This window comes from Rhopilema esculentum, chromosome 11, assembly GCF_057945365.1.
Source record: "Rhopilema esculentum isolate cy_ngs chromosome 11, ASM5794536v1, whole genome shotgun sequence".
Taxonomy (NCBI): Eukaryota; Metazoa; Cnidaria; class Scyphozoa; order Rhizostomeae; family Rhizostomatidae; genus Rhopilema; species Rhopilema esculentum.
Window position 1 is genome coordinate 16,993,383 of NC_142825.1, and position 124,648 is coordinate 17,118,030.

The following is a 124,648-nucleotide window of genomic DNA, read 5'->3' on the forward strand; positions in this document are numbered from 1 at the left end:
AATTGTTTCAAAATATCAAGACTTCTTTCATAGCTGTTCAATCGTTTTTTGACTTTGTTAAGCCTCTTTTTTTCTGGCTCGCAGAAATGCAATGGCCCCCAGAAAGTTTGTTTGCCCTTCCTTTCCTCCTCCTAGTTTTTTTAAAAAAATTTCTATTAAAACGTCAAGATTTCTTCCATAGCCTTTCAATCGTTTTTGACTTTGTTAGGGGTCTTTCTTTTTTTCTGGCCCCCAGAAATGGAATGGCCCCCAGAAAGTTTGTTTGCTCTTGCTTGCCCCCTCCTAGTTTTTTAAAAAAATTTCTATTCAAACATCAAGATTTCTTCCATAGCTGTTCAATCGTTATTTGACTTTGTTTGGGATCTTTCTTTTTTTCTGGCCCCCAGAATAGGAATGGCCCCAAGAAAGTTTGTTTGCCCTTGCTTTCCCCCTCAAAGTTTTTTAAAAAATTTCTTTTAAAACTTCAAGATTTTGTTTCATAGCTGTTCAATCGTTTTTTGACTTTGTTAAGTATCTTTCTTTTTTCAGGCCCCCTTAAATGGCATGGCCCCTAGAAATTTTTGTGCCCTTACTTGCCCCCTCCTAGTTTTTTTAAAAAAAAAATTCTATTTAAACATCAAGATTCCTTCCATAGCTATTCAACCTTTTTGGGACTTTGTTAGGGATATTTCTTTTTTGTCTGGCCCCCAGAAAGTTTGTTTGCCTTGCTTGCCCCCTCCCAGTTTTCAAAAAAATTTGTATCAAAATATCAAGATTTTTTTTCATAGCTGTTCAATCGTTTTTGACTTTGTTAAGCCTCTTTTTTTCTGGCTCGCAGAAATGCAATGGCCCCCAAAAAATTTTGTTTTCCCTTGCTTGTCCCCTCCAAGTTTTTTAAAAAAAATTCTATTAAAACATCAAGATTTCTTCCATAGCTGTTCAATCGTTTTTGACGTTGTCAGAGACCTTCCTTTTTTTTCTGGCCCCCAGAAATGAAATGGCCCCCAGAAAGCTTCTTTGCTCTTGCTTGTCCCCTCCTAGTTTTTTAAAAAAAATTCTATTTAAACATCAAGATTCCTTCCATAGCTATTCAATCGTTTTTGAACTTTCTTAGGGATATTTCTTTTTTTGTCTGACCCGTATAAAGTTTGTTTGCCTTGCTTACCCCCTCCTAGTTTTAAAAAAAAGTTTGTATCAAAATATCAAGATTCCTTTCATAGCTGTTCAATCGTTTTTTGACTTTGCTAGGGATCTTCCTTTTTTTCTGGCTCCCAGAAATGGAATGGCCCCCAGAAAACTTTTTTGCCTCAGCTTTCCCCCTCCTAGTTTTTTAAAAAAAAAAATTTTAAAACATTAACATTACTTCTATAGCTGTTCAATCGTTTTTTGACTTTTATAGTTATCTTTTTTTTTTCTGGTTCCCAGAATTCGAATGTCTTCCAGAAAGTTTGTTTGCCCCTGCTTGCCCCTCCCAATTTTTTAAAAAAATTTCTATTAAAACTTCAAGATTTCTTTCATAGTTGCTCAATCGTTTTTTGACTTTGCTAGGGATCTTCCTTTTTTTCTGGCCCCCAGAAAGGAATGGCCCCCAGAAAGTTTTTTTGCCTTTCCTCGACTCCTCCTATTTTTTTTAAAAAAATTTTTTTAAAACATCAAAATTTCTTCCATAGCTGTTCAATTGTTTTTTTACTTTGTTAGCGCTGTTTCTATTTTTCTGGCCCCCAGAAATGAAATGGCCCCCAGAAAGCTTCTTTGCTCTTGCTTGCACCCTCTCAGTTTTTAAAAATAATTTCTATCAAAACATCAAGATTTCTTCCAAAGCTGTTCAAACGTTTTTGACGTTGTTAGGGATCTTCCTTTTTTTCTGGCCCCCAGAAATGGAATGGCCCCCAAAAAGCTTGTTTGCCCTTGCTTGTCCCCTCCTAGTTTTTAAAAAAAAATTATATTTGAACATCAAGATTCCTTCCATAGCTATTCAATCGTTTTTGAACTTTGTTAGGGATATTTCTTTTTTTGTCTGACCCGCATAAAGTTTGTTTGCCTTGCTTACCCCCTCCCAGTTTTTAAAAAAAATTTCTATAAAAAAATCAAGATTCCTTTCATAGCTGTTCAATTGTGTTTTGACTTTCTAATGGATCTTTCTTTTTTTCTGGCTCCTTGAAATGGAATGGCCCCCAGAAAACTTCTTTGCCTCAGCTTTCCCCCTCCCAGTTTCTTAAAAGGATTTTCTATTAAAATATCAAATTTCTTCTATTGCTGTTCAATCGTTTTTTGACTTTATTAGGGATCTTTCTTTTTTTCCTGGCTCCCTGAAATGGAATGGCCTACTATATATTATTTTACCCTTGCTTGCCCCTCCCTGTTTTTTAAAAAAAATTCTATTAAAACATCAAGATTTATTCTATAGCTGTTCAATCGTTTTTTGACTTTCTTTTGGATCTTTCTTTTTTTTCTGGCTCCCAGAATTCGAATGTCTTCCAGAAAGTTTGTTTGCCCCTGCTTGCCCCTCCAAGTTTTTTAAAAAAATTTCTATTAAAACTTCAAGATTTCTTTCAAAGTTGTTCAATCGTTTTTTGACTTTGCAAGGGATCTTCCTTTTTTTCTGGCCCCCAGAAAGGAATCGCCCCCAGAAAGTTTTTTTGCCCTTGCTCGACCCCTCCTATTCTTTTAAAAAAAATTTCTTTTAAAACATCAAAATTTCTTCCATAGCTGTTCAATTGTTTTTTTTACTTTGTTAGCGCTGTTTCTATTTTTCTGGCCCCCAGAAATGGAATAGCCCCCAGGAAGCTTCTTTGCCCTTGCTTGACCCCTCCCAGTTTTAAAATTTAATTTCTATTAAAACATCAAGATTTCTTCCAAAGCTGTTCAATCGTTTTTTCGACTTAGTTAGGGATCTTTCTTTTTTTTCTGGCCCCCAGAAATGGAATGGCCCCCGGAAAGTTTGTTTGCCCTTACTTGCCCCCTCCTAGTTTTTAAAAAAAATTCTATTTAAACATCAAGATTCCTTCCATAGCTATTCAATCGTTTTCGGACTTTGTTAGGGATATTTCTTTTTTGTCTGGCCCCCAGAAAGATTGTTTGCCTTGCTTGCCCCCTCCCAGTTTTTTAAAAAAAATTTGTATCAAAATATCAAGATTTCTTTCATAGCTGTTCAATCGTTTTTTGACTTTGTTAAGCCTCTTTTTTTCTGGCTCGCAGAAATGCAATGGACCCCAGAAAGTTTGTTTGCCCTTGCTTGCCCCCTCCCAGTTTTTTAAAAAAAATTTCTATTAAAACATCAAGATTTCTTCCATAGCTGTTCAATCGTTTTTGACGTTGTCAGATACCTTCCTTTTTTTTCTGGCCCTCAGAAATGAAATGGCCCCCAGAAAGCTTCTTTGCCCTTGCTTGTCCCCTCCTAGTTTTTTAAAAAAAATTCTATTAAAACATTAATATTTCTTCTATAGCTGTTCAATCGTTTTTTGACTTTGTTAGCGCTGTCTCTATTTTTCTGGCCCCCAGAAGTGGAATAGCCCCCAGAAAGCTTCTTTGCTCTTGCTTGCCTCCTCTCAGTTTTTAAATATAATTTCTATCAAAACATCAAGATTTCTTCCAAAGCTGTTAAAACGTTTTTGACGTTGTTAGGGACCTTCCTTTTTTTTCTGGCCCCCAGAAATGGAATGGCCCCCAGAAAGTTTGTTTGCCTTGCTTGCCCCCTCCCAGTTTTTAAAAAAAAAATTTTTATAAAAAAAATCAAGATTCCTTTCATAGCTGTTCAATGGTTTTTTGACTTTCTAATGGGTCTTTCTTTTATTCTGGCTCCCAGAAATGGAATAGCCCCCAGAAAACTTCTTTGCCGTAGCTTTCCCCCTCCCACTTTTTTAAAAAAAAATTCTATTAAAACATTAATATTTCTTCTATAGCTGTTCAATAATTTTTTGACTTTTTTAGGGATCTTTCTTTTTTTCTGGCTCCCTGAAAAAATAAGGCCTTCAGAAAGTTTCTTTGCCCTTGCTTGCCCCTTCCCAGTTTCTTAAAAATATTTTCTATTAAATTATCAAATTTCTTCCATTGCTGTTCAATCGTTTTTTCGACTTAGTTAGGGATCTTTCTTTTTTTTCTGGCCCCCATAAATGGAATGACCCCCGGAAAGTTTGTTTGCCCTTACTTGCCCCCTCCTAGTTTTTAAAAAAAATTCTATTGAAACATCAAGATTCCTTCCATAGCTATTCAATCGTTTTCGGACTTTGTTAGGGATATTTTTTTTTGTCTGGGCCCCAGAAAGTTTGTTTGCCTTGCTTGCCCCCTCCCAGTTTTTAAAAGAAATTTGTATCAAAATATCAAGATTTCTTTCATAGCTGTTCAATCGTTTTTTGACTTTGTTAAGCCTCTTTTTTTCTGGCTCGCAGAAATGCAATGGACCCCAGAAAGTTTTTTTGCCCTTGCTTGCCCCCTCCCAGTTTTTTAAAAAAAATTTCTATTAAAACATCAAGATTTCTTCCATAGCTGTTCAATCGTTTTTGACGTTGTCAGAGACCTTCCTTTTTTTCTGGCCCTCAGAAATGAAATGGCCCCTAGAAAGCTTCTTTGCCCTTGCTTGTCCCCTCCTAGTTTTTTAAAAAAATTCTTTTAAAACATTAATATTTCTTCTATAGCTGTTCAATCGTTTTTTGACTTTGTTAGCGCTGTCTCTATTTTTCTGGCCCCCAGAAATGGAATAGCCCCAGAAAGCTTCTTTGCCCTTGCTTGACCCCTCCCAGTTTTAAAATAAAATTTCTATTAAAACATCAAGATTTCTTCCAAAGCTATTCAATCGTTTTCGGACTATGTTAGGGATATTTCTTTTTTGTCTGGCCACCAGAAAGTTTGTTTGCCTTGCTTGCCCCCTCCCAGTTTTTAAAAAAAATTTGTATCAAAATATCAAGATTTCTTTCATAGCTGTTCAATCGTTTTTTGACTTTGTTAAGCCTCTTTTTTTCTGGCTCGCAGAAATGCAATGGACCCCAGAGAGTTTGTTTGCCCTTGTTTGCCCACTCCCAGTTTTTTAAAAAAAATTTCTATTAAAACATAAAGATTTCTTCCATAGCTGTTCAATCGTTTTTGACGTTGTCAGATACCTTCCTTTTTTTTCTGGCCCCCAGAAATGAAATGGCCCCCAGAAAGCTTCTTTGCCCTTGCTTGTCCCCTCCTAGTTTTTCGAAAAAAATTCTATTAAAACATTAATATTTCTTCTATAGCTGTTCAATCGTTTTTTGACTTTGTTAGCGCTGTCTCTATTTTTCTGGCCCCCAGAAATGTAATGGCCCCCAGAAAGCTTCTTTGCCCTTGCTTGACCCCTCCCAGTTTTAAAATAAAATTTCTATTAAAACATCAAGATTTCTTCTAAAGCTATTCAATCGTTTTCGGACTATGTTAGGGATATTTCTTTTTTGTCTGGCCCCCAGAAAGTTTGTTTGCCTTGCTTGCCCCCTCCCAGTTTTTAAAAAAAAATTTCTATAAAAAAATCAAGATTCCTTTCATAGCTGTTCAATGGTTTTTTGACTTTCTAATGGGTCTTTCTTTTATTCTGGCTCCCAGAAATGGAATAGCCCCCAGAAAACTTCTTTGCCGTAGCTTTCTCCCTCCCAGTTTTTTAAAAAAAATTCTATTAAAACATTAATATTTCTTCTATAGCTGTTCAATCGTTTTTTGACTTTTTTAGGGATCTTTCTTTTTTTCTGGCTCCCTGAACAAAAAAGGCCTTCAGAAAGTTTCTTTGCCCTTGCTTGCCCCTTCCCAGTTTCTTAAAAATATTTTCTATTAAATTATCAAATTTCTTCCATTGCTGTTCAATCGTTTTTTCGACTTAGTTAGGGATCTTTTTTTTTTTTCTGGCCCCCAGAAATGGAATGGCCCCCGGAAAGTTTGTTTGCCCTTACTTGCCCCCTCCTAGTTTTTAAAAAAAATTCTATTTAAACATCAAGATTCCTTCCATAGCTATTCAATCGTTTTCGGACTTTGTTAGGGATATTTTTTTTTTGTCTGGCCCTCAGAAAGTTTGTTTGCCTTGCTTGCCCCCTCCCAGTTTTTAAAAGAAATTTGTATCAAAATACCAAGATTTCTTTCATAGCTGTTCAATCGTTTTTTGACTTTGTTAAGCCCTTTTTTTTTCTGGCTCGCAGAAATGCAATGGACCCCAGAAAGCTTCTTTGCCCTTGCTTGTCCCCTCCTAGTTTTTCGAAAAAAATTCTATTATAACATTAATATTTCTTCTATAGCTGTTCAATCGTTTTTTGACTTTGTTAGCGCTGTCTCTATTTTTCTGGCCCCCAGAAATGTAATGGCCCCCAGAAAGCTTCTTTGCCCTTGCTTGACCCCTCCCAGTTTTAAAATAAAATTTCTATTAAAACATCAAGATTTCTTCCAAAGCTATTCAATCGTTTTCGGACTATGTTGGGGATATTTCTTTTTTGTCTGGCCCCCAGAAAGTTTGTTTGCCTTGCTTGCCCCCTCCCAGTTTTTAAAAAAAATTTCTATAAAAAAATCAAGATTCCTTTCATAGCTGTTCAATGGTTTTTTGACTTTCTAATGGGTCTTTCTTTTATTCTGGCTCCCAGAAATGGAATAGCCCCCAGAAAACTTCTTTGCCGTAGCTTTCTCCCTCCCAGTTTTTTAAAAAAAATTCTATTAAAACATTAATATTTCTTCTATAGCTGTTCAATCGTTTTTTGACTTTTTTAGGGATCTTTCTTTTTTTCTGGCTCCCTGAAAAAATAAGGCCTTCAGAAAGTTTCTTTGCCCTTGCTTGCCCCTTCCCAGTTTCTTAAAAATATTTTCTATTAAATTATCAAATTTCTTCCATTGCTGTTCAATCGTTTTTTCGACTTAGTTAGGGATCTTTCTTTTTTTTCTGGCCCCCAGAAATGGAATGGCCCCCGGAAAGTTTGTTTGCCCTTACTTGCCCCCTCCTAGTTTTTAAAAAAAATTCTATTTAAACATCAAGATTCCTTCCATAGCTATTCAATCGTTTTCGGACTTTGTTAGGGATATTTTTTTTTGTCTGGCCCTCAGAAAGTTTGTTTGCCTTGCTTGCCCCCTCCCAGTTTTTAAAAGAAATTTGTATCAAAATACCAAGATTTCTTTCATAGCTGTTCAATCGTTTTTTGACTTTGTTAAGCCTCTTTTTTTCTGGCTCGCAGAAATGCAATGGACCCCAGAAAGTTTGTTTGCCCTTGCTTGCCCCCTCTCAGTTTTTTAAAAAAAATTTTTATTAAAACATCAAGATTTCTTCCAAAGCTGTTCAAACGTTTTTGACGTTGTTAGGGACCTTCCTTTTTTTTCTGGCCCCCAGAAATGGAATGGCCCCCAGAAAGCTTCTTTGCCCTTGCTTGACCCCTCCCAGTTTTAAAATAAAATTTCTATTAAAACATCAAGATTTCTTCCAAAGCTATTCAATCGTTTTCGGACTATGTTAGGGATATTTCTTTTTTGTCTGGCCACCGTAAAGTTTGTTTGCCTTGCTTGCCCCCTCCCAGTTTTTAAAAAAAATTTGTATCAAAATATCAAGATTTCTTTCATAGCTGTTCAATCGTTTTTTGACTTTGTTAAGCCTCTTTTTTTCTGGCTCGCAGAAATGCAATGGACCCCAGAGAGTTTGTTTGCCCTTGTTTGCCCACTCCCAGTTTTTTAAAAAAAATTTCTATTAAAACATCAAGATTTCTTCCATAGCTGTTCAATCGTCTTTGACGTTGTCAGAGACCTTCCTTTTTTTTCTGGCCCCCAGAAATGAAATCGCCCCTAGAAAGCTTCTTTGCTCTTGCTTGCCTCCTCTCAGTTTTTAAATATAATTTCTATCAAAACATCAAGATTTCTTCCAAAGCTGTTCAAACGTTTTTGACGTTGTTAGGGACCTTCCTTTTTTTTCTGGCCCCCAGAAATGGAATGGCCCCCAGAAAGCTTCTTTGCCCTTGCTTGTCCTCTCCTAGTTTTTTTAAAAAAATTCTATTTAAACATCAAGATTCCTTCCATAGCTATTCAATCGTTTTTGAACTTTGTTAGGGATATTTCTTTTTTGTCTGACCCGCATAAAGTTTGTTTGCCTTGCTTGCCCCCTCCCAGTTTTTAAAAAAAAATTTCTATAAAAAAATCAAGATTCCTTTCATAGCTGTTCAATGGTTTTTTGACTTTCTAATGGGTCTTTCTTTTATTCTGGCTCCCAGAAATGGAATAGCCCCCAGAAAACTTCTTTGCCGTAGCTTTCCCCCTCCCAGTTTTTTAAAAAAAATTCTATTAAAACATTAATATTTCTTCTATAGCTGTTCAATCGTTTTTTGACTTTTTTAGAGATCTTTCTTTTTTTCTGGCTCCCTGAAAAAATAAGGCCTTCAGAAAGTTTCTTTGTCCTTGCTTGCCCCTTCCCAGTTTCTTGAAAATATTTTCTATTAAATTATCAAATTTCTTCCATTGCTGTTCAATCGTTTTTTCGACTTAGTTAGGGATCTTTCTTTTTTTTCTGGCCCCCAGAAATGGAATGGCCCCCGGAAAGTTTGTTTGCCCTTACTTTCCCCCTCCTAGTTTTTAAAAGAAATTTGTATCAAAATACCAAGATTTCTTTCATAGCTGTTCAATCGTTTTTTGACTTTGTTAAGCCCTTTTTTTTTCTGGCTCGCAGAAATGCAATGGACCCCAGAAAGTTTATTTGCCCTTGCTTGCCCCCTCCCAGTTTTTTAAAAAAAATTTCTATTAAAACATCAAGATTTCTTCCAAAGCTGTTCAAACGTTTTTGACGTTGTTAGGGACCTTCCTTTTTTTTCTGGCCCCCAGAAATGGAATGGCCCCCAGAAAGCTTCTTTGCCCTTGCTTGTCCCCTCCTAGTTTTTTAAAAAAAATTCTATTTAAACATCAAGATTCCTTCCATAGCTATTCAATCGTTTTTGAACTTTGTTAGGGATATTTCTTTTCTTGTCTGACCCGCATAAAGTTTGTTTGCCTTGCTTGCCCCCTCCCAGTTTTTAAAAAAAAAATTTTTATAAAAAAATCAAGATTCCTTTCATAGCTGTTCAATGGTTTTTTGACTTTCTAATGGGTCTTTCTTTTATTCTGGCTCCCAGAAATGGAATAGCCCCCAGAAAACTTCTTTGCCGTAGCTTTCCCCCTCCCAGTTTTTTAAAAAAAATTTCTATTAAAACATCAAGATTTCTTCCATAGCTGTTCAATCGTTTTTGACGTTGTCAGAGACCTTTCTTTTTTTTCTGGCCCTCAGAAATGAAATGGCCCCTAGAAAGCTTCTTTGCCCTTGCTTGTCCCCTCCTAGTTTTTTAAAAAAATTCTTTTAAAACATTAATATTTCTTCTATAGCTGTTCAATCGTTTTTTGACTTTGTTAGCGCTGTCTCTATTTTTCTGGCCCCCAGAAATGGGATAGCCCCAGAAAGCTTCTTTGCCCTTGCTTCACCCCTCCCAGTTTTAAAATAAAATTTCTATTAAAACATCAAGATTTCTTCCAAAGCTATTCAATCGTTTTCGGACTATGTTTGGGATATTTCTTTTTTGTCTGGCCACCGTAAAGTTTGTTTGCCTTGCTTGCCCCCTCCCAGTTTTTAAAAAAAAATTTGTATCAAAATATCAAGATTTCTTTCATAGCTGTTCAATCGTTTTTTGACTTTGTTAAGCCTCTTTTTTTCTGGCTCGCAGAAATGCAATGGACCCCAGAGAGTTTGTTTGCCCTTGTTTGCCCACTCCCAGTTTTTTAAAAAAAATTTCTATTAAAACATCAAGATTTCTTCCATAGCTGTTCAATCGTCTTTGACGTTGTCAGAGACCTTCCTTTTTTCTCTGGCCCCCAGAAATGAAATCGCCCCTAGAAAGCTTCTTTGCTCTTGCTTGCCTCCTCTCAGTTTTTAAATATAATTTCTATCAAAACATCAAGATTTCTTCCAAAGCTGTTCAAACGTTTTTGACGTTGTTAGGGACCTTCCTTTTTTTTCTGGCCCCCAGAAATGGAATGGCCCCCAGAAAGCTTCTTTGCCCTTGCTTGTCCCCTCCTAGTTTTTTTAAAAAAATTCTATTTAAACATCAAGATTCCTTCCATAGCTATTCAATCGTTTTTGAACTTTGTTAGGGATATTTCTTTTTTGTCTGACCCTCATAAAGTTTGTTTGCCTTGCTTCCTCCTCCCAGTTTTTTATAAAAAACATCTATAAAAACATCAAGATTTCTTTCATAGCTGTTCAATCGTTTTTTGACTTTCTAATGAGTCATCCTTTTTTTCTGGCTCCCAGAAATGGAATGGCCCCCAGAAAACTTCTTTGCCCTAGCTTTCCCCCTCCCAGTTTTTTAGAAAAATTCTGTAATAAAACATCAGGATTTCTTCAATAGCTGTTCAATCGTTTTTTGACTTTGTTAGGGATCTTTTTTTCTGGCCTCCAGAAGTCGAATGGCCCCCAAAAAGTTTGTTTGCCCTTGCTTGCCCTCTCCCAGTTTTTTAAAAAAAATTCTATTAAAACATCAAGATTTCTTCTATAGCTGTTCAATCCTTTTTTGACTTTTTTAGGGCTCTTTCTTTTTTATGGCCCCCAAAAATGGAATGGCCCCCAGAAAGTTTGTTTGCTCTTGCTTGCCCCCTCCCAGTTTTTCAAAAAAATTTTCTTTTAAGACCTCAAGATTTATTTCATACCTGTTCAATGGTGTTTTTACCTTGTTATGGATCTTTCTTCTTTTTCTGGCTCCCAAAAATGGAATGGCCCCCAGAAGTTTTGTTTGCCCTTGCTTGCTCCCTCGCAGTTTTTAAAAAAAAACTTCTATTAAAACATCCAGATTTCTTCGATAGCTGTTCAATCGTTTTTGACGTTGTTAAATACCTTCCTTCTTTTCTGGTCCCCAGAAATGAAATGGCCCCCAGAAAGCTTCTTTCCTCTGCTTGCCCCCTCCCAATTTTTAAAAAAAAATTCTATTAAAACATCAAGATTTCTTCTATAGCTGTTCAAACGTTTTTTGTCTTTCTTTTGGATCTTTCTTTTATTTCTGGCTCCCAAAAATGGAATGACTCCAGAAAGTTTGTTTGCCCCTGCTTGACCCCTCCTATTTTTTTAGAAAAAATTTTTATTAAAACATCAAGATTTCTTCCATAGCTGTTCAATTGGTTTTTTTTCTATGTTAGCGCTGTTTCTTTTTTTCTGGCCTCCAGAAATGGAATGGCCCCCAGAAAGCTTCTTTGGTCTTGCTTGCCCCCTCCTACTTTTTTAAAAATAATTTCTATTTAAACATCAAGATTCCTTCCATAGCTATTCAATCGTTTTTGGACTTTGTTAGGGATATTTCTTTTTTTGTCTGGCCCCCGGAAAGTTTGTTTGCCTTGCTTGCCCCCTCCCAAAATTTAAAAATTTTCTATAAAAAATTAAGATTTCTTTCAAAGCTGTTCAATCGTTTTTTGACTTTCGAATGGATCTTTCTTTTTTTTCTGGCCCCCAGAAATAGATCGGCGCCCAGAAAGCTTCTGTGCCCTTGCTTGTCCCCTCCCAGTTTTTAAAAAAACTTTCTATAAAAAAATCAAAATTCCTTTCATAGCTGTTCAATCGTTTTTTGACTTTCTAATGGATCTTTCTTTTTTGTTCTGGCTCCCAGAAATGGAATGGCCTTCAGAAAACCTCTTTGCCCTAGCTTTCCCCCTCCCAGTTTTTTAAAAAAAATTCTATTAAAACATTAATATTTCTTTTATAGTTGTTCAATAGTTTTTTGACTCTTTTAGGGATCTTTCTTTTTTTCTGGCTCCCTGAAAAAACAAGGCCTTCAGAAAGTTTCTTTGCCCTTGCTTGCCCCTTCCCAGTTTCTTAGAAAAATTTTCTATTAAAATATCAAATTTCTTCCATTGCTGTTCAATCGTTTTTTGACTTTATTAGGGATCTTTCTTTTTTTCCTGGCTCCCTGAAATGGAATGGCCCACTAAATATTATTTTACCCTTGCTTGCCCCCTCCCAGTTTTTCAAAAAAAATTCTTTTAAAACATAAAGATTTATTCTATAGCTGTTCAATCGTTTTTGACGTTGTTAGGGAACTTCCTTATTTTTCTGGTCCCCAGAAATGAAATGGCCCCCAGAAAGCTTCTTTTCCTTGCTTCCCTCTCCTATTTTTTAAAAAAAAATTCTTTTTGAACATCAAGATTTCTTCCAAATTTGTTCCATCGTTTTTGGACTTGTTAGGGATCTTTCTTTTTTTGTCTGGCCCCCAGAAATTTTGTTTGCCTTGCTTCCTCCTCCCAGTTTTTTATAAAAACATCTATAAAAACATCAAGATTTCTTTCATAGCTGTTCAATCGTTTTTTGACTTTCTAATGAGTCATCCTTTTTTTCTGGCTCCCAGAAATGGAATGGCCCCCAGAAAACTTCTTTGCCCTAGCTTTCCCCCTCCCAGTTTTTTAGAAAAATTCTGTAATAAAACATCAGGATTTCTTCAATAGCTGTTCAATCGTTTTTTGACTTTGTTAGGGATCTTTTTTTCTGGCCTCCAGAAGTCGAATGGCCCCCAAAAAGTTTGTTTGCCCTTGCTTGCCCTCTCCCAGTTTTTTAAAAAAAATTCTATTAAAACATCAAGATTTCTTCTATAGCTGTTCAATCGTTTTTTGACTTTTTTAGGGCTCTTTCTTTTTTATGGCCCCCAAAAATGGAATGGCCCCCAGAAAGTTTGTTTGCTCTTGCTTGCCCCCTCCCAGTTTTTCAAAAAAATTTTCTTTTAAGACCTCAAGATTTATTTCATACCTGTTCAATGGTGTTTTTACCTTGTTATGGATCTTTCTTCTTTTTCTAGCTCCCAAAAATGGAATGGCCCCCACAAGGTTTGTTTGCCCTTGCTTGCTCCCTCGCAGTTTTTTAAAAAAACTTCTATTAAAACATCCAGATTTCTTCGATAGCTGTTCAATCGTTTTTGACGTTGTTAAATACCTTCCTTTTTTTCTGGTCCCCAGAAATGAAATGGCCCCCAGAAAGCTTCTTTCCTCTGCTTGCCCCCTCCCAGTTTTTAAAAAAAAATTCTATTAAAACATCAAGATTTCTTCTATAGCTGTTCAAACGTTTTTTGACTTTCTTTTGGATCTTTCTTTTATTTCTGGCTCCCAAAAATGGAATGTCCCCCAGAAAGTTTGTTTGCCCCTGCTTGACCCCTCCTATTTTTTTAGAAAAAATTTCTATCAAAACATCAAGATTTCTTCCATAGCTGTTCAATTGGTTTTTTTACTTTGTTAGCGCTGTTTCTTTTTTTCTGGCCTCCAGAAATGGAATGGCCCCCAGAAAGCTTCTTTGCTTTTGCTTGCCCCCTCCCAGTTTTTAAAAAAAAGTTCTATTAAAACATCAAGATTTCTTCCAAAGCTGTTCAAACATTTTTGACGTTGTTAGGGACCTTCCTTTTTTTCTGGCCCCCAGAAATGGAATGGCCACCAGAAAGCTTCTTTGGTCTTGCTTGCCCCCTCCTACTTTTTTAAAAATAATTTCTATTTAAACATCAAGACTCCTTCCATAGCTATTCAATCGTTTTTGGACTTTGTTAGGGATATTTCTTTTTTTGTCTGGCCCCCGGAAAGTTTGTTTGCCTTGCTTGCCCCCTCCCAAAATTTAAAAATTTTCTTTAAAAAATTAAGATTTCTTTCATAGCTGTTCAATCGTTTTTTGACTTTCGAATGGATCTTTCTTTTTTTTCTGGCCCCCAGAAATAGAATGGCGTCCAGAAAGCTTCTTTGCCCTTGCTTGTCCCCTCCCAGTTTTTAAAAAAACTTTCTATAAAAAAATCAAAATTCCTTTCATAGCTGTTCAATCGTTTTTTGACTTTCTAATGGATCTTTCTTTTTTGTTCTGGCTCCCAGAAATGGAATGGCCTTCAGAAAACCTCTTTGCCCTAGCTTTCCCCCTCCCAGTTTTTTAAAAAAAATTCTATTAAAACATTAATATTTCTTTTATAGTTGTTCAATCGTTTTTTGACTTTTTTTGGGATCTTTCTTTTTTTCTGGCTCCCTGAAAAAACAAGGCCTTCAGAAATTTTTTTTGCCCTTGCTTGCCCCTTCCCAGTTTCTTAGAAAAATTTTCTATTAAAATATCAAATTTCTTCCATTGCTGTTCAATCGTTTTTTGACTTTATTAGGGATCTTTCTTTTTTTCCTGGCTCCCTGAAATGGAATGGCCCACTAAATATTATTTTACCCTTGCTTGCCCCCTCCCAGTTTTTCAAAAAAAATTCTATTAAAACATAAAGATTTATTCTAAAGCTGTTCAATCGTTTTTGACGTTGTTAGGGAACTTCCTTTTTTCTCTGGTCCCCAGAAATGAAATGGCCCCAAGAAAGCTTCTTTTCCTTGCTTCCCTCTCCTATTTTTTAAAAAAAAATTCTTTTTAAACATCAAGATTTCTTCCAAATTTGTTCCATCGTTTTTAGACTTGTTAGGGATCTTTCTTTTTTTGTCTGGCCCCCAGAAATTTTGTTTGCCTTGCTTCCTCCTCCCAGTTTTTTATAAAAAACATCTATAAAAACATCAAGATTTCTTCGATAGCTGTTCAATCGTTTTTGACGTTGTTAAATACCTTCCTTTTTTTCTGGTCCCCAGAAATGAAATGGCCCCCAGAAAGCTTCTTTGCTTTTGCTTGCCCCCTCCCAGTTTTTAAAAAAAAGTTCTATTAAAACATCAAGATTTCTTCCATAGCTATTCAATCGTTTTTGGACTTTGTTAGGGATATTTCTTTTTTTGTCTGGCCCCCGGAAAGTTTGTTTGCCTTGCTTGCCCCCTCCCAAATTTTAAAAATTTTCTATAAAAAATTAAGATTTCTTTCATAGCTGTTCAATCGTTTTTTGACTTTCGAATGGATCTTTCTTTTTTTTCTGGCTCCCAGAAATTGAATGGCCCCCAGAAAGCTCCTTTGTCCTTGCTTTCCCCCTCCCAGTTTTTTAGAAAAATTCTGTATTAAAACATCAGGATTTCTTCAATAGCTGTTCAATCGTTTTTTGACTTCGTTACGGATCTGTTTTTCTGGCCTCCAGAAGTGGAATGGCCCCCAGAAAGTTTGTTTGCCCTTGCTTGCCCCCTCCCAGTTTTTTAAAAAAACTTCTATTAAAACATCAAGATTTCGTCCATATCTGTTCAATCGTTTTTGACGTTGTTAGGGACCTTCCTTTTTTTCTGGCCCCCTTAAATGGAATGGCCCCAAGAAACCTTCTTTGCCCCCGCTTGCCCCCTTCTAATTTTTGAAAAACATTTTCTATGTAAAGATCAAGATTTCTTCTAAAGCTGTTCAATCGTTTTTTGACTTTGTTAGGGATCTTTCTTTTTTTTCTGGCCCCCAGAAATGGAATGGACCCGAGAAAGGTTCTTTGTCCCTGCTTCCCCCTCCAAGTTTTTTTAAAAAATTTTCTATTCAAACATCAAAATTTCTTCCATAGCTGTTCAATTGTTTTTTTTGTTTGTTAGCGCTGTTTATTTTTTTCAGGCCCCCAGAAATGGAATGGCTCCCAGAAAGCTTCTTTGCCTTTGCTTGCCCCCATCCAGTTTTTAAAAAATATTTCTTTTAAAACATCAAGATTTCTTCCAAAGCTGTTCAAACGTTTTTGGCGTTGTTAGGGACCTTCCTTTTTTTCTGGCCCCCAGAAAAGGAATGGCCCCAGAAAGGTTCTTTGCCCCTCCTTGCCCCTCCCAGTTTTACCAAAAAATTTTCTATTCAAAGACCAAGATCCCTTCCATAGCTATTCAATCGTTTTCGGACTTTGTTAGGGATATTTCTTTTTTTGTCTGGCCCCCAGAAAGTTTGTTTGCCTTTGCTTGCCCCCTCCTAGTTTTTTAAAAAATTTTCTATTTAAACATAAGGATTTTGTCCATAGCTGTTCAATCGTTATTTGACTTTGTTTGGGATCTTTCTTTTTTTCTGGCCCCCAGAAATGGAATGGCACCCAGAAAGTTTCTTTGCCCTTGCTTGCCCCTTCCCAGTTTCTTAGAAAAATTTTCTATTAAAATATCAAATTTCTTCCATTGCTGTTCAATCGTTTTTTGACTTTATTAGGGATCTTTCTTTTTTTCCTGGCTCCCTGAAATGGAATGGCCCACTAAATATTATTTTACCCTTGCTTGCCCCCTCCCAGTTTTTCAAAAAAAATTCTTTTAAGACATAAAGATTTATTCTATAGCTGTTCAATCGTTTTTGACGTTGTTAGGGAACTTCCTTATTTTTCTGGTCCCCAGAAATGAAATGGCCCCCAGAAAGCTTCTTTTCCTTGCTTCCCTCTCCTATTTTTTAAAAAAAAATTCTTTTTGAACATCAAGATTTCTTCCAAATTTGTTCCATCGTTTTTGGACTTGTTAGGGATCTTTCTTTTTTTGTCTGGCCCCCAGAAATTTTGTTTGCCTTGCTTCCTCCTCCCAGTTTTTTATAAAAACATCTATAAAAACATCAAGATTTCTTTCATAGCTGTTCAATCGTTTTTTGACTTTCTAATGAGTCATCCTTTTTTTCTGGCTCCCAGAAATGGAATGGCCCCCAGAAAACTTTTTTGCCCTAGCTTTCCCCCTCCCAGTTTTTTAGAAAAATTCTGTAATAAAACATCAGGATTTCTTCAATAGCTGTTCAAACGTTTTTTGACTTTCTTCTGGATCTTTCTTTTATTTCTGGCTCCCAAAAATGGAATGTCCCCCAGAAAGTTTGTTTGCCCCTGCTTGACCCCTCCTATTTTTTTAGAAAAAATTTCTATCAAAACATCAAGATTTCTTCCATAGCTGTTCAATTGGTTTTTTTTACTTTGTTAGCGCTGTTTCTTTTTTTCTGGCCTCCAGAAATGGAATGGCCCCCAGAAAGCTTCTTTGCTTTTGCTTGCCCCCTCCCAGTTTTTAAAAAAAAGTTCTATTAAAACATCAAGATTTCTTCCAAAGCTGTTCAAACATTTTTGACGTTGTTAGGGACCTTCCTTTTTTTCTGGCCCCCAGAAATGGAATGGCCCCCAGAAAGCTTCTTTGGTCTTGCTTGCCCCTTCCCAGTTTCTTAGAAAAATTTTCTATTAAAATATCAAATTTCTTCCATTGCTGTTCAATCGTTTTTTGACTTTATTAGGGATCTTTCTTTTTTTCCTGGCTCCCTGAAATGGAATGGCCCACTAAATATTATTTTACCCTTGCTTGCCCCCTCCCAGTTTTTCAAAAAAAATTCTTTTAAGACATAAAGATTTATTCTATAGCTGTTCAATCGTTTTTGACGTTGTTAGGGAACTTCCTTATTTTTCTGGTCCCCAGAAATGAAATGGCCCCCAGAAAGCTTCTTTTCCTTGCTTCCCTCTCCTATTTTTTAAAAAAAAATTCTTTTTAAACATCAAGATTTCTTCCAAATTTGTTCCATCGTTTTTGGACTTGTTAGGGATCTTTCTTTTTTTGTCTGGCCCCCAGAAATTTGGTTTGCCTTGCTTCCTCCTCCCAGTTTTTTATAAAAAACATCTATAAAAACATCAAGATTTCTTTCATAGCTGTTCAATCGTTTTTTGACTTTCTAATGAGTCATCCTTTTTTTCTGGCTCCCAGAAATGGAATGGCCCCCAGAAAACTTTTTTGCCCTAGCTTTCCCCCTCCCAGTTTTTTAGAAAAATTCTGTAATAAAACATCAGGATTTCTTCAATAGCTGTTCAATCGTTTTTTGACTTTGTTAGGGATCTTTTTTTCTGGCCTCCAGAAGTCGAATGGCCCCCAAAAAGTTTGTTTGCCCTTGCTTGCCCTCTCCCAGTTTTTTAAAAAAAATTCTATTAAAACATCAAGATTTCTTCTATAGCTGTTCAATCGTTTTTTGACTTTTTTAGGGCTCTTTCTTTTTTATGGCCCCCAAAAATGGAATGGCCCCCAGAAAGTTTGTTTGCTCTTGCTTGCCCCCTCCCAGTTTTTCAAAAAAATTTTCTTTTAAGACCTCAAGATTTATTTCATACCTGTTCAATGGTGTTTTTACCTTGTTATGGATCTTTCTTCTTTTTCTAGCTCCCAAAAATGGAATGGCCCCCACAAGGTTTGTTTGCCCTTGCTTGCTCCCTCGCAGTTTTTTAAAAAAACTTCTATTAAAACATCCAGATTTCTTCGATAGCTGTTCAATCGTTTTTGACGTTGTTAAATACCTTCCTTTTTTTCTGGTCCTCAGAAATGAAATGGCCCCCAGAAAGCTTCTTTCCTCTGCTTGCCCCCTCCCAGTTTTTAAAAAAAAATTCTATTAAAACATCAAGATTTCTTCTATAGCTGTTCAAACGTTTTTTGACTTTCTTCTGGATCTTTCTTTTATTTCTGGCTCCCAAAAATGGAATGTCCCCCAGAAAGTTTGTTTGCCCCTGCTTGACCCCTTCTATTTTTTTAGAAAAAATTTCTATCAAAACATCAAGATTTCTTCCATAGCTGTTCAATTGGTTTTTTTACTTTGTTAGCGCTGTTTCTTTTTTTCTGGCCTCCAGAAATGGAATGGCCCCCAGAAAGCTTCTTTGCTTTTGCTTGCCCCCTCCCAGTTTTTAAAAAAAAGTTCTATTAAAACATCAAGATTTCTTCCAAAGCTGTTCAAACATTTTTGACGTTGTTAGGGACCTTCCTTTTTTTCTGGCCCCCAGAAATGGAATGGCCCCCAGAAAGCTTCTTTGGTCTTGCTTGCCCCTTCCCAGTTTCTTAGAAAAATTTTCTATTAAAATATCAAATTTCTTCCATTGCTGTTCAATCGTTTTTTGACTTTATTAGGGATCTTTCTTTTTTTCCTGGCTCCCTGAAATGGAATGGCCCACTAAATATTATTTTACCCTTGCTTGCCCCCTCCAAGTTTTTTTAAAAAATTTTCTATTAAAACATCAAAATTTCTTCCATAGCTGTTCAATTGTTTTTTTTCTTTGTTAGCGCTGTTTATTTTTTTCAGGCCCCCAGAAATGGAATGGCCCCCAGAAAGCTTCTTTGCCTTTGCTTGCCCCCACCCAGTTTTTAAAAAATATTTCTTTTAAAACATCAAGATTTCTTCCAAAGCTGTTCAAACGTTTTTGGCGTTGTTAGGGACCTTCCTTTTTTTCTGGCCCCCAGAAAAGGAATGGCCCCAGAAAGGTTCTTTGCCCCTCCTTGCCCCTCCCAGTTTTCCCAAAAAATTTTCTATTTAAAGACCAAGATCCCTTCCATAGCTATTCAATCGTTTTCGGACTTTGTTAGGGATATTTCTTTTTTTGTCTGGCCCCCAGAAAGTTTGTTTGCCTTTGCTTGCCCAATCCTAGTTTTTTAAAAAAATTTCTATTTAAACATAAGGATTTTGTCCATAGCTGTTCAATCGTTATTTGACTTTGTTTGGGATCTTTCTTTTTTTCTGGCCCCCAGAAATGGAATGGCACCCAGAAAGTTTGTTTGCCCTTGCTTTCCCCCTCACAGTTTTTTAAAAAATTTCTTTTAAAACTTCAAGATTTCTTTCATTGCTGTTCAATCGTTTTTTGACTTTGTTAGGTATCTTTCTTTTTTCAGGCCCCCTTAAATGGCATGGACCCAAGAAATTTTTTTGCCCTTGCTTGACCCCTCCTAGTTTTTTAACGAAAATTTCTATTAAAACATTAAGATTTCTTCCATAGCTGTTTAATCTTTTTTGACTTTGCTAGGGGTCTTTCTTTTTTTTCTAGTCCCCAGAAATGGAATGGCCCCCAGAAAAAATTCTTTTTAAACATCAAGAATTCTTCAATAGTTTTTCAATCGTTTTCGGACTTTGTTAGGGATCTTTCTTTTTTTTGTCTGGCTCCCAGAAAGTTTGTTTCCCTTGCTTTCCCCCTCCAAGTTTTTTATAAAAAAATTCTTTAAAAATATCCAGATTTCTTTCATAGCTGTTCAATCGTTTTTTGACTTTCTAATGGATCATCCTTTTTTTTCTGGCTCCCAGAAATGAAATAGCCCCCAGAAAGTTAGTTTGCCCTTGCTTGCCCCCTCCCAGTTTTTAAAAAAAATTTCTTTTAAAACATCAGAATTTCTTCCAAAGCTGTTCAAACCTTTTTGATGTTGTTAGGGATCTTCCTTTTTTTTCTGAACCCCAGAAATGGAATGGCCCCCAAAAATCTTCTTTGCCCTTGCTTGCCCCCTCAATTTTTTAAAAAAATTTCTCTTAAAACATCAAGATTTCTCACATACCTGTCAATCGTTTCTTGACTTTGTTAAGCCTCTTTTTTTCAGGCTCCCAGAAATGCAATGGCTCCCAGAAAGTTTGTTTGTCCTTGCTTGCCCCCTCCCAGTTTTTTTAAAAAAAATTTCTTTTAAAACATTAAGATTTCTTCCATAGCTGTTCAATCGTTTTTGACGTTGTTAGAGACCTTCCTTTTTTTCTGGCCCCCAGAAATGAAATGGCCCCCAGAAAGCTTCTTTGCCCTTGCTTGCCCCCTCCCAGTTTTTAAAAAAAAATTCTATTAAAACATCAAGATTTCTTCCAAAGCTGTTCAAACGTTTTTGACGTTGTAAAGGAACTTCTTTTTTTTCTGGCCCCCAGAAATAGAATGGCGCCCAGAAAGCTTCTTTGCCCTTGCTTGTCCCCTCCCAGTTTTTAAAAAAACTTTCTATAAAAAAGTCAAGATTCCTTTCATAGCTGTTCAATCGTTTTTTGACTTTCTAATAGATCTTTCTTTTTTGTTCTGGCTCCCAGAAATGGAATGGCCTTCAGAAAACCTCTTTGCCCTAGCTTTCCCCCTCCCAGTTTTTTAAAAAAAATTCTATTAAAACATTAATATCTCTTTTATAGTTGTTCAATCGTTTTTTGACTTTTTTAGGGATGTTTCTTTTTTTCTGGCTCCCTAAAAAAACAAGGCCTTCAGAAAGTTTCTTTGCCCTTGCTTGCCCCTTCCCAGTTTCTTAGAAAAATTTTCTATTAAAATATCAAATTTCTTCCATTGCTGTTCAATCGTTTTTTGACTTTATTAGGGATCTTTCTTTTTTTCCTGGCTCCCTGAAATGGAATGGCCCACTAAATATTATTTTACCCTTGGTTGCCCCCTCCCAGTTTTTCAAAAAAAATTATATTAAAACATAAAGATTTATTCTATAGCTGTTCAATCGTTTTTGACGTTGTTAGGGAACTTCCTTTTTTTTCTGGTCCCCAGAAATGAAATGGCCCCCAGAAAGCTTCTTTTCCTTGCTTCCCTCTCCTATTTTTTAAAAAAAAATTCTTTTTAAACATCAAGATTTCTTCCAAATTTGTTCCATCGTTTTTGGACTTGTTAGGGATCTTTCTTTTTTTGTCTGGCCCCCAGAAATTTGGTTTGCCTTGCTTCCTCCTCCCAGTTTTTTATAAAAAACATCTATAAAAACATCAAGATTTCTTTCATAGCTGTTCAATCGTTTTTTGACTTTCTAATGAGTCATCCTTTTTTTTCTGGCTCCCAGAAATGGAATGGCCCCCAGAAAACTTCTTTGCCCTAGCTTTCCCCCTCCCAGTTTTTTAGAAAAATTCTGTAATAAAACATAAGGATTTCTTCAATAGCTGTTCAATCGTTTTTTGACTTTGTTAGGGATCTTTTTTTCTGGCCTCCAGAAGTCGAATGGCCCCCAAAAAGTTTGTTTGCCCTTGCTTGCCCTCTCCCAGTTTTTTGAAAAAAATTCTATTAAAACATCAAGATTTCTTCTATAACTGTTCAATCGTTTTTTGACTTTTTTAGGGCTCTTTCTTTTTTATGGCCCCCAAAAATGGAATGGCCCCCAGAAAGTTTGTTTGCTCTTGCTTGCCCCCTCCCAGTTTTTCAAAAAAATTTCTTTTAAGACCTCAAGATTTATTTCATACCTGTTCAATGGTGTTTTTACCTTGTTATGGATCTTTCTTCTTTTTCTGGCTCCCAAAAATGGAATGGCCCCCAGAAGGTTTGTTTGCCCTTGCTTGCTCCCTCGCAGTTTTTTAAAAAAAACTTCTATTAAAACATCCAGATTTCTTCGATAGCTGTTCAATCGTTTTTGACGTTGTTAAATACCTTCCTTCTTTTCTGGCCCCCAGAAATGAAATGGCCCCCAGAAAGCTTCTTTCTTCTGCTTGCCCCCTCCCAGTTTTTAAAAAAATTTCTATTAAAACATCAATATTTCTTCTATAGCTGTTCAAACGTTTTTTGACTTTCTTTTGGATCTTTCTTTTATTTCTGGCTCCCAAAAATGGAATGTCCCCCAGAAAGTTTGTTTGCTCCTGCTTGACCCCTCCTATTTTTTTAGAAAAAATTTCTATTAAAACATCAAGATTTCTTCCATTGCTGTTCAATCGTTTTTTGACTTTATTAGGGATCTTTCTTTTTTTCCTGGCTCCCTGAAATGGAATGGCCCACTAAATATTATTTTACCCTTGCTTGCCCCCTCCCAGTTTTTCAAAAAAAAATCTATTAAAACATAAAGATTTATTCTATAGCTGTTCAATCGTTTTTGACGTTGTTAGGGAACTTCCTTTTTTTCCTGGTCCCCAGAAATGAAATGGCCCCCAGAAAGCTTCTTTTCTATGCTTCCCTCTCCTATTTTTTTAAAAAAATTCTTTTTAAACATCAAGATTTCTTCCAAATTTGTTCCATCGTTTTTGGACTTGTTAGGGATCTTTCTTTTTTTGTCTGGCCCCCAGAAATTTTTTTTGCCTTGCTTCCTCCTCCCAGTTTTTTATAAAAAACATCTATAAAAACATCAAGATTTCTTTCATAGCTGTTCAATCGTTTTTTGACTTTCTAATGAGTCATCCTTTTTTTTCTGGCTCCCAGAAATGGAATGGCCCCCAGAAAACTTCTTTGCCCTAGCTTTCCCCCTCCCAGTTTTTTAGAAAAATTCTGTAATAAAACATCAGGATTCCTTCAATAGCTGTTCAATCGTTTTTTGACTTTGTTAGGGATCTTTTTTTCTGGCCTCCAGAAGTCGAATGGCCCCCAAAAAGTTTGTTTGCCCTTGCTTGCCATCTCCCAGTTTTTTGAAAAAAATTCTATTAAAACATCAAGATTTCTTCTATAACTGTTCAATCGTTTTTTGACTTTTTAGGGCTCTTTCTTTTTTATGGCCCCCAAAAATGGAATGGCCCCCAGAAAGTTTGTTTGCTCTTGCTTGCCCCCTCCCAGTTTTTCAAAAAATTTTCTTTTAAGACCTCAAGATTTATTTCATACCTGTTCAATGGTGTTTTTACCTTGTTATGGATCTTTCTTCTTTTTCTGGCTCCCAAAAATGGAATGGCCCCCAGAAGGTTTGTTTGCCCTTGCTTGCTCCCTCGCAGTTTTTTAAAAAAAACTTCTATTAAAACATCCAGATTTCTTCGATAGCTGTTCAATCGTTTTTGACGTTGTTAAATACCTTCCTTCTTTTCTGGCCCCCAGAAATGAAATGGCCCCCAGAAAGCTTTTTTTCTCTGCTTGCCCCCTCCCAGTTTTTAAAAAAAATTTCTATTAAAACATCAAGATTTCTTCTATAGCTGTTCAAACGTTTTTTGACTTTCTTTTGGATCTTTCTTTTATTTCTGGCTCCCAAAAATGGAATGTCCCCCAGAAAGTTTGTTTGCCCCTGCTTGACCCCTCCTATTTTTTTAGAAAAAATTTCTATTAAAACATCAAGATTTCTTCAATAGCTGTTCAATTGGTTTTTTTACTTTGTTAGCGCTGTTTCCTTTTTTTCTGGCCTCCAGAAATGGAATGGCCCCCAAAAAGCTTCTTTGCTTTTGCTTGCCCCCTCCCAGTTTTTATAAAAAAATTCTATTAAAACATCAAGATTTCTTCCAAAGCTGTTCAAACATTTTTGACGTTGTTAGGGACCTTGCTTTTTTTCTGGCCCCCAGAAAATGGAATGGCCCCCAGAAAGCTTCTTTGGTCGCGCTTGCCCCCTCCTACTTTTTTAAAAAAAATTTCTATTTAAACATCAAGATTTCTTCAATAGCTGTTCAATCGTTTTTTGACTTTCGAATGGATCTTTCTTTTTTTTCTGGCTCCCAGAAATGGAATGGCCGCCAGAAAGTTTGTTTGCTCTTGCTTGCCCCCTCCCAGTTTTTTAGAAAAATTCTGTAATAAAACATCAGGATTTCTTCAATAGCTGTTCAATCGTTTTTTGACTTTGTTAGGGATCTTTTTTTCTGGCCGCCAGGAATGAAATTGTCCCAAGAAAGTTTCTTTGCCCTTGCTTGCCCCCTCCCAGTTTTTTAAAAAAAAATTCTTTTAAAACATCAAGATTTCTTCCATAGCTGTTCAATCGTTTTTTGACTTTTTTAGGAATCTTTCTTTTTTATGGCCCCCAGAAATGGAATGGACCCCGGAAAGTTTCTTTGCCCTTGCTTGCCCCCTCCCAATTTTTTAGAAAAATTCTGTAGTAAACATCAAGATTTTTTCAATAGCTGTTCAATCGTTTTTTGACTTTCGAATGGATCTTTCTTTTTTTTCTGGCTCCCAGAAATGGAATGGCCCCCAGAAAGCTTCTTTGTCCTTGCTTTCCCCCTCCCAGTTTTTTAGAAAAATTCTGTATTAAAACATCAAGATTTCTTCTATAGCTGTTCAATCGTTTTTTGACTTTTTTAGGGCTCTTTCCTTTTTCTGGCCCCCAAAAATGGAATGGCCCCCAGAAAGTTTGTTTGCTCTTGCTTGCCCTCTTCCAGTTTTTCAAAAAAATTTTCTTTTAAAACCTCAAAATTTCTTTCATACCTGTTCAATGGTGTTTTTACCTTGTTAGGGACCTTCCTTTTTTTCTGGCCCCCGGAAATGGAATGGCCCCCAGAAAGCTTCTTTGGTCTTGCTTGCCCCCTCCTACTTTTTTAAAAAAAATTTCTATTTAAACATCAAGATTCCTTCCATAGCTATTCAATCGTTTTTGGACTTTGTTAGGGATATTTCTTTTTTTGTCTGGCCCCCGGAAAGTTTGTTTGCCTTGCTTGCCCCCTCCCAAATTTTAAAAATTTTCTTTAAAAAGTTAAGATTTCTTTCATAGCTGTTCAATCGTTTTTTGACTTTCGAATGGATCTTTCTTTTTTTTCTGGCTCCCAGAATTGGAATGGCCCCCAGAAAGCTTCTTTGTCCTTGCTTTCCCCCTCCCAGTTATTTAGAAAATTCTGTATTAAGACATCAGGATTTCTTCAATAGCTGTTCAATCGCTTTTTGACTTTGTTAGGGATCAGTTTTTCTGGCCTCCAGAAGTGGAATGGCCCCCAGAAAGTTTGTTTGCCCTTGCTTGCCCCCTTCTAATTTTTGAAAAACATTTTCCATGTAAAGATCAAGATTTCTTCTAAAGCTGTTCAAATGTTTTTGACGTTGTTAGGGACCTTCCTTTTTTTCTGGCCCCCAGAAATGGAATGACCCCCAGAAAGGTTCTTTGCCCCTTCTTGCCCCTCCCAGTGTTAGAAAAAAAATTTCTATTAAAAGATCAAGATTTCTTCCATAGCTGTTCAATTATTTTTTGATCTTGTTAGGGATCTTTCTTTTTTTCAGGCCCCCAGAAATGAAATCGCCCCCAGAAAGCTTCTTTGCCTTTGCTTGCCCCCTCCCAGTTTTTAAAAAAAATTTCTTTTAAAACATCAAGATTTCTTCCAAAGCTGTTCAAACGTTTTTGGCGTTGTTAGGGACCTTCCTTTTTTTCTGGCCCCCAGAAAAGGAATGGCCCCCAGAAAGGTTCTTTGCCCCTCCTTGCCCCTCCCAGTTTTACCAAAAAAATTTCTATTTAAAGACCAAGATTCCTTCCATAGCTATTCAATCGTTTTCGGACTTTGTTAGGGATATTTCTTTTTTTGTCTGGCCCCCAGAAAGTTTGTTTGCCTTTGCTTGCCCCCTCCTATTTTTTTAAAAAATTTTCTATTTAAACATAAGGATTTTGTCCATAGCTGTTCAATCGTTATTTGACTTTGTTTGGGATCTTTCTTTTTTTCTGGCCCCCAGAAATGGAATGGCACCCAGAAAGTTTGTTTGCCCTTGCTTTCCCCCTCACAGTTTTTTAAAAAATTTCTTTTAAAACTTCAAGATTTCTTTCATTGCTGTTCAATCGTTTTTTGACTTTGTTAGGTATCTTTCTTTTTTTCAGGCCCCCTTAAATGGCATGGACCCAAGAAATTTTTTTGCCCTTGCTTGACCCCTCCTAGTTTTTTCACGAAAATTTCTATTAAAACATTAAGATTTCTTCCATAGCTGTTTAATCGTTTTTGACTTTGCTAGGGGTCTTTCTTTTTTTTCCGGTCCCCAGAAATGGAATGGCCCCCAGAAATGGAATGGCCCCCAGAAAAAATTCTTTTTAAACATCAAGATTTCTTCCATAGTTGTTCAATCGTTTTCGGACTTTGTTAGGGATCTTTCTTTTATTTGTCTGGTTCCCAGAAAGTTTGTTTCCCTTGCTTTCCCCCTCCAAGTTTTTTATAAAAAATTTCTATAAAAATATCCAGATTTCTTTCATAGCTGTTCAATCGTTTTTTGACTTTCTAATGGATCATCCTTTTTTTTCTGGCTCCCAGAATTGAAATAGCCCCCAGAAAGTTAGTTTGCCCTTGCTTGCCCCCTCCCAGTTTTTTAAAAAAAAATTCTATTGAAACATCAGGATTTCTTCCATAGCTGTTCAATCGTTTTTGACGTTGTTAGGGAAATTTCTTTTTCTTCTGGCCCCCAGAAAGCTTCTTTCCCTTGCTTGCCCCCTCCCAGTTTTTAACAAAAATTTTTTATTAAAACATTAAGATTTCTTCCATAGCTGTTCAATCGTTTTTTGACTTTGTTAAGCCTCTTTTTTTTCTGGCTCCTAGAAATGGAATGACCCCCAGAAGGTTTGTTTGCTCTTGCTATCCTCCTCCTAGTTTTTTTAAAAAAATTTCTATTAAAACATCAGGATTTCTTCAATAGCTGTTCAATCGTTTTTTGACTTTGTCAGGGATCTTTTTGTCTTGCCTCCAGAAGTGGAATGGTCCCCAGAAAGTTTGTTTGCCCTTGCTCGCCCTCTCCCAGTTTTTTAAAAAAATTTCTATTAAAACATCAGGATTTCTTCAATAGCTGTTCAATCGTTTTTTGACTTTGTCAGGGATCTTTTTGTCTTGCCTCCAGAAGTGGAATGGTCCCCAGAAAGTTTGTTTGCCCTTGCTCGCCCTCTCCCAGTTTTTTAAAAAAATTTCTATTTAAACATCAAGATTCCTTCCATAGCTATTCAATCGTTTTTTGACTTTCTAATAGATCTTTCTTCTTTTTCTGGCTTCCAGAAATTGAATGGCCCCCAGAAAACTTCTTTGCCCTAGCGTTCCCCCTCCCAGTTTTTTAAAAAAATTCTATTAAAACCTTAATATTTCTTCTATAGCTGTTCAATCGTTTTTTGACTTTTTTAGGGATCTTTCTTTTTTTCTGGCTCCCTGAAAAAACAAGGCCTTCAGAAAGTTTCTTTGCCCCTTCTTGCCCCTCCCAGTGTTAGAAAAAAAATTTCTATTAAAAGATCAAGATTTCTTCCATAGCTGTTCAATTATTTTTTGACCTTGTTAGGGATCTTTCTTTTTTTCTGGCCGCCAGGAATGAAATTGTCCCAACAAAGTTTCTTTGCCCTTGCTTGCCCCCTCCCAGTTTTTTAAAAAAAAATTCTATTAAAACATCAAGATTTCTTCCAAAGCTGTTCAAACGTTTTTGGCGTTGTTAGGGACCTTCCTTTTTTTCTGGCCCCCAGAAAAGGAATGGCCCCCAGAAAGGTTCTTTGCCCCTCCTTGCCCCTCCCAGTTTTACCAAAAAAATTTCTATTTAAAGACCAAGATTCCTTCCATAGCTATTCAATCGTTTTCGGACTTTGTTTGGGATATTTCTCTTTTGTCTGGCCCCAAGAAATGGAATAGCCCCCAGAAAGCTTCTTTGCCCTTGCTTGCCCCCTCCTAGTTTTAAAAAAAAATTATATTCAAACATCAAGATTCCTTCCATAGCTATTCAATCGTTTTCGGACTTTGTTAGGGATATTTCTTTTTTTGTCTGGCCCCCAGAAAGTTTGTTTGCCTTTGCTTGCCCCCTCCTATTTTTTTAAAAAATTTTCTATTTAAACATAAGGATTTTGTCCATAGCTGTTCAATCGTTATTTGACTTTGTTTGGGATCTTTCTTTTTTTCTGGCCCCCAGAAATGGAATGGCACCCAGAAAGTTTGTTTGCCCTTGCTTTCCCCCTCACAGTTTTTTAAAAAATTTCTTTTAAAACTTCAAGATTTCTTTCATTGCTGTTCAATCGTTTTTTGACTTTGTTAGGTATCTTTCTTTTTTTCAGGCCCCCTTAAATGGCATGGACCCAAGAAATTTTTTTGCCCTTGCTTGACCCCTCCTAGTTTTTTAACGAAAATTTCTATTAAAACATTAAGATTTCTTCCATAGCTGTTTAATCGTTTTTGACTTTGCTAGGGGTCTTTCTTTTTTTTCCGGTCCCCAGAAATGGAATGGCCCCCAGAAATGGAATGGCCCCCAGAAAAAATTCTTTTTAAACATCAAGATTTCTTCCATAGTTGTTCAATCGTTTTCGGACTTTGTTAGGGATCTTTCTTTTATTTGTCTGGTTCCCAGAAAGTTTGTTTCCCTTGCTTTCCCCCTCCAAGTTTTTTATAAAAAATTTCTATAAAAATATCCAGATTTCTTTCATAGCTGTTCAATCGTTTTTTGACTTTCTAATGGATCATCCTTTTTTTTCTGGCTCCCAGAATTGAAATAGCCCCCAGAAAGTTAGTTTGCCCTTGCTTGCCCCCTCCCAGTTTTTTAAAAAAAAATTCTATTGAAACATCAGGATTTCTTCCATAGCTGTTCAATCGTTTTTGACGTTGTTAGGGACATTTCTTTTTCTTCTGGCCCCCAGAAAGCTTCTTTCCCTTGCTTGCCCCCTCCCAGTTTTTAACAAAAATTTTTTATTAAAACATTAAGATTTCTTCCATAGCTGTTCAATCGTTTTTTGACTTTGTTAAGCCTCTTTTTTTTCTGGCTCCTAGAAATGGAATGACCCCCAGAAGGTTTGTTTGCTCTTGCTATCCTCCTCCTAGTTTTTTTAAAAAAATTTCTATTAAAACATCAGGATTTCTTCAATAGCTGTTCAATCGTTTTTTGACTTTGTCAGGGATCTTTTTGTCTTGCCTCCAGAAGTGGAATGGTCCCCAGAAAGTTTGTTTGCCCTTGCTCGCCCTCTCCCAGTTTTTTAAAAAAATTTCTATTTAAACATCAAGATTCCTTCCATAGCTATTCAATCGTTTTTTGACTTTCTAATAGATCTTTCTTCTTTTTCTGGCTTCCAGAAATTGAATGGCCCCCAGGAAACTTCTTTGCCCTAGCGTTCCCCCTCCCAGTTTTTTAAAAAAATTTCTATTTAAACATCAAGATTTATTCTAAAGCTGTTCAATCGTTTTTTGACTTTCCTAGGGATCTTCCTTTTTTTCTGGCCCCCAGAAAGGAATGGCCCCCAGAAAGCTTCTTTGGCCTTGCTTGCCCCCTCCTAGCTTTTAATAAAAAATTTCTATTTAAACATCAGATTCCTTCCATAGCTATTCAATCGTTTTTGGACTGTGTTAGGGATCTTTCTTTCTTTCTGGCCTCCAGCAGTGGAATGGCCCCCAGAAAGTTTGTTTGCCCTTGCTTGCCCTCTCCCAGTTTTTTAAAAAAAATTCTATTGAAACATCAAGATTTCTTCCATTGATGTTCAATCGTTTTTTGACTTCATTAGGGATCTTTCTTTTTTTCCTGGCTCCCTGAAATAGAATGGCCCACTAAATATTATTTTACCCTTGCTTGCCCCCTCCCAGTTTTTTAAAAAAGATTCTATTAAAACATCAAGATTTATTCTAAAGCTGTTCAATCGTTTTTTGACTTTCCTAGGGATCTTCCTTTTTTTCTGGCCCCCAGAAAGGAATGGCCCCCAGAAAGCTTCTTTGGCCTTGCTTGCCCCCTCCTAGCTTTTAATAAAAAATTTCTATTTAAACATCAAGATTCCTTCCATAGCTATTCAATCGTTTTTGGACTTTGTTAGGGATATTTCTTTTTTTGTCTGGCCCCCAGAAATGAAATGGCCCCCAGAAAGCTTCTTTCCTTTGCTTGCCCCCCCCCCTTTTTTTGAAAAAAAAAATTCCTTTTAAACATCAAGATTTCTTCCAAATTTGTTCAATCGTTTTTGGACTTGTTAGGGATCTTTTTTTTTTTGTCTGGCCCCTAGAAATTTTGTTTGCCCTGCTTCCTCCTCCCAGTTTTTTATAAAAAATATCTATAAAAACATCAAGATTTCTTTCATAGCTGTTCAATCGTTTTTTGACTTTCTAATGAGTCATCCTTTTTTTTCTGGCTCCCAGAAATGGAATGGCCCCAAGAAAACTTCTTTGCCCTAGCTTTTCCCCTCCAAGTTTTTTAGAAAAATTCTGTATTAAAACATCAGGATTTCTTCAATAGCTGTTCAATCGTTTTTTGACTTTGTCAGGGATCTTTTTGTCTGGCCTCCAGAAGTGGAATGGCCCCCAGAAAGTTTGTTTGCCCTTGCTTGCCCTCTCCCAGGTTTTTAAAAAAAATTCTATTGAAACATCAAGATTTCTTCCATAGCTGTTCAATCGTTTCTGACTTTGCTAGGGATCTTCCTTTTTTTCTGGCCCCCAGAAATGAAATAGCCCCCAGAAAGCTTCTTCGCCCTTGCTTGCCCCCTCTCAGTTTTTAAAAAAAATTTCTATCAAAACATTAAGATTTCTTTCATAGCTGTTCAATCGTTTTTTGACTTTCTAATGAGTCATCCTTTTTTTTCTGGCTCCCAGAAATGGAATGGCCCCAAGAAAACTTCTTTGCCCTAGCTTTCCCCCTCCAAGTTTTTTAGAAAAATTCTGTATTAAAACATCAGGATTTCTTCAATAGCTGTTCAATCGTTTTTTGACTTTGTCAGGGATCTTTTTGTCTGGCCTCGAGAAATGGAATGGCCCCCAGAAAGCTTCTTTGCCCTTGCTTGCCCTCTCCCAGTTTTTTAAAAAAAATTCTATTGAAACATCAAGATTTCTTCCATAGCTGTTCAATCGTTTCTGACTTTGCTAGGGATCTTCCTTTTTTTCTGGCCCCCAGAAATGAAATAGCCCCCAGAAAGCTTCTTCGCCCTTGCTTGCCCCCTCTCAGTTTTTAAAAAAAATTTCTATCAAAACATTAAGATTTCTTTCATAGCTGTTCAATCGTTTTTTGACTTTCTAATGAGTCATCCTTTTTTTTCTGGCTCCCAGAAATGGAATGGCCCCAAGAAAACTTCTTTGCCCTAGCTTTCCCCCTCCAAGTTTTTTAGAAAAATTCTGTATTAAAACATCAGGATTTCTTCAATAGCTGTTCAATCGTTTTTTGACTTTGTCAGGGATCTTTTTGTCTGGCCTCGAGAAATGGAATGGCCCCCAGAAAGCTTCTTTGCCCTTGCTTGCCCCCTACTATTTTTTAAAAAAAAATTCTATTTAAACATCAAGATTCCTTCCATAGCTATTCAATCGTTTTCTGACTTTGTTAGGGATATTTCTTTTTTGTCTGGCCCTAAGAAAATTTGTTTGCCTTTACTTGCCCCCTTCCCAGTTTTTAAAAAAAATTTCCATTAAAACATCAAGATTTCTTTCATAGCTGTTCAATGGTTTTTTGACTTTTTTAGGAATCTTTCTTTTTTCTGGCCCCCAAAAATGGAATGGCCCCAAGAAAGTTTGTTTGCCCTTGCTTGCCCTCTCCCGGTTTTTCGAAAAAATTTTCTTTTAAAACCTCAAGATTTCTTTCATACCTGTTAAATCGTTTTTGACGTTGTTAGGGATCTTTCTTTCTTTCTGGCCTCCAGCAGTGGAATGGCCCCCAGAAAGTTTGTTTGCCCTTGCTTGCCCTCTCCCAGTTTTTTAAAAAAAATTCTATTGAAACATCAAGATTTCTTCCATAGCTGTTCAATCGTTTTTGACTTTGCTAGGGATCTTCCTTTTTTTCTGGCCCCCAGAAATGAAATAGCCCCCAGAAAGCTTCTTCGCCCTTGCTTGCCCCCTCTCAGTTTTTAAAAAAAATTTCTTTCAAAACATTAAGATTTCTTTCATAGCTGTTCAATCGTTTTTTGACTTTCTAATGAGTCATCCTTTTTTTTTCTGGCTCCCAGAAATGGAATGGCCCCAAGAAAACTTCTTTGCCCTAGCTTTCCCCCTCCAAGTTTTTTAGAAAAATTCTGTATTAAAACATCAGGATTTCTTCAATAGCTGTTCAATCGTTTTTTGACTTTGTCAGGGATCTTTTTGTCTGGCCTCCAGAAGTGGAATGGCCCCCAGAAAGTTTTTTTGCCCTTGCTCGACCCCTCCCATTTTTTTAAAAAAAATTTCTTTTAAAACATCAAAATTTCTTCCATAACTGTTCAATTGTTTTTTTACTTTGTTAGCGCTGTTTCTTTTTTTCTGGCCCCCAGAAAGCTTATTTGCCCTTGCTTGCCCCCTCCCAGTTTTTAAAAAAAACTTCTCTTAAAACATCAAGATTTCTTCCAAAGCTGTTCAAACGTTTTTGACGTTGTTAGGGACCTTTCTTCTTTTCTGGCCCCCAGAAATGGAATGGCCCCCAGAAAACTTCTTTGCCCTTGCTTGCCCCCTACTATTTTTTAAAAAAAAATTCTATTTAAACATCAAGATTCCTTCCATAGCTATTCAATCGTTTTCTGACTTTGTTAGGGATATTTCTTTTTTTGTCTGGCCCTAAGAAAATTTGTTTGCCTTTACTTGCCCCCTCCCAGTTTTTAAAAAAAATTTCCATTAAAGCATCAAGATTTCTTCCATAGCTGTTCAATCGTTTTTTGACTTTGCTAGGGATCTTCCTATTTTTCTGGCCCCCAGAAAGGAATCGCCCCCAGAAAGTTTTTTTGCCCTTCCTCTACCCCTCCTATTTTTTCAAAAAAAATTTCTTTTAAAACATCAAAATTTCTTCCATAGCTGTTCAATTTTTTTTTACTTTGTTAGCGCTGTTTTTTTTTTCTGCCTCCCAGAAATGGAATGGCCCCCAGAAAACTTCTTTGCCCTAGCTTTCCCCCTCCCAGTTTTTTAGAAAAATTCTGTATTAAAACATCAGGATTTCTTCAATAGCTGTTCAATCGTTTTTTGACTTTGTGAGGGATCTTTTTTTCTGGCCTCCAGAAGTGGAATGGCCCCCAAAAAGTTTGTATGCCCTTGCTTGCCCTCTCCCAGTTTTTTAAAAAAAATTCTAATAAAACATCAAGATTTCTTCTATAGCTGTTCAATCGTTCTTTGACTTTTTTAGGGCTCTTTCTTTTTTATGGCCCCCAAAAATGGAATGGCCCCCAGAAAATTTGTTTGCTCTTGCTTGCCCCCTCCAAGTTTTTCAAAAAAATTTCTGTTTAAAACCTCAAGATTTATTTCATACCTGTTCAATGGTGTTTTTACCTTGTTATGGATCTTTCTTTTTTTTCTGGCCCCCAGAAATGGATTGGCCCCAAGAAAGTTTCTTTGCCCTTGCTTGCCCCCTCCCAGTTTTTAAAAAAATTCTATTAAAACATCAAGATTTCTTCTATAGGTGTTCAATCGTTTTTTGACTTTGTTAAGCCTCTTTTTTCTGGCTCGCAAAAATGCAATGGCCCCCTGAAAGTTTGTTTGCCCTTGCTTGCCCTCTCCCAGTTTTTTAAAAAAAATTCTATTGAAACATCAAGATTTCTTCCATAGCTGTTCAATCGTTTTTGACTTTGCTAGGGATCTTCCTTTTTTTCTGGCCCCCAGAAATGAAATAGCTCCCAGAAAGCTTCTTCGCCCTTGCTTGCCCCCTCTCAGTTTTTAAAAAAAATTTCTATCAAAACATTAAGATTTCTTTCATAGCTGTTCAATCGTTTTTTGACTTTCTAATGAGTCATCCTTTTTTTTCTGGCTCCCAGAAATGGAATGGCCCCAAGAAAACTTCTTTGCCCTAGCTTTCCCCCTCCAAGTTTTTTAGAAAAATTCTGTATTAAAACATCAGGATTTCTTCAATAGCTGTTCAATCGTTTTTTGACTTTGTCAGGGATCTTTTTGTCTGGCCTCCAGAAGTGGAATGGCCCCCAGAAAGTTTTTTTGCCCTTGCTCGACCCCTCCCATTTTTTTAAAAAAAATTTCTTTTAAAACATCAAAACTTCTTCCATAACTGTTCAATTGTTTTTTTACTTTGTTAGCGCTGTTTCTTTTTTTCTGGCCCCCAGAAAGCTTATTTGCCCTTGCTTGCCCCCTCCCAGTTTTTAAAAAAAACTTCTCTTAAAACATCAAGATTTCTTCCAAAGCTGTTCAAACGTTTTTGACGTTGTTAGGGACCTTTCTTCTTTTCTGGCCCCCAGAAATGGAATGGCCCCCAGAAAACTTCTTTGCCCTTGCTTGCCCCCTACTATTTTTTAAAAAAAAATTCTATTTAAACATCAAGATTCCTTCCATAGCTATTCAATCGTTTTCTGACTTTGTTAGGGATATTTCTTTTTTTGTCTGGCCCTAAGAAAATTTGTTTGCCTTTACTTGCCCCCTCCCAGTTTTTAAAAAAAATTTCCATTAAAGCATCAAGATTTCTTCCATAGCTGTTCAATCGTTTTTTGACTTTGCTAGGGATCTTCCTATTTTTCTGGCCCCCAGAAAGGAATCGCCCCCAGAAAGTTTTTTTGCCCTTCCTCGACCCCTCCTATTTTTTTAAAAAAAATTTCTTTTAAAACATCAAAATTTCTTCCATAGCTGTTCAATTTTTTTTTACTTTGTTAGCGCTGTTTTTTTTTTCTGCCTCCCAGAAATGGAATGGCCCCCAGAAAACTTCTTTGCCCTAGCTTTCCCCCTCCCAGTTTTTTAGAAAAATTCTGTATTAAAACATCAGGATTTCTTCAATAGCTGTTCAATCGTTTTTTGACTTTGTGAGGGATCTTTTTTTCTGGCCTCCAGAAGTGGAATGGCCCCCAAAAAGTTTGTATGCCCTTGCTTGCCCTCTCCCAGTTTTTTAAAAAAAATTCTAATAAAACATCAAGATTTCTTCTATAGCTGTTCAATCGTTTTTTGACTTTTTTAGGGCTCTTTCTTTTTTATGGCCCCCAAAAATGGAATGGCCCCCAGAAAATTTGTTTGCTCTTGCTTGCCCCCTCCAAGTTTTTCAAAAAAATTTCTCTTTAAAACCTCAAGATTTATTTCATACCTGTTCAATGGTGTTTTTACCTTGTTATGGATCTTTCTTTTTTTTCTGGCCCCCAGAAATGGATTGGCCCCAAGAAAGTTTTTTGCCCTTGCTTGCCCCCTCCCAGTTTTTAAAAAAAATTCTATTAAAACATCAAGATTTCTTCAATAGCTGTTCAATCGTTTTTTGACTTTGTTAAGCCTCTTTTTTCTGGCTCGCAAAAATGCAATGGCCCCCTGAAAGTTTGTTTGCCCTTGCTTGCCCTCTCCCAGTTATTTAAAAAAAATTCTATTGAAACATCAAGATTTCTTCCATAGCTGTTCAATCGTTTTTGACTTTGCTAGGGATCTTCCCTTTTTTCTGGCCCCCAGAAATGAAATAGCCCCCAGAAAGCTTCTTCGCCCTTGCTTGCCCCCTCTCAGTTTTTAAAAAAAATTTCTATCAAAACATTAAGATTTCTTTCATAGCTGTTCAATCGTTTTTTGACTTTCTAATGAGTCATCCTTTTTTTTCTGGCTCCCAGAAATGGAATGGCCCCAAGAAAACTTCTTTGCCCTAGCTTTCCCCCTCCAAGTTTTTTAGAAAAATTCTGTATTAAAACATCAGGATTTCTTCAATAGCTGTTCAATCGTTTTTTGACTTTGTCAGGGATCTTTTTGTCTGGCCTCCAGAAGTGGAATGGCCCCCAGAAAGTTTTTTTGCCCTTGCTCGACCCCTCCCATTTTTTTGAAAAAATTTCTTTTAAAACATCAAAATTTCTTCCATAACTGTTCAATTGTTTTTTTACTTTGTTAGCGCTGTTTCTTTTTTTCTGGCCCCCAGAAAGCTTATTTGCCCTTGCTTGCCCCCTCCCAGTTTTTAAAAAAAACTTCTCTTAAAACATCAAGATTTCTTCCAAAGCTGTTCAAACGTTTTTGACGTTGTTAGGGACCTTTCTTCTTTTCTGGCCCCCAGAAATGGAATGGCCCCCAGAAAGCTTCTTTGCCCTTGCTTGCCCCCTACTATTTTTTAAAAAAAAATTCTATTTAAACATCAAGATTCCTTCCATAGCTATTCAATCGTTTTCTGACTTTGTTAGGGATATTTCTTTTTTTGTCTGGCCCTAAGAAAATTTGTTTGCCTTTACTTGCCCCCTCCCATTTTTTAAAAAAAATTTCCATTAAAGCATCAAGATTTCTTCCATAGCTGTTCAATCGTTTTTTGACTTTGCTAGGGATCTTCCTATTTTTCTGGCCCCCAGAAAGGAATCGCCCCCAGAAAGTTTTTTTGCCCTTCCTCGACCCCTCCTATTTTTTTAACAAAAATTTCTTTTAAAACATCAAAATTTCTTCCATAGCTGTTCAATTTTTTTTTACTTTGTTAGCGCTGTTTTTTTTTTCTGCCTCCCAGAAATGGAATGGCCCCCAGAAAACTTCTTTGCCCTAGCTTTCCCCCTCCCAGTTTTTTAGAAAAATTCTGTATTAAAACATCAGGATTTCTTCAATAGCTGTTCAATCGTTTTTTGACTTTGTGAGGGATCTTTTTTTCTGGCCTCCAGAAGTGGAATGGCCCCCAAAAAGTTTGTATGCCCTTGCTTGCCCTCTCCCAGTTTTTTAAAAAAAATTCTAATAAAACATCAAGATTTCTTCTATAGCTGTTCAATCGTTTTTTGACTTTTTTAGGGCTCTTTCTTTTTTATGGCCCCCAAAAATGGAATGGCCCCCAGAAAATTTGTTTGCTCTTGCTTGCCCCCTCCAAGTTTTTCAAAAAAATTTCTCTTTAAAACCTCAAGATTTATTTCATACCTGTTCAATGGTGTTTTTACCTTGTTATGGATCTTTCTTTTTTTTCTGGCCCCCAGAAATGGATTGGCCCCAAGAAAGTTTCTTTGCCCTTGCTTGCCCCCTCCCAGTTTTTAAAAAAAAATCTATTAAAACATAAAGATTTCTTCAATAGCTGTTCAATCGTTTTTTGACTTTGTTAAGGCTCTTTTTCTTTGGCTCCCAGAAATGGAATGGCCCCCAGAAGGTTTGTTTGCCCTTGCTTGCCCCCTCCCAGTTTTTTCAAAAAAACTTCTATTAAAACATCAAGATTTCTTCAATAGCTGTTCAATCGTTTTTGACGTTGTTAAGCACCTTTCTTTTTTTTCTGGCCCCCAGAAATGAAATGGCCCCCAGAAAGCCTCTTTCCCTTGCTTTCCCCCTCCTAGCTTTTTAAAAAAAAATTTCTTTTCAAACATCAAGATTTCTTCCATTAATGTTCAATCGTTTTTTGACATTTTTAGGGATCTTTCTTTTTTTTCTGGCTCCCTGAAAACACAAGGCCTTCAGAAAAATTCTTTGCCCTTGCTTGCCCCTTCCCAGTTACTTAAAAAAATTTTCTATTGAAATATCAAATTTCTTCCATTGCTGTTCAATCGTTTTTTGACTTTGTTGGAGATCTTTCTTTTTTTCTAGCTCCCAGAAATGGAATGGCCCTCAGAAAGTTTCTTTGCCTTTTCTTGCCTCCCTCCCAGTTTTTTAAAGAAATTTCTGCTAAAACATCAAGATTTCTTCCATAGCTGTTCAATCTTTCTTGGACTTTGTTAGGGATCTTTCTTTTTTTCTTGCCCCCAGGAATTGAATGGTCTCCAGAAAATTTCTTTGCCCTTGCATGCCCCCTCCCAGTTTTTTAAAAAAATTTCTAATAAAACTTCAAGATTTCTTCCATAGCTGTTCAATCGTTTTTTGACTTTATTGGAGATCTTTATTTTTTTTCTGGCCCCCAGAAATGGAATGGCCCTTCATAAAGTTTGTTTGCTCTTGCTTGCCCCCTGAACGTTCTTTAAAAAATTGCTATTAAAACTTCAAGATTCATTGCATAGCTGTTCAATCGTTTTTGAAGTTGTTAGGGACCTTCCTTTTTTTCTGGCCCCCAGAACTGGAATGGCCCCCAAAAAATTTCTTTCTCCTTGCTTGCCCCCTCCAAGTTTGTTTAAAAATTTTTCTATTCAAACATCAAGTTTTCTTTCATAGCTGTTCAATCGGTTTTTGACTTTGTTTGGGATCTTTCTTTTTATCTGGCCTCCAGAAATGGAATGGCCCCCAGAAAGTTTCTTTGTTTTTTTAAAAAAATTCTCTATTAAAACATCAAGATTTCTCCAATAGCTGTTGAATCGTTTCTCGAACTTTCTTAGGGATATTTCTTTTTTTCTGGCCCCCAGAAAGCTTCTTTGCCCTTGCTTGCCCCCTCCCAGTTTTTTATAAAAAATTTGCTATTAAAACTTCAAGATTTCTTTCATAGCTGTCCAATCGTTTTTTGACTTTTTTAGGGATCTTTCTTTTTATCTGGCCTCCAGAAATGGAATGGCCCCCAGAAAGTTTCTTTGCCTTTGCTTGCCCCCTCCCAGTTTTTATAAAAAAAAATTCTATTAAATCTTCAAGATTTTTTTGATAGCTGTTCAATTGTCTTTTGACTTTGATAGGGACTTTGACTTTGACTTTTGATTTTAATTTTTTTGATTTTTGACTTTGACTTTTGATAATTTTCTTCCAATTCAGTGCAGGGAAACTACCGTTATCAAAGACCAACCCTGCTGTTGTCTTGAAGCATCCGGTTATACATTGCAAAGTTCCCCAAGCAAGACAAGGAAGAAGAGTCATACCTCAGAGGTATGCTCCAGAGCTCATCCAGTTTTTCTATTTGTAGGCCTACATTCTCTGTATCGTTGTGTTTTATCCCCTCTTGTATAAGTCAACTGAAAGACTTGCTAAACTAAATTCAGAGTCAACGAAGATGTGACGGAATTATTGTTTCCTTGCATTTCCGTGGATTTTTTGCTACAGAAGCAGAATGAAGATCTTTGTTGCAACCTTTGGCAGCGCACAGAGAGCCTTGTCCCCTCCACAGCTCTGTAGGATGCACTTTGTTATTTTTCTATTTCTGTTAATAAAATTTTGACGGAGAGAAATCTTTTGGCACACTGAATGGCAGTATGTAACCAAAGGTTTTTCAAGTCCCTGCTGGTAAATATGGCGTAATCTGACAATAAAGGGGGCACATCGCAACTGTCACTGCGACTAGTTGCATGCTCTTGCATACACATGAATATTGTGCTTTTTGAATATAATTGAAAGTTTTCATTACAGTTCAGTTTCCGACTGTCATTAGTTGTTCAACGACTACCACAGGAAATGCTGCATTGACTAAGTTAGACACTATGATTTTCCCTGTTTTGACAATATACAATGCGCCACAACCTAATATTTTATACAAAAATTGCGGTTTTCAAAACTTTTTTATATTGTACTTTCCAAGTGTACAGAGAATTCATTGACACTGGTTTTTTAACTGGTGATCTTTCCATGTAGGGTTTTATAGGCTCAAAATCACGAGGGAAAGAATGAGAACATTATAAGATGCACAACATGAAGACAGGTAAGCTAGCAAAGCTTCAAGATGTCATTCCTCAACTAGTAAATCTATTTTATGAAACTATAATATTTTCATTAATTCAAAGACATAGTCGTTTCATTTTGTTGTAGGGAAAATCTCAGCGGTCTTCACAGTTGGATAAAGTCTTCACGGTTTACTTTTGCACATTGAAACTGAAAGCCTTTCCTATGGTCCCTGCTTCAAGAAGTGTCATTGCTTACCATTTTGTCCTTTCTTATAGATAGCGTCAGCATCTTTCCTTGATGGGGGCAAAACTAATTTGACTGGAAAGGTAGGAGTAAAATCTCTACTTTCTACTCCCTTTGCTATTACTCTAAATCGTATCAACATCTTTAGACCACAGAAAACCGAGGTTACCTTGAAAAAAAACCCCGTTTCCCTTTTCTCCACAGAGTTATGCAATAGATTTGATCGCCGAGGAAGAAGCGGCTGCAGCCCTGATGAATAGACCAAGGAAAGATTCATTGTCGTTTGTTCCACCGAAGGTATTTGGGTCACAGCATGATAGATGTCGTTTATTAGAGCGGTAACCATTTTGCATGTTTCATTTACTATTCAGATAGTAACACCCTTTACTACGGAGATTCCCTAGGCTATGATATCCCCAGTGAAGTTAATAGGATATTTAAGGAGTTTTTGTGTTTGTTGGGTGACAATGAGATAGCTTTTCGGCGTTTGGTTACTTCCATGCATTGTAATGTATATACCGCTGGTAATCATGTTTGCTCTAACGATTGCTGGACATTTTCCACTTGCAAACAGACAGCAGTATTCGTGGAATTTCCATGACTGTTTGCATGTGCCTGGCAGCACTAGATGATGCATCCTTTATGTCTTTGCGTGGTATTCCTGGGTGTGAGAATTCTCATTACCGCTTTTTGAGAAATGTTAGTCATGATAACGATTTTCTGAGGCTAGTTGTTGCTAAATGGTTGCTTTCTGGATGCATAGATTTGTCTCTAGCTTGTGGGGAAGAATGTCCAGCCGTCTCTGAATACAATGTGCCTGATTCACATGTAAATAAGCCACAGAGTATGCCCTAAAGAATAGACAGTCATGGTACCAACTCCATGCCTTCCTCCACTAAGCCCAGACAAGAAGTAAAAAAGAATAGTAAAGCAGCTTCTTCGTCTGGGAGTAAAGAAAGTTCAACTAGAAAGGCAGACAATAATTCCAACGTCCCTGTTGCTGAACTCACCAGTGAATCAACTTTGGCAACGAATAGGACACATGTTAGTCACGTCAAAGATACAACTGCGTGGTTGGGTTTATTGATGACATCCTGTAATTATTCAAAAGCAATGAGAATGTGTACCGAGAAAACTAAACTACCATTGTCCTGAATATGGGAATGTTTTACAGCAAAGGAGCTATTTCTTGCAACATATTCAATCCCATGTGAACAGTATTTGCAAGGAAAATAATCAGTGTAAAAGTAGAATTGAGAAGCAAAAGCCAATTAACGCTGAAATACACAAATCACAAGGTAATCATTTGAAAGAGGATGTTATACCAGAAATACGAAGACACAGTAAAGGAGAAAGGGAGCCTTGCCATCATTGCGGCAAGCTAATTACAGCAAAATATCTGAAAAGATATTTGAAGTCTAAGCATGAAATACAAACAATATACACTGCCTTTTGCTGTGACAGTGATCTTGGACATGGTCTGCAGGTCTAACCATGGTAGAATTTCGTACCCCATACATGTGCAGAAAGTAGTAAACACCAACCAGGGGAAAGCACTAGATTGTGAGGTTATGAGTTGTAGAGAGGAAATGGCGATAGCTGCAAAGTTGAATATGAAAGGAAGAGAGTGTGCTCATCTTCTTCTTGTAAATGATGCCTGCTTTCCCAAAAATATAGATCTTGACAAAAACCGTCTTCTTGAGTTAGGTTCATAAAAAAAGTTTGAAAAGTGAAACTATTGAAAAATGCATTCAGCATAAAGAATTAGCAATGCGGAAAAAGGCCCCAATAATTATTGATTGGGATGATAAAAACTACATCCATTTATCAATATTTGATGGGAAATATAGTGACTTCAAAGTCCATTCTAAAATAATTGTAATGTATGATAAGCTTAAGTGTAAAATAGATTGCCGTTGACAAATGAATCATTTCTTTTGTCTCCATAAGACATTGGCACTTTGGTATCTCCACCAATATGCTATTAATTCTGAAGAAGAAATTACGACTCGTGATGAGAGTGAGGAAATCGGTAGAAGTGCTGGAGATGATGACCTTGAATTGGACACCATTCTTTATCCACCTAAATCTGAGAAAATTCCATTTCCTCCACCCGCTCATTTGAAAACTCTTAACCCATCGGAATCAGCTGAGATTTATTGTGTAGATTGTAATGATATCTACCAGACAAAGATGACGAAAACACGGACTATATGAACTGTGTAAACTTCTGGGGGATGGTCCCATCAAATGTTTTAAGTAAAGGTTTTCTCGGTAGAAAATTAGCTCCTTTCATTTAAAACCAAACATGTCTTTTTGGGCACCATACATGGGCCCCAATGCTAGTTGCAGTGATTACATTCCAAACAGCGAGCATCGTAAAGTTCATAGGGAATCTGGGGAAATGGGGGCAGACTGCCAAGAACTTAGTGAAGAGCGCCTTAGAGCAACTTTTCAGAAGGAAATTGGTCAATGTCCAAAAACTTGCAAAAAGGTTCATGTAAGCTCTAAGGGTTCAAAACTTGACATTATAAACCGAATTAAAGAAGCATTAGGCAAAGGAGAGGCGAGATTTAACAAAATATTCAAAAAACATTTTGGTTGCTCTGGTGGGTAACTGTAGCATGTAAGCATGGTATTATCTATGCAGTAAAATTTCTTTTGAGAGCAGAAAGTCCTCGTGATTATATAGACATAATAAGGAGTCTGAAATTTCGACCAAATGTTTTAGTTTGTGACATGGCGCACATGGTTGCTGCTCATGGCAACCGCTTTCACTATGATTTCTTCGCCCCATTTGAAGGGAGGGTAGCTGAAAGTATGCAAGAAAATATTGAAAATGCTACATCGGGGTCATTAATTCTTTCTTTCCTTTGGCTGGATAATAACAATGCATGTGACATAAGTCCTGACCCGTCATCTCCAGTCCATCCTGCAACTTTAAGCTCTTGCAGGCTTGCTTTGTTTATTGCTTTCTTGTAGGCTATCAACCTGCAAAACGAAGTTGGTAATGGAAAATTTCTAAAGGGGAAATGACACTGGTTTGTAAGTGAATTTTGATGCCATAGGAAGGCAGTCTTTAGTAATAATTTTTTTCCAAACAGTCGTCATGAGAAACTAACAGAAAGAAATGCAGCAACATTTCACGAAACAGATCCTATGCATCAGGTCAATGTTAAAAAGACAGAGGAAGAGGAGAATGAATTTTTATGGGACTGAGACGAAGTGGAGGCAGCAAGTTATGCTGATGATCATACATAGAGCCAAATTTTAGCTGATGAGCCCCTATCTCCAGGTGTTTGTGATAACTTTGCAAACGTAGATTTATCATATGCACAAGATTCATCATCACCAGGTGTATGCCATGTTTTTACATGTAATGACCACTTTTCAACAAAGAAAAATGCCGTTAATGGCTCTGGAGATGAACAGGAAAGGAAAGTTGGAAGTAATGTTGAGATAAATGGCGAAGCAGATAGCTTGGACTTTGCAGGGGAAAGTGATACCGAAGAGCTGATTTCAAATGAAAACAGTTCCCCGACCTTGAAGCGTGTCACATTTAATTTGCAATGCAGTCCTATAAAATCCCGCAAGAGGATATAGTAAAACGTAGAGCAGCTTGTTAGAACAGTGGTAATTAGAAATAAGTATTTAAAAAGTGTAAGTACCAAGTAAAAGCATTATTAATGTAGCCTACTTTAGACACAAAGTATGAACATTTAATCCTTTATAGATATTTGTTCTTCAAGAAATTCACCTTTGAAATTATCATATAAAGCAGAAGCACCACATAACTTGCATAAAAGTATACAGCAACCCCTGCAAGCAATTTGAGAAGGAACAGACTCTTTGTCGTTCTTCAATGAAATACCTAGTGTTTTCACAATTCACAATACAATCTGACAGAGGCGGGACTTCATGTTTCAGGTGGGTGGGGTAGAGGAAATCCTCGAGAAACAAGCAAATTTCCTGTCATAGGACAACATTTTAACGACAAAAGCGCAAAAAACAGTTTTCAATCTTTTTCTAATTTCACTGGATTTCCGTAAATGGTGACGTGTCCTACAAGAATTACTAAGGAGACCACATATCTAGTTGATCTCATTTTGACCAATATTCCACACAATATAACCAAGACTATTGTCCTCGAATTTGTTATAAGCGATCATTGTATGATTGGGACGAAAATTGCGAAAATTTAATAGTTCATGATTCAAACCTTGTGTGATAAGCTGCAGAAACTACAAACACAACAATGCAACCACATAGCTGTAGGTGTCGGCTAGGGGGGGCAAACTGGAGCAAGAACCATACCTGAGGGGGGGGGCAGGCTTCAAAACAAGAAAACAGATATATAACAAACAGATATATTTGGACAAAATCAAGGTCATGGAATAGTAAATATGCCAAATTTTTGTGTTTTCACTTTCACCCGATGTTTCCTATTTTGGCCTAAAATCTTTCTAAGGCATGTTTTGGTATGTTGATTTGTGAATTTACGTGTACCTTTCGATCCTGTATGCAGCGAGAACAATAGAAGACAATGTAAATGAGGTTTTATATTATAGTTGTAAAATAAAATAAAATTATATGTATATTGTTGTTTAATTATAAATTCAAAATTGTTCAACGCTGTTCGCCTTTCCGCTTGTTGCCTGTTGTTGGGCCCTCTCTGGTTCCTTTGTATTTTATCTGTTTGTTCATAGCCAGGGTTACTGCCCTCAATACCAGCACCGGGATATCTTTTCCTGGCCATGTCTACATAGTTTTGTGTGAGATCATCTTGCGATGACCTCATTGATTCATGATGAGAAGCCAGTATGTTGCACATGGTCTTGGCGAACGTGCAACTGGCCTCTGCCACTTGTTTTTGCAAATCCGAGAAGAAATAATTTCTGTATTGACGTCGACTTCCCTGTAGAGAATCGACCTTTCTCTGCGTGTCTCTGAAATTCTCCAGATTTCTCCTGGTGGTAGAAGCTACTCGCCAGGCTGTTGGATATGAGAGCAGTCAATGTGCCCCACTATTATGCTGGCTGGAGGAGTGTGTTTTTCAGACCTCTTTCTGAGAGGGGTGGAAGACGGTTGCTTTTTCTTTGGTATCTTGTAACCAGAGAGGCCGTGCCTGGTGTTCTCGGGAGTGCATTGGCCACATTCAATAAGTTCATCCTCACTGGTGGTTTCCAGCACCATGTCAAGAAGTTTTTTTGTGTTATCTGTGCAAGTATAGGTATAACAATGTTGTGAGATATGTTGTGTGATATTATTCAGAAATATATACACACTTATGAATATTTGTATAGAGGTTTCACCATTTTGATGATATGTATACAAAACTTTTTGTTCGCGATAATTTTTTGGACAACCGAACCTGTGTAGTCGTGCCTGTACCCTAAAGGTGGGTCGTGTGATTTTCATAGGTTGCACGATGAACCGATGTCATAAATATGTAGATACAAAGATTTGCAGATACATATTTTTTTATGTGTAAATTACGTCTGCTTTATATGTACATGTATATATGTGCACCGACAGGTGTATGCTTTGCGGATTCTGGTATATATTGATATAAATATGATTTTTGGCTATATATGTAACGAGTATCATATGAAATACTGACATAGAGTGCTAAACCATGTGAGGAGAACGAGCATTATAGGTGTGGATAATTTGTAATTTGTAAAGTAGAAATGTAGTACCTTTCTTGGTGATGGATGAATCACGTGTGTTTTCTTTGTCTTTTGGAATGTAGTTGCTGGCCATTATAACGTGCTGATTTTGCAGATAGTCTTGTATTATATTAGCAAGCGCAGGCTTGGTTTCGAGCGAGAGTGAAGCTCAGGGGCTGTTGTATGCCTGTTTGTGGAGCATATGATTGATGGATCTTGTGGTTATCGTCATATAAGGCATCCACAGTGATGATGTACGAACGGCAAACATGACCGACAAGGCCCTGCAGTAGACAAGCCTGAAGCATTCTTCCGCAGAGATCTTGGGGCACACTATTCTAACAACAACCTGGATCCAAGATCTTCTAAAGTCACAAGATTTTGTGAGAGGGCCAAGTGTGATCTGGTTGAGGTTGGTATTACACTGATTTTTGTTAGTTTTGACAAGCTGTGCTTGTCCTTTTTTATGGTTTCAAACAAACAAGATAGAAAGTAATTACGTACTTTGGCAGGGTAATATAATATTTTCTATTCATCCGAAGGACATACCTTGGTATTTTCAAGTAAAGGCATGGCAGAGAGTATGTAAATGTCATTTTAGGTTCCAAAAATAACTCAGCTTGTATTCGGTTAAATGTTGTATTCAGCTTGTATATAAATGTTAAAGGTATTCATGTTTCCCATTGTAATCTTGTCATTCACACCTTCCATTGCCTACAACACCCTTGTCGCCTCCACTAGTTTTATGTCTATACACCTAGTTTTGTAAAGAATTAGTTTTCATTTCGCTGGAGAAAAGACGTAACAGAAAAACCAAGCTGGTTTGTTTTCTGTGAGTCGATAGCCTAAGGCACAGTAAACATGGCTTGGTGAGATCGTTCATTTACAATCTTCTTAATTAATAGTTCGAATTTCATGCACGGCCACAATATGATCTATTAAATCTACTCCAGAAATGAGATCTGCTATGATCTTGAACTGGATGGGGCTCAAAATCCAGATCATGTGTCTGTTGAGAAGCTAGGATATCATGGAGCTGATGCTGTTATGAGAATTTGTATCATTGAGCTGATGTTGTTATGAGACTTTGTCATCATTTGCCAAAGAACCAAAATCACAAGCTGTTCTTTGTAAAATTCTTTAATTACCTGGAGTTATTGGTAAAGTTGAATGAGAAAAAGATCTGGGCATTTGGCACATTGTGAGCAAATAGGATCCGTGAATGCAAGTTGAAATCAGAGAAAGATCTTGAAATAAAAGGCAGAGATTCACATGGTGGAGCAATGGATTTCAACTCAGGTGTTACTGTTGTAAGATGGTATGATAACAGAGCAGTGCATTTGGCATTGATTTATGCGTTCATTGCCTCTCTTGATAATGTCAGACGTTTCTCCAAGTCTGACAAGGATACGCCAAGGATAAGAGGGGAGATTTGATGATTGTGTTATTGTTAACCGTTTAAACAGAATAACAAGAATAGACTTTATGCTTGTGCATAGTTGTTTACAACAGTTTTTATTTGTTCTTTGAAGTTCTCTTTTTGCTAGGCCATATTTTAAGGAAACATAAAATTTTGGCGCAGTTGACAGTTTTTCTTTCGAAAATGTCTGATGATGATAGTCCTGCACAGCCTGGACAAGCTTCTCAGCCACGGAGAGAGCAATACATTGAAAATCCAGGGGAATACGACGAACAAGAGAACTTTGACAGCTATGTGACGCGCGTTAAACTTTTTTGGAGAGTGAACAAAGTCGCTGAGAGGGAGAAAACGGACCAATTCTTGCTTTTCGTCAGATGTAATGCTTCCGAGAAGTTGATCATCCTCTGTTCGCCAGAGGAACCAGAAGGAAAATGATTAGAGGAGCTCCTAGACGTCTTGAGGAAGTACTACAAACCAAAACCTTTGGTTATGGCCGAACGCTTTAAGTTTTATAACAGAAAGCAGATGCCAAGTGAGTCCATAGCTGAATATGAAGCAGAACTGAGAAGATTAGCAAAAACATGCGATTTTACAGCTTCTACAGATGCAGCCTTGACACCATTACTTCAGTCGCTTAGGGATCAGTTTGTTTTTGGCTTGAATAACGAAGCATGGCAACGCCGATCATTGCAAGAAATTGGAGTTTTGACCGTCACGAGAGCCATCGAAATAATGAAAGCTGCCAGAGCTGCACAGAAAGATGCTCATCAATTAAACACTTTTGCAGCGAGAGGGTCTATCAATGTTCACACACTGAGGCCGGGAAGAAAGAAAGCGAAAGCTCAAAAGAATGAAGTTTCTAAAGAAAGACGAAATCTTTCGAGTGCAACTAAATAAGTGAAATGCTATAATTGTGGTACCAGGGACATTTTGCAAGAAACTGCAGGGCCTCTTGTGTCCCTCATAAGTTCTCGCAGAACCATGTCAAGCATATTTCAGAAGAAACCTTGGATTTTGAAACATTATCTGTTGACTCAAAAGAAACAAATCATGTTGCTGAAAGTTTGAAACCATTTCCAATAGATGAATATTTAATTAACGGACACCCAGTTACTTTGGAAGTTGACACTGGCTCTGTTGTTACACTTGGTCATATTATTTCACGTGAAGGTATTCATCCATCTCCAAAGAAAAAAGAAGCCATAAAGAAATTCCTGAGCCCAAAAATGTCACTGAGCTGAGGAGTTTTTTAGCAATGGTTGTCTATTTTGCCAAATTCTTGCCTCAGTTATCTGCGCGTGCAGGTCCTTTAAATGAGCTGTTGAAGAAAGGTATGACATGGAACTGGACTGCCAAAAGATCTGTTGCTTTTAATGGTTCAAAAGATGATCTGATGTCTAAGTCAGTACTAGTGCATTTCGAACCTAGCCTGCCTTTAGGACTTGCCTGTGATGCAAGTGGTTCTGGAATTGGTGCAGTGTTGTTTCATGTTTTGCCAAGTGGAGAGGAACGCCCTATAGCCTATGCGTCAAAGTCGTTAACACCCGCAGAGAAGAATTATTGGCAAATAGAGAGATAAGGATTAAGCATTGTGTTTGGCGTGAAGAAATTTCATCAATTTTTATGGGACATACCTTTCAGTTAGTTACCGATCATAAGCCACTTGTAACAATTTTTGGATCGAAGAAAGGTATTCCAACTATAATTGCAAGTGGATTGCAAAGATGGTCGATCATATTGTCTGCATATACTTATGAAATTGTTTATAAGCCAACTGCCAAACATTGAAACGCTGATGGTTTGTTATTTGTTTTTCGAAGTTGAGTGTTATGTCGCATTGTTTTTCATGTCTCGTTTTGCTAGGCCATGTTTTAAGGAAACATAACATTGATAATGTCAGACGTTTCTCCAAGTCTAAAAGACAATTTGCTAATGTCCCAAGACCACTTGTTGTTCAACTATATAATGCAGATATTTGAAGAGTTAATCGTTTTGACATGTTTGGAGCATTGTACTCTTTAGATCACAAGAGCCAAAGATGGTACATGAAGATATTCTTCTGGATTCTTGCAACTTCTCCTATTAATGGATGGCTAATTTACAGAAGACACTGCAAACATTTTGGTGTGCCAAAAAAGGAACAGATGCCACTTCTCCTATTCATTTCTCAAATAGCAGATGCAGCCAGATGCATCTTCAAATGCATTGATACCCCCAAGAAGTCGTAGGAGAGGAAGACCATCTCTGGAAAGGAGCTTAGAAGTGACACGAGTGAGTAAGAGTTGTTTTTTCATCATAATTAATATTCTTCATTCATACTAGGTTTCATGTGAAAGACCCCAAGCTGTGGAGCCGTAGCAAAAAAATGAGGAGAAAATGGAATAGTAAAGATTTTTTAAAATATCAAGGGGAAGGAAATGTCGGATCTTAATGATACCAGATGTTCTTGAAAGTTTCTTAGCTAGTTCTGAAATATGATATTTCCAGGAAAGATGTTCATCCATCAGTAGGCCTAGGAACTTAACATAGCCAGATCTAGAGACAGGCTTCTTACCAAATTTTATAGTTATGTTTTCAACAAATTTCTTTCTTGGTGAACAGAATATGACAAAATTTATTTTCTCAATGTTAAGCGCTAGTTTCTTTATTTCAAGCCACGACTATACTTTCAGCAAGTCTCTATGAATTCTTTAAGTTAGTTTGTTTAAGTTATCAGATTCATAATATATATTTAAACAATCTTTTGGTGGTACAAGACTTGTAAATGGCTTTGAAAAAAGCAAACATTTAGTAAACTAAAGCTTTTTGTCTGACACTCTTCAGAGTTTAAAACGTCAGAACATAGATCAAAAACTCTACGCTAAGAAATATATACCCAGTTGTGGATCGAAATAGGCCAATCAGAAACACGAGCACATGACTGTAAAGGTTATATGCAGTGTCTATCAACAAGTTGGTTTAAAATCATCTAAAAATTTTCCGAAATTATTGTCAACAGTGAGATTATCACTTTCCAGATGGTCAAAATTCATATTTTGGTAGTCATTTAGGAATTTTGTATTGTCAAAGTTTTTCTAATCGTAAATAAAATATGAGGTGTTATTGTAAGTAGGTGCAGAATTTTGAAAAATGGAGAACTGGGGGAAGTGGTCTGAAATTTGGATCAGAATATTTGCACTTGTGACCCTATTATTAAAACCATTTGAAAATTTGTTGTCTATTAATGTTGCTGTTGATTCAGTTACTCTTGTTGGTTGTAGAATAAGTTGCTGAAATTGATTAGAGAACATGTTATTTGCAAAGTCACCAGTGAGGGTATGATTCTCATAGTTGAGCAGGTTTATGTTGAAATCACCCATTATAAATGTTAACTTATTTTAATTTGCAATATTTAGCATAACCTCTTGCATGTGATCATTGAAAAGAGCGATATCAGTGCTTGGATGGCAGTATGCACAGCAACATAGTATATTTTTTGACTTAGCATTCTCTATTTCAATCCATACAGTCTCAAAGTTCTGAGTTTTAGCATAAAGGTCAAGCCGCTTATTTGTTGTAAGGTCTGATTTCACATAAACACCTACACCACCAGCAGAAGTAAGAGCAGGTGTGTGATGAAATTTGTATCCGGGAATGTCAGTATTTGATAGGAGAGGTGGATCTACAGATATCTTGGTTTCTGACAGGCCTATCAGCTGAAAGTCAATGCCGATATTTCCTAGCAGTGTATATAGTTCATCAAAATGAAGTGGAAGACTTCTGATATTCATATGAAAGAGTGAGAGATCTTTTGATGAGATTTCAATAGCCTTCAGTTTATCAAGGTTATGATAGCTGGAATCAATGTCAGGCTCAAAATTCTCATCAATGTCATAATCAGATAGGTTTGGAAGGTTTTGGATTTTAGAAAGAATTTCTAAATTTGGAATTGAGTCAACTATTGATGGTAGATCTAAATTCCTAGTTCCAAGCAGAACTTCGTCAGAGACAAAGGTGTACGGGAAATTCTTTGTATAACTTTTTACTGTGCAGAAAAGGCAAGTCCAGTTGACAAAGAGGGTTTCATCCTTGAGAGCTTCATAATGTTGAGTTGAGATATCATTACATTTAATATGAATCTTGTGATTGCATTGACTACAGCACAAGTATTTTTGGTTCTTATGAACCCTTTTAAGACAAATGGTGCAAATAGTGCTGGAATCTAGGAAAGAGATTGAACTTGCATTCTGTACTCTGTCTATAAAATGGTTGGTTTTGTCTTTGATAGAGGCTATCTGGTTTAAAGAAAACTTAAATCAGATACAAATGTATAACTAGAAGTGTCGCAAAAGCAAATGTTATACGACAAAATGGTGACAATTGAAGTCCTTTTCACTGTAGGTATACTTTTTGAAACCTGAGCCATTGTTAATAAGCAAGGTTTCAGGGTAGGACAGCTTTATTTTCCATGACCTATTGTGAATCATAAAGAATCTGCAGATCTTAAGGAGCTTTTTCCTTCTGATCATGGTTTGAGCAGAAAACAGCTGCTCAACTTTAATTGTTCACTTGACTTTGTTTGTTGTTTGGAACTTTGTGTCCATGATTCTTTTTGACTGAGATAAGACTCTGTTTGAATCCTGCCATGTTTGAAACTCAGCATAAATAGGTCTCGGGGCAGTGACAGAAGAATCTTTTCGATTTACTCTATGGGCTCTATCTATGATGATCTCTTTTAATTCACATTTAGTGAGATGCTTAGAAATCAATTCCTTTGACTGCTCCCAGCTTTCACTTTTTGATTTTGGTTCCGGGAAGCCATGGAAGACAAGGGTCCTTCTTATGGTTCTATTTCTAGGATCTTCGATTTCCTCTTGAAGGCCTTTGATAAGACCTTGTTTTTTAGCACCTCTTCTTCCAACTTGTTGATTTTATTAGAATTTGTTTGTGAAATTGATTCTACAATGTCTGACTTTATCACAAGTGAGATCATTATTTGAATGCAGTTTCCCAATATTTTTTTCGGCAACTTCTAGTCTTTTGCATAAATTATTTTGTAGCTCATTAAACCTTTCATCAATCTTGGTTTCAATGACATTTTTTAGATCCTTGTGGAGTTGATTCACCCAAGCGGGCTGCTCCTGTTGCATCAGATCAATAGACTCACCTGCATCCAGCCTAGGCATGCTAGACCTATTTACAGACTCAGCTTCAGAAGTTTTCTAGGAATCTTCGAATTCCTTGCTTCCCAAATCAGCAGTTTTTTTTCTACCCGTGTTTATTTTATTCATAGCTTAAATTTCACATTGTAATCTCTATGATGTTAAAATATAATTTAAACTAGTTTCACCCAGTCGAATAAGCAACCTCACGCCATTCCAACAACAACAACTCGGATTGAGTCTAATGACAAGAATGGATTGAGCAGAATGAGATACAAAAACCTATCACAAACACTTTCTTGGGTCATTCATCAATGGAAGCCAAGGGTTGCCTTTGAGAGATTTCTAAAAGTCTGTGGAATATTTTAAGTGGAACCATATTACGTTTAAATTATTTTTGTCAATTGGCTTTTTTGTTTTTGCCAAATTAGCTCCTAGAATCTATCATATCAAAGAGATTATTCATCATACTAGTTGTCAGAGTTATTCAAAGTTACTAGTTGACTTGCTACCTTTGATGTGATTCAATATCAAATATTTTATCAAAGTATTAGCCGCTGACACAGTGACTCAGTAAAGCACGCTGTAGTGGACAAAAGGTTGTTGAAAAAATATTTGTATGTTCAGATCCAATTTGTACAGGTTGAGCTTCATGTTTGATGTTTGAGTTTTGTATTTGGTGTCCGAGATTTGAACTTTTTGTCTGAGATTTCAATTTGTTGTCCGAGATTTGTATTTAGTGTCCAGGAATTAAATTTATTGTCCCAGATTTGTTTTTAGTGTCCGAGATTAAATTTGTTGTCCAAGATTTGTATTTTGTATCCGAGATTTAATTTGTTGTCCTAGATTGGAAGTTGTTGTCCAAGATTTAAATTTGTTTTCCAAGGTTTGTATTTACTGTCCAAAATCAAATTTGTTGTCTGAAATTTGTATTTAGTATTTGCAATTAGCATTGCGCACAAGATTTGTGCCAACCACACAGTGGTTTTAGAGTTGTAAGATGGCTGATAACATTAGTCAGCCTATATTATCGACAATAGTTGACCAGATTGGCGAGCTGTCTTCCAGTTTCATAACAGGAAACTGTCAGACTCTTCAAGTGGCACCATCTCCCCAGCAATAGAGAGTTCAAGAAATCTGAATCGTAAACTCTCCAATGCTTGAATGGCAACAGAGCTACAAAATTCTTTGAAGTCGAGCCCCCAACACTAAATGAGTATTTCTTGTAGATCTAATTGATTCAAAAGACTTGAGAACCCGGAAGATGGAGCCACTTGGCACTAGATGCTCACATACCATAAACAGTTTTTTTAAAAATTATTACATTGATAAAGTTCTTATGGTATCCCTGTAACACCACACTAAATATTGCTACACGTATTGCATTGACAAACTTTCTTTATTATTGTTTCATATTCTGTTTAATAGCCACCCCTGTTTTTATATGCTGTCTTGTTGATAGCTGCTCAAAATAAAGCTAAGAGAGGAATATAATCTACTCCTGAATGTAAGTTGTACTTCTGTTAAAAAAAACCAAATTGCACTGTCAGGCCAACATGCAGGAATTCGGTACATTCCAAAAGAAATCGGTACATAGCTTTTTGATGAAATCCTCTCGCATTTTGAATAATAGCTACAGTGAATATTGCTTATAATCTAATCATCAGTAGCTGGGTCATTAATATGGCAAATATCCAAACTTGAGATGAAATGGCATTATGTCATTTCTCAACTGGAAAGGATATGTGCCATCTTCATAAATAGTTGCCGTAAAATGTCTATGTGCAGCAGCTTTTGATAGAAAAAATAAATTAAGTGTTCAATTAAAGTGCATATGACAGGACAATTTTTATTCGCCCCCAAGACGTAATCGAGTATGCTGATCACGAAAATCACCATAAAATTTTTGAAAAACAAACACTTTCGACTTTTTGCTTCAAATTCTGTCACAAGGGATTGGGTCGAGTTTGACAGGAAGTGATGTAAAGTGGTTGTGTTAGTGAAAAATTTAGATTGCTAACTAACAAGAATTTATACGACGGAGTTTTACTTGCAAGTTTGTGAACATGTCTCACGTCAAATATTCAAGCTCGAGGGCATCAACTTTTGACGAAAGTGTAGGAGAATAGCTTTTAGGTGCTGCTGATGGGCTATTTTTGCCTTGCAAGAACGAACCAGTCTTTTTTCTGCGGATAATTCAGACGCCGAACTATGGCTCGAAGCTTTCATGACCGGGTAGAGGACGAAGATGGAATACAAAAATCCCAACTGTGTGATCGATGGCGAGGAATTATTACTTTGAGTCAATGGTGAGTGAAATAACTTGTCATTGTGTTTTTTAGTGTTATAAATTCAGTATTCCCTGTACATCTCTTCTGTTTTCTAGGCCACCATTCCCTGATCATAGCAGCCTAGCTTATTGCATTGAATGGGCGAATGAAGAAGAAGTTAATCTGTCTAGAAATACAAATTCTGTTTGGCACCTTAAATTCTTGGAATTAGTAAATTTAATATTTTATTTTCATTAAATATGGCAAAAATGAGTATACCTCCGTAGCACAGTGCTCAATACGTTAGCACGTAGAGCGTGATATATCATAGATTGAAGAAAGTAAAACTACATGGTTTATCTCTACAAGCCTGTTTCGTGAGTAACTCACTCTTCAGGAGATCTAATATATATATATATATATATATATATATGCAATGTGATGATCCTGCTGATTCTAAAGAATGTAAGAGAAACTCAAATCAACCATTATATTGAGTCATACAATGTTTTTGTTCAATAGGTATCTCTGTGCAATGGCATACAGTCTTGGTGCCTGTCTGAGACAAACGTAAAACTTCAATTCCAGAACTTCTGAGAGATTCAAAACCTTGTTCATGCCAAAGCAAATCCATCTGTGCAGAGCTTCCGTTTTCGCTGCTTGCCTGTGAAGAACGAGGAACACAAATTTCAATATTTAGATTTAACAACAAACATGATGCAAGACACAGAATAACTTTTTGGTCTTTGACCAAGGCTGACCAGGTCAAAGACCAATATTTCCTCTATACAGAAATATTTTTTTTAAAAATTTGAGTCCGTGATTTAATTGATCACTTTATCCCATCGAATATCACTTCCCTGCTTGTTAATATTTCTTGAGTTTCCAACCCCCTGCTTTTTGAGTTTCCAAAACCTTTTGCGCTTTTGTATAGAATATTGAAATAGTTCACATTTGTTTAAATTGTTTAAAAAAAAATTCAAAATTGAATATTTCGGTTATTTTTATGTATTAAAAACGGTGACATGGACCCACACACAGAGGGACAAGGAGTCCCTTTTTTCCATAAAGCGAGTGCCCCCGGTGTTGTCGAGTCACTACCAATAACGTCTCTCAGCTGTTACACAATAGAACATTGTTAGGAAGTTATAAAAAAATAATAGGAATCATATTACTCACCATGCTTTTTCATTCTTGCTTAGTTCTTTGTCTTGTTTTAGTTTGCGAACTGAAGGTAGAGCATCACGTCGAAAAAAGGTTTTAGTGTTTTCGGTGTGAAAAATCAGTCGGAAAAAGGTGATCTTGAATAAGATGATGGCTGGATATCTTTACGCTGCATTTTTAATAAGTAATAAAAAGCGGCGAACTTCTGTTGGGGCAGGTTTTCCAGGATGGCAGTTTATTTTTGAATAAGCTTTTCTTGCAAACTAACCTGGGTTGGCCATATGATAACATAGCGAGTTGCAAAATTATGACCATAGCCGGCTCACTTTATTTCAATTTTTATCAATTTTATAATGAACCAAAAAATTTTTCTAAATTACTTTCCAACCTTTGATGGCATTGCTTGAGTTATCTAAATAAAACTTTTTACAATTATGGATGAAAAAAATCTTTAGGGTGACAACAGTAGTGCCCGAATATAGTGAGACCATACAGAAGCCTTGTTCTATTCAACGGATACACAACCACTTTACGTCACATGGGTCACGTGACCACAGGCTCCACCGCGTTTTTCTTGTGACACATTTTAGCTCGAGTGGATCTACATCGAGCTAAATTTTTGGGGAAAGTAAGTCGCAAATGAAAAAGCTAAGTTCACCATCGTTACCAGCGATGTTTCTTTGATGATTTAAGCGAATAAAAATTTTCGTGTCATATGCACTTTAAGGGTGTTGCTTCAATTGATAATTGCAAACTCAAATTAGTACAGAAAAACAACAGGGAATCCTTGGATAAATTGTTGAGAAGGTAATGCAGAGGTACTACAGATTATTTAAAACCATTTTAGATATAAAACAGTTATAATACTATCAGGTTCTTATTTGATTGACAAATATAACGTAACTACAGTTCACAGTAAAATATGATTAACTGCAAAATCAGACTTTATTTAAAAAGTAAAAGTATAGTTAAAAAGTACAGCTGTAAACACTGTTTAAAGGCTAACAAGAAAGTCTGTAAGACTTTACCACATCGGGATCACAATTTTTGCTTTGGAATTAAAGAAAAAAATTGAATGCTCTTTCTAAGGGAAGGACAATTGCCTAAAATAAAGCATAGGGCATGATGCACTTAAGTTGCAACTTAAAATCTACAAATCAAAGAGTGTACATTTGGCATTAACCACTCTATGACAGACCAGTGGCAATAAACAGTTATTATATATGCTCTAATGTGTTTGTGAAGAAGTTGGAATCAGTTTTTGTAAATTCAACAGTTTTATTAGGGTAGTCTTATTCAAAAGTTGATAGCAAAAAGGGGAGCTTGTTTAAATTATTTATGTATTTGCTGTTATGACTGTTAACATATTAAGATTTATCCAACAATTTATTAACAACATCAAGCAGCAGCTGGTTCTGATGTTGCATTTGCCCTTGCTGCTGCTGAAACATTGCCATCATTTCCGTGTCTTTCTTTACCCTTGCCTCAATTTTTTCTTCATTTCTAGCTCTTGTTGCTCAATTTCGCACTCTCTCTCCATTACCTTTATTCTTTCTTCTTTTCTTTTTCTTTTATCTCAATATCTCTTCTTCTTAATTCAAACTTTTCGCTTTTTAGTTCCGTCTGTCTCTCAACCTTTCCGCTCATATAATGCATCAATTCAGTATCCTTGTCCCAATCAGTCTTTTTTCTTTCTTTCCTCTTTCCTGACCTTTCTTTCCTCTGGCCAACCTTTCCATGGATGGCTTTCAGATCGATTCTCCAGTTTCCTTCTCCTTTTCAACTACTTTCCCTTCAAACCTTAACATAACAGCTTGTGCCTCAGTGCACCTTTCAATAATGTCTTGAACTGCTTGCTCCAGTCCAGTGGGTTCTGGTGGACTGATACCACTAGCAGACTCTTCCTCTGCCATCTTTCTTTTGAAATTCCTCTCCAACTTCAAAAAACAGTCCCGAGCTTCCCTTCGGTCTACCATAAAATGTGGTTGGCCGATTTTATTTGAATTAGTGACCACCTTATCCCAACTGTGACCATGCTCCCAAGTATGCATTTTAAACTGGTAAGGCTCCTCGACAAGGATTTCTCTACAGAGCAGTGTGTCATGCTCAAGGGTCCATGTCATTTTTGGCCCAATTAATAGAATATTGAAATAGAATAAAAATCAATAAGGAAACATATCAAGAATACATTCTTATTCAAAGCTAATTTACCCTGAAATCTTAACAAGCAATCTGTACAATGATTTGATTTTAAAACTAAAACCACTCTTCATAGTAGTTATAGAATTTTATCATGACATAAAATAATTCTGCTGAGGCTGTAAGCCTTTTACAGTTCAATTCTATTCTGAGTTTTACTTGTAATTATAAAAAAGATCTTGGTTTGGCTGAAGGGATAAGCTGAAAACACGAGCTCTAAAGCCTGGTTTCCATATAGCCGTAAGGTGCCGGTACCACTTGCCTGTACCGTCGGTAACGGTATGCCTCAGCCATTTCAATTTATATGGAAACGTTTTTTCTAAGTGTTGCCGGCAGTCTCAGCCATGGTAATTGAGGTGCCGGAACGACCTTGAAAAGTTGAATTATTTCAACTTTTTCCGATCCTTACGACATGGCACCGGCAGCCGCTACCATGAAATTTCATATGGAAACGCATACCTTGCCGGTAACTATGCCGGTAACTATGTAAAGTTGCGTGCGCTTTTTCAATTCGGCAAATTATTTTTCGAAAATGGCTGCCGCTGTGAATAAAAAATTCCTATTGAAAAGCCTACTTCTTGTATTTCTTGGGTATATGCGATTACGACGTGCTAACCAAAGAATGAAAAGGAAGCACAAATTCTGGGTGAGGAAAATATTCCAGCGCGATTGAACTTTGGTCAATTTCACACATTGTTTTGTGAAATGGAAATTCACAATAGAGAGTATTTTTACAGGTAAGTCCCCTACAAACATACATTAGCGTCCATTGAAAATATTTGCCAAATTTCAACCTGTGTTTCACTTATTTGGTCAACTTCCTTTTTAGGACATTGCAAATAACTTACACGTCAATTATGTATTATTTATTCTAAACATGAAAGTATAATTGGCCTGTATAAATTTGAATAAGAAATTACCGAGTACTTGTTCAGATAAGGCTTATTGCTGTATTCTTGAACTCGATTATTATGATTGACATAAAATAACCATCAATTGATTGCAGCTCAAACTTTTCTGCATATGTTTTAGATACCTAAGAATGTCACCTGAGCGATTTCAACATTTATTAACACTCGTTGGACCCCGTTTGGGAAAGAAAAAATGTAGGAGTCGTCAAATCATTTCGCCATCAGAACGCCTTGTTATCACTCTCAGATACTTGGCAACTGGGGACTCACAGCAGTCACATTCTTTCAATTTTCGTGTTGGCAAGGCTACAGTGTGTCATATCATTCGTGATACTTGCAAAGCACTTTGGACAGAGTTACATGCAAAATATCTCAATGCACCAGACACAGAGGAAGATTGGAAGGAAATTGCTAGAGGTTTTGAGAGAGAATGGAACTTTCCCCATTGCATTGGTGCTCTAGATGGGAAGCATGTAGCAATGGAGTGCCCAAAAAATCAAGGGTCAAATTTTTTTAACTATAAGGGGTTTCACAGCATGGTGTTAATGACTGTATGTGATGCTAACTATTGCTTCACAATTGTAGATATAGGAGGGTATGGAGGAGACAACGATGCCTCAATTTTTGGGGGTTCAGAGATGGGTATGGCTTTCAAAGAGGGAGAAATGGATATCCCCAAACCAGATACCACTGATGGTTTTACTCTACCATATGTTCTTGTTTCTGATGAACTTTTCAAGCTGGAGCCCTGGTTGATGAAACCATTTCCTGGACAAAATCTAGATGTAGGGAAGATGATCTATAACTATAGATTGTCAAGGTGTAGAAGAACTATTGAAAATGCATTTGGCATACTGGCAGCTAGATGGCGGATTCTCAGAAGGTCTATCCGGGCAAGTGTTTCAACTGTTGAAAATATAACAAAAGCTTGTGTTTGCTTACACAACTATTTGATGCAAACTGATAATGCATTTTATGCACCCAAAGGCTTTGTAGATGCTGAAGACAATAGTGGCAATCTGATACCAGGTACCTGGCGATCATTGGTGGAGAAAGACCAGTCAGCTCTAAAGCCTGTTAAAAGAGCTGGTAGCAATAACTACACAATTAATGCCAAGTTGATCAGAGAAACTTTTAAAAATTACTTTATAAGTGAGCCTGGCTCAGTGTCTTGGCAGCTTCAGAATGTAACAAGCTGTGGTAAAAAGAACTGAACATTTTCTAGCAAACTGTTGATAAAAAATAAAGCATATTTACTTTCCTACCAGTATTAGGTCACTCAACACCTACACCAAAGTTCCAGTGAGGTAATCACTGATTTTAAATGCATACAGGCCATCTAATATCATCCCCCCTATCAGTTCTGAAAAAATTTGATTGTGTGCCCTTTGGTGCCTAATAGAAGGGGGGTTGGAATAAGCAGGGGGGGTTGGAAAAATCTCCAAAACATAATAAGTGGGTGGGATGGAATAGCTGGGGGGTTGGAAAATTCCCAGAAACTTAATAGCCGGGGGGCAGGAGATAGCAATAATTTCTAAAGATGAAATTTTTTATAACATACCAACGAAACTGTAATAAAACAGAAGATATGAGCAAAATATGATGAAAAAGTTTTTGTTAATAAAAAGTTTTCCAGTTGTTCACATCTTCTCGAGAATGTCAAAAATGTTTAACTTCAAAAAAGGAAAAGCTGAAATATAATTCTAGTGAGAAATGCAATTATCAAAAAATATAATTCTGATATTTGTCTTGGGCAGATTGTATTTCAAAAATGTAATAGCCTGGGGTTGGAATAAGAATTTCCTGGGTGGAAAAAATTAAAAAATTGTTAAGTGGGGGGGATGTCTATTAGGCATCAAAGAGTACCCAGAAATCTAGATGCAATAACAGGTACATCTCTAATTTTATCTTTGGAGACTTGACCCAGTTCCAATTATCAATTCCAAATTTGTCCTAAAGTGACCCAATATAAATAGAATTGCTAAAGCATTAAAAAGTATCTAGATTTAACAATTGTGAAAAGTTTTTAAGCTAATATTGCTTTCAGTATTACAAAGATGTCAAATTGGTTTGATGCTTGTCACCTTCATCAGGTTGTTTCTGTTGCATTGACTGACTTAGATAACTCATGTAAGAGTGCTGCATGTATGGAGTGCCACTAGAGCTATTGTAATTCTGCATTGGATAGCTATATTGTTGGCTTTCATAGCGCTTCTCCATTGATATTTTGGTGACTGCAATATCATTAAACACTTTCATTATTTGGAATTTGGCCATTATCTTATAATGGGGCTCTAAATCCTTCAATAATCCAACTAAACTTAGGCAGAAATGACGATCCTCATCAGATTCGTCATCAATGTTAACAGGCTTTGCTTTTTCTGTCTCATTCTCTATTGCCCATTGTAAATTGGTCATTGTTTTAACCAATCCCTTCTCAATTTCTACACCAGATGTCTGCTTGTTGCTATCTTTTGACCATGCTCCTTTCTTTTGCCTCTCATTTCTCTGCCTTTTCACAGGAAATTCATCATCTTCTTTTCTGTGAACTTAAACTGCTGTGCTCTCCAGTGACATATGCAGAAGAGTTAAGCCCTTCTTCAATACTAATTTGTAATGGGGAGCCCTTACTCTCTTCTTGTGCACCAGAACTGCATGAGATGGGTGAAGTTAATGGTTCCAGAGCAATATCACCATTTGATATCCTACTATTGTTTCCTGGGCTGTGTGCATTAAAATTCTCTGCTTCATCTAATTCATGACTAGTATCTATGTCATCTTCCACATGCATCTGATTAGAGACTTCAGTGCATGCCTCAACATTGAATTGATCATGAACCCCTGGCCCTGTAGCTTTTGGATTCCTCTTAAAATTTGTTGTGCTTGCCCGGTGCTGTATATATGCCAGCAGCCACCGAAGGTGCTCATATTCTGGCTTTATCTCAGGAACATCAGCCACACCAGAGCCAGACCTGACAGATTTTTGTCGTTTTAAGTATTTGGAAAAATTTGTCCTAATGCTATTATAGCGGGTTGGGGCCTCCCTCCAATCAATGCTTAATTCTAAACCTATCTCCTTCCATGCATTCCGTTTTTTCAGGGGCAGTCTGTAATCTTTGCAGCCCTTGTCATATAGAGCGGGGTATTTGCGAACACAACTCATTAATGCTTCATTATCAATATAAATACTTTCCAGATTATCCCCTTCCTTTTGGCTTGCCATTTCTTACCTATCAAAATACACTAGATATTTTGCTGTAGTGCTTTTAATCTCTCTTCTTGAGCAAAACTTCGCGAAATACTTTTCGAAAAAAATTTTTTAACTCGAAACTGAGGCTGACATAAGCCTATCTTGATTGGTTACCATTAACAAAAGAGAACATGAGAACAATAGCTTGCCGAGGTTCTACTTAGATACCGGCATAGTTACCGGCAAGGTATGCGTTTCCATATGAAATTTCATGGTAGCGGCTGCCGGTGCCATGCCATAAGGATCGGAAAAAGTTGAAAATAATTCAACTTTTCAAGGTCGTTCCGGCACCTCAATTACCATGGCTGAGACTGCCGGCGGCACTTAGAAAAAACGTTTCCATATAAATTGAGGTGGCTGAGGCTGCCGTTGCCGATGGTACAGGCAACTTGAAAAGTGGTTTCCATATAAATTGAAATGGCTGAGGCATACCGTTACCGACGGTACAGGCAAGTGGTACCGGCACCTTACGGCTATATGGAAACCAGGCTTAATCTGGATTCCGGTTGCTGAATCCTAAAAGGTGGGATGTTGTTATTTTTTGTATCTTTATTTTAGTTGGCATGTACACAAAACGATAATAAATTTTGAATATATATTAACACTTACTAACCTGAAATTAACACCAAAAATACAAAATAAGGAACAAAAATTGACACATGTATTCTAACAGCTAGCCTACTATTACAATTGACTTAGTACTGAGCTTGATGTTCGCCTTAAAATTTGGCACAAATGAATGGTGATAATACAGCTGTGGACAATATGTGCACTACAATGTTCACCAACTTTTGGTTGGTGATCAAAACTACTCATGGCGGTGATGGGGGTAATCTACGTGTCACTATGCTGTGATCGTTGAGCCCATAGCAAAAGAAGGGCATAAGTGGAATATGAATATAAACTTTATCAAAATGTCAAACTCTCAATTACCTTGTTTTATTTCATGTAATAATTTCGGTAGTATTCTGGAGGCTAGGATTTCACTTCTTTAAAAAAGTTGGAAACAGGGCCTCTAACACGTCTAAAGGCGATCGTAGAAGACGCGCTTACTCCAATCAGAGATGCTATTATTGACTTACCAAGCAAAGACCTCTTTGATAATGCAATAGCAAAGATGACATTAGAAATCGAGAAAAAGATGACATATTATTGACATATATTGAGTATTACAGAAATGTACCATTTTCACTCTATGATAAATTTAGAGAAGAATTAGAAAAAATGGAGCATCTTGGTGTCATTAGAAAAGTAGAAAAGCCAACAGAACGGGTAAATTCTTTTGTTCTGGTTTTTCTGAGCTTTCTTCTTTGGTGCTTTGTCGTTATTGGCAACCCTCACAGGCCCATTGTGTGCATCACTTCCATCCAAAGATTGCAGAGAACCGTCATCAGCATCACTAGCAAGGCTGTGTTGTACTCATCCTCATCTTGGCAAATACAATTGAACTTTGGGAATGTTTTATAAAAAGCGAGAAGCTCCTCAGCACACCTGTAACTTTCCAGCTTGTATGCCTTGCAAAAACCCTTAAAGGCTTTCTGGAGATCACGGGAGGCCTTGTATTGTAGCAGGAGGTGAGGAAAGCGACTAGGGGCAAACTATCGTGAATTGGTAATTGGCTACTGATAGAGTTGAATGACTTTGAATGAAGAAAGTATATTAATCGCATTTTTCCTTTTTTGTGTTTGGATTTATTTTTATCTATTAGGCAACCTGATTACGTCTAGGGTATTTTAGAATCATCTGGTTGTTTGTATTTGTTGTTATGGTATTTAGTACGTAGATAATAAATATTTAGCTGGAGGCGTGTGTGTAACCTAGCGACATAGGGCCAACAGCGCCATATGATGTAATCCTTAGTGATGTAATGTAGCTAAATTAATCCTTTATATCGCTATATATTCAGTAGGAATTCGTTTCAGACTTCATTCGGTCGAGAGACACCATAGGCTCTATTTTAGATGCTACCTATGCTAGGGTAAAATCTACATGTGAGTAAAATCTATGTCACTCTAGACTATGATATCTATACAGTCTCTATTCGATTTACCTAATACAGTCCTCTTAAGTTAATCAATTGTTTTTTCTAACGAGTTTTAATTTAACGGGTAGTCAGAAGTTAGGCTGGCTAAGCGATTTCTGACATTTTGACCCACCGAGCCGGATATAAGGAACTACAAAGGAATGAGATGTCTCAACAACAAGAAAATCAAGAACTACAACAACGAGAAGAGTCTGAGCAGAGAGAACAAGAAGAAATCTACTCGCAATCACCAGCAATGATGTTTGGTATCAAGACCCCTGAGATCTTACTAGATCAGAGCCGAAAAATGCGAGATGTGGCGAAACAGACGCTGGACCTATTTCTAGATACAGTGGACGACGTTTTCCAGCGAAACCGGCCATCAGAGTTAAGAAGAACGAAGAAACGAATCAAAGAGAAGCTAGTTTCGTTGAAGAAACTGAATCAACAAATCAGTGAGTACATGATACAGATGGGTGTGTCTTGCGAAGAGGTGGCTCAGTTCAACTTCAGAAGCGAATCCGATTTGGACGCACACGAAGACACGATCGCAGACATCGAAGACGCACTACAGAGACTTGAAAAGAAGAAAGCACCAGAAATCAGAACTAACGTGGTGGCCCAACAGAATGCCAAGCTTCCAAAGCTGCAGATCAACGCATACGCTGGAGAACCTTTGAAGTGGAGGGAATTCTGGGAACAGTTCAAAAACAACATCCATTCAAGTTCTTTGGAAGCTACAACGAAATTCTCATACTTGAGAGAACTACTGATTGGTAAAGCATCTGCTGTCATCAGAGGGTTGTCCCTATCAGCTGAAAACTACGAAGTGGCTATTGATCTACTCCAACAAGAATTCGGAGATGATACAAGACTAAGAAGTGCGCACATAAAGGCCATTCGAGAAGTCCAGCCAGTCACCAACGCCCACCATCTGAAACAACTGAGGAGATTCTAGGAAGATGTTTCGATCAACTTTGCCTCCTTGAGATCCATGGGGTACGAAGCACACGTGATGTGTCTGGTGGAAGAAACCGTGATGAAGTTGCCACGCCCTATTCGATACGAGCTGACGAAAGATGACAGAAGTTGGACGAAATGGGATTTCACCAGATTCTTAGAAAGGTTGTGGATCTACCTGAAGACGTGTGAAGAAATCGAGCCAACAGAGACGTTAAGATTTGAACCATCATCATCAAGACGGCAAGTGGTGAATACGACAATAACAACACGGGTGAATGTATGCGTTTACTGCAAGGGTAGCCATAAAGCCTTCGAATGTACCAACGTCAGTAGTGTGGCGGAAAGAAAATCAATCCTTCAGAACCAGAAGCGGTGTTTCAATTGCACAAGAAACAACCACACCCTCAGAGAATGCAAAAGCCGGAATCTATGCTATCACTGCAAAGGCAAACACCATTCCTCGATTTGTCCCAGATCTGAAGCCAGCCGACCTTCTGCTGATCAACTATAGATCATAATGGACATATACAGAGTGGTCCAGCAGCCTATCAGACGGTCATTGCCAAAGTCGGAGGCCAAAGGTGTCGCATTCTACTCGATGGAGGAGGTGGCAAGTCATATATCAGCAGAGAGCATGGCAGGAAAATAGCAGGAAACCCAGTTGGCACCGAAAATCGAATCATTGGCACAGTAAACGGGGAAAAAGAGGTAAAGTGCCCTGTCTACAACCTTGAAGTTGCTGGAGTTGGCAAGGCAAATGGAAACAGATTCTCAACAGAATTCGCGGAGTTGGATCTTTACATGCTAACCTCGGTCCCGAACGCTCATCCAGAAAAACAGAGGCAGAAGTTTGCTCATCTAGAAGGAATATGGTTCTCAGATGTTCCCCAAGAAGACAGCCTACCGATCCATGCCATACTTGGAGTGAGAGACTATGCCCACATCAGAACTGGAAAAATGATCAAGGGAAATGATAACAAACCGATGGCCGAAGAAACCATACTGGGATGGACTCTAATGGGAGCGATTCAAGACCAGCAGTCGAACGCAAAACAGTCCGTGGCAAACCTGATGATCGAGCAGCCGAGATCCGTCCACGACGAATTCAGACAGCTCCATGACTTGGATGTTCTCGGCATTAAAGATAGCGGTGAAGATGTCTTTGAAGAGTTTAAAGACAGCATCTCAAGGGATGAGGAAGGCAGATACTCAGTGAAGCTTCCTTGGAAGAAGGGGAACTTTTTCTTGCCCAGCAACAAACAGATGTGTCAGGCACGATTGACAGGACAGCTCAAGAAACTGAAGAAATCGCCAGAAGATTTGAAGACATATGATGACGTCATTCAGCAACAGTTGAAAGACGGTAAAGTAGAGCCTGTACCAGAAAACCCAGATGGCAAGCATGTCCACTACCTACCACACCACACAGTGATCCGTAGAGAAGCTGAGACGACAAAGTTAAGAATTGTGTATGACTGCTCAGCGAAAGAACGCAAGTATGACAAGTCAATGAACGACTGCCTTCACATTGGACCTCCTCTACAGCCGCTCCTTCACGACATCTTAATCAGGTTCCGGATGTATCCAGTGGCACTGCTTGGGGACATTCAACAAGCATTTTTGCAAATCAAAGTTGACAAAGAAGATTGGGACGCTATGAGATTCCTGTGGCCTAAACATGTTTCGAAGGCAGATTCAGAGATACAAGAATTGCGCTTCACCCGGGTGATCTTTGGTTCAGGCCCCAGCCCTTTCCTTCTTGGTGCTACCATCAGACAGCACATGGAGCAATACAAAGTAGAAGACCCTGAATTTGTTGACCGTGTCACAAAGAGCCTGTTCGTGGATGATATGGTCTGTGGAGGAGCAAATACAGATGCAGTCAGCAGATTGAAGCAGAAACTGATCGAAAGATTTAAAAACGGTCACTTCAACATGAGGAAATGGAAGTCAAATGTGTCAAAACTGAGAGACCAAATTACTCCAACATCAAGATACAGCGAACAGACTGCGACGCAACCACGGACTGGCAGCACCAGCAGGAACAATGCAAAAGAGAAGGTCTTGGGAGTCACTTGGAATCAAAAAACCGACGTCATAGGTGTCAGCTTCGAAAAAGTCTCAACAATGGAACATGAACCTACACAACGAGGAATTCTAAGAACCGTGGCAGCGATCTACGATCCAATTGGAAGTGCAAGCCCCATCACTATCTTGGCAAAGATCATTTACCATGAAGTGTGTATGCGAAAGTTTGGTTGGGATGGAGAGATTTCAGCAGACTTACTCAAACGGTGGAAGAAATGGCTGGCGAATTTCAAAGATCACCCAGTTCTCACATTCGATAGATGTTTAATTGCACACCCACAAGAACGAATTGAAAGCATCGAAATCCACGGATTCGCAGATTCGAGTGTAGCAGCATGCTGTGCAGTGATCTATTTGAAGATTACACAATCAACTGGAACTTATGTGAAGCAGCTCACAGCGAAGGCAAGAATAGCCAAACCCAACACATCGGTACCAAGACTAGAACTAGTCGGTGCCCAGATGCTAACCAAATTGATTCAGAACGTGAAATCAGTATTGGAACTCGATGTATCGCAAACCTATGGATGGCTGGATAGTAAAACCGTACTTTGCTGGCTTGAAAACAATGGTGAATGGAAGCAGTTCGTTCGTAAACGAGTCGATCAGATTCTGGCTGCAGAGGTGAAATGGATGTACTGCCCTACTGAGTTCAACCCAGCAGACCTTGGAACGAGACGAACGACTGCAGCTAAACTACAGCATTGTGACAAATGGTGGGAAGGACCGACATGGCTCACGAAAAGAGAAAACTGGCCGACCCAACCTCAAGCAATAGCGAGTGACGAAGCCAAAGCGGAGATGAGACAAGCTACAGCAGTTATAGCAACAACCGAAGTGACCCTGGGAATAAGCAGCTTCATAGATCCAAGAAAGTACAGCAGTGGGAAGAAACTTTTCAGAATAACAGCCTGGATCTGGCGTTTTGTAAACAAACTGAAAGGAAGATCACTAGAAACAGCGGAAGCTCTGACTATCAGAGAAATCAAAGCAGCAGAAGATGCTTGGATCAAGGATATTCAGAATCAGCACAAGCCAACAAGCGAACAAGTAAACCAGCTTGGCCTCAGAGTTGATGGAAACGGTATACTAAGATGCTTTGGACGATTCCAACAGCACGAAGATCAGCAACCGATCTATCTGCCGAAACAGCACCACCTCACCAGCCTTTTGATTATGGATTCTCACAGACGAGTGTTGCATATGGGGGTGGCATCTACACTGGCAGAGATTAGGAGCAGATTTTGGGTGCCTAAAGGACGGCAAGAAGTAAAAAAGATGATCAGATCATGCAACCATTGCAAACGCTACAGTGCAAAGCCTTATGAACAGCCGGCAACAGCACCAATTCCTGACTTCAGAGTGACACCTGGCTACGCATTCCTAACTACAGTCATTGATTTCGCTGGACCTTTCTACTGCAAAGACGGAAGGAGACAGAAGAAAACCTACATTACTCTCTTCACCTGTGCTACATCAAGAGCCGTATACATCGAACTTGTAGAGGATCTAACAGCTAAAACATTCAGGAAAAGCCTAAAGTCACTGATGACTCGGAGGGGAACACCGCAGCTAATAGTATCGGACAACGCCAAAACGTTCCAAGCAACTGCAAGATGGCTTCAGTCAATAGTTAAAAATGAAAGGGTCCGAGACTTACTTCAAGAGCAGAAGATCAACTGGAGATTCAACCTATCGAGATCCCCATGGTGGGGCAGTTTCTTCGAGAGAATGATCGGGATGGTGAAAACTACTCTCAAGAAGACCCTTGGCCTAGCGAATCTTACGGTTAGCGAGTTACAAGAAGTTCTGCTGGACATCGAGTTCTGCTTAAACAACCGGCCACTGACTTACCAAACGGATCAGCTAGATGACGAAGTGTTGACTCCTAACCACTAACCATCTTGTCCATGGCCGGAGAATCAGACCAATCAGAGAGGAAGAGATATTCAGCAACGAAGACAAGATCCCAGCAAGAAAGAGACTAAGGTACCTTCAGAACTGCAGAGAGAAGTACTGGAAGCGGTGGTCACAAGAATACTTAACCAGTCTCAGAGAATACCACAAAATACACCACGGAGGGTGCAACGAAATAACGGTTGGAGACATTGCATTGGTGAAGGATGAAAACTTAACGAAAAACAAATGGAAGCTCGGGAAGGTTCTTCACATAATCCGCGGTAGAGATGGCATTGAAAGGGGTGTTACGTTGAAGACTACCACAAGAGGCAGAACGTACGAAATAGATCAACCTGTTCAGAACTTGTATCCTTTGGAACTTAGAGCAGATTCGGATGAGAAGAGGGTTCAAGAAACGCGGGAAACGGGAGAAGTAGCCGACGCAAGGCCAAAACGGAAAGCAGCCCTCGATGCGAAGAGTGTGATCAAAGCGACTCAGATGCTGGAAGAAGAAAATCAAACCTAACTTTGACTTGGGGGTGGTGTATCGTGAATTGGTAATTGGCTACTGATAGAGTTGAATGACTTTGAATGAAGAAAGTATATTAATCGCATTTTTCCTCTTTTGTGTTTGGATTTATTTTTATCTATTAGGCAACCTGATTACGTCTAGGGTATTTTAGAATCATCTGGTTGTTTGTATTTGTTTTTATGGTATTTAGTACGTAGATAATAAATATTTAGCTGGAGGCGTGTGTGTAACCTAGCGGCATAGGGCCAACAGCGCCATATGATGTAATCCTTAGTGATGTAATGTAGCTAAATTAATCCTTTATATCGCTATATATTCAGTAGGAATTCGTTTCAGACTTCATTCGGTCGAGAGACACCATAGGCTCTATTTTAGATGCTACCTATGCTAGGGTAAAATCTACATGTGAGTAAAATCTATGTCACTCTAGACTATGATATCTATACAGATTTACCTAATACAGTCCTCTTAAGTTAATCAATTGTTTTTTCTAACGAGTTTTAATCTAACGGGTAGTCAGAAGTTAGGCTGGCTAAGCGATTTCTGACACAAACAAATAAAAGCTTCCAGGTTTGCTCTTCTTGAATTGATTCGTTTTTCCGCTGGATACTTTATTGATTAAAACACAAAATATCTCTCAAATCCAATGATCTGACGCTGTCAAAGCTGGGTCATCCTTGATCTGCTCCATCATCCTGCGATTCGAATTCTCGTTGATTTCCACGCTACTTCTACAGGGTCAAAGTCTTTGCAATCTTCAATGGCTCTTCCCGTAGCTTATCAAGCTGAGCAATGGCACTATCAATCATGTTGACTGCCTGGCCAAAATTTATATCAATACTTTGAAGATATCGGCTTAATGGACCAGTAACAGAAAATATCTCTCTAAAAAGGTAGGCTGTAGCAACTAACTGCTTTGACTGGAAACATTCCAATAGCCCTGCAAAAGTGCACCGTTGATTTCCTTCAAATGAGGAGTCAGTTGAAACTGTCTTCAATGCGGACATTATGCATTTATAATGCTTTTAGACTGTACTCCCGGGAACTCCATCTAACAGTGTTGATTCGCTTCAAGGAAATCACTTTCAATTTCATCTCTTTCTGAATAGCTTCATAAAGGTCGTTGATCTTCTGTGATTTTCGGAACAAGTTGTAAAGCTTTTTGAGGTTATCAAAAAAAATGATTACTTCGACAGATGCTCCAGCAGAATCAGAATAATAATAATACGCCTAGAGCCCGACACGGGCAATACACTAGAAATACTAAATCAAAAAACAAATTTTATTTTAACCTAAATTTCCACTTATAATTTTCTTTCGAGCTCGGTGCTCTTTTCGTCTTTCATAGATCGCAATTCGATTTGCATTCACATTTTGACAGACATTTGCAATGGTTGTCTCCATAGTTGACGATCAACAACCACTTCTTGCCATTGGCCTAAGATTCTTCCAGATTAAAGAACGCTTTTGCACGTATCTTTATATCGTAGTTTCGGTCGACCAACAGAACGAGTGCCTTTGTCGAGCTGACCATACATAAGAGCTTTAACGGGATGATTGTCGTTCATTCTTGACACATGACCAAGCCAACGTAGACGATTTTTAATGAGTGTTATTTCTATATCGTCAACATCTGCTCGACATAGTACTTCTTCATTGCTTACAAAGTCACTCCATTTTATTCGGAGAATCTTCCTCAAATGCCGTTGCTGGACTGTGCGAAGCTGATTGATGTGGTGTCGATACAGTGTCCAGGTTTCAGAACCATACGTGAGAAGTGGTGTTAAACACTGAGCATACACTTTCAGTTTTGTCGATATGGTAAGGTCATGTGAGTCGTATACACGTTCACGGAGCCTGCCATACGCAGAAGACAAAGCTTGTATACATGTGATGAGCTCGGTGTTCATTGAACAATCGTTAGTAACAATGCTTCCAAGGTATTTGAAACGATTCAAACCGTCAATGAAAAACTCCTCTTCCGGACCAATGGACATTGTCTCAGTTTTCTTTATATTGATCGAAAGCCCCATTCGTTTAGCCGTGTTATTATAGGCGTTTAATAGAACCTGTAGTCCAAGTGCCGAGTCATTGAAGATTGCAATATCGTCAGCATATTGTGCTTCTCTGATGAAATCGATAAAGGTTTTCGTTTTGGCTTTCAATCTACTCAAATCGAAGAGATCACCGTCATACCGAAATCTGATTTTTACGCTGAATTGATGACCAATGGTTGCATAAGCGAGCAAGAGAAGTACAGCAGTGTAGATGCCATACAAGATGGGCGCTAGCTTGCACCCTTGCTTTACACCACTATTGTATTCAAACGGTTCTGTTAGGACACCATCTACAATTAGACGAGCATTAACTTCGGAATAGAGGCTTTGAATAAATCTGATGAATTTTGGAGGACAGCTGAGCTTTCCCAAGATTTGAAACAAAAAGTCTCTGTTGACGGTATCAAACACCTTGGTAAAGTCGACAAAAACAATATACATATTTTGTCGTTGCTCTCTGGTTTTTTCCATCAGTTGTTTCAGAGTAAAGATTCCGTCGATGGTACTTCTGTTCTCACGGTAGCCGGATTGGGACTGGGGATACACTTTGTCAGCTATACGTTTAAGCCTTTGCAGGAGAATGTCAGCAAACAACTTTCCTACAACACTTAGGAGGGAAATGCCACGGTAGTTTCCGCATTGACTTCGATCCCCTTTCTTAAAGGAGAAGTCCGGGATATTCACGATGTACAATAGAAAGGGGTAATTAAAGGTGAAAAAAGTCATCGTGAAAGAATTTTTTGGCTATGGTTTTTTATTTTCGAGTAATTGCGCAATTACCGGCTCGTTCTTTGCCTAAAAATGGTCGGATCTTTTTCGTTTCCGAGAATTAATCCCCCTATTGTGACGTCAAAGATGATCACTGCATTTGCACGCGATCACCAAACGGTATTAAAGACGTGTCTTGAATTCATTCTGTCACTCGTATTTTGATTCCGTTTCGAACATTTAAAAGCTGAAAATGGTACACTGCAGTGCATACAACTGTTTGGCAGACAGTAGAAAAAGGAAAGGAGATGAAGACGCAGTAGCAGTCCCCGAAAGTGGAGCGTCAAGGGAAGCTGTTGGGATAAGGCCTAGGCAACGAAAGAGTTTCTTTAGGTTTCCATCCGATTCTGCCCTACGGAAAGTTTGGGTTGCCAAACTTAATTTGGTAAATTTTAAAGTAAAACCTCATTCAAGGCTGTGTCGAGACCATTTCGAAGAGAATCAATTTGAAATAGGCCCAAAAAGGATTTCGTCGCTGGGACTGACTGGGATCAAGCGGCTCTCCCTGAAAAGCGATGCAGTCCCAACAATATTCGACAAAGGTTCGCCAAAAGCGAGTGGACAAGTCAAAGGAAACAAAAAGTTTAAAAGAAATCCTGTCAAGAGACTCGAATCACGTTTTAAGTCGCATCTGTCGTCTAATTCCCCAAGTCCAAAAAAATCGCGTCCTAAGAAATATGGAGCATTTGTCAAGCGCCGGAGGCTCGAGGTAAGTTAAAATTTACCGCGTAATTTTCGATTAAAATTTCTTTACTAGTAGTTATATCTGTAATTTTTATATAAGCCATCCTTCTCCGCGGTGATTCAGTCTGGACTAGATTAACAAACGCACTGTGTTCGCACTGGAAAAAGTAGTTCTCAATAAAGCAGAATTTTGCTGGTTTTACAAACAACTGCTTTGATGTCTACTTTTATTAAGCCCCCTAAATCTTGATATCCCGAGGAGCAAGCAATAATGACTACCCCAGGGCCATCACACAAAGAATGACTAAAATAAAATCAACTACACATTGACTTAATCACGTTTTACAGAACTAAACACATATAAATTTGGTTTGACCTTGAAACTGAAGTCCCTTAAAAAGGTCATGAATCTTTCCCAGAGCCTTAACTACAAGATATTGTATGTATACTGTGAACCATAATAAAGATTTGATTTAAAGTGTAAAACCAGTCAGCCTTTCTTTTTAGATGATATCAGAAATTCTGGAAGAGGAAAAGAAGAAACCTTACGAATACACCCCCAGTGATTTTGTGGTTTCACCTTTGGTGTTGGTTGAGACAGAAGATGCTGTTACGGAACCAATACAAAACAAACAGGATAAGAACAAGACACCATTTGTTGACAAGTCAACTCAGCTGACAACCATTGCAGATGAAATGTGTGTTAGAAAAAGTTATGCAACACAAACACCTATCACATGGCATTTTCGTGGGACACAGACAAACCCCAGAATATGGTCACGTGGTAAGTATTCTGTATCCAGGACTTGGGGGCTTTACCTGATACATATCTGTAATGCCTTGATTAAACTTCTATATAACTTTTTTATGTCACTTCACAAGATGACCTTTTCATTATATTCTGGAAACCCCTGCCCCTTTGATCTTCCCTTTAGTTATTCCCATAGGCAGTTTATATATTGTATTAAAACGTTTTTTTAAATTTTTTAAGGCACTCAAACAGAAACACATGATACCACTCTGTCAATCATGGTTGATCAGCAAACACAGACAGATAACCATCAAACAAATCAGACGTCTATAACACCTGTTGATGAGATGGATGATGAATCTGATGAGGCACCAGCAGGGCAATCCACAATGGAAGATGAGGACTGGATAGGCACCACTGAAGAGTCTGATACTGAAGATTCAGAAAGTTCTGAATCTGAAGCTAATTTACAAGAACCAAAGACATACCTGGTTTTCGAATCTTGCATCATGTCACTTTTTGCAATTTGCAACATTTGTCTTGCCCCATGCACAAATATAAGAAAAACTCTTTGCGGGTCAATGTTGCGTATAGAGGCTGAATGCATTGAAGGGCACAAAAAGGTCTGGTATTCCCAGCCAATGCACAAGAAAATGCCATGGGGGAACTTACGAATAGCTGCTGCCTGTTTATTTTCTGGCAGCCAGCCTTCAAAAGTTATTTCTTTCCTCAAACATTTGAATATGGCAGGAATATCAAAAACAGTATACAATGCTATTCAGAGTGCATATCTCATACCATCTGTCTTTGCTGTTTGGGAAGAGTCTCAAAAGAAACTTTTTCAAAAATTACAAGGAAAGCAATTAGTTCTTGGTGGTGATGCACGTATGGATTCCCCAGGCTATTCTGCAAAATATGGGTCTTATTCCTTAATGGATCTGGAAAGTAATAAAATTATAGATACACAGCTGATTCAGGTATTAAAATTGCTATATATGCAGTCTACATTGTCTGTTAAAAAGCAGGGGCGGACGCAGAAAAAATCATGACCGTGGCACAAGAACAGTGGGGGTCCGGGGGGCTTAGCCCCCAGGATTTTTTTTGGGTGACCACGCCCTCTGGTCTTTCGGAAACGCCCAGTCTGAGCATACAGAGACCGGTATAGCTTTTATAGCGAAAACATAGTTACATTTAACGCAAAGCTGTCACCGCTCCTGTCGTTTTATCATTTAACAATACTGGCTCTATGTTTTCAACTTGCAAACAAATAACGATGCAAACTGATGTAGGCTAGTCACTGGACGCACTTAAATAATATACATTTACAAATTTATAAATAATGGCTAGTTCTTACAACTGACAGATCAAATTATTTTTATCTTTAGCCAGATCAAATTCTTGACAAATTAAACTAGGCATACTTTTGCGAATCTCCGACAGCTCGTCCACGAAAAGTTCCTTCAAAGCTGCATGGTCTCGCGATTTAATAAATTTTTCAACTATTCTTTGAATATTCATTGCCAAAGCAAGGGGAATCCTTGCAATAAACTCAAACTCGAACTCAATAAAATTCTTGCGTGCTGAATCGTTAGTTTCCTGCAGACCGAACACGTTTTGTTTGTTTTCAAGAGAGACTTATAAGGCACCCAGTATCACCGAAATCACAACTCGACAGCACATTTTTTAAATATTTGTGCCACGGTGCCACTTAATGAAAGAACATACGGAGCCTCGATGCAATTGATTTCAATACACATTTCTCGGGCCTCAACAGAAGCATACAGAGCCTCGACCGTGGCACAAGAACAAAAGCACAGCCATTTGGTCTCAAAACATATTGTTTAAAAATGTGCGCGCATATTTCTATTTATATCTAGTGTGGCACGATTGTTACTATCCATATTTGGTAGAGCCAATTATTCTTTGGTTAACAAAAGGCAAACAATAAGCAAATCCAATACGGCGTACTCCTAAATTGACAGCGGAGAGAGGGCGTGATAGATAGACGCTGAAGCGAAGGGGAAGTGTTAGACAGCAAGGAACATATCAGGATATTTAGAACAGTCCATTATTTTCCAAATTTTAAATTTGGAAATCTGACCGTGGCACGTGCCACCGGTGCCACCGTCTGAATCCGCCCCTGAAAAGTGATGTTGATTTTTGTGGTGATCTCTTAAAAGTCAGGGAAATAAAGTCCTACTAGTCTTGACTATACCAATTTCTTATTTGAGTACATGTTATGACAAAAGCCCAACAAACATTTTTTAACGGGAAGGTAAACATTTTTATTATCTTTTCCAGAGTAATGAGGTTGGAGGAGCAGGCTTCATGGAATTAGAAGGTCTTAAGCGGGCTCTGGGCAAGATAGAGGGAGAAAAGATTGAGTACAGAGCACTTGTAACAGATCGTCATGGCCCTGTTAGAAAGTATATGAGACTGCAGAAGAAGGACAAACAACACTACTTTGATGTTTTCCATGTTGCAAAATGTGAGAAAAATTTGAAAGTTTGTTTAACTTCAATCCTAGTAAACATGAGAAACTTAAACAATTTCTTCCTTCAGCTTTTGCATTTCTTAATGTGATTAAGAAGAGTTTCTGCCATATGGGATTTTTTACCAGATTTTTTCTTTCCATTCTCTTTAAAGCAATTGGGAAAAAAGTTGAAAAAATTGGCAAAAAGAAAGGCAATGGTGCAATACTTGATTGGGTAAAAAGCATTAAAAATCATGTTTATTGGTGTGCAGCATCATCTATGGGTAGCACCATTGAAATGAAAGAAAAATGGCTGTCACTTCTTAACCATGTTGTCAATGTTCATGAAGGTCATGGGAGTTCTTACAAGAAATGTCCTCATGGCAAACTTGTGCGCAACTGGTTAAAAAAGAGTAAGTCATTTATTAAAAATTTTGAGTAAATTTATTTATAAGCATTTTCATTTTCTGATGTTATAATTGAGTTTAGATATTACCTTCAAAATATTTATATGTTATGTTTACATATGTTAGCTATGCGTATCTAACACTTCAAGTCAAATGAAACTTGTATTAATTGTATCATTTTGCAATTTCTAGGTCAGAAAGGATACAAAGAATTAAAGCATGTCCTCACAACAAAACGACTTATAAATGATGTTGCTAAACTTTCGCCATTAGAGCAAACCAGTGCATTGGAATCCTTCCACAATGTCATCATACGCTTTGCCCCCAAAAACACTCATTTCTTCTACCCATGTATGAAAGCAAGGTAAAAATATACAAACTTTCTTATTGATAATGATGTAAATTATGGTGAACAACATTAAGTGCAAATTTTTAAGTTTTTCAAACATTCTGTTTAACATTAGATTGAAACAGAAATGCAAAACAACACACAATATTTAATCCCTTCATTTTAATGGAAAAAAGTATGGTAACTGGTTTTAAATTAATTCCTCCACAGGGGTAGTATTTCTGGTGCCTTTATGGTTTTATTTGGTTCTTTGATAAGTTTATCAGAAATATTCATTTTTTTAAATGAATTCTTCTTCCATGAATGGGAATGTTTTAAGATTTAGGTAACTTTGACACAAATCCTTACTTATTATGTAAAACTATCATTCAGGAAAGTTGAAAAAATTGATTTTTGTTGTCCTACAGGATTTTTTTAGCTGTTCTCCATTTTAATGAGAACTCAGAAAGAAGCCAGGCATTAAATAAGACCTCTGGAGAAAGGCAGTGGAGAGTTACTTTTCGAAAGTTCAAGGATGGAGAAGGTACTGTTCAGCAAGTTAAGGAAGGAGTTTCTTATGGTGAATATAATTTCTTTCAAACTCTTGTTCACTCTTGCTTACAACAATGTTACAAAAATTTATGAATATTTAAAGGATTTCTTTTGCACCACTATCAAATTTCAAAGGTAAATGCTATTTTCTGTTTACTGATTAAAATCAAAAGTCAATTACTGAATTTTCTTTTCAGAATACGTAACTGCATTGATAAAGAAGGCAGTTGAGTTGAGAAGAAAACAGCCAAACATGCTACATGCTGCAAAAGAAGCTCCTTCGTCTTGTGATACTCCAGCCTTTCTTTCGGATAAGCACAAAAAGATGTCAAAGGCAGAGGCAATTGAAAGGCATCACACAAGATTTGCAAAATTATAAATGTGTATTTAATTTCTCTACACAGCAGCTAGAAGCAGTAAATTCTTTTCCGGGTTAAAATTTAAAATATAATCATTTTTGCATTTAAATCTTAGATGTCCAGTTTTGGGTATTTAAAGCCGGTATATTCATTTGAAGGAAATTTTTTCCTTATGGAGCAGACAACACAAGCAGGCAGTTTTTCTCGTCTGTGCTTTCCAAGTCTGTGCCAAATCCATCTTACAAACTGTCGGTAGCTGATGTATCGAAACAATCTGGAATAGATAAATGAGAAAAAGGTTTTTTAACCACATGGCCAATTTGTGCTAGACAAAACACCTATGAATAGGACCTCCTGAAAAATACCTAGTGATTGATGTAGAAAGAAAATTCATCATATTTTTTCTCAAATTCATTCCAGATTTTCTAAACAACATGTTACCTTCCTACATAAAATGTGTACATAGAACAAAAAATTGTACAGTGACTAGATTATTCATATCAAGGGAATTTTTCTTTTCATATGTTAATTTGTAATGATGATAACTCCTGCAGGTAAATTGATGAAAGGGGTGCTCATATAAACAATTGCAAAGACGTCAGAATTGGGTGCACTAGGGATCAGGGACATGTGTCTCGAAATTTGAAAAAGTGCCCCTTCTCACAAGTGTCCTTTTTGCATATTTTAGAAATGTTAGATTTGTAGATTCCAACCTATTACATTTAATGAAAAATCTAACTCTAATTCTTCAGTAGGTATATAGTCATTTGTACTCTTAGGATAATTGCAGTTTTATGAGATATACCAGTGTCTCCCCCTTGCTGTGCCCTCTAACTATTTAAAATGCTTCAGATATAATATGTAATTATAACTTACTCAAATGTTGGTGTATCATCCAAGTAAGTTTCATCCTCAACATACTGGTAGATTGCTGTCAATATTACTGCTGTATTTAAGCATACGGTCTTAAAATCTTCGTCTTCGCCTATACATTGTAAGTTCTTGTCATCTGCCTTTAGCCGCACCCTGTAAACTTCACGACAACACAAACTCTCACGGCCGGTAGGCATACGTGTGCACTTCCCGCATTGGCACCTAAAAATGTTTACAAACGGGAGATAAACTGAAATTTATGTCATCGTTCTACTGTTACTGGCCTCCGGTCAATAAGGCATATCAAAGTTAGTCTCTATCTAGAGATCTCTATTAATAGGCCTAGCTAATGAATGACCATACTGTTTTAGTCAATAGTCAAAACATGACAAAAAAGGCAAAAATCCGAACGCCCGCATTCAAAAACATAACAAAGTGCAAAGGTATAGGTGAAATCAACATACCACTCAGTATTTCCGATTCTTTCTAGATTTACATCAGGCATCTCTTCTTCCTCATCGCTATCGCCAGTTGATCCCTGCCCAGTTGAGAAACTATCCTCTCGCTCTAATCCGTCAGCACCAGGTTCGAACATAAATGGTTCAATCTGAAGTCTTCTGATCGTTAAACGTTCGTCTTCAAAGATTTCATCTTCATGACCTTGCGCCATTTCCACAAAAACAATTTTCTTTAAACGGTTCTCACGTTTTGTAGCGATACTATTAGTACTATTGCTCAACACCACTGATCACCTTTGACGTCACAAAGCGTGAACGCTCTACCGCGGGACAAAGCGCAATCAATCCCGTCCTTTTTCGGGATTCGACCCGCATTTTGTCTTTCGGTTCTAATTTCTCAGAAACAAGCCCGAATTTTGAAAAATAAAGATTGCTAATGAATTCAGCACCTCAAAAAACCCCTTGTAATGGTAACTTAATATTATCCCGGACTTCTCCTTTAAAGAGAATAGTGATGTTTGGGTCAGTTACTTCGGATGGCATGTTCTCAGTAATCCAAAACATTGAGATTATGGCAAAGAGAAAAGCTTTCAGTGTATTTCCTCCGTGTACGAGAACTTCGGGAAGAACGCCGTCGGGACCAGGGCTTTTACCAAGCTTTGTGTTTTTTAGTGCAGTGTCAAGTTCCTCTTCTGTTAATGGGAGGTCGAGGGAGTTATCAATGGGAAGCTGCTCAATTTCGTCAATGAGGCTATCGTCATCATCAGTAGGTTGATTGAGGAGTTCGTCAAAGTGTTCCACCCATCTCTTTTTGATATTGGTGGATGACGTGAGAAGGTTGCCGTCTTTGGAACGAAAAGGGTGAGTCGACTTGCTCCTAGGACCATAGACTTTGCTGACAGTTGCATAAAACTCTCGGTGATTCTTGGACTGGGCATATCGTTCAGCTTCTACAGCTCTTTCGTAGAACCATTGATTTTTCAGTTGTCTTATTCGTTCACGCAATTCGTTCCGATTCAAGCGTTTATCTTTCAGGAGTCGTTGTATCTCTTCGTCGTGTTCGTCAAACCAATCATTTGCTACTTTTTTCTTTTGATCAAAGGTGTGTTTTGCTGCTTCTTGTAAAATCGTTTTAAATTCTTCCCAGTCGTGTCTACAATTCGGTAGATTCTCATCAAGAAACGATTGCAGGCGTTGCTTCTTCTCTGGCGTCAATGTGATGTCGAACTTTTTAGGAGGCTTTGTCCCTTTCTCTCTACGATGAATTCGGAAGTTGCAGCTTGACATTAACAACTTATGATCCGTGAGACAATCAGCATTTGGGTCGATTTTGGTGACATTGATGAATTGTTTTGGTGGTAATGTTTCGATCGTGGATGCTGCCAAGTGGTTTTTAAAGAGTCTTTCAATTGAAACATGGTTCCCATGACAGATAATTGGTGTCTGGCGCAAAATTCAAGCAACATTAGACCGTTGGAGTTCATATTTCCAATACCATGTTTACCGATTATGGAGGGCCAAGATGACCAATCTTTTCCAACACGAGCATTTAGATCACCAAGCACAATTATTTTGTCGTTTCTAGCATTCTCTAAGCAATCACCTAACTGTTCATAAAACTGTTCTTTTTCCTCTTGACTTCTTTGCATGGTGGGTCCATACACACTGATGAGCGTCAAATAATCGTCATCTTTTAACAATACTCGCAGTGTTGAGAGACGATCATTTATAGGGATTGGGTTCAGATCGGATTGGATAAGAAGTTTGTTGCGTATCGCAAAGCCAACACCAGCTTCTTTCTTGACACTCCCACTCCAAAAGATTGTATGACTTATCTCCACAAGGTTCCCTGTTCCAGGTCGACGAACTTCACTTAGTGCACAAATATCGATTGACGACTTTAAAGTTCTTTAGATATAATGGCTGTTGCGCGTTCTGGTCTGATCGAAGCATCGCTGTCATTTGTTGTTCTTACATTCCATGCACCAAGCTTTAGATAGAGTGATTTGCACGGATTTCGCTTCTTTTTCACCATGGCCGTGACCTGTGGCGCATCGGTTGCCCCGGGTGCGGTAGCTTGGTCGGTTAAATTCAAATCTGCTTCCATCATTTTATTTGAGTGAGGCTGCACCTATGATGACGACACTAAACGGTGCACGATAGTGTCCCTTGGCAGAAGATCACATTGACCAGTGGCACAACAAAGTTGAGACAACTGCATGATGCTTCTGTTGTTTTTTTGCCATGGATGTTGCCGAGTTGACAGTGCATTCATGCCAGGTGCCAGCGATGTTGCCGAGTTGACGAAGACATCACTGCCGAGTGCCGGAGCTGGTGTCGAGTTGGTAGCCAGAACCGCCATTGTCGTACCCTGACACGGGGGGCTACGGGTAGGATAGCAAATGTTATCAGAGTTCACAGCCCCAACTGTGAACACCCAGGCTAGTGGAGGGAAGGAGTCGCCCTACTTCTCCATTCTAAAGCCGGCCCTAGGCCCGACAATAGCCACTGCCCTAAGCAGAATCAGAGAGAACAAGATTATCTGTTTGTGCAATGTACATACAGGACATGCGCTCTAACTTTCTCTTTAATAATCGCTTGCAACCCATTTTAGCAGCCACTCATATAAGATGCACCATCATATGTTTGGGCAACCAATTTTGCAAATAAGATTTCTTTACCAGTAAGAGCGGTCGCTATGCAGATGTATATCTCAAGTGCAGTTGTTCCTGGTGCTCTTTTACAGAACAAAAGGTGTTCTGAGCATTGATCAGCTCTCGTAATTACTCTAATGCAAATACGTTACTGCTCATGTTAACTGATGTCTGGAGTAGTATCAGCAATTAAAGCTCTGCAGTCACGTATCTTTTTTACAAGTTCTGATTTTATCTCATCTCCAATAATATTTATGACTGCCTTCTGTGTATTTTGGCTGAGAAATGTCAGCTTTGAGCCTCTTCCTTTCGCACCTCTTTTATCACCTTGGTGCGCTTTAAGCATTTTGTGCCAGTAAGGCTCCATCTGGATAAGCAGAGCTTTTTCTTCAATCTTAAGATTCAAACCAACGATCGAGGCAGGGTAGAATGTATGGTGATCCGCGTCCATAGATATCGATTGGTTAATTGGAAAGCTTATACAATTTTTTCACTTGAATTTGACATTTTTTCTACAGAATTGACTGTTGCCTTTTAAAACTCATAGCTTCTATTTATATCTTCTCTGCTTCCTTCTTCAGGGGCATAATCATAATCTGGGTCAGAATTGATAACTGTGCTTTTAGTATCACTGATACAAACATTATATGACATTGAAGCAGGATCATCTCCTGTAGCCTTAGATTTCAGGTTCTCAAGCTCAATCAAGCAGTTTTCTTCTCCTGTGATAACTTTCGTATTTATTGCTGCTTCCTCAGTTTCATGCATTTCTTTGCTTAACTCATTTTTCCCTCCATTAAAGTATTTCATGATCGCAATACCAAGCTTGTTCTCATCTTCCTTTCTTGCAGATTTTGCTTTTCTGTTTCCTGCACCAGATTTCTTTCGTTTTGGCGGTTGATCAGCAGACGTAACTTGAAAAACAGTATATAGTCATGAAAAACGTAATTTACTTGTGCACAAATGGAAGCACTGTATATAGATTTTTCCCGGGTAGTTTGTTGCTTGTGGATTCCTTTCCTTCAAATATCTTGTTTTGAATATAGCCATCCATGTCTTAAAAGCAGCTTCATCAGTTTCTGTAAATGAAGGGATAGAGTTGCATATAATGTAAACTCCAAAGCAGTAAACTACATGTCTATGGAACTACATATTCCTTGTGTTTCTGTGGAAGAGCAACATATTCTCCTGGCAGGATCCTTTTCGTGTCGTCTGCATTCAGCCATAGTCATTCAAAATACTCTGGTCTAGAAAGAGCACAAAGATCAAAGGGCACCGATATGCATGTTGCTATGATTAGTTTTAGATATCATATGACCCATCACCGTGCACACAAAATTTTAAAATGGCAACGGCAATGCAGGAGGATATGATTTCAGGCGATGATCTTGATATGATTATGGAGCTCTTTGAGTCAGGTTTTTTAGACGATGAACTCGTGATTCAGGATTTATTCGATAATGCTGTTTAAGAGCTAAGGAAGTTAGAAATGTTTATAAAGATTTGTTGAGCACATAAAAGAGAAAGCGATGATGTTGTCACCATGTAAATTTGAAGGTCTGGGCTGTGTTGTTACAACTGAGTCATTGGTTGGATAGAATATATTTAGATTCTTAATCTGAAGTTCTTAGCAGTTAATATAAAACAGTACGCATAGACTTTCAGCAATGATTTAAATATCCTTGACACTCAAATTGTGCAATTTTAGCATTGATCGCCATAGGTATCTCTTCAAAGAATTTTCCAAGAGTGTTTTTATTCAGGCTTTCTTATCAGACTTCCTACGTGGCCATTCCAAAATAATTGATCAGTAACAGATGAAGTTTCAATTTTTGGTTGTTGAAAAGCAGGTAGCCCTGCCTATGATTTTCATAGTATCTGTTGTTTCCAACACTTAAGTTCCTTCCATTATTTTACAGTTATTCTAAATCTTCTCTCTATTTTTATCTTTTGGAGCTTGAAGTGAGTGGATTTTGCTGTGACATTTGTGGTAAAAAGTGTAGAAGTAAGGGCGGTCTATCAAGGCACAAAAATACAAAGCATCGAGATATTGACAAAAATTAACCAGATTCATTTTTGATTGAAGATTACTGTCAGCTGGTAAATAATTGTGTTGAGATCCTTGGTGAAGACAAATGCTACCCTGAAGTTGTGAGGAATAGGTTCAAGGAATATAAATTTAATTAGTACAGAGTGCGGATATAAATTTCTTCATTCTCCTCAAGATCAGGACCTTCAAAAGTTTGTGATGTTTGGAAAAATTAGGGCACTATATTTATGTTTTGAAAAAATGGCAATATCAAGAAAATTTTTGAATTTTTTCTGCATCAGTGCCGATACATGCAGTAGAATTTTTTCCTGGACTTGATTTGATAGCATCTGTTCTTCTAGCCACAAGATTAGCAGACAAAATTGTATCATTTATCAAGCAGAAGAGGAAAGTTCAACTTCCTATAGTAAGAGAAACCTCTACAAGTCTATCAGTAAAAGAAAACTCAGCCTTGCAATATCAGTGGCTATGTGCTGTTTAGTCTGAACCAGCATCTGGGTAGATCCTCCAAATGGAAAACCAAACCAAGCCAACAGGCCATTGCTTTGCTTCAATCTGGAAAGCAAGGCATAGATTCAACTGCTTCACATAACCTTGTTGATTGCGTTAATGGAGAAGGCCTTTGGAGAATCAGCAAGGAAGTTGAGCAAATTTTTACAGTTGCAGAAATCCAGTTCAAAAACCTGACATCGGGAGGTCACATTGTAAGGACTGGAAAGGAAATATTAATACTCTCGTTAAGAACCATGAAATTGTGATCATTTTTTGACAGTGCCTAGGTTATGCTGAAATTAAGGTTCCTGAAAGTGTGGCAAAAGACATTTTGAACCAAGCTTTGATACTGTATGCCAAAGCAAATCAACAGGTACAAGGCAAGTACAAGGCAGGTACAAGGATCAACAGGTACAAGGTAAAGAAGATTTCAAAATCATTAAAGTGCCTATCTAGCCCAATTTAAATATGATCATAAATGTTGCAAAATGCTCAGTTGATTATGATTTTGATTTAATTTTTCGAAAATCCTTTCCTCTTCAAGAGAAATGCAGTCTTTTAACCGCGGCTTTGGACCAAATTTTCAAAAATTCGCGCTTTTGCTAAAAGGCATGGGGCGAGCTCTTGTGACGTACATTCCGGGAAGCCGCAAAGTAAACACTTCCCGGTAATTGCAGTAGTGTGGTCTATCCTATACACGAATTAGCAAAATGCCGGACAGGTGTGTCGTTTATGGGTGCTCCAATGAAAATTCTAAGGTAAAGGGCATCTCATTACATAGAATTCCATATTGGCAGGATGAAAATCCAGCAGCTTGTCGCCGAAGAAAGCTGTGGGTCAACTTTATTAGGACCAAAAGAGCGAATTTTCAGCCATCAAAGTATTCTTCCGTATGCTCCGTTCACTTTAAGCCGGAAGACTTTGAAAGGCAGAATTTTGCAATTCAAGGTTTTACTAGCAATTTAAAAAGGAGCCTTGTTAGAGATGATTTAGGGGTAAGTGCGGTTCCTTCGATATTCGCGACAAGCATGGAAGTGGAGACGGGCGAAACAGACGGAGATCAGGATGGGCCTAGCACTTCGGCACCAGCCAAAGGAGGAAAGAGTGCTGCAAATAAAGGAGTCAAGAGGCCAAGGACCTCACGCCAGCATCGAATGGTTTGTTTGACAGATTCTCTCTTTTCATTTATTTAATTTCATACTCGCTACCTTTCAAAATGGGTAGGGGTGGGGGTTAGGTTCATGCCAATATTTGAAGTCCGTTGAATATTTAAAGTTAACATAAGTACTCTGAAGCTATTCTTAGTGTGTTTCAGTTGCAAAATTGTTTTTTTGAGATCTGTGAATATGAAAAGGATCTGGCAGATCCTCCCCCATTGGCATCCCACCAGGGGGGTGAACCTAATTTTTGATAGTATTGCAAAAGATACAGCTACAAATTTTGTGAAACTTCAAAGAATTTTGCTAAATTCATGTTCTGCTTGAGTATAAATTTATTTCGTTGGCAAGGTTCAATAAATCCTTAACATTAGCAAAGTCAGCATGCTACTTTCTAGACCCTAGTGTGACCCCCTTGCTGAATTACTTCTAGTTTTGAAGTAATCCTTCATTTGAATCTCTTGCAGTTCATTAGAAATGCAATGAAAGAAACCCACAAGGAACAAGAAGAGGACTTTGATGGTGATGACGAGGACGATGATACACAAGATGAAGACTACATAGAAAATGATAGTCAAATATATCTAGCACAGGATGAAAATAGCACCAAGGTGGATATTTTATTGTTGAGAATTTATCCTACCAGCATCAGAGCACTAGCATTAGCATGTTAGCTCTCTTTATTTGCCTTAGCATGACCTGAGTTAGCAAACAAAGAACTATAAATATATATGTGTGTATGCATGCATGTTTGAATGAATTGCCAGAGTTGATGTGTAATGATATTATGACTTGCTTTGCTTTTTATGTGACTTTCTAGACTGAAATGCTTTCACCAGAAGCCCTAATGGCGATATATGCGAATCACAATTATTATTGTATTTACATGAAGCTTTCCTATTTTTATAGATGGAGGATTTTGCAAGTCAGACACCTGGTTGTCTAAATTGTAAATGGCTTTTGAGCAGACACCGTAGAACACGCAACATGTGGATAGCAAAGAAGTCTGAAGTTCTTAAACTTAAGGAAGAAATTAAGGCTAAAAATGGTAAGTTAAGACAAACTAATATAAATACATTCAAAATGCCCCAGAATGTAACATTTGAATTGAGTGAGATATACTATAATTGATAAGCTACTGCCATGATAAAAAGTAATAGAATTACTCGCTCTGATAAAGATATTATACATCCGCAAAAATTATAGACCTTTTTTGCATTAACAAATTAGGAAAATCTTTGTTGCCTTGTTTCAACAATTGACTGGAATTTTTCATTTTTAGAAATATTATCAAAGTTGGAGTGGTCAGAAATGCAGGCAGATCTTAATGCGTCTTTTGCCAATGTAGAGTCACCAGTAGATGAAGCTGAATCAATGGACAATATCTCTGAATCAGAGGACTATTTTGACATTGAGGAAGAAACAGAGTTGCAAGCAGTTGGAAGTGATGATGACATAAGGTTATAAAATGATATGAATTTTATTTGAATCAGGCCTTTAAAGAGTTTGAAAGGCAAAACATCAAGATTATTCAAAATCTTAAAGTCTGGGGGAATTTATTAAATTCTACTCTAAACATTGTGTTATATAGGTAAGGTAGTTTTGTTCTGAAATTATCAGAGTCAATGTTGCAATGTAACCATTTCCCACTCTTCAGCTCAACTTGATTTTGTTTCATTTTTCAGTGAGGAGAAATCTGATCATAAAAAAGAACCCAAATTTATTGTCTTCTTGTCGCAGCTTCTTCTTCTGTTCAGATTCTGCTCTCTGTGCAAATCAGATGACCCAAAAATTACCATGCGGAGAGTTGGAACCATGATTGAGGTCAAGACTGTTTGTCAGAATGAAGACTGTATAAGAAATGAAAACAAATGGCAAAGTCAACCCCTTTTTCCTGGCACAAAGATTCCTGCTGCAAACCTCCTTTTGTCCTTTGCAATACTTGTTGGTGGTAGTTCAGCTACTAAGGTTTCACACATCTTTAATCATATGGGTCTTGCTTGCATCTCATTATCAACATTTTTCAAACATCAAAAGGTGAACAGTATTTACATTTTGACATGCTCACTGCTTATATTTACCATCACTGTAGAAACAAAATGCAATAACTTGCTTGAGTGAGGTGGTCCAAGATGTAATCAATGTCCCTCCTTCACTTTTTAGGAAAAGCTTTTCCCAGCTGTCTACCAATACTGGATAAATACCCAAAATAGAATGATTTCATCATTAACAGAATCTGGAGAACAACTGGTGGTTTCTGGGGATGGGAGGCATGACAGTATGGGCCATAGTGCCAAGTTTGGAGCTTACAGCCTATTCTGCTGCAATACATCACAAATCATACACTTTTCTCTTGTTCAGGTATCTTTCTTTTCCTTGACTCTAACAAATGGTGTTCACAGAAAACTTTGACTATATGGTTTAATGACTATAAACTATTCTGTGAGTATAAGGTAATTCAAATTTTAAATTTTGTGGTATATTTTTATATTTCATCACTAATACATTCACTGATTCAGTTTTCTCTTTGATAACAACAAAATACATCACAGATCCTAATAACATTTAAGGTTAAAAGCTAGTTTTAGTTTCTGGTGTTTTCTTGTATTCACAATATTGTTATTACCTTTTATACTCAATGAAAGCGCAATGAGATTGGAAGTAGTACTGCCATGGAGTTTGAGGGTTTCAAGCGCAGCTTACAGTTTCTGGAGAACAATGGACTTAATGTGACAACATTCATCTCTGACAGACACTTGTCCATCGCTAAATACTTCAGAGAGGAGCGAAAAGATGTATTGCACTATTTTGATCTTTGGCATTTGAAGAAAAGTAGGTGTTGTTTACCTTATTTGCAGATTGGTCACCAAAGTCCAACACTCCTTGAAATAATGGTCCCAGTACTAGAATTTATTTTTCCAGCTCCAGTTGCTTGATGATCATTCTTAATTCCATTGCCAAAAAAGCTAATCTCACTCCCCAGTTAACCCTCAGTTAGTCCACTTAATGCAAAAGAAAATATTAATTGTAGTTCAGCGACCCTAACTTAAGGAATCTTCTTGTTTTATTTTCAGAAATTCGAAAGATTCTTCTGAGCATTTCAAATACCAAAGATTGTGGAGACTTGTCTGAATGGATCAAGGCTTGTGAAAGGCATTTGTACTGGAGTGCCACATCAACACCTGATGGCAATGGAGATATTATCTGGGCAAAATTTGTTTCCTTCCTTTGGCACATTTTGGATGAGCATACTGGTTTTGAAGATCCACTTTTTGACCACTGCGCACACGGAGAAGACATTGAAGAAAGAAAATGGCTAGAAAAAGGTAAATGTTTGATTTGGTCTTGTTTGGTCTCCCTAGAAAAATTATACCGAAACTTGTCAAAAATGGTTTCTGTTTAGTGTTCCTTCTTTTCTCTTAGAGGAATATAATACAGACACTAGGCTCTTCCCTATGAGAAACTAAAAAAAATACTTTGACTGTTTGGAAAATCTTCCTATAGTATTTTAGATAGCATACTTATATTGATAAATTGTTTTTCTGTTAGATTATAAAAAAATTGGACACATCTGTACATATTTTATTTTAATGCGCTACCTTTTTTACTGAACAGATACAACTGTATACGAAAAGCTGAGGCAGGCCTTGACCAAGAAGAGCCTTCAAAATGGGATCAAACAGGCATCTCCACTTTCCCAGACCAGTGCATTAGAAGGTTTCCACTCTGTATTGAACCATTTTGCTCCGAAAATGATTGCTTTCAGTTATACAGGAATGTTGATTAGGTAGGTTGTATTAAGCATATTTTTATCCTTGTCATATATCACTTTTCAAGAATTTGTTAAGATTGTAAAAGTGGCATGATCATTGTTGTTGCATAAATATTCCTTTCTTTTTAAGACATATTTTGGCAATTGTTCACTTCAATTTAAACTTGCACCGTGATGTACAAACAACACAGGATGGATCTGGTACACCCCAAGTTAAGGTCACCTACCCAAAATTCAAGAACGGAGAAGCAACTGTCAAGGAAGTCAAAGTAAAACAGAGATTTGGTATGGGCATTTGAAGATCACTAGCATATAATTTAGTATATTCATTTGTTTAATTGTCTGCGATATTGAATAAACTCAAACAATAGAAAGAATCAACATTGAAAATATGTAACACAATAAGTGCAGTACTGACATTGTATTCCCAAACATAGATTACGTTCCTGATATCTATGAGACATTGGTGGATGCCATAGCTGCTAACAACCTGAATGCTACAGTTGAACATTTAAATAAACTCGCTCCTTGTCCAATGTCTTCAGCAATAGAAAAGGAAGATAGGTTTGCTGCCATTGAAAAGCATTTTGCCCGTAAATCAGCAGTTACTGTTCCAGTTCCTCCATCAACATCAGGTACCAAATTTTCTTTATTTGAACCATAGTTTTACCATTTTACCATGATAATCAAGGGAGGCTTTAAATATATGAATGGTTCTTTTTCTATCTTTTCAGTTGATGAAGTAGTGAGCAGGAAACAACAGCAAAATCGACGTGCACCCCCTCAATGTTCTATCTGTCATAACTCAATGAAAGGTCACAAAAACATTTTGACATGCCCGAAAAACCAATAAATAAATCCCTTAGCTGAGTCAAAAAAGCTTCTTTTTGCTAAAACTATCTTAGAAGTGGTTTGCTTTTTTGCTTTCAAGTTTGCCTCTATGAGGAACTCAATTCTACATTTTGTATTGACCCAAAATCATCGGAAAGTGTTGAAGCAGCTTACTTTGTCTGAATGATATTACAGACCTTTATCATATAAAACAAACTTTGATTAAAATGTAAAATAACATTGTGAGCTACTCAGTCACTATCGGACTCATAGCCAGTCATCTCTTCAGAAGGAAATTTCTGCCTGATTTTGTTGTAAGCACAGGCTGGGAGAGGGATTCTTTTGTTTCCTATTCTGCCATGCACCAGCCTTGTAAATTCTCTATAAGAGATAGCGCGAAGGAATCTAGAAAAGATTCAAAATAATAAACTATGAGTATATGTCCAGAAATCAACAATTTTAGAAATATTGCATGAACACAAACTGATTTCTTGTGCTTTACATGCACATATTCACAATAAATAAGTACTGAATTGGAAAACGTTTAGAAAGCTTTGTGAAGCTAAATTCTGTACAAATTGCCAAGATAGATTTAATAGATAAACCTTACATTTAAATTTTGTTCAGTTTGTGATATAATAACTGATGTCCACAAGTATGCAAATATAATAAGTATCCAACAAATGTTGTACATACTTATTTTCATCACCAGTGTTTTTATAATGGCTTTTTTCTCTTGTCCTGTATCGATCTGCTGCCTGCCTCAGTGACCATTTTCCAAGAATTACTGGCTCAAATGCTGGGTGCTCAGTTACACATTTGGGTACATCATTGAGATCTGCCAGAATTCTTTTGTCTGAAAGACAAACATTGACAGCCTCAAGATCACTGCAACAGCAACACTCTTTTGGTTTTGCAAGTTTAGTCAAATTGCAATTACCACACTTGCACCTAAGGTATAGGAAAAAGTGAAGAAAATGAAAATATAGGAAAAAGTGAAAAGTTAAGAATAAAGTATTATAAAAATGATGGTTCTGACAGAAAAAGTGTTAATGGTGTCTACCCTTGCTTCTTTTTGTTTGTTTTTTACAATTGAGATGTGGAAACAAAAAATTGACAAAGCTTAATTTCTGGAGATTGATCTCTTGAAATGACAAAGCTTAGATATTTCCTTTGCCAGTCACCAAAAAGTATCCAATTTAAGTGCAAACAAAAAGGCAGAAACATATAATAATATTTTCAAATGCACCCCTGTAAATAAGCCCCATCCAATCAGCCCCTACTGTGGATGTGAAAAACCGCTACCCCTACATGCTTATTTTTGCAATGCATGATTTAGCCAATTATAAAGAAAACAGATAAACAAGAAACAAAAACAAACGAAGCATTTTCACGACAACACAACATTTATGATGATCTACAAGAATTTAATTCCTGCAAAATATTTTTATGGCCACTTTCATATTATATATATATATGTATATAAATAAATATATACTTTATAAGCCACCCCTGTAAAAAGCCTTGTACTAGAATAAATCCTCACACCAAAAAACGTTGCAAATTAATAAGCCTCATAGGCCTAATTCAATGATTCGAGGTACCTCCCATGGTTTGTATGAATTTTAAGTCACGCTTAATGAATTTTTAGTCAGTATAGTTAACCTCAGTCTGATTTATTATACAACATGATCTGCTGCAAGTGTGTCGTAACTTTACGATAGCCCGTAGCCTCTAGGCCCATATCAAGTTTCTTCAATAATCCGTTGCAAACAAAGGGCTATTAGTCATGAAAACACTCATACAAATTGAATGAATGAAACTAGCTACATTCATATTATTTTTGAAAGACAAATCCTTACCATTGCTCTATTGGGGTTGTGCCATTTAGTCGCAAAGCTAGCATTTCTGTCCGCTCACTTTCCTCCCTTCTTCTCCTACGATAATTTCTGATCCAATCCTGATTCGCGCGAGGTTCATCAGCATATGGCCCATAGCTTTCGTTACCGTTTAAATTCAAGTTGGCTGTAGCTGCAGTTGCACCCTCAACTTCTTGTTCAAAATCGCTTGATGAGCTTTGTACTGAAGTGGCGTCGTCACACTCCGATTCGGAAGACATCTTTGCCTATTCGCCCAGGGAGCGGTGTCCCGGAATGTACGTCACGCGCCTCCCTCGACTCAGACCCTTAGAAGCGCGATTTTTCCAAAAAGTAGCACTTTGAACCTCTTATTTTAAGAGATAAAAAGTCGTAAAAATTTAAACAAAAGGTTATTCGTCACAAGTATAGTCATCGGATTTAAAAAAAGTTTTAACACCGATATTGAAAATTTGGTTAGATAGGCACTTTAAAGTGCCTATCTAGCCCAATTTAAATATGATCATAAATGTTGCAAAATGCTCAGTTGATTATGATTTTGATTTAATTTTTCGAAAATCCTTTCCTCTTCAAGAGAAATGCAGTCTTTTAACCGCGGCTTTGGACCAAATTTTCAAAAATTCGCGCTTTTGCTAAAAGGCATGGGGCGAGCTCTTGTGACGTACATTCCGGGAAGCCGCAAAGTAAACACTTCCCGGTAATTGCAGTAGTGTGGTCTATCCTATACACGAATTAGCAAAATGCCGGACAGGTGTGTCGTTTATGGGTGCTCCAATGAAAATTCTAAGGTAAAGGGCATCTCATTACATAGAATTCCATATTGGCAGGATGAAAATCCAGCAGCTTGTCGCCGAAGAAAGCTGTGGGTCAACTTTATTAGGACCAAAAGAGCGAATTTTCAGCCATCAAAGTATTCTTCCGTATGCTCCGTTCACTTTAAGCCGGAAGACTTTGAAAGGCAGAATTTTGCAATTCAAGGTTTTACTAGCAATTTAAAAAGGAGCCTTGTTAGAGATGATTTAGGGGTAAGTGCGGTTCCTTCGATATTCGCGACAAGCATGGAAGTGGAGACGGGCGAAACAGACGGAGATCAGGATGGGCCTAGCACTTCGGCACCAGCCAAAGGAGGAAAGAGTGCTGCAAATAAAGGAGTCAAGAGGCCAAGGACCTCACGCCAGCATCGAATGGTTTGTTTGACAGATTCTCTCTTTTCATTTATTTAATTTCATACTCGCTACCTTTCAAAATGGGTAGGGGTGGGGGTTAGGTTCATGCCAATATTTGAAGTCCGTTGAATATTTAAAGTTAACATAAGTACTCTGAAGCTATTCTTAGTGTGTTTCAGTTGCAAAATTGTTTTTTTGAGATCTGTGAATATGAAAAGGATCTGGCAGATCCTCCCCCATTGGCATCCCACCAGGGGGGTGAACCTAATTTTTGATAGTATTGCAAAAGATACAGCTACAAATTTTGTGAAACTTCAAAGAATTTTGCTAAATTCATGTTCTGCTTGAGTATAAATTTATTTCGTTGGCAAGGTTCAATAAATCCTTAACATTAGCAAAGTCAGCATGCTACTTTCTAGACCCTAGTGTGACCCCCTTGCTGAATTACTTCTAGTTTTGAAGTAATCCTTCATTTGAATCTCTTGCAGTTCATTAGAAATGCAATGAAAGAAACCCACAAGGAACAAGAAGAGGACTTTGATGGTGATGACGAGGACGATGATACACAAGATGAAGACTACATAGAAAATGATAGTCAAATATATCTAGCACAGGATGAAAATAGCACCAAGGTGGATATTTTATTGTTGAGAATTTATCCTACCAGCATCAGAGCACTAGCATTAGCATGTTAGCTCTCTTTATTTGCCTTAGCATGACCTGAGTTAGCAAACAAAGAACTATAAATATATATGTGTGTATGCATGCATGTTTGAATGAATTGCCAGAGTTGATGTGTAATGATATTATGACTTGCTTTGCTTTTTATGTGACTTTCTAGACTGAAATGCTTTCACCAGAAGCCCTAATGGCGATATATGCGAATCACAATTATTATTGTATTTACATGAAGCTTTCCTATTTTTATAGATGGAGGATTTTGCAAGTCAGACACCTGGTTGTCTAAATTGTAAATGGCTTTTGAGCAGACACCGTAGAACACGCAACATGTGGATAGCAAAGAAGTCTGAAGTTCTTAAACTTAAGGAAGAAATTAAGGCTAAAAATGGTAAGTTAAGACAAACTAATATAAATACATTCAAAATGCCCCAGAATGTAACATTTGAATTGAGTGAGATATACTATAATTGATAAGCTACTGCCATGATAAAAAGTAATAGAATTACTCGCTCTGATAAAGATATTATACATCCGCAAAAATTATAGACCTTTTTTGCATTTACAAATTAGGAAAATCTTTGTTGCCTTGTTTCAACAATTGACTGGAATTTTTCATTTTTAGAAATATTATCAAAGTTGGAGTGGTCAGAAATGCAGGCAGATCTTAATGCGTCTTTTGCCAATGTAGAGTCACCAGTAGATGAAGCTGAATCAATGGACAATATCTCTGAATCAGAGGACTATTTTGACATTGAGGAAGAAACAGAGTTGCAAGCAGTTGGAAGTGATGATGACATAAGGTTATAAAATGATATGAATTTTATTTGAATCAGGCCTTTAAAGAGTTTGAAAGGCAAAACATCAAGATTATTCAAAATCTTAAAGTCTGGGGGAATTTATTAAATTCTACTCTAAACATTGTGTTATATAGGTAAGGTAGTTTTGTTCTGAAATTATCAGAGTCAATGTTGCAATGTAACCATTTCCCACTCTTCAGCTCAACTTGATTTTGTTTCATTTTTCAGTGAGGAGAAATCTGATCATAAAAAAGAACCCAAATTTATTGTCTTCTTGTCGCAGCTTCTTCTTCTGTTCAGATTCTGCTCTCTGTGCAAATCAGATGACCCAAAAATTACCATGCGGAGAGTTGGAACCATGATTGAGGTCAAGACTGTTTGTCAGAATGAAGACTGTATAAGAAATGAAAACAAATGGCAAAGTCAACCCCTTTTTCCTGGCACAAAGATTCCTGCTGCAAACCTCCTTTTGTCCTTTGCAATACTTGTTGGTGGTAGTTCAGCTACTAAGGTTTCACACATCTTTAATCATATGGGTCTTGCTTGCATCTCATTATCAACATTTTTCAAACATCAAAAGGTGAACAGTATTTACATTTTGACATGCTCACTGCTTATATTTACCATCACTGTAGAAACAAAATGCAATAACTTGCTTGAGTGAGGTGGTCCAAGATGTAATCAATGTCCCTCCTTCACTTTTTAGGAAAAGCTTTTCCCAGCTGTCTACCAATACTGGATAAATACCCAAAATAGAATGATTTCATCATTAACAGAATCTGGAGAACAACTGGTGGTTTCTGGGGATGGGAGGCATGACAGTATGGGCCATAGTGCCAAGTTTGGAGCTTACAGCCTATTCTGCTGCAATACATCACAAATCATACACTTTTCTCTTGTTCAGGTATCTTTCTTTTCCTTGACTCTAACAAATGGTGTTCACAGAAAACTTTGACTATATGGTTTAATGACTATAAACTATTCTGTGAGTATAAGGTAATTCAAATTTTAAATTTTGTGGTATATTTTTATATTTCATCACTAATACATTCACTGATTCAGTTTTCTCTTTGATAACAACAAAATACATCACAGATCCTAATAACATTTAAGGTTAAAAGCTAGTTTTAGTTTCTGGTGTTTTCTTGTATTCACAATATTGTTATTACCTTTTATACTCAATGAAAGCGCAATGAGATTGGAAGTAGTACTGCCATGGAGTTTGAGGGTTTCAAGCGCAGCTTACAGTTTCTGGAGAACAATGGACTTAATGTGACAACATTCATCTCTGACAGACACTTGTCCATCGCTAAATACTTCAGAGAGGAGCGAAAAGATGTATTGCACTATTTTGATCTTTGGCATTTGAAGAAAAGTAGGTGTTGTTTACCTTATTTGCAGATTGGTCACTAAAGTCCAACACTCCTTGAAATAATGGTCCCAGTACTAGAATTTATTTTTCCAGCTCCAGTTGCTTGATGATCATTCTTAATTCCATTGCCAAAAAAGCTAATCTCACTCCCCAGTTAACCCTCAGTTAGTCCACTTAATGCAAAAGAAAATATTAATTGTAGTTCAGCGACCCTAACTTAAGGAATCTTCTTGTTTTATTTTCAGAAATTCGAAAGATTCTTCTGAGCATTTCAAATACCAAAGATTGTGGAGACTTGTCTGAATGGATCAAGGCTTGTGAAAGGCATTTGTACTGGAGTGCCACATCAACACCTGATGGCAATGGAGATATTATCTGGGCAAAATTTGTTTCCTTCCTTTGGCACATTTTGGATGAGCATACTGGTTTTGAAGATCCACTTTTTGACCACTGCGCACACGGAGAAGACATTGAAGAAAGAAAATGGCTAGAAAAAGGTAAATGTTTGATTTGGTCTTGTTTGGTCTCCCTAGAAAAATTATACCGAAACTTGTCAAAAATGGTTTCTGTTTAGTGTTCCTTCTTTTCTCTTAGAGGAATATAATACAGACACTAGGCTCTTCCCTATGAGAAACTAAAAAAAATACTTTGACTGTTTGGAAAATCTTCCTATAGTATTTTAGATAGCATACTTATATTGATAAATTGTTTTTCTGTTAGATTATAAAAAAATTGGACACATCTGTACATATTTTATTTTAATGCGCTACCTTTTTTACTGAACAGATACAACTGTATACGAAAAGCTGAGGCAGGCCTTGACCAAGAAGAGCCTTCAAAATGGGATCAAACAGGCATCTCCACTTTCCCAGACCAGTGCATTAGAAGGTTTCCACTCTGTATTGAACCATTTTGCTCCGAAAATGATTGCTTTCAGTTATACAGGAATGTTGATTAGGTAGGTTGTATTAAGCATATTTTTATCCTTGTCATATATCACTTTTCAAGAATTTGTTAAGATTGTAAAAGTGGCATGATCATTGTTGTTGCATAAATATTCCTTTCTTTTTAAGACATATTTTGGCAATTGTTCACTTCAATTTAAACTTGCACCGTGATGTACAAACAACACAGGATGGATCTGGTACACCCCAAGTTAAGGTCACCTACCCAAAATTCAAGAACGGAGAAGCAACTGTCAAGGAAGTCAAAGTAAAACAGAGATTTGGTATGGGCATTTGAAGATCACTAGCATATAATTTAGTATATTCATTTGTTTAATTGTCTGCGATATTGAATAAACTCAAACAATAGAAAGAATCAACATTGAAAATATGTAACACAATAAGTGCAGTACTGACATTGTATTCCCAAACATAGATTACGTTCCTGATATCTATGAGACATTGGTGGATGCCATAGCTGCTAACAACCTGAATGCTACAGTTGAACATTTAAATAAACTCGCTCCTTGTCCAATGTCTTCAGCAATAGAAAAGGAAGATAGGTTTGCTGCCATTGAAAAGCATTTTGCCCGTAAATCAGCAGTTACTGTTCCAGTTCCTCCATCAACATCAGGTACCAAATTTTCTTTATTTGAACCATAGTTTTACCATTTTACCATGATAATCAAGGGAGGCTTTAAATATATGAATGGTTCTTTTTCTATCTTTTCAGTTGATGAAGTAGTGAGCAGGAAACAACAGCAAAATCGACGTGCACCCCCTCAATGTTCTATCTGTCATAACTCAATGAAAGGTCACAAAAACATTTTGACATGCCCGAAAAACCAATAAATAAATCCCTTAGCTGAGTCAAAAAAGCTTCTTTTTGCTAAAACTATCTTAGAAGTGGTTTGCTTTTTTGCTTTCAAGTTTGCCTCTATGAGGAACTCAATTCTACATTTTGTATTGACCCAAAATCATCGGAAAGTGTTGAAGCAGCTTACTTTGTCTGAATGATATTACAGACCTTTATCATATAAAACAAACTTTGATTAAAATGTAAAATAACATTGTGAGCTACTCAGTCACTATCGGACTCATAGCCAGTCATCTCTTCAGAAGGAAATTTCTGCCTGATTTTGTTGTAAGCACAGGCTGGGAGAGGGATTCTTTTGTTTCCTATTCTGCCATGCACCAGCCTTGTAAATTCTCTATAAGAGATAGCGCGAAGGAATCTAGAAAAGATTCAAAATAATAAACTATGAGTATATGTCCAGAAATCAACAATTTTAGAAATATTGCATGAACACAAACTGATTTCTTGTGCTTTACATGCACATATTCACAATAAATAAGTACTGAATTGGAAAACGTTTAGAAAGCTTTGTGAAGCTAAATTCTGTACAAATTGCCAAGATAGATTTAATAGATAAACCTTACATTTAAATTTTGTTCAGTTTGTGATATAATAACTGATGTCCACAAGTATGCAAATATAATAAGTATCTAACAAATGTTGTACATACTTATTTTCATCACCAGTGTTTTTATAATGGCTTTTTTCTCTTGTCCTGTATCGATCTGCTGCCTGCCTCAGTGACCATTTTCCAAGAATTACTGGCTCAAATGCTGGGTGCTCAGTTACACATTTGGGTACATCATTGAGATCTGCCAGAATTCTTTTGTCTGAAAGACAAACATTGACAGCCTCAAGATCACTGCAACAGCAACACTCTTTTGGTTTTGCAAGTTTAGTCAAATTGCAATTACCACACTTGCACCTAAGGTATAGGAAAAAGTGAAGAAAATGAAAATATAGGAAAAAGTGAAAAGTTAAGAATAAAGTATTATAAAAATGATGGTTCTGACAGAAAAAGTGTTAATGGTGTCTACCCTTGCTTCTTTTTGTTTGTTTTTTACAATTGAGATGTGGAAACAAAAAATTGACAAAGCTTAATTTCTGGAGATTGATCTCTTGAAATGACAAAGCTTAGATATTTCCTTTGCCAGTCACCAAAAAGTATCCAATTTAAGTGCAAACAAAAAGGCAGAAACATATAATAATATTTTCAAATGCACCCCTGTAAATAAGCCCCATCCAATCAGCCCCTACTGTGGATGTGAAAAACCGCTACCCCTACATGCTTATTTTTGCAATGCATGATTTAGCCAATTATAAAGAAAACAGATAAACAAGAAACAAAAACAAACGAAGCATTTTCACGACAACACAACATTTATGATGATCTACAAGAATTTAATTCCTGCAAAATATTTTTATGGCCACTTTCATATTATATATATATATGTATATAAATAAATATATACTTTATAAGCCACCCCTGTAAAAAGCCTTGTACTAGAATAAATCCTCACACCAAAAAACGTTGCAAATTAATAAGCCTCATAGGCCTAATTCAATGATTCGAGGTACCTCCCATGGTTTGTATGAATTTTAAGTCACGCTTAATGAATTTTTAGTCAGTATAGTTAACCTCAGTCTGATTTATTATACAACATGATCTGCTGCAAGTGTGTCGTAACTTTACGATAGCCCGTAGCCTCTAGGCCCATATCAAGTTTCTTCAATAATCCGTTGCAAACAAAGGGCTATTAGTCATGAAAACACTCATACAAATTGAATGAATGAAACTAGCTACATTCATATTATTTTTGAAAGACAAATCCTTACCATTGCTCTATTGGGGTTGTGCCATTTAGTCGCAAAGCTAGCATTTCTGTCCGCTCACTTTCCTCCCTTCTTCTCCTACGATAATTTCTGATCCAATCCTGATTCGCGCGAGGTTCATCAGCATATGGCCCATAGCTTTCGTTACCGTTTAAATTCAAGTTGGCTGTAGCTGCAGTTGCACCCTCAACTTCTTGTTCAAAATCGCTTGATGAGCTTTGTACTGAAGTGGCGTCGTCACACTCCGATTCGGAAGACATCTTTGCCTATTCGCCCAGGGAGCGGTGTCCCGGAATGTACGTCACGCGCCTCCCTCGACTCAGACCCTTAGAAGCGCGATTTTTCCAAAAAGTAGCACTTTGAACCTCTTATTTTAAGAGATAAAAAGTCGTAAAAATTTAAACAAAAGGTTATTCGTCACAAGTATAGTCATCGGATTTAAAAAAAGTTTTAACACCGATATTGAAAATTTGGTTAGATAGGCACTTTAAAGTGCCTATCTAGCCCAATTTAAATATGATCATAAATGTTGCAAAATGCTCAGTTGATTATGATTTTGATTTAATTTTTCGAAAATCCTTTCCTCTTCAAGAGAAATGCAGTCTTTTAACCGCGGCTTTGGACCAAATTTTCAAAAATTCGCGCTTTTGCTAAAAGGCATGGGGCGAGCTCTTGTGACGTACATTCCGGGAAGCCGCAAAGTAAACACTTCCCGGTAATTGCAGTAGTGTGGTCTATCCTATACACGAATTAGCAAAATGCCGGACAGGTGTGTCGTTTATGGGTGCTCCAATGAAAATTCTAAGGTAAAGGGCATCTCATTACATAGAATTCCATATTGGCAGGATGAAAATCCAGCAGCTTGTCGCCGAAGAAAGCTGTGGGTCAACTTTATTAGGACCAAAAGAGCGAATTTTCAGCCATCAAAGTATTCTTCCGTATGCTCCGTTCACTTTAAGCCGGAAGACTTTGAAAGGCAGAATTTTGCAATTCAAGGTTTTACTAGCAATTTAAAAAGGAGCCTTGTTAGAGATGATTTAGGGGTAAGTGCGGTTCCTTCGATATTCGCGACAAGCATGGAAGTGGAGACGGGCGAAACAGACGGAGATCAGGATGGGCCTAGCACTTCGGCACCAGCCAAAGGAGGAAAGAGTGCTGCAAATAAAGGAGTCAAGAGGCCAAGGACCTCACGCCAGCATCGAATGGTTTGTTTGACAGATTCTCTCTTTTCATTTATTTAATTTCATACTCGCTACCTTTCAAAATGGGTAGGGGTGGGGGTTAGGTTCATGCCAATATTTGAAGTCCGTTGAATATTTAAAGTTAACATAAGTACTCTGAAGCTATTCTTAGTGTGTTTCAGTTGCAAAATTGTTTTTTTGAGATCTGTGAATATGAAAAGGATCTGGCAGATCCTCCCCCATTGGCATCCCACCAGGGGGGTGAACCTAATTTTTGATAGTATTGCAAAAGATACAGCTACAAATTTTGTGAAACTTCAAAGAATTTTGCTAAATTCATGTTCTGCTTGAGTATAAATTTATTTCGTTGGCAAGGTTCAATAAATCCTTAACATTAGCAAAGTCAGCATGCTACTTTCTAGACCCTAGTGTGACCCCCTTGCTGAATTACTTCTAGTTTTGAAGTAATCCTTCATTTGAATCTCTTGCAGTTCATTAGAAATGCAATGAAAGAAACCCACAAGGAACAAGAAGAGGACTTTGATGGTGATGACGAGGACGATGATACACAAGATGAAGACTACATAGAAAATGATAGTCAAATATATCTAGCACAGGATGAAAATAGCACCAAGGTGGATATTTTATTGTTGAGAATTTATCCTACCAGCATCAGAGCACTAGCATTAGCATGTTAGCTCTCTTTATTTGCCTTAGCATGACCTGAGTTAGCAAACAAAGAACTATAAATATATATGTGTGTATGCATGCATGTTTGAATGAATTGCCAGAGTTGATGTGTAATGATATTATGACTTGCTTTGCTTTTTATGTGACTTTCTAGACTGAAATGCTTTCACCAGAAGCCCTAATGGCGATATATGCGAATCACAATTATTATTGTATTTACATGAAGCTTTCCTATTTTTATAGATGGAGGATTTTGCAAGTCAGACACCTGGTTGTCTAAATTGTAAATGGCTTTTGAGCAGACACCGTAGAACACGCAACATGTGGATAGCAAAGAAGTCTGAAGTTCTTAAACTTAAGGAAGAAATTAAGGCTAAAAATGGTAAGTTAAGACAAACTAATATAAATACATTCAAAATGCCCCAGAATGTAACATTTGAATTGAGTGAGATATACTATAATTGATAAGCTACTGCCATGATAAAAAGTAATAGAATTACTCGCTCTGATAAAGATATTATACATCCGCAAAAATTATAGACCTTTTTTGCATTAACAAATTAGGAAAATCTTTGTTGCCTTGTTTCAACAATTGACTGGAATTTTTCATTTTTAGAAATATTATCAAAGTTGGAGTGGTCAGAAATGCAGGCAGATCTTAATGCGTCTTTTGCCAATGTAGAGTCACCAGTAGATGAAGCTGAATCAATGGACAATATCTCTGAATCAGAGGACTATTTTGACATTGAGGAAGAAACAGAGTTGCAAGCAGTTGGAAGTGATGATGACATAAGGTTATAAAATGATATGAATTTTATTTGAATCAGGCCTTTAAAGAGTTTGAAAGGCAAAACATCAAGATTATTCAAAATCTTAAAGTCTGGGGGAATTTATTAAATTCTACTCTAAACATTGTGTTATATAGGTAAGGTAGTTTTGTTCTGAAATTATCAGAGTCAATGTTGCAATGTAACCATTTCCCACTCTTCAGCTCAACTTGATTTTGTTTCATTTTTCAGTGAGGAGAAATCTGATCATAAAAAAGAACCCAAATTTATTGTCTTCTTGTCGCAGCTTCTTCTTCTGTTCAGATTCTGCTCTCTGTGCAAATCAGATGACCCAAAAATTACCATGCGGAGAGTTGGAACCATGATTGAGGTCAAGACTGTTTGTCAGAATGAAGACTGTATAAGAAATGAAAACAAATGGCAAAGTCAACCCCTTTTTCCTGGCACAAAGATTCCTGCTGCAAACCTCCTTTTGTCCTTTGCAATACTTGTTGGTGGTAGTTCAGCTACTAAGGTTTCACACATCTTTAATCATATGGGTCTTGCTTGCATCTCATTATCAACATTTTTCAAACATCAAAAGGTGAACAGTATTTACATTTTGACATGCTCACTGCTTATATTTACCATCACTGTAGAAACAAAATGCAATAACTTGCTTGAGTGAGGTGGTCCAAGATGTAATCAATGTCCCTCCTTCACTTTTTAGGAAAAGCTTTTCCCAGCTGTCTACCAATACTGGATAAATACCCAAAATAGAATGATTTCATCATTAACAGAATCTGGAGAACAACTGGTGGTTTCTGGGGATGGGAGGCATGACAGTATGGGCCATAGTGCCAAGTTTGGAGCTTACAGCCTATTCTGCTGCAATACATCACAAATCATACACTTTTCTCTTGTTCAGGTATCTTTCTTTTCCTTGACTCTAACAAATGGTGTTCACAGAAAACTTTGACTATATGGTTTAATGACTATAAACTATTCTGTGAGTATAAGGTAATTCAAATTTTAAATTTTGTGGTATATTTTTATATTTCATCACTAATACATTCACTGATTCAGTTTTCTCTTTGATAACAACAAAATACATCACAGATCCTAATAACATTTAAGGTTAAAAGCTAGTTTTAGTTTCTGGTGTTTTCTTGTATTCACAATATTGTTATTACCTTTTATACTCAATGAAAGCGCAATGAGATTGGAAGTAGTACTGCCATGGAGTTTGAGGGTTTCAAGCGCAGCTTACAGTTTCTGGAGAACAATGGACTTAATGTGACAACATTCATCTCTGACAGACACTTGTCCATCGCTAAATACTTCAGAGAGGAGCGAAAAGATGTATTGCACTATTTTGATCTTTGGCATTTGAAGAAAAGTAGGTGTTGTTTACCTTATTTGCAGATTGGTCACTAAAGTCCAACACTCCTTGAAATAATGGTCCCAGTACTAGAATTTATTTTTCCAGCTCCAGTTGCTTGATGATCATTCTTAATTCCATTGCCAAAAAAGCTAATCTCACTCCCCAGTTAACCCTCAGTTAGTCCACTTAATGCAAAAGAAAATATTAATTGTAGTTCAGCGACCCTAACTTAAGGAATCTTCTTGTTTTATTTTCAGAAATTCGAAAGATTCTTCTGAGCATTTCAAATACCAAAGATTGTGGAGACTTGTCTGAATGGATCAAGGCTTGTGAAAGGCATTTGTACTGGAGTGCCACATCAACACCTGATGGCAATGGAGATATTATCTGGGCAAAATTTGTTTCCTTCCTTTGGCACATTTTGGATGAGCATACTGGTTTTGAAGATCCACTTTTTGACCACTGCGCACACGGAGAAGACATTGAAGAAAGAAAATGGCTAGAAAAAGGTAAATGTTTGATTTGGTCTTGTTTGGTCTCCCTAGAAAAATTATACCGAAACTTGTCAAAAATGGTTTCTGTTTAGTGTTCCTTCTTTTCTCTTAGAGGAATATAATACAGACACTAGGCTCTTCCCTATGAGAAACTAAAAAAAATACTTTGACTGTTTGGAAAATCTTCCTATAGTATTTTAGATAGCATACTTATATTGATAAATTGTTTTTCTGTTAGATTATAAAAAAATTGGACACATCTGTACATATTTTATTTTAATGCGCTACCTTTTTTACTGAACAGATACAACTGTATACGAAAAGCTGAGGCAGGCCTTGACCAAGAAGAGCCTTCAAAATGGGATCAAACAGGCATCTCCACTTTCCCAGACCAGTGCATTAGAAGGTTTCCACTCTGTATTGAACCATTTTGCTCCGAAAATGATTGCTTTCAGTTATACAGGAATGTTGATTAGGTAGGTTGTATTAAGCATATTTTTATCCTTGTCATATATCACTTTTCAAGAATTTGTTAAGATTGTAAAAGTGGCATGATCATTGTTGTTGCATAAATATTCCTTTCTTTTTAAGACATATTTTGGCAATTGTTCACTTCAATTTAAACTTGCACCGTGATGTACAAACAACACAGGATGGATCTGGTACACCCCAAGTTAAGGTCACCTACCCAAAATTCAAGAACGGAGAAGCAACTGTCAAGGAAGTCAAAGTAAAACAGAGATTTGGTATGGGCATTTGAAGATCACTAGCATATAATTTAGTATATTCATTTGTTTAATTGTCTGCGATATTGAATAAACTCAAACAATAGAAAGAATCAACATTGAAAATATGTAACACAATAAGTGCAGTACTGACATTGTATTCCCAAACATAGATTACGTTCCTGATATCTATGAGACATTGGTGGATGCCATAGCTGCTAACAACCTGAATGCTACAGTTGAACATTTAAATAAACTCGCTCCTTGTCCAATGTCTTCAGCAATAGAAAAGGAAGATAGGTTTGCTGCCATTGAAAAGCATTTTGCCCGTAAATCAGCAGTTACTGTTCCAGTTCCTCCATCAACATCAGGTACCAAATTTTCTTTATTTGAACCATAGTTTTACCATTTTACCATGATAATCAAGGGAGGCTTTAAATATATGAATGGTTCTTTTTCTATCTTTTCAGTTGATGAAGTAGTGAGCAGGAAACAACAGCAAAATCGACGTGCACCCCCTCAATGTTCTATCTGTCATAACTCAATGAAAGGTCACAAAAACATTTTGACATGCCCGAAAAACCAATAAATAAATCCCTTAGCTGAGTCAAAAAAGCTTCTTTTTGCTAAAACTATCTTAGAAGTGGTTTGCTTTTTTGCTTTCAAGTTTGCCTCTATGAGGAACTCAATTCTACATTTTGTATTGACCCAAAATCATCGGAAAGTGTTGAAGCAGCTTACTTTGTCTGAATGATATTACAGACCTTTATCATATAAAACAAACTTTGATTAAAATGTAAAATAACATTGTGAGCTACTCAGTCACTATCGGACTCATAGCCAGTCATCTCTTCAGAAGGAAATTTCTGCCTGATTTTGTTGTAAGCACAGGCTGGGAGAGGGATTCTTTTGTTTCCTATTCTGCCATGCACCAGCCTTGTAAATTCTCTATAAGAGATAGCGCGAAGGAATCTAGAAAAGATTCAAAATAATAAACTATGAGTATATGTCCAGAAATCAACAATTTTAGAAATATTGCATGAACACAAACTGATTTCTTGTGCTTTACATGCACATATTCACAATAAATAAGTACTGAATTGGAAAACGTTTAGAAAGCTTTGTGAAGCTAAATTCTGTACAAATTGCCAAGATAGATTTAATAGATAAACCTTACATTTAAATTTTGTTCAGTTTGTGATATAATAACTGATGTCCACAAGTATGCAAATATAATAAGTATCCAACAAATGTTGTACATACTTATTTTCATCACCAGTGTTTTTATAATGGCTTTTTTCTCTTGTCCTGTATCGATCTGCTGCCTGCCTCAGTGACCATTTTCCAAGAATTACTGGCTCAAATGCTGGGTGCTCAGTTACACATTTGGGTACATCATTGAGATCTGCCAGAATTCTTTTGTCTGAAAGACAAACATTGACAGCCTCAAGATCACTGCAACAGCAACACTCTTTTGGTTTTGCAAGTTTAGTCAAATTGCAATTACCACACTTGCACCTAAGGTATAGGAAAAAGTGAAGAAAATGAAAATATAGGAAAAAGTGAAAAGTTAAGAATAAAGTATTATAAAAATGATGGTTCTGACAGAAAAAGTGTTAATGGTGTCTACCCTTGCTTCTTTTTGTTTGTTTTTTACAATTGAGATGTGGAAACAAAAAATTGACAAAGCTTAATTTCTGGAGATTGATCTCTTGAAATGACAAAGCTTAGATATTTCCTTTGCCAGTCACCAAAAAGTATCCAATTTAAGTGCAAACAAAAAGGCAGAAACATATAATAATATTTTCAAATGCACCCCTGTAAATAAGCCCCATCCAATCAGCCCCTACTGTGGATGTGAAAAACCGCTACCCCTACATGCTTATTTTTGCAATGCATGATTTAGCCAATTATAAAGAAAACAGATAAACAAGAAACAAAAACAAACGAAGCATTTTCACGACAACACAACATTTATGATGATCTACAAGAATTTAATTCCTGCAAAATATTTTTATGGCCACTTTCATATTATATATATATATGTATATAAATAAATATATACTTTATAAGCCACCCCTGTAAAAAGCCTTGTACTAGAATAAATCCTCACACCAAAAAACGTTGCAAATTAATAAGCCTCATAGGCCTAATTCAATGATTCGAGGTACCTCCCATGGTTTGTATGAATTTTAAGTCACGCTTAATGAATTTTTAGTCAGTATAGTTAACCTCAGTCTGATTTATTATACAACATGATCTGCTGCAAGTGTGTCGTAACTTTACGATAGCCCGTAGCCTCTAGGCCCATATCAAGTTTCTTCAATAATCCGTTGCAAACAAAGGGCTATTAGTCATGAAAACACTCATACAAATTGAATGAATGAAACTAGCTACATTCATATTATTTTTGAAAGACAAATCCTTACCATTGCTCTATTGGGGTTGTGCCATTTAGTCGCAAAGCTAGCATTTCTGTCCGCTCACTTTCCTCCCTTCTTCTCCTACGATAATTTCTGATCCAATCCTGATTCGCGCGAGGTTCATCAGCATATGGCCCATAGCTTTCGTTACCGTTTAAATTCAAGTTGGCTGTAGCTGCAGTTGCACCCTCAACTTCTTGTTCAAAATCGCTTGATGAGCTTTGTACTGAAGTGGCGTCGTCACACTCCGATTCGGAAGACATCTTTGCCTATTCGCCCAGGGAGCGGTGTCCCGGAATGTACGTCACGCGCCTCCCTCGACTCAGACCCTTAGAAGCGCGATTTTTCCAAAAAGTAGCACTTTGAACCTCTTATTTTAAGAGATAAAAAGTCGTAAAAATTTAAACAAAAGGTTATTCGTCACAAGTATAGTCATCGGATTTAAAAAAAGTTTTAACACCGATATTGAAAATTTGGTTAGATAGGCACTTTAAAGTGCCTATCTAGCCCAATTTAAATATGATCATAAATGTTGCAAAATGCTCAGTTGATTATGATTTTGATTTAATTTTTCGAAAATCCTTTCCTCTTCAAGAGAAATGCAGTCTTTTAACCGCGGCTTTGGACCAAATTTTCAAAAATTCGCGCTTTTGCTAAAAGGCATGGGGCGAGCTCTTGTGACGTACATTCCGGGAAGCCGCAAAGTAAACACTTCCCGGTAATTGCAGTAGTGTGGTCTATCCTATACACGAATTAGCAAAATGCCGGACAGGTGTGTCGTTTATGGGTGCTCCAATGAAAATTCTAAGGTAAAGGGCATCTCATTACATAGAATTCCATATTGGCAGGATGAAAATCCAGCAGCTTGTCGCCGAAGAAAGCTGTGGGTCAACTTTATTAGGACCAAAAGAGCGAATTTTCAGCCATCAAAGTATTCTTCCGTATGCTCCGTTCACTTTAAGCCGGAAGACTTTGAAAGGCAGAATTTTGCAATTCAAGGTTTTACTAGCAATTTAAAAAGGAGCCTTGTTAGAGATGATTTAGGGGTAAGTGCGGTTCCTTCGATATTCGCGACAAGCATGGAAGTGGAGACGGGCGAAACAGACGGAGATCAGGATGGGCCTAGCACTTCGGCACCAGCCAAAGGAGGAAAGAGTGCTGCAAATAAAGGAGTCAAGAGGCCAAGGACCTCACGCCAGCATCGAATGGTTTGTTTGACAGATTCTCTCTTTTCATTTATTTAATTTCATACTCGCTACCTTTCAAAATGGGTAGGGGTGGGGGTTAGGTTCATGCCAATATTTGAAGTCCGTTGAATATTTAAAGTTAACATAAGTACTCTGAAGCTATTCTTAGTGTGTTTCAGTTGCAAAATTGTTTTTTTGAGATCTGTGAATATGAAAAGGATCTGGCAGATCCTCCCCCATTGGCATCCCACCAGGGGGGTGAACCTAATTTTTGATAGTATTGCAAAAGATACAGCTACAAATTTTGTGAAACTTCAAAGAATTTTGCTAAATTCATGTTCTGCTTGAGTATAAATTTATTTCGTTGGCAAGGTTCAATAAATCCTTAACATTAGCAAAGTCAGCATGCTACTTTCTAGACCCTAGTGTGACCCCCTTGCTGAATTACTTCTAGTTTTGAAGTAATCCTTCATTTGAATCTCTTGCAGTTCATTAGAAATGCAATGAAAGAAACCCACAAGGAACAAGAAGAGGACTTTGATGGTGATGACGAGGACGATGATACACAAGATGAAGACTACATAGAAAATGATAGTCAAATATATCTAGCACAGGATGAAAATAGCACCAAGGTGGATATTTTATTGTTGAGAATTTATCCTACCAGCATCAGAGCACTAGCATTAGCATGTTAGCTCTCTTTATTTGCCTTAGCATGACCTGAGTTAGCAAACAAAGAACTATAAATATATATGTGTGTATGCATGCATGTTTGAATGAATTGCCAGAGTTGATGTGTAATGATATTATGACTTGCTTTGCTTTTTATGTGACTTTCTAGACTGAAATGCTTTCACCAGAAGCCCTAATGGCGATATATGCGAATCACAATTATTATTGTATTTACATGAAGCTTTCCTATTTTTATAGATGGAGGATTTTGCAAGTCAGACACCTGGTTGTCTAAATTGTAAATGGCTTTTGAGCAGACACCGTAGAACACGCAACATGTGGATAGCAAAGAAGTCTGAAGTTCTTAAACTTAAGGAAGAAATTAAGGCTAAAAATGGTAAGTTAAGACAAACTAATATAAATACATTCAAAATGCCCCAGAATGTAACATTTGAATTGAGTGAGATATACTATAATTGATAAGCTACTGCCATGATAAAAAGTAATAGAATTACTCGCTCTGATAAAGATATTATACATCCGCAAAAATTATAGACCTTTTTTGCATTAACAAATTAGGAAAATCTTTGTTGCCTTGTTTCAACAATTGACTGGAATTTTTCATTTTTAGAAATATTATCAAAGTTGGAGTGGTCAGAAATGCAGGCAGATCTTAATGCGTCTTTTGCCAATGTAGAGTCACCAGTAGATGAAGCTGAATCAATGGACAATATCTCTGAATCAGAGGACTATTTTGACATTGAGGAAGAAACAGAGTTGCAAGCAGTTGGAAGTGATGATGACATAAGGTTATAAAATGATATGAATTTTATTTGAATCAGGCCTTTAAAGAGTTTGAAAGGCAAAACATCAAGATTATTCAAAATCTTAAAGTCTGGGGGAATTTATTAAATTCTACTCTAAACATTGTGTTATATAGGTAAGGTAGTTTTGTTCTGAAATTATCAGAGTCAATGTTGCAATGTAACCATTTCCCACTCTTCAGCTCAACTTGATTTTGTTTCATTTTTCAGTGAGGAGAAATCTGATCATAAAAAAGAACCCAAATTTATTGTCTTCTTGTCGCAGCTTCTTCTTCTGTTCAGATTCTGCTCTCTGTGCAAATCAGATGACCCAAAAATTACCATGCGGAGAGTTGGAACCATGATTGAGGTCAAGACTGTTTGTCAGAATGAAGACTGTATAAGAAATGAAAACAAATGGCAAAGTCAACCCCTTTTTCCTGGCACAAAGATTCCTGCTGCAAACCTCCTTTTGTCCTTTGCAATACTTGTTGGTGGTAGTTCAGCTACTAAGGTTTCACACATCTTTAATCATATGGGTCTTGCTTGCATCTCATTATCAACATTTTTCAAACATCAAAAGGTGAACAGTATTTACATTTTGACATGCTCACTGCTTATATTTACCATCACTGTAGAAACAAAATGCAATAACTTGCTTGAGTGAGGTGGTCCAAGATGTAATCAATGTCCCTCCTTCACTTTTTAGGAAAAGCTTTTCCCAGCTGTCTACCAATACTGGATAAATACCCAAAATAGAATGATTTCATCATTAACAGAATCTGGAGAACAACTGGTGGTTTCTGGGGATGGGAGGCATGACAGTATGGGCCATAGTGCCAAGTTTGGAGCTTACAGCCTATTCTGCTGCAATACATCACAAATCATACACTTTTCTCTTGTTCAGGTATCTTTCTTTTCCTTGACTCTAACAAATGGTGTTCACAGAAAACTTTGACTATATGGTTTAATGACTATAAACTATTCTGTGAGTATAAGGTAATTCAAATTTTAAATTTTGTGGTATATTTTTATATTTCATCACTAATACATTCACTGATTCAGTTTTCTCTTTGATAACAACAAAATACATCACAGATCCTAATAACATTTAAGGTTAAAAGCTAGTTTTAGTTTCTGGTGTTTTCTTGTATTCACAATATTGTTATTACCTTTTATACTCAATGAAAGCGCAATGAGATTGGAAGTAGTACTGCCATGGAGTTTGAGGGTTTCAAGCGCAGCTTACAGTTTCTGGAGAACAATGGACTTAATGTGACAACATTCATCTCTGACAGACACTTGTCCATCGCTAAATACTTCAGAGAGGAGCGAAAAGATGTATTGCACTATTTTGATCTTTGGCATTTGAAGAAAAGTAGGTGTTGTTTACCTTATTTGCAGATTGGTCACTAAAGTCCAACACTCCTTGAAATAATGGTCCCAGTACTAGAATTTATTTTTCCAGCTCCAGTTGCTTGATGATCATTCTTAATTCCATTGCCAAAAAAGCTAATCTCACTCCCCAGTTAACCCTCAGTTAGTCCACTTAATGCAAAAGAAAATATTAATTGTAGTTCAGCGACCCTAACTTAAGGAATCTTCTTGTTTTATTTTCAGAAATTCGAAAGATTCTTCTGAGCATTTCAAATACCAAAGATTGTGGAGACTTGTCTGAATGGATCAAGGCTTGTGAAAGGCATTTGTACTGGAGTGCCACATCAACACCTGATGGCAATGGAGATATTATCTGGGCAAAATTTGTTTCCTTCCTTTGGCACATTTTGGATGAGCATACTGGTTTTGAAGATCCACTTTTTGACCACTGCGCACACGGAGAAGACATTGAAGAAAGAAAATGGCTAGAAAAAGGTAAATGTTTGATTTGGTCTTGTTTGGTCTCCCTAGAAAAATTATACCGAAACTTGTCAAAAATGGTTTCTGTTTAGTGTTCCTTCTTTTCTCTTAGAGGAATATAATACAGACACTAGGCTCTTCCCTATGAGAAACTAAAAAAAATACTTTGACTGTTTGGAAAATCTTCCTATAGTATTTTAGATAGCATACTTATATTGATAAATTGTTTTTCTGTTAGATTATAAAAAAATTGGACACATCTGTACATATTTTATTTTAATGCGCTACCTTTTTTACTGAACAGATACAACTGTATACGAAAAGCTGAGGCAGGCCTTGACCAAGAAGAGCCTTCAAAATGGGATCAAACAGGCATCTCCACTTTCCCAGACCAGTGCATTAGAAGGTTTCCACTCTGTATTGAACCATTTTGCTCCGAAAATGATTGCTTTCAGTTATACAGGAATGTTGATTAGGTAGGTTGTATTAAGCATATTTTTATCCTTGTCATATATCACTTTTCAAGAATTTGTTAAGATTGTAAAAGTGGCATGATCATTGTTGTTGCATAAATATTCCTTTCTTTTTAAGACATATTTTGGCAATTGTTCACTTCAATTTAAACTTGCACCGTGATGTACAAACAACACAGGATGGATCTGGTACACCCCAAGTTAAGGTCACCTACCCAAAATTCAAGAACGGAGAAGCAACTGTCAAGGAAGTCAAAGTAAAACAGAGATTTGGTATGGGCATTTGAAGATCACTAGCATATAATTTAGTATATTCATTTGTTTAATTGTCTGCGATATTGAATAAACTCAAACAATAGAAAGAATCAACATTGAAAATATGTAACACAATAAGTGCAGTACTGACATTGTATTCCCAAACATAGATTACGTTCCTGATATCTATGAGACATTGGTGGATGCCATAGCTGCTAACAACCTGAATGCTACAGTTGAACATTTAAATAAACTCGCTCCTTGTCCAATGTCTTCAGCAATAGAAAAGGAAGATAGGTTTGCTGCCATTGAAAAGCATTTTGCCCGTAAATCAGCAGTTACTGTTCCAGTTCCTCCATCAACATCAGGTACCAAATTTTCTTTATTTGAACCATAGTTTTACCATTTTACCATGATAATCAAGGGAGGCTTTAAATATATGAATGGTTCTTTTTCTATCTTTTCAGTTGATGAAGTAGTGAGCAGGAAACAACAGCAAAATCGACGTGCACCCCCTCAATGTTCTATCTGTCATAACTCAATGAAAGGTCACAAAAACATTTTGACATGCCCGAAAAACCAATAAATAAATCCCTTAGCTGAGTCAAAAAAGCTTCTTTTTGCTAAAACTATCTTAGAAGTGGTTTGCTTTTTTGCTTTCAAGTTTGCCTCTATGAGGAACTCAATTCTACATTTTGTATTGACCCAAAATCATCGGAAAGTGTTGAAGCAGCTTACTTTGTCTGAATGATATTACAGACCTTTATCATATAAAACAAACTTTGATTAAAATGTAAAATAACATTGTGAGCTACTCAGTCACTATCGGACTCATAGCCAGTCATCTCTTCAGAAGGAAATTTCTGCCTGATTTTGTTGTAAGCACAGGCTGGGAGAGGGATTCTTTTGTTTCCTATTCTGCCATGCACCAGCCTTGTAAATTCTCTATAAGAGATAGCGCGAAGGAATCTAGAAAAGATTCAAAATAATAAACTATGAGTATATGTCCAGAAATCAACAATTTTAGAAATATTGCATGAACACAAACTGATTTCTTGTGCTTTACATGCACATATTCACAATAAATAAGTACTGAATTGGAAAACGTTTAGAAAGCTTTGTGAAGCTAAATTCTGTACAAATTGCCAAGATAGATTTAATAGATAAACCTTACATTTAAATTTTGTTCAGTTTGTGATATAATAACTGATGTCCACAAGTATGCAAATATAATAAGTATCTAACAAATGTTGTACATACTTATTTTCATCACCAGTGTTTTTATAATGGCTTTTTTCTCTTGTCCTGTATCGATCTGCTGCCTGCCTCAGTGACCATTTTCCAAGAATTACTGGCTCAAATGCTGGGTGCTCAGTTACACATTTGGGTACATCATTGAGATCTGCCAGAATTCTTTTGTCTGAAAGACAAACATTGACAGCCTCAAGATCACTGCAACAGCAACACTCTTTTGGTTTTGCAAGTTTAGTCAAATTGCAATTACCACACTTGCACCTAAGGTATAGGAAAAAGTGAAGAAAATGAAAATATAGGAAAAAGTGAAAAGTTAAGAATAAAGTATTATAAAAATGATGGTTCTGACAGAAAAAGTGTTAATGGTGTCTACCCTTGCTTCTTTTTGTTTGTTTTTTACAATTGAGATGTGGAAACAAAAAATTGACAAAGCTTAATTTCTGGAGATTGATCTCTTGAAATGACAAAGCTTAGATATTTCCTTTGCCAGTCACCAAAAAGTATCCAATTTAAGTGCAAACAAAAAGGCAGAAACATATAATAATATTTTCAAATGCACCCCTGTAAATAAGCCCCATCCAATCAGCCCCTACTGTGGATGTGAAAAACCGCTACCCCTACATGCTTATTTTTGCAATGCATGATTTAGCCAATTATAAAGAAAACAGATAAACAAGAAACAAAAACAAACGAAGCATTTTCACGACAACACAACATTTATGATGATCTACAAGAATTTAATTCCTGCAAAATATTTTTATGGCCACTTTCATATTATATATATATATGTATATAAATAAATATATACTTTATAAGCCACCCCTGTAAAAAGCCTTGTACTAGAATAAATCCTCACACCAAAAAACGTTGCAAATTAATAAGCCTCATAGGCCTAATTCAATGATTCGAGGTACCTCCCATGGTTTGTATGAATTTTAAGTCACGCTTAATGAATTTTTAGTCAGTATAGTTAACCTCAGTCTGATTTATTATACAACATGATCTGCTGCAAGTGTGTCGTAACTTTACGATAGCCCGTAGCCTCTAGGCCCATATCAAGTTTCTTCAATAATCCGTTGCAAACAAAGGGCTATTAGTCATGAAAACACTCATACAAATTGAATGAATGAAACTAGCTACATTCATATTATTTTTGAAAGACAAATCCTTACCATTGCTCTATTGGGGTTGTGCCATTTAGTCGCAAAGCTAGCATTTCTGTCCGCTCACTTTCCTCCCTTCTTCTCCTACGATAATTTCTGATCCAATCCTGATTCGCGCGAGGTTCATCAGCATATGGCCCATAGCTTTCGTTACCGTTTAAATTCAAGTTGGCTGTAGCTGCAGTTGCACCCTCAACTTCTTGTTCAAAATCGCTTGATGAGCTTTGTACTGAAGTGGCGTCGTCACACTCCGATTCGGAAGACATCTTTGCCTATTCGCCCAGGGAGCGGTGTCCCGGAATGTACGTCACGCGCCTCCCTCGACTCAGACCCTTAGAAGCGCGATTTTTCCAAAAAGTAGCACTTTGAACCTCTTATTTTAAGAGATAAAAAGTCGTAAAAATTTAAACAAAAGGTTATTCGTCACAAGTATAGTCATCGGATTTAAAAAAAGTTTTAACACCGATATTGAAAATTTGGTTAGATAGGCACTTTAAGAAAAGAACTAAAACGAAATCATTAAGAAAAGAACTTAAACGAAAATCTAAATCACTAGTCATGTGCGGATTAATGTTTTTCTGATAAAAATTTCAAGCATCAGGTGTAACTGGACATTAAAGGAAGCATCATCTCTTAAATGTAAAAAAAGCATTTTCGTAAATGATTATATTCATAGTAAACTCTTATTTTTTCCATTCTCTTTCTAATGTTTTCACACTTTTTTCATATGTGATGTCAATGCAAAAAAGACCAGAGTTGCTTTTTTGTCAATTATGTATTGTTTATTATGTAGCAATTATGTAATTTTTTTCTATTTGCTACTTTTAATGTATGTATTGTAGGGTAAATTAACAGTCTTTTGACATATTAAGCTAAAAGGGATATTCCAACTAAATTCAGGAAAAAAAATATTCCTATAAGATGGAAAAACGTTCTTCACAGTGACTTCTTGCTGTAATCCAGAGAGTTTAATTTCTTTACTTTTATTCAAAAAAATTTTCAAATTATTAATCAAAAGAAAAAAAAACAAAACATTTTATTTATTGATCCTTGCAATGTCAGTCTAGCTAGAACTCCAATTAAACTTACTTTGGAGATTTACATTTACGTCTAGGTAATTTGGTATCATCAACATTACGCCAACGGTTTGAATTTGTGCTGCTTCTCTGGGTGTTTCCTGGAACCTTTGAATTTGATCTCTGTATTCTGATCTTATCGTCATTGAAACCAAAGATTCGAATTGTTGGATTGTTAGATCTCCTTCCAATCGCCCTCTGCTTACCAAATTATTGTTCCACTCGATATTGGCAAAATTTGTTGGTAAATACATATTCCATCCGGAATCAAGCAAAAATTTCACAAGGGCAACGTTCTTATGCAACGTTCTTTGTTGACCATTCTGAATCAAGCAACTCCAGGAATATCTCTACATTCTGTTTTTTCTATGTTTTTTTTGCCGCAAAGCCATTCGAATTTTTTGAGATGACAAATGATCGTTTTGGGAAATCTTTGTTCCCATAAAGGAGCATTTCACTTTCAAATCGCAGCTTGGAATGCTTAGAATCATCTTCAGCTTTTTTTCATTAAACTGGCATTTAGCAATGTTCCTCCATAGTTCATGCTTTGAACAAAACCAAGGCAGTGTGTACAAGGCACAAACTGACAAAAAGAAACATTTTCATCTGGATTAAGGCGCCTTATGACTTTATGCATGCCACCAGACTTCATCACATTTAAGTTGTGATAAAAATCGCCTTCAAGTCTGATGCGATCAAGCTCTTTAGATTTTAAATTTTCATCAGCTATTGCATCAATTTGAAGAACTTCTGGCTCATCCTTATGGCTAATCCTTATGTTTGCAAGTGTCTCTGTAATTTAGCTGTCTCTATGCCACAAAAATAACAATAATACATTTTTATATATCGCCTACAACCAATATCTGTCTTTGTTGCTCTGGCACTTTCACTGTGTTAGAAAGTTGAAAAAAAGATATCATGAGAACCTTATTCTCGTAATATGCCATTTTCACGATGACGTAGCTGGCCATGTGTCGAAATCCAAAACGAGGCTATTGATGTTCAAACTCAAGAACTCATTCATCTGACTGCTAGTCCCTGTATTAAATATTCTTATAGTTAAATTCATTGGTATCTCGTCAATCTCTTGAAATTTCAACTATGTATCAGTTTATACCAACACTTCCTAAAGGTAAATCTGTAACTTGTTTGGAAGATTTAGGCTCGTTTTCCGTGAAAGAGCTAAAGAATGTTTTAGTTTGGCATCGCGAGAAGTCATCTGGCGCTAAGGCTGATCTTGTTCTTCGCGTCTATGCTCTATTTTGTAAAGTAAAAGATCCTACAAACTCAAGCACTGCTATTTCAGTTGATGGCTCATCCCCTGATCTTTCTTCTGACGCTTGGACATATCAATTTTTTTTCAACAAGTTCTGTTCGAATCTACTATGGACACCTGACCTCAGAGGAACACCACCATTTAATTTTGTCCAGCTATACGAATATCTTGTCATTCGCACCAAGAAGTTCAAGCATATTTTATTGAAGAGCACTGCATACAAGAAGTTCAAGGCATTCAATTTTTCTATGAAGGTTTCATCAGAAAGATTGATATTGCCAGAGATCAAAATTTCACTTTTTTGATGTGCGCATAAAGGCTTCTATGAAAAGAACTCTTTATAAAAATTTTCTAAAAATTTCCAACACTTCTGGTGATGTACTGACTGCTGCATGTACGTGTCCTGCTGGTATTGGTTTGGGAGGTTTTGGAAACTGTAATCATGTTGGTGCAGTTTTGTTTGCTTTGGAAGATTTCAACAGGAAAGGTTTGCAGAAATGTCTTGAACCAGTTTCTTGCACTTCAATGTTGTCCTCCTGGAATGTCCCAAGTGCATCTCAAATTGTGAATCCAATGCCAATAGATGAAGTTGTCATTAAAAAGATCAAATTTGGAATAGATAATCAATCGCAGGTTTCCAAATATAATATTTATGATCCACGAGCCATTGCTGATCAACAAGTGAATGAGAACAGTGTTGTCATTCTGACATCAAAACTTTATTCACTAATTCCTAACAGCTGCTACTTTGGTTTTCATGACAAGGAAACTTCTATTTCTCTACCAAATCAACCAACCACTTCATCAAGCCAAGATTTTGAACTTTCTGATTCAGACAGTGCTTTTTCTGATTTCTATGATATTTCAACTAGTTCTTTTAAAGAAATGATGGATATCTGTTGTCAGAATATGTCAGCCACTCCTGAAGAAATACGTGCCATTGAACAGTCGACATCTGGTCAAAGCCTCAATCAGAAATGGATGGAGCAAAGGAAGTACAGAATTACTGCCTCTAATTTTTGTTCAGCTGCAGTCAACAGGGTGGAACCATCATCCAAACTAAAATCAATGTTTTATTCTCCATTTCATTCAGCAAGCACTAACCATGGTAACAAGTTTGAAGGACATGTTAGAGATCTTTACTGTAAAGCACTTTATGAAAAAGGTTATAATGTTAATGTTGAGGAGGTGGGTTTGAAGGTTTCTCAGTCTCGTCCATACCTAGGTGCTTCGTTGGATGGAATAGTGTCTTGTGATGGTGAAATTTGGGGCTTGGAAATCAAATGTCCTTTCTCCAAATATAATTCAAAGCTGGAGGAGGCAATTTTGGATAAGAATTTTTTTTTGAAGATTACTGAAGGTGAAGTCAAGTTAAAGAGAAGCCACAAGTATTATTACCAAGTTCAGGGCCAAATGTTTTGTGCTGATATAATGAGAACTGATTTTGTTGTTTGGTTTGGTGATGGAGAACCTTTGTTTGTTGAAACCATATTTTCTGACGAGAATTTCATGTCCAAGTTTGTTTTGCCTCAGTTGGAGTTTTTATATTGCCGAGCTGTTTTGCCAGAATTTTTCACAAAAAGAGTTGAACGTGGTCTTTTATTATATTTGCAAGGTGGTTGGAAGAATTTTGAAAAGAGAAAGTCTAAGTGGGATAAGTAATATCATAGTAAACATCTAGCATATCATCATTTAATAGCAAGCCATCTGGAAAAGATTGACATTCTTAGAAGTAATAATAACAGATATATATATATATATATTCTTGTTTTATGCAACCAAATCCGGCCACATTGAGCAGTATTTACAGTAGTAACTTTGATATATTCTAATACATATTGTAAGTAATGTTATTATTAATACTATCAATATCAATATTTTATTTTCAAGTCCTATACTGAGATGGCCTTTAACCAAGATACATTACAGAAAAATTGTTTGACAGTGGTGATAGGCTAATAATACATTTCTTCATAATACTTTTTGAAAACACTATCAGGTCTACTAAGAGGGTTATTTTTAAAGTAAGGAAAAATTTTTCAAGGAGGAGAAACCAAAAATGGCTGAAAATTAGTCAAAAGGCAACAGACAGAAAAAAATTTGATTTAAAGGTGGTTGCAATGTGAGTGGCATAACTCCATCAAGAATATGGAAGTTCTTTACACGTCCAATAGCCCTCTCAACATGTATCCATACAGAAGCAATACGAGCAGTGTCTTCTACTTCTTGAGCAGTTAGCTGTGGTCGACTACCTTTGAAAGGAGGGATGTTGAGAGTAACACCAGCAGGAAAAATATCAGAAATATCAAACCCTCTATCAGCCATAAGATTATCACCATAAGATTATCCAAATGCTCCAAAATACCAGACTTCGCAGTAATCTCTTTGTCAGAAACTCTTCCAGACAACAGTTTAAAAACAAAAGTAATACAGCCAGTGGGAGAGATGCCAATCAATGCTTTCCAGGTATTGTGATGTTTATATTCAGACCAAGTTTGGGATTGTGATTTGAGAGATGATGGAACTTGAGAAAATATTTCAGTGCAATCAATAATCATTCTAGTTGTGGGGTATTCTTTAAATTGTTCAGGCATGTTATTTCTGATTCGTTCTTGTGATGGAAATGGAAATAGAAGAGGGAGTTCATGAAAAAGAAAATTTATCCAAGTAGTGAATATTTTAGACGCATGACCAATAGAAATTCCAAATCTGTCTGCCAGATCATTCATGAATAAGGCAACTCTCAATCGCATCAATACTAATACAAATTCTTCTAGATGGCTGAGGCTACGGGAAGGACCAGGCTTTGATGAAGTACTAGTTTGTTGGTATGAAGGATCAGGGTTTCTTGTAGACTTTGGACAACGCCAGTATTTCATGCGCTCTAACTTAGGCTCGAAATATTCAAAGACAGCATTGAGATATCCAAAATTTGGAAATCCTGTGTAAAATTTAACTGCAGCATTATCATTCTTCAATTTTTCAATAGTAAAAAGGGTGCTTTTCAGTTGTGCTAGTTGCTGTTCAAGGTCATGAACTTGTTGTGTTAAGGAAGTGACAGATAACGCCAGAGATTCATGATGCTTGCACATATTCAGTAGATCATTCTCTGTGGCAACATCATCAGGACATTGAAGATCAGGATCAGATAGGTTACCAGTGGCTGATGGAATGCAAAGCACAGAATTCACATAAGAGAAATCTGTTTGAGAAGAAACTGAAACAGTTGTCGACAAACAAGCATGATCAGAAAGAGATGAATCTTCTTCGCCAGGATAGTCAGGTATATAAGATGCACTAGCTGATGAAGGCATTAATTGACATTTAGTTGGAGACTTACGGGATGGCTTTGGCTTTGCTGCGCCATGGAGATGCAACGACGGTACAGCACCTTGCCTCAGAGACCACCGATTCGGATTCTTCTTAATATCGGAATCCAAAAAGTTTTTATCACAAAGAAAGGTACTGTTTGTGACGTTAAATCCATCCATTCCATCTCACGCTTTATGCGATTGCACCACAAAGACTTGGCTGGATTGGCTTGAGGAAATTTGAAAAAGTGATGGCCCGAAGGCGAACCGTCAGTTTGGTAGAAATTGTTGTAGCATTCATAAGCGGGGCACTGTCTTCCAAGAGATCTCTTTTTCTTTCTCGATTCGTTTTCTTTACCAGAAACTACTTTATTCTCCACTTTAGACAAGTAGATAGTAACAACAGTCGTCAAAGCACACTAAAGATGTGGAACATCAATAGCCTCGTTTTCGATTACAACGCTGTGCGTGCTACGTCATCGTGAAAAAGGCTTATTTCATTGTTTGGATTACAATTAAAAGCTGGAAGGAGAGGATACGGTAAAGACCTCAAACTATAACAAGCTATGAAGTTTTAGACCAGTGAAAAAAGGACTGTCAAAAAGGTTTGGGGCTGGATAAAGGAAAACATTAAGTAAAAACGCGGAGAAAAACTAATTACAAATATCAAAACGAAATTCAGGACTGCTGTATAATTTTAACAATACTTGTTTATTCTGTTTGATAAAGATGTCCAGAGTTTGAACATTTATGGACCCTGGTCACAAAAAAATTATTCAACCATCAAAACTAAGCTCCATCTTCTCTTAATGGCATAAGATTCCATTAAAATTTATGCAATTTCAGATGTATTGCAGCTGATTATAAGTTGAGAAATAGTTGACCACCCCATGGTACGTATCATTGATTTTCATCAAACCCAACAAACTAATATTTTGACCTTTGCCTTCAACAGATAAGTGACAGAATCTACCTTTAATATCATCCTGGAACATTGGCAACACTAGACTGCAGTTTTTATCACTTGAACTTGTTGGGAACGTGCACTCAACAGTTATGTAAATGCTGATTTTGTAAGTAAGCTTATGATCTTTGTAATAAGTAGCTAGTCTAGGACGCGTAGTTAGAGTAGATTGCTTGCTGCTCTATTGTTAGCTAATTAGAAGCGTCTAGAAAGTTCTAATGATTGCTGAGATAGAACATTTTTTCACGTGTCACATAGAGTTATATTAGTCATATGTTTCGCAGTGAACAAGTCGCTAGACTCTCAAAACACAACAGGCTATGGGCCCAGGCCAAACCACTGCATAATAAAATTTAATGTTTTGGATTTCCATTTATCTCGTCGATATAGGTATAAAGGTAACTTTGATCGAGCATGGCTGGAATTGGAGATACATACGAAATCAAACAATTAGATCGGTCGAACAGGAGGTAATTGGAATGCTCAAGAGAGCTGTAGAGTAAGATCCAATGAAAGCCTTTTTGAAATTTGCAAAGGAAGAGGCAGAGAAAGGAAGACCTCAATGAACCTCAACTTGTTCAACTTATGATGGGTCAAGATCAACAACATCCTTATCAGAATCCAAATCAATTGTAAAATAAACCACAACAACAAAGTTGCGGCTAAAGTTGCAAAAAGTTATCAAAATTATGGTGGCGCAAAAATGCAGTCAAGTCACTGCTTTGTAGGCTTGTGACGCAAGTGTTGGACAGAATGTAAACATCTCCCCTAATACGTACTATACGGTTTATCTATTGTGAAATCTCAAGCAAGGAAGTATTGTCAACCTTGGAGAAGAGGGTGTTAAGATAATTGAATGCACAACAAATAAACCTTGGGAAACGCAATTTTAAATGATTTTGCGAGTTTATGACTTCACAAAAGGATTGAGAAACCTGTAAATCAGGCTTTATTAGTGGTAAGTGTGCAAGAATTTGGCAAATATCAATAAAAAAGTAAACTGGCTAGAGAATTTCAGTCTACAACGAATCTATTCTAACATTGTAGTCAGACAAGGTGAGCATTTGTATCGGAATAAACAACCTTCAACTTAGGCCCCTTTCTGAAAGCCGGTCAGCAAATTGTTTGTACTCAAAGTTTGATTTACAAGTATCCATTCTTGAATGGAGAATGAAGTAAGATCTGTGGAGACTCATCATCGCAGAGGTCAATATTGTGTAGCAGGACTGGCAAACTGGAAACCATGCACCAGTAGTAGTGGTACTGTCGGTGCATCATTTTCCAAAGAACCCGGAAGTAAGGAGCAAATGGACTGCATTTGTGCAATGATATCGTGTAAATATTGATCCAGAAAGGTACAGCAAAGGACCTTTTCTGTGCTCTTTAAATTTCAATCCTTCCTGTTTTTTGAAATCATTAGTATCCAATCTAGGTGACTTTAATGCAGAACACAAGAAGCGTTTTCTTCTCTGTAAAGCTGTGCCAAAACTGCATAATCCTCCACAAGAAGAAGAGACAACATAAATCCAGAAGGCATTGCCCCCAAAAAGTGAAAATGCACATTAGTTTTATCAGATGCAGCTGGAATACTTGCAATGCGTAAGAAGTATGGAAAATAAAAAAAGCGGACTGCCAGGGATGTTGATGTGCCTGCGATTCAAAAGACAATGTTGGAAATAATAAATATCAGAGGGGAGATGGCTTTGGAGACCAAAGAAGAAACAGACCAGCCCAATGAATCGTCGATGGACACTGAGGTTTCAAATGTAAACAATTTACCAGCAGTCGATCCTCTTGAACCACTTGCTTCATATGGTGAATATTTGGGCCCCAAAATCAATCAATCTTGATGAAGTTCAAGGAAACTCCACTGACGATATGGGAGCAACTTTGCAAACAGTAATGGGTGCCATTGCAAATCTGACGCTCAAAGTTGATGAGATTGGCAGGAAACATAAAAAAAGACCCAACTAGCATGTGAGGATAGTGAAACATCCATTTTAAAAATAAGAGAGGTGGAAAATATCGTAGAATTGGCCGAAGCAACAAAGTTGATTGATTTCAGATGTTTACCCTGTTATCAACTGCACATTGCACAAAGCCAATACTACAAAATTTCACACTTTTAAAGGCAATATGAAACCAGAAAATTTGACATTTTCTTTTGGAGAAAAGACCTGTGTTCTTTTGCAAGGTCATATTTCCATCTGGTATCACCAAAAGAACTCCTGTTTTGATGATTTATGCTTGATTGCCATCAACCACCATACCACTACATTTCTGGGCCATAGTGGATAAAGGAACGCCAGCTCGAACAAGAAACCAGGCCACCATTATTGTTGCACGTGATGCAAATGATTTACCTTCGCTTCTACCGGTTGGATCGCCTAAAATGTATGCTGATTTGGAAACAGCTACATACGAATACCTTGCAGAACTATTGCTAAATACTAACAAAGTTATTTTTTCCGATGGTGTGCTGTCAACATCGTGTGGTGTTGCTGCAGACAGGCCATATCAGGCAACTGGTTTTTGTCCCTTGTATGACCAATGGTTGAAAATTGTATACAGCCTTGAAGCATTTTGGAAGGCATTCAATGTATTGCATCCAAATATGACAAAAAAGAGTTTATGATTAAGGGACAGGTTTTTTATCGGATCTGTTAGCTTTTCTTGACACCTTGAAGCCAATAGTGGATCTCAAGCTTTGTGTCCAATTATTCGGTACACACGTATGGAAACTGAATCTTTGGTGGCCAAAAGTTAAACAGGAGATGGAGAAAATGAGCAATGGAGTGCCTGGTTCGATTCCAAGATGGAAAAAAGTAGCGAAAACCCTGAAACCTGGCAGTGTTTACCATGGAGTGACTCTTCTTCAAGGCTGGCTCATAACAAAATCCCTAACTAAGGGCCTCAAAGATAAGCTATACACTTGGAGCTTGAGAGATTAGGAGGAAGTTGAGCAAAATCACATAAATTTTGCAAGAGAATTAATGGTGACAGTTTCAGAGAGAATTGAGGCTGTGATCTCTTTGCAACACTAGAAGTCTTTGATGGTTCATACTTAGTGATCCTTCACTGTGGCCAAAAAGATTTGAAGAGTCATAATAACAATTCTCAAGATGGCGGAGTCAAATCACGTTTTTCTCTGAGGTCCGACAATTTTGCATAGCTTGTTATTATAGCAAGATAACTGAAAAAATATTTAGATACATTGTTATTATACCAAGATAACTGAATATTTTACACTTGCTGTGTGCTAAGAGCTTTTGGAGATTGTCACAATGCTTTCCAATGAAATGAAAACAGAGATTAAACAGCTCCAAAGTGACGTTATTGACATCAAGAACAGTCTGCAATATTCTGGGAAAGACATTGATGATTTACATCTACTAATACTAATGTTCCTATTATGCAAATGAACCCGAACAAAAGATCCA

At 37.1% G+C, this 124,648-nt stretch overlaps 12 protein-coding genes and 2 pseudogenes across 16 annotated transcripts; 8 read left to right on the top strand and 6 right to left on the bottom strand.

Moving 5' to 3' along the window:
- Positions 1-64,573: 64,573 nt before the first annotated feature.
- Positions 64,574-69,055, top strand: LOC148959143 (uncharacterized). The gene is made up of 3 exons (XM_089111458.1): positions 64,574-64,838; positions 65,054-68,453; positions 68,551-69,055. The coding sequence occupies exons 1-3, from the start codon at positions 64,574-64,576 to the stop codon at positions 69,053-69,055; spliced, it is 4,170 nt and encodes a 1,389-aa protein (XP_088967584.1).
- Positions 69,056-71,778: 2,723 nt separating this feature from the next.
- On the top strand, positions 71,779-77,460 carry LOC135693487 (uncharacterized). The gene is made up of 8 exons (XM_065211992.2): positions 71,779-72,595; positions 73,078-73,354; positions 73,562-74,298; positions 75,623-75,809; positions 75,968-76,207; positions 76,394-76,565; positions 76,958-77,109; positions 77,279-77,460. Exons 1-8 carry the CDS (start codon positions 72,080-72,082, stop codon positions 77,458-77,460), a joined length of 2,463 nt encoding a protein of 820 aa, XP_065068064.2. The 5' UTR covers positions 71,779-72,079.
- A 91-nt stretch (positions 77,461-77,551) lies between these two features.
- Positions 77,552-78,983, bottom strand: LOC135693498 (uncharacterized). Its single transcript, XM_065212005.2, has 3 exons — positions 78,778-78,983; positions 78,317-78,535; positions 77,552-77,714 (listed from the first exon to the last, which is right to left on the bottom strand). The coding sequence occupies exons 1-3, from the start codon at positions 78,981-78,983 to the stop codon at positions 77,552-77,554; spliced, it is 588 nt and encodes a 195-aa protein (XP_065068077.2).
- Positions 78,984-82,770: 3,787 nt separating this feature from the next.
- On the top strand, positions 82,771-84,253 carry LOC148959144 (uncharacterized; annotated as a pseudogene).
- A 184-nt stretch (positions 84,254-84,437) lies between these two features.
- Positions 84,438-89,767, top strand: LOC148959145 (uncharacterized). 2 transcript variants are annotated; one of them, XM_089111265.1, is made up of 12 exons: positions 84,438-85,124; positions 85,592-85,735; positions 86,034-86,172; positions 86,407-86,584; positions 86,810-87,161; positions 87,288-87,485; positions 87,770-87,956; positions 88,199-88,450; positions 88,740-88,911; positions 89,027-89,181; positions 89,334-89,531; positions 89,631-89,767. In XM_089111265.1, the coding sequence occupies exons 1-12, from the start codon at positions 84,678-84,680 to the stop codon at positions 89,747-89,749; spliced, it is 2,541 nt and encodes an 846-aa protein (XP_088967391.1). In that variant the 5' UTR covers positions 84,438-84,677; the 3' UTR covers positions 89,750-89,767. The 2 variants fall into 2 exon arrangements, with proteins under 2 accessions (XP_088967391.1, XP_088967392.1); XM_089111266.1 differs by lacking the exon at positions 89,334-89,531 and having other exon boundaries at positions 89,631-89,760.
- Positions 89,768-89,978: 211 nt separating this feature from the next.
- Positions 89,979-91,846, bottom strand: LOC148959146 (uncharacterized). Its single transcript, XM_089111275.1, has 3 exons — positions 91,590-91,846; positions 90,424-90,678; positions 89,979-90,132 (listed from the first exon to the last, which is right to left on the bottom strand). The coding sequence occupies exons 1-3, from the start codon at positions 91,844-91,846 to the stop codon at positions 89,979-89,981; spliced, it is 666 nt and encodes a 221-aa protein (XP_088967401.1).
- A 271-nt stretch (positions 91,847-92,117) lies between these two features.
- On the top strand, positions 92,118-97,434 carry LOC148959147 (uncharacterized). Of its 2 annotated transcripts, XM_089111261.1 has the most exons (12): positions 92,118-92,791; positions 93,259-93,402; positions 93,701-93,839; positions 94,074-94,251; positions 94,477-94,828; positions 94,955-95,152; positions 95,437-95,623; positions 95,866-96,117; positions 96,407-96,578; positions 96,694-96,848; positions 97,001-97,198; positions 97,298-97,434. In XM_089111261.1, exons 1-12 carry the CDS (start codon positions 92,345-92,347, stop codon positions 97,414-97,416), a joined length of 2,541 nt encoding a protein of 846 aa, XP_088967387.1. In that variant the 5' UTR covers positions 92,118-92,344; the 3' UTR covers positions 97,417-97,434. The 2 variants fall into 2 exon arrangements, with proteins under 2 accessions (XP_088967387.1, XP_088967388.1); XM_089111262.1 differs by lacking the exon at positions 97,001-97,198 and having other exon boundaries at positions 97,298-97,427.
- Positions 97,435-97,645: 211 nt separating this feature from the next.
- LOC148959148 (uncharacterized) lies at positions 97,646-99,725 on the bottom strand. The gene is made up of 3 exons (XM_089111277.1): positions 99,257-99,725; positions 98,091-98,345; positions 97,646-97,799 (listed from the first exon to the last, which is right to left on the bottom strand). Exons 1-3 carry the CDS (start codon positions 99,511-99,513, stop codon positions 97,646-97,648), a joined length of 666 nt encoding a protein of 221 aa, XP_088967403.1. The 5' UTR covers positions 99,514-99,725.
- A 286-nt stretch (positions 99,726-100,011) lies between these two features.
- On the top strand, positions 100,012-105,101 carry LOC148959149 (uncharacterized). Of its 2 annotated transcripts, XM_089111267.1 has the most exons (12): positions 100,012-100,458; positions 100,926-101,069; positions 101,368-101,506; positions 101,741-101,918; positions 102,144-102,495; positions 102,622-102,819; positions 103,104-103,290; positions 103,533-103,784; positions 104,074-104,245; positions 104,361-104,515; positions 104,668-104,865; positions 104,965-105,101. In XM_089111267.1, the coding sequence occupies exons 1-12, from the start codon at positions 100,012-100,014 to the stop codon at positions 105,081-105,083; spliced, it is 2,541 nt and encodes an 846-aa protein (XP_088967393.1). In that variant the 3' UTR covers positions 105,084-105,101. The 2 variants fall into 2 exon arrangements, with proteins under 2 accessions (XP_088967393.1, XP_088967394.1); XM_089111268.1 differs by lacking the exon at positions 104,668-104,865 and having other exon boundaries at positions 104,965-105,094.
- Positions 105,102-105,312: 211 nt separating this feature from the next.
- Positions 105,313-107,180, bottom strand: LOC148959150 (uncharacterized). Its single transcript, XM_089111274.1, has 3 exons — positions 106,924-107,180; positions 105,758-106,012; positions 105,313-105,466 (listed from the first exon to the last, which is right to left on the bottom strand). Exons 1-3 carry the CDS (start codon positions 107,178-107,180, stop codon positions 105,313-105,315), a joined length of 666 nt encoding a protein of 221 aa, XP_088967400.1.
- A 498-nt stretch (positions 107,181-107,678) lies between these two features.
- LOC148959151 (uncharacterized) lies at positions 107,679-112,768 on the top strand. Of its 2 annotated transcripts, XM_089111263.1 has the most exons (12): positions 107,679-108,125; positions 108,593-108,736; positions 109,035-109,173; positions 109,408-109,585; positions 109,811-110,162; positions 110,289-110,486; positions 110,771-110,957; positions 111,200-111,451; positions 111,741-111,912; positions 112,028-112,182; positions 112,335-112,532; positions 112,632-112,768. In XM_089111263.1, the coding sequence occupies exons 1-12, from the start codon at positions 107,679-107,681 to the stop codon at positions 112,748-112,750; spliced, it is 2,541 nt and encodes an 846-aa protein (XP_088967389.1). In that variant the 3' UTR covers positions 112,751-112,768. The 2 variants fall into 2 exon arrangements, with proteins under 2 accessions (XP_088967389.1, XP_088967390.1); XM_089111264.1 differs by lacking the exon at positions 112,335-112,532 and having other exon boundaries at positions 112,632-112,761.
- A 211-nt stretch (positions 112,769-112,979) lies between these two features.
- Positions 112,980-115,077, bottom strand: LOC148959152 (uncharacterized). Its single transcript, XM_089111276.1, has 3 exons — positions 114,591-115,077; positions 113,425-113,679; positions 112,980-113,133 (listed from the first exon to the last, which is right to left on the bottom strand). The coding sequence occupies exons 1-3, from the start codon at positions 114,845-114,847 to the stop codon at positions 112,980-112,982; spliced, it is 666 nt and encodes a 221-aa protein (XP_088967402.1). The 5' UTR covers positions 114,848-115,077.
- Positions 115,078-115,178: 101 nt separating this feature from the next.
- LOC148959153 (uncharacterized) lies at positions 115,179-118,595 on the top strand. Its single transcript, XM_089111269.1, has one exon. The coding sequence runs from the start codon at positions 117,258-117,260 to the stop codon at positions 118,593-118,595; it is 1,338 nt and encodes a 445-aa protein (XP_088967395.1). The 5' UTR covers positions 115,179-117,257.
- Positions 118,244-120,424, bottom strand: LOC135693231 (uncharacterized; annotated as a pseudogene).
- Between the last annotated feature and the right edge of the window lie 4,224 nt (positions 120,425-124,648).

What these genes read in the sequence shown, in the direction of transcription:
- LOC148959143 (XM_089111458.1), top strand. Translation starts at nt 64,574, where the DNA reads ATGGGGTACGAAGCACACGTGATGTGTCTGGTGGAAGAAACCGTGATG. An exon ending in TGTATGCGTTTACTGCAAGG is followed by an intron (nt 64,839 to 65,053) that starts GTAGCCATAAAG and finishes GATCAACTATAG; the next exon opens with ATCATAATGGACATATACAG. An exon ending in GAAGTTCTGCTGGACATCGA is followed by an intron (nt 68,454 to 68,550) that starts GTTCTGCTTAAA and finishes CCATGGCCGGAG; the next exon opens with AATCAGACCAATCAGAGAGG.
- LOC135693487 (XM_065211992.2), top strand. Translation starts at nt 72,080, where the DNA reads ATGGTACACTGCAGTGCATACAACTGTTTGGCAGACAGTAGAAAAAGG. An exon ending in TCAAGCGCCGGAGGCTCGAG is followed by an intron (nt 72,596 to 73,077) that starts GTAAGTTAAAAT and finishes CTTTCTTTTTAG; the next exon opens with ATGATATCAGAAATTCTGGA. An exon ending in TGTTTTCCATGTTGCAAAAT is followed by an intron (nt 75,810 to 75,967) that starts GTGAGAAAAATT and finishes TTCTCTTTAAAG; the next exon opens with CAATTGGGAAAAAAGTTGAA.
- LOC135693498 (XM_065212005.2), bottom strand. Translation starts at nt 78,983, where the DNA reads ATGGCGCAAGGTCATGAAGATGAAATCTTTGAAGACGAACGTTTAACG. An exon ending in AGAATCGGAAATACTGAGTG is followed by an intron (nt 78,536 to 78,777) that starts GTATGTTGATTT and finishes AAACATTTTTAG; the next exon opens with GTGCCAATGCGGGAAGTGCA. An exon ending in GATGATACACCAACATTTGA is followed by an intron (nt 77,715 to 78,316) that starts GTAAGTTATAAT and finishes TATCTATTCCAG; the next exon opens with ATTGTTTCGATACATCAGCT.
- LOC148959145 (XM_089111265.1), top strand. Translation starts at nt 84,678, where the DNA reads ATGCCGGACAGGTGTGTCGTTTATGGGTGCTCCAATGAAAATTCTAAG. An exon ending in TACACTTTTCTCTTGTTCAG is followed by an intron (nt 87,486 to 87,769) that starts GTATCTTTCTTT and finishes ACTCAATGAAAG; the next exon opens with CGCAATGAGATTGGAAGTAG. An exon ending in AGTTCCTCCATCAACATCAG is followed by an intron (nt 89,532 to 89,630) that starts GTACCAAATTTT and finishes CTATCTTTTCAG; the next exon opens with TTGATGAAGTAGTGAGCAGG.
- LOC148959146 (XM_089111275.1), bottom strand. Translation starts at nt 91,846, where the DNA reads ATGTCTTCCGAATCGGAGTGTGACGACGCCACTTCAGTACAAAGCTCA. An exon ending in ACAACCCCAATAGAGCAATG is followed by an intron (nt 90,679 to 91,589) that starts GTAAGGATTTGT and finishes CCTATACCTTAG; the next exon opens with GTGCAAGTGTGGTAATTGCA. An exon ending in AACACTGGTGATGAAAATAA is followed by an intron (nt 90,133 to 90,423) that starts GTATGTACAACA and finishes AATCTTTTCTAG; the next exon opens with ATTCCTTCGCGCTATCTCTT.
- LOC148959147 (XM_089111261.1), top strand. Translation starts at nt 92,345, where the DNA reads ATGCCGGACAGGTGTGTCGTTTATGGGTGCTCCAATGAAAATTCTAAG. An exon ending in AGAAATTAAGGCTAAAAATG is followed by an intron (nt 93,840 to 94,073) that starts GTAAGTTAAGAC and finishes TTTCATTTTTAG; the next exon opens with AAATATTATCAAAGTTGGAG. An exon ending in TACACTTTTCTCTTGTTCAG is followed by an intron (nt 95,153 to 95,436) that starts GTATCTTTCTTT and finishes ACTCAATGAAAG; the next exon opens with CGCAATGAGATTGGAAGTAG.
- LOC148959148 (XM_089111277.1), bottom strand. Translation starts at nt 99,513, where the DNA reads ATGTCTTCCGAATCGGAGTGTGACGACGCCACTTCAGTACAAAGCTCA. An exon ending in ACAACCCCAATAGAGCAATG is followed by an intron (nt 98,346 to 99,256) that starts GTAAGGATTTGT and finishes CCTATACCTTAG; the next exon opens with GTGCAAGTGTGGTAATTGCA. An exon ending in AACACTGGTGATGAAAATAA is followed by an intron (nt 97,800 to 98,090) that starts GTATGTACAACA and finishes AATCTTTTCTAG; the next exon opens with ATTCCTTCGCGCTATCTCTT.
- LOC148959149 (XM_089111267.1), top strand. Translation starts at nt 100,012, where the DNA reads ATGCCGGACAGGTGTGTCGTTTATGGGTGCTCCAATGAAAATTCTAAG. An exon ending in CCTCACGCCAGCATCGAATG is followed by an intron (nt 100,459 to 100,925) that starts GTTTGTTTGACA and finishes AATCTCTTGCAG; the next exon opens with TTCATTAGAAATGCAATGAA. An exon ending in TACACTTTTCTCTTGTTCAG is followed by an intron (nt 102,820 to 103,103) that starts GTATCTTTCTTT and finishes ACTCAATGAAAG; the next exon opens with CGCAATGAGATTGGAAGTAG.
- LOC148959150 (XM_089111274.1), bottom strand. Translation starts at nt 107,180, where the DNA reads ATGTCTTCCGAATCGGAGTGTGACGACGCCACTTCAGTACAAAGCTCA. An exon ending in ACAACCCCAATAGAGCAATG is followed by an intron (nt 106,013 to 106,923) that starts GTAAGGATTTGT and finishes CCTATACCTTAG; the next exon opens with GTGCAAGTGTGGTAATTGCA. An exon ending in AACACTGGTGATGAAAATAA is followed by an intron (nt 105,467 to 105,757) that starts GTATGTACAACA and finishes AATCTTTTCTAG; the next exon opens with ATTCCTTCGCGCTATCTCTT.
- LOC148959151 (XM_089111263.1), top strand. Translation starts at nt 107,679, where the DNA reads ATGCCGGACAGGTGTGTCGTTTATGGGTGCTCCAATGAAAATTCTAAG. An exon ending in AGAAATTAAGGCTAAAAATG is followed by an intron (nt 109,174 to 109,407) that starts GTAAGTTAAGAC and finishes TTTCATTTTTAG; the next exon opens with AAATATTATCAAAGTTGGAG. An exon ending in CATTTTTCAAACATCAAAAG is followed by an intron (nt 110,163 to 110,288) that starts GTGAACAGTATT and finishes TTCACTTTTTAG; the next exon opens with GAAAAGCTTTTCCCAGCTGT.
- LOC148959152 (XM_089111276.1), bottom strand. Translation starts at nt 114,847, where the DNA reads ATGTCTTCCGAATCGGAGTGTGACGACGCCACTTCAGTACAAAGCTCA. An exon ending in ACAACCCCAATAGAGCAATG is followed by an intron (nt 113,680 to 114,590) that starts GTAAGGATTTGT and finishes CCTATACCTTAG; the next exon opens with GTGCAAGTGTGGTAATTGCA. An exon ending in AACACTGGTGATGAAAATAA is followed by an intron (nt 113,134 to 113,424) that starts GTATGTACAACA and finishes AATCTTTTCTAG; the next exon opens with ATTCCTTCGCGCTATCTCTT.
- LOC148959153 (XM_089111269.1), top strand. Translation starts at nt 117,258, where the DNA reads ATGAAAAGAACTCTTTATAAAAATTTTCTAAAAATTTCCAACACTTCT.